Raw genomic sequence first — 144179 nt, forward strand, 5'->3', positions numbered from 1 at the left:
ATTTAAAGTATCAATCATGAATATTTTGTACTTAACTATTTTTTGTCAGGCAATGTCCATTATGCTGGATCTTTTATTACACATCAAGACATTTTCATGTGAGGAGACTGTGTTTACGATGATCACAGAGGAGGAGTGTAAAATGGCTCTGAGCACTATGGGACTTAACATCTGTAGTCATCAGTCTCCTAGAACTTAGAACTACTTAAACCTAACTAACCTAAGGACATCACACACATCCATGCCCGAGGCAGGATTCGAACCTGCGACCGTAGCGGTCACGCGGTTCCAGACTGAAGCGCCTAGAACCACATGGCCACACCGGCCGGCTGAGGAGGAGTGTAGCTTTCACTATTAGGTATGGATTACCTGGTGCTAAGTGGCAGTCACTTAATTGCAGGACTGACATACTCACTAAAGATAAAAGATGCTGCAAGTCTGGGGACACACACACATGTGCATTGGTGGTAATTACAACCAAACACCCTGGCAAGACAATGAAGTTGTCAATTTTCCTTTAGCAATAAAAAAGGAGCTTGTTTTTCTAGACACTAGCTTACACCCATCTCAAAATAGCAAACTTTGATTTCAAACACTCAAGGCTTTGCTTTCTCACACAATACCCTAAATATAGAAAGGCTGGAGTTTTCTCCTGGAATGTATAATTAACTGTCATTATAGGAGGGAAATTTAGTTCCCTTTGTATTGTTCAGTGTAAATACCATTATTGGAATGTATTCAATTCTGGAGACTTGTCAATGTGCACAACAGAGCTGTACTTTTTATGACTTGGTCCTGCTAACTGTCACATTAAATATTGACATAAGATACCGTTAACCACATTCCTAAAATCTGAACACAAAATGAAAGACTGGTACAGGTAAACAAAATGTTTACCAATATTCATCACAATGGCAGTGCATGTATAAGAATCACTCTACACACAACTTTGCAGAGGAAACTACATTATGTAACACACATACTTCATTTTCCCTCCCACAACTTATTATTGCAACATAACAACTTATGTGACAAATAGAGCACAATGATCAATAAAGGAACAAGTAACACAATGCATTTTTCATAGCACTGTTTTTGGTGTGGTATCAGACTGAAAACAGTATTTCATTACCACCATAATAATATTCTTCATATTGTTACAAGTAACACAATTTTCTCAAGGATCCCCATATGATCCTGATAACTATTCTAATGGGTATAATTGAAATTAACAGTGTTCCAAATGAAATGAATTCACAATACAACTCCATACATTTGAATTCTTTTAATTATACAAAAAGGAATTTCACATGTAAGAGTTCTCCTACACTTACATCATTCTACTTTGTCTTGACAGTCCAAATATTTTGGTCATAATCAGGAACTTTACTTTCACTTTACAATACTTCTGTATAGTGAGAATGTTAATGGTTAAAATGAATTAAGCAGTCACTCATATTTATAAAGTAAACTACAAGTTTTATCTAGATTTTCCTCTGGCAGCAACTTTTACATTTGTTTTCCTGCTTCTCACTATGTGGGAAGAAGACTGGAGAGAGGAGAGGGGAAGGGTTCTTTTCTCTTTCTTGTAACTATCCCGCAATTTCTCTGCAGAGCTGGAATGAACAATTTTCATAGAAAATTCAACTGTACATAAAAATCAGGAGGCCCACGCTCTACCCATACAAATGTAAAATTTTTCAATACATTAATATCCCTTGCTGCAGTTACAGGAAGCATCTAAGTTTTCACAATGATGCATTACAAAACACTTCAACAATAAAACAAAAACATTTTCTCTGAAGCACTCTGGCTTGATAATGGACTATCAGTTGGTGTTACTGTTACATATTCTGACAACAGACAACGAAATGCAATAAAGTGCTGTGACTTATAATAATGTACTGTTTTTATGACTACCATAGTAATCAACATCTAACAATCTGATTAGCATGCTATGTCAATTTATGTATTGAGCATAGCATCAGGAATTTTACAACACAAATGAAGTAACCTTTTCCTGTGGGGAGAAATGTGTCATCAGAAATAAACATATGGCAATGAGTTGTTTGTGTGTAATCAGTCCATAACTGATGTCATGAGAATATGAATACCATGTCTCACTTACAAGTAGCTACAACAAAAGATATTTCATAATATGTCAGAATTAATTATGTAAATGTTATTAGTGGACAGACAGTTTTACACCCTATAAAATTATTTACTTTAACTGCAGGATAGTGGCCAGCATGCAAAAGTCACATCCGCAACAATGTTCTATCATAATTGATTATTTGGTACACACTTGCCTGAAAAAAATTAACAACACAGAAAAACAATAAAACAGCTGTTGATGTAGTACTGCAGAAAGTAACTTACTTCAGTGAATCATCCACACAAAATTCTAGCCCTGTAGCTTTTATAGAAACATGAGTAGGGTTATTAGCATACATCTCTTACTACTTACTGAAGTTGTTACATCTGACAAGAACTTTTTCCAATTTGTCCACGACTTTTGCTCACATTTTGTACTTTTTATCATCATTCTAGTTTGTAATTCTTCTCTTGCCATCATACGTTCATTACCATTCAGAGACTTTCATACCTCCATAATTTCAGTTGTCACTGTTTTTTTCGTATTCTACTTTTTTGATTCATTCACTATTAGCAATGACGTGGGTCAACTCTACAAATTTACCATTTTGCAAGTGAGGAAAGAGGGAAACAGAGACAGACAGACAAATAGCTCCAACATATTTCAATGGAGTGCATAATTAGCTAACACTCAAGTGCACAGGGGGAGAAAAATATGAAGTGTTTCATTATACAGGACAATATCAGATACAAGTTAAATTTACTGGGGACTTGTATTTTTCAGTGGCTCCCTCCCTCCCACCACCATAAATGTATCAACCAACTAGCATTCTATATCTGTAAAAATTAATCTTTTGAGGCTTCACTGTACTTGCGAGTATGGGAAAAAAATCTAGTACACTGGCACACTTACCACAACAAGGGCTACAAACTGATAAATGATGTGTTACATAAATTGACTGATGTTGCATTGTTTTATATAAATACATGGATCCAAACAGAAAGTAACTAAATTCTAAGCTGCATTGAGCCCATAAATGCTATCATTCCATGTTTTGGTTCGGTTCAAGTTTCTGTTTTTGGGGGCAAAGATAAACAGAATAAATAACCTTACTCTACAAGGTGCTAATGCTATCAGATCTTGCAAAACACATAACCAAATGAACATTTCAAGTAAATGTTGCGTCCCAACAGTATCTGGATGGAAACTGACCCTCTCCTCCTCTAACTGTGTGTGTGTGTGTGTGTGTGTGTGTGTGTGTGTGTGTGTGAGAGAGAGAGAGAGAGAGAGAGAGAGAGAGAGAGAGAGAAGAGGCGGGGGAAGGGAGGGGTTAGCAGGAGGAAAATCGTTAAAGAAACAAGGAGGACAAGGACAGAGCTATGGAAATATGATGTAATTAGCTTCCACATTACAATAAACTGTATCAGTGCTTGTGTCAGCTATACTTATTCGTGACCTGCTTCAGCTGCCTCGAGTCAGAATTACTGTTAGTAAAAAGTAAGCAATATTTACATTTTTCAAATTATTTATATATTCAATAAGAAGTATTGATTATCACATTTATGAATGATTTTGCATTTAATGCTGAATTAATTACATGTACTTATCTTGGTATGTACAAAGAATGAAAATAAATACATATATTACAAACAATGATTATCGGTTTTCTGTACAAGATAATATTACGCAATATGCAAAACAAAATGCAATTTTGTATTTGCACGGCCATAAGAATCAATCCGTATGGACATATATGTACAGAACGACCATATAGGTCGTCAACATTTTTTTCATGATGTGACATTTTCGCATTATGATGGCAGTAAATTAATGTGGAATGCACACGGTTCATCTACACCGCAATGTTACATTCCTCTGACTGTAAACAACAAGTCAGTCTATCACAGTAAAAAATACTCTACTACAGTAAACAAATCCACCAGTAACATCACCACCACATATGACTTACGATATACACTAGCCTGGCATCAGTACAAAAATTCAGTAATGAAATCAACATAGCTACATTTTCTGCAATTTGTGAAATTTGTCACTGTGATCAATGAAAAAGAAAGCTACAAATAGATAAAATACTCTTAACAGCTTCAGACAGCTATAAAAGCAAAAATGACTTCACACTAGCAACAAACAACAAACAATAATTCTATATGTTGTTACACTTCATTTCAAGTGTAACACATTTTCAGTCTTCGGTTATGTTTTATCCTCTGAAGTCATAGTGGTGGTTTATAGAAAATCGTGGCAGCTTTTCACGTAGGAAAATGTGATGCACATTATAAATGCAGGGAAGAGAAGTGATCCATAACTATTCTGACAGATGGGAAAGCTGGCTGGCAAACATTTAAAAAGCTATGCACCACATGTATCACTGCACCTCTGCACCAGGGAGAGAAGATATTGCACTTTGTAAGTCTCTCTGCCCACTGGAGAAGAACAAGGTGGTCGTATAGGTGTGTATCTGTAATGTCTCTTTAAATGAAGGACCAGCCCATTTTTCACTTCTCATTTTGCTTCAACTGTAGCGTCCACGTTCTCAGAAAAACAGACAGTGAAAACTTAACATTCATCTACAGACAAAAATCATCTTGTATCGTCAACGACAGGACACTTTTCAGTGGTGCTCAACTGCACATAACTTAAATGCCGAGTGTTAACAACGGACAACTGTACAGTCTAACACCACAGACGAATTGTACGGCATTTCCCACGTTGCGTGCAGGGCAGTGGGAACTAGAGGCCGTAGTGCTGAGGCCAGCCGAAGCCAGCAGCTGGCATCTGCCACGGCACTGACGGTGTGGCCACACAGGGCCACGCTGTGCCCTAGCTGGTGCGCTGCCGCTTGCTGGCGCTCTCCTCACTGCTGGGGTTGGCGTTCATGCGGCTGAACATGTACTTCATCTGGGGCATGTACTGTATCACGTCACGTAAATGCACCAGAGGCAGAATGTCGTTGACAGACTGGCACTTCCCAGCTTCTCGAAGTATCATCATCTGTTGCCTGCAATTGAAATTGTGCTTTTGTCAATATACTATTAAAAAAATATTTTTTACGTGAAATGCACAACATTTCTGATATTAATAAAATTTCACATTCTATTATCCCCACTACTCCCTCCCTTCACAGGTGAGGGATGGCAGGAGAGAATAGGGGTAGGGGCCTAGCAGCACTAACTAATCTTGATTCACCTCAGAAAGCCATGTGCTGGACCGGGAATCGAATCTGCAGCCTTCCCCTAACATTTCAGAGACAATGTTCACCCACTGAATTTAGGTTTGAGGCTTGGATGGCCTAATGAGAATACCGAAGTTTCAACTCAGTTTTACTTTTAATTTTCATTCTACATGAATTACTTGTTTTAATTGAACTCTGTGTCATGTCTGACACATACTGAAAATTAAAAATAGCTGATTGGAATGATACAGGTCTGTTCCATTGTCAACAAAACTAAAATCGTCGAAGCTAATAACCAAAACATGGAGTTCAAGAAGGGAAACTACGAACTGGGACTGATACTTGTTTTACTGTAATCAGTTTTCTACATTCAAAATATGCAATATATGATATGGAGTGTTTCCTTTTACATAGTAATTGTGAAAATCAACAAGGGACATAACTACAGACATTGCACGACACGTGCATTGAGAAACATGAACACTGGGAGGCAAAAACATTCTAAAAACCCTTCCAAAAGAAAGTCTACCAAGTTAAACACTGCATTAAAGAATTTGTTTTGTACTGATGTTTACTTTGTGCCCTCTTTCACAGCCATGTTGAAGTCTTTTTTAGAATTTTTTCTCAATCCTCTTTAATACACACAGTTATTCTAATTGTCCCACTTACTTCACTGACATTATTTGTTTAAGGGGTATCACACTGGCACTACAATTTACAGTTCAATAGTTATGCAACTTCTCACCAGTGCTTCAGCACCACATTGAATATACTTGTAATTGTATCTCCCTCATTGTAGATATCACTTACTGACCAAAAACATTCCAAATTTCATATCAATGTCCTCAAAATTACAACTCATTATGTCTCTGTGAAAGATAAATCTTTCCACAGCAAAAACGTTGGTTTGAACACAATACTTTACCAGGCATGGTTGTTCTATTGCTGGTGCTATGCCCTCATCTTACTCCAACGTTTGACCTTAATTATCCATCAGGTACAGGGGAACTGTACTTCAACGTGGACCCAAAACCCTGGTGGATTTGCACATTTTTCACACCTCTAGGACTGTTTGAAGATGCAACAACAGACCTTTGGATTTTGTCCGACATTTACCCACTTGGTCACAAACTACTGGTGAACAGTAACAGAAAACAACTGACATATACCACATAAGTTACATGAACTATAGAGAGTGCTTGTTGCAAAACACTTTTGAAAGTCACAACATGGAATTTCCTTCACAACATTTACTTCTATTTCTTCAAAAGTACATGTGGGCAGAGGAGGAGGAGGAGGAGGAGGAGGAGATTGGTGTTTAACGTCCCGTCGACAACGAGGTCATTAGAGACGGAGCACAAGCTCGGGTTAGGGAAGGATGGGGAAGGAAATCGGCCGTGCCCTTTCAAAGGAACCATCCCGGCATTTGCCTGAAGTGATCTAGGGAAATCACGGAAAACCTAAATCAGGATGGCCGGACGCGGGATTGAACTGTCGTCCTCCCAAATGCGAGTCCAGTGATGTGGGCAGAGACAATCCATATTTTGACATGTATTATTTCAGAACTCCACTGAAAACTAGATTATACACCTGCAACTTGACATGTCTGTTGGGTCCTCTTTCAAAAAATGGAAAAACTTCCAATTTCTCGAAGGAAGGAATATAGAGTTTGGAACCGCACTTGTCAACAAGGCCACTACAGACCGAGTATAAACTTGGACTGGAAAAGAATACTAGGTCCACCCTTTTCACAGGATTCTTCTTTTATTCTAGTTGTTAAGCAAATCCCCCCCCCCCCCCCCCCCCCAATTTGATTCAGAACCTTCCCATTTGTTATTCAATCTGCTCATCCAATCTTCAGCATTCACCTATAGCACCACATTTAAAAACCTTCGGTTCTGTTGTCTGAACCGCTTATCATCCACATTTCACTTCCACTCTATCAGGCTACACCCCAATTACTTCAGGAAAGACTTCCAAACACTTAGTGATTCTTCTGTTTCAGCAATGCTTTTCTTCCTATTGCCAGTCTACATTTTACATCCCCTCTACTTCAACCCTCATTAGTTATCTTGCTCCCCAAATAGCAATACCTATCTACAGCTTTTAGTGTATCATTTCCTAAACTAATTCCCTCAGCACCATCTGATTTAATTCAACTATATTTCATTTCCATCATTTTACTTTTGTTAAAGCTCATCTTATAATCTCTCCTCAAGACTTATTCCATCAAGACAATACTTATTTCATTGAACTGCTCTTCTGAATTCTTTTCTGTCCGACAGATTTACATCACTGGCAAATTTTAACCTTTTATTTCTTCTCCTTGAACTTCAATTCCAGTTCCAAGTTCCTCCTTGGATTACATCACTGCTTCCTCGATGTACACACTGAATAATTCAGGGATAGTCTACAATCCTGTACCACTCCCTTCTTCACAAAGGCTTCCCTTTCATGTCCTTCAACTCTCAGAACTGGAGTGAGGCTCCTGTAGAAGTTATAAATAACCTTTTGCTCCCTCTGTTCATCCCTGCTTCCTTCCTAATGTCAAATAATGTTGTCCAGTCACATTTTCAAATCTTTATCTAAATTTACAAATGCAACGGATATAGGTTGACCTTTCTTCAACGTATCTGCTACGATAGGTCACAGAGTCAGAACTGCCTTGTATATTCCTACATTTCTCTCGGGCCCAATCTGATCTTTCATAAAATTGGCATCTACCAGTTTTTCCATTCTGCTACAAACAATTCACTATTTCACAACAATGACTCAAACTAATGGTTCGGTAGTATTTAACCTGTCAGTATCTGACTACTTTGAAAGTGTGATTATAATTCTTAATAAAGTTTGTGCATGTTTTGCTGTCTTCCACAGCTTCAACACCATGTGAAATAGTTTTGTCATGACCGACTCTCCCAATTATCTCAATAATCATCGAGGAATGTATTCTGTTCGATTGGGAGAAGAAAACATGAAGGACGGTGGAGCACAAAGAGATGAAATAGCACAAATGTGAGGTACTGGCATGGGCAAGGAAGAGAGTACCACAAGGGATAGGGGGCTTAGTATGGGAGAGGAACAGTAGCACAGAGGCACGGAGAGTAGCAAAGGGGGAAGGATGGAGCAGCATGGGGGAGAGGGAGGGTGAGAGAGAGAGAGAGAGAGAGAGAGAGAGAGAGAGAGAGAGAGAGAGAGAGAGAGCAGCACGGGCGAGAGAGCAGCACGGGCGAGAGAGCAGCACGGGCGAGAGAGCAGCACGGGCGAGAGAGCAGCACGGGCGAGAGAGCAGCACGGGCGAGAGAGCAGCACGGGCGAGAGAGCAGCACGGGCGAGAGAGCAGCACGGGCGAGAGAGCAGCACGGGCGAGAGAGCAGCACGGGCGAGAGAGCAGCACGGGCGAGAGAGCAGCACGGGCGAGAGAGCAGCACGGGCCGAGAGGGGGGGGGGAGCGGGCCGAGGGGGGGGAGCGGGCCGAGGATGGGGGGCGAGTGGGCCGAAGGGGGGGGAGCGGGCCGAGGATGGGGGGTCGAGTGGGCCGAAGGGGGGGGGGAGCGGGCCGAAGGGGGGGTAGGGTAGCGGGCCGAAGGGGGGGGGGAGCGGGCCGAAGGGGGGGGGGGAGCGGGCCGGGGGGGGGGGAGCGGGCCGAGGGGGTGGGGGGAGCGGGCCGAGGGGGGGGGGGGAGCGGGCCGAGGGGTGGGGGGGGAGCGGGCCGAGGGGTGGGGAGGCGGAGCGGGCCGAGGGGTGGGGAGGCGGAGCGGGGCCGAGGGGTGGGGGGAGCAGGCCGAGGGGTGGGGGGAGCAGGCCGAGGGGTGGGGGGGAGCAGGCCGAGGGGTGGGGGGAGCAGGCCGAGGGGTGGGGGGAGCAGGCCGAGGGGTGGGGGGAGCAGGCCGATGGGGGGGAGCAGGCCGATGGGGGGGAGCAGGCCGATGGGGGGACCAGGCCGAGGGGGATTGTTGGCCACAGTGGGGGGGAGTAGGCCAAGGTTGGTGTATATGATTCGGTGGAGGGAGTAGCTTGAATCAATGAAACTGGACCTAAACAAAGCAGTCAAAAATGCAAATAACAATAAAAACCTGAAAAAACACAACACCGTTGGATGTTAACACCTGACGTTCATAAGCAGACTGGTATACCATAGATTAAAATTACATAATACAGCACTACTGTAAACTGAACTGCAAGAAATGTGCTTGGCAATGTTGAACACAGTCATATCTTACAATGATGATAGTGGTGGTGATGTTACTGAACTGAAAGAGAAGAATTTGCTGAAAACATTATTTATGCTTCAGTATCCTCCGAAGTATATTTAATCTACGCACTGATTTACAATCATAAAGAAATTCATTTTACGTAATTTACCCATAAAAAGAACAGAGCGATGATATTCATACAACTACAACAAACAGTTCCCCCAATATTGTACAGGTATGCATTTAATGCTCAGATACAGTAGCTACTATTATCACTAAATTTTTTCTGTTATGTAGGTTTTGTCAGCCCTTTTGTGAACCACTCATTAGAAACAAAGGTAACATATACCTATTGCCACGGTAGAGGTCCAATCCAAGTACATCTTGTAAGACCTGCCTGCAACTGGCCAGGGCGATGGGGGGGAGCAGGCCGATGGGGGGACCAGGCCGAGGGGGATTGTTGGCCACAGTGGGGGGGAGTAGGCCAAGGTTGGTGTATATGATTCGGTGGAGGGAGTAGCTTGAATCAATGAAACTGGACCTAAACAAAGCAGTCAAAAATGCAAATAACAATAAAAACCTGAAAAAACACAACACCGTTGGGTGTTAACACCTGACGTTCATAAGCAGACTGGTATACCATAGATTAAAATTACATAATACAGCACTACTGTAAACTGAACTGCAAGAAATGTGCTTGGCAATGTTGAACACAGTCATATCTTACAATGATGATAGTGGTGGTGATGTTACTGAACTGAAAGAGAAGAATTTGCTGAAAACATTATTTATGCTTCAGTATCCTCCGAAGTACATTTAATCTACGCACTGATTTACAATCATAAAGAAATTCATTTTACGTAATTTACCCATAAAAAGAACAGAGCGATGATATTCATACAACTACAACAAACAGTTCCCCCAATATTGTACAGGTATGCATTTAATGCTCAGATACAGTAGCTACTATTATCACTAAATTTTTTCTGTTATGTAGGTTTTGTCAGCCCTTTTGTGAACCACTCATTAGAAACAAAGGTAACATATACCTATTGCCACGGTAGAGGTCCAATCCAAGTACATCTTGTAAGACCTGCCTGCAACTGGCCAGGGAAACAGTTGGGAAGAAATGAGCCACCAAGTCAGAAAGCGTCATTAGCAGCTCTGAGGATATGAATGGCTTTGAATTGATGCTGGGTACCATTTTATTCTCAACAAGTGCTCTGTGTACCTGCAGAATAATAAGCACAGATCAACAAAATGCACCAATAAATCTGCAAGAAACTGCAAAAGATGTTGATGATTTCAATGTTACATACAACCACAGAACAAACATAATACAAACTATTTTGTTTTGAATGCCTGGAGTGTCCACACATGGCTAGGAAAGCAGATGTACACATGCCACACCAACCAAGAATGATGGCTGGTGGGTAAGATAATGTATGCTATTGTATTGCATATGATATATTCTTTGAGCTGTTGGACTGTAATTGAGTGTTCATGGCTTTCTGTGTGTTAACACTGTAATTCAATTGGTCACTGTTATATCAACAATATTAGGATAAGGATAGATTGCTACTCACTGTAAAGATGATACGTTGAGTTGCCGACATGCACAACAAAAAGACCATTACACATCATAGCTTTCGGCCAATACCTTCTTCACAAAATAAAAAGCGCTCTCTCTCTCTCTCTCTCTCTCTCTCACACACACACACACACACACACACACACACACACACACACACACACACAGAGAGAGAGGCAAGCACGCTTCACACACAAATGTCTTTTCATTGTGCCTTCTGCAACTCAACGTGTCATCCTTACGGCGAGTAGCAGTCTGCGCTATTCCTAATATTCCTGACATTCCAACGTGGAGTTTCCAATGACTGTTATGTTTTGTGTGTTTAATATTTCAGTGGTAAGACTGACTTTCAAAGTGGAACATTTAATCTGATTTAACATCTACTAGTACATAAATTGGTTTTGGCTTCATCTCATCTCAGGAGCTGTCCTTGCAACTAAACTGTGGGGAAAACTTATTTGCTTACTGTAATCAAAGAATTGGTAGACGACCACCTTAAATTGTATGCTTTAAAAAAATAAATTTTTGATGACATACAATTATAAATAAATTCGATCTTATCTAAAAGCACACTTAATTCTATCACATTTTGAAAAGCTGAAGTTGTTAGTGGGTATTGTAGTTTTCTACAGGCCAATCAGAATTGAGAGCACTGCCTGCTTGTGGACAGATTATCATAAATAGGTGCACCTTGATTATATTATAACTGCACTTTGCTCAATGTCCTGTTTCTCAAGTACAATATAGTTTTCTTTGGAAATTAACAAAACTAATTACATTTTACAATGAATTCTTAACAATTCATCAGATGATCTGAGTACATTACGAATTCAAATCATATGATAATGACTTGCTAAGCTAAGAATTCTAAACAGACATAATGTCACAGTCTGACCTGAGGCTGAAATGTATAATTAAAATACGGTTTACAAGATGGTCACTTAAGAAGGTGAACGCCAACAAAATATTTTTACATTCAGAGGAGAAAGTCTGTGATCGAAATTTCATGAAAAGTCCTCACCAGAATAAAAAACACCTTTGTTTTAACGACTGCCACCACAAGTCACGTATCCATGACAACTGCTCCTCCACTTTGTGACAATACAATATAAAAAGTCCTTCTTTGCACTTTTCTGATGTCCTCTGCCAATCTTATCAGATAAGGATCCTATAGCACACAGCAATACCCCAGAAGACAGATGAGCATAGTTTGGGCGATCTCTTCCATAAATTTGTTCCATATTCCAAGTGTAGTCTTTACTTTGTTTTCCTCACATTTCATAGATTGTTTTCTTTGAGCAAATTCATAAGGTTCGAACACAGTACATGATCCAAAATCATAATGCAAATTGGCATCCATATGAGTATGTAATTAAGCAGATTGCTCATTGCCCTTAGTCGTCTGAAAGTAGCCTAACTGAACCAGAGGCCATGTCAATTTTAAGTTGCTTTGGTAGCTGTTCCTGATTTGAATTCTGAAATATTTACTTTGTCATCTGCAACAATTTACAACGTTAATACCACTGGTTCTAGGTCTATGCTCATCTTGTGTTTGGCCTGCACCCTTTGACACTGACATTCTTTCTGTACTTTCCACATGACCTTCTAGCCTAAAAAACTGCCCAGTACACCCACACAAAACCCAATACCCATATAGGTGTCTCCTGTGTGTAATGGACCCCCCCCCCCCCCCCCCCGACATATTCAGCAGAGCCCGAAATTACACCACCCCTATGGCACACGACACAGAACTACACCATTTGAGCCGGTGATTTAGATCCTGAACTCTGCTCTGCACCAAATGCCTGCAATTGGGCCTGTCGACAATGGTGCAGATGGTTAGTTGTGCACCTCACAAGCAAGACTGGCAGCATTTACCAATTCAATTAGCTGCTGGAAACCAGAATCTCTTCCAATTCAAAGCAATACACATAATTAATACTGGTGTGATCCACCATCAGCAGTTGGCTGCACCCTGTGCTCTTCATGGTATCCAGAAGTACCTGTTCCACATCTGGGATGACTCTTCCCAGTATGCACACAGAGTGCACACTGGACTACTTCCCTTCCTTGATAGACATATCTCTAAGGAGACCAATTACCCAACTAACAATGGGGCTCCCAACTACCAGTAATGCCACCCTCCGTGAAAGACTGGATCTTGCTAGTCAAGGGCCATCCTCTGCAACAAGATAAATGCCTGCATCTAGCTCAGGATGTATATCATCCATAGTGCCTGAAACCTATTTTTCAGACGAACTGGGGAGGCCTTTCAATTGGTTCCCCTACTAAGTCCTTCACTACCTGCCACACCTTGGAAGAACCACCCACTTGACCACAGGTGACGGATCAACCTCAGTGCGGGCAGGGTGGTTGCAGTAGTGGACCAATCGAATGACATGTGGGATGTGCAGGATGTTCCTTGGATCCCTTTGTCTGGCCTCCAACAGCGCTGCCCATTGGCAATAGTCTCAGGCTGCACGACAAAAGCTAGCGCCTTGTGGAGCTGTGAACGAAGGGTCACCAACTCAGCTTGCATCTGAACACAACAATCACAGCCAATTCCCATACTAAATACAGCAGAACTCTTCACTACACAGTTATTAAAATGCAGAGCTGTGCTTAGAAAATACACAACAATTTAAGAACTAGACTACAAAGCATGCAGGTATAACCAAATTTGTCACACTTCTAATTAGAAGCTTGTAAAATAATACACAAATGATCACTGTACTCTCCTGTACTACTGTTGCTGCTGCTGTAACAAAGACTGGTGCCTAACTAACAGTATAAATAAACAATTCAGCATTGATATACATGGTACTTGAACAGAAGTTACACAGTTACAAATGCACACATCGACAGGAAGTGACAGGTTAATTCGGAAATAGGCTTCAGAGTGCCCACTGTCTGTTACAACTGCTTGCACATCAGAACTTTGTGCCTACTTCATAAAGCTGTAGCTGCATATGAACTGTAAGCTGAAGAGAAACATGTATATTTAATTTACACACAATGCTTCTCCTTATCATTGCCTTAAACACATCCTGTGTAACGGTACTTGAATTACGTAAATATTTATGAGACAACATTCAGATTTGATTTCATTTGTGATACATCGATATGTTTATATTGCAATGACATTATTCTTATGTGTATTCTTTCTTTTGTCACTATGATCTTTGACGTACTTGTAACTCTGATTTTTGGGCGCGTAAGCAATTGTTAGTTACTTGTTAAGTTGTTATAGTGTCGGACCTTGAAAAAGTCAAGTGTTGGACGTCATGTTGGAAAGACGCATAACGTAGTCCGCTTATAAAATGTGAACTTTAACAGTGACTGTGAGGAAGATGTTATCACGTATGTTTTGTATTGTGAAGTGATGTTTTGTGTTTACGTGATATTGCAATTAAAAGGAAGTGTAACTTAAATTCGGAGTGCTGATTATTTTTTTACATCACCACTGTCCAGTAAAAGTGTAATCTTCAAGAATGGTTTGTGAAGCGCATCTACAAAACTTTTGAATATAGCAGAATAAAACCTAGGCCTCTTTGCATCCGAGCTTGGAATCATAACCACCTATATTTTCAATGATTGAGCCATGATTGTATGACGAGACCTGAGTGGGAAACACAAAAAATGAGTGCCTAGTTTTTTCATTATTACATGAAATGAGTATTAACTGTGCTCTAATGACACCTGCCACATAATATGACTGTTGTTGCCCGAAAATGCAGTAGTTAGCAGCTTGAGCAATACCACAATCATTATTAAATTCTGACCTTTGTTGTGGTAGGGTTGTTAGACCTGTCCCTACTCACATACAATATATGTGCTTTTCAAAACAAACAATCCTATTTTGTTAATCTATGCTTAGAAATTGTGCTACATTATTCCACCCAACACACACACACACACACACACACACACACACACACACACACACATTCCACTGAAACATTATCTCCTGCACTGTAAAAGTTAATCAAATGCAAGAAGTGTGGTAATACAGCTTGATGTGTAGCACACTGACTTATCAAACAGGGATGCACATCAGACTTTGATCAAATGCTCATGTCAGATTCTCAATAACTTGTCTAGAACCCAACCTCACTGGAGCTTTCCGCAATTGTCTAGGCAGTTATCCAGCTAGTTCCCCATCTTCATCCCCAGAAAAAAAAAGAACACAAACTGTTGTTGCAAACACACACAGAACACAGAATTCACAGACAGATTGCAAATGCTGGTTTCCTCCTGTGAGGTAAACAACATTTGTGGTGACAGGAAGGGAATCTACACAGGAGATATAAATATAAGTAATGTCTAATCACAATAGGCAACTGCCTATCACCAGCCAAATGTAATAAAAGGCAGGAAAATGTTAACTGTTCAATGAGGTTAAGGCTGCATGCTGTAGTCACCCCTCGGTTACTACACCTACAGCACACAGCAGACCTACGTCGGGCCACAACTGCAGGGTGTAGTGTGGCCCAACATTCCAACGGCATGCCTGCAACTACTGAGGTGGCCGCCAGGAGCACGGGCACCTCAGTCACTGACCAAGCGTGCACCGCATTACCCATCTGATGTGGATAACATGTTTATAAGGACATGGATGGGTCTCCAGGCCCTCAGTCATGAACTGTGTTTGAGGTGTGTAAACTAATTTCATTATATCCTACTTGAATTCATTCCGTGACCCAAAAAATTCTCTCTTTTTTACACCTGTATGTCTCCTTGTTAGCACGCAAGTGGCAACACTGAGGGACGAATTTTCATGAGCTTCAGATTCTGTGCTTTTCTGCCATTAGGCTCTTCCATGGTGGATTTACTCCACTCACTTCTGCAATAGCTGCAAGCACTTATGCCCTTATTGGAACAGTTGCTGGCTACGTTGAGCCAGGCTCAGTCACTGTTCCTGCCATATAAAATCCATGGAAGACTAGGACACTTACGAGAAGCAGTTTTGACAATATTTTGTGGTGTTCCAGTTGGTCAACATGAAGATACGTAAGGCTTTCTGCTTATCGTGGATACCCCCACTTCGCTCCTCTGTGAAATCCAGCGTTACTTTCTTTTGAACATATACGTTGTTTGCTGTTCTCTTTTATCACCAAAAGCATTTGCATGTGGTTGCAGCACACATTAAATTCTACCAATGTCCCAACTGTATCAAGCTTGGGTGGCCAAGCTTCACAGTCTCAGTTGGAAGTGTCAGTTTGTCACAGGTAAGTCTCGCGAGTCTAGTGTGGACACCATTGTCAGAGACACGATCATTCATTTGGTTCCAGATAAGGAGGTGCGTCAATGTGCCCTTCAGTTTGAGGAGCCTAGATTAGCAGAGATTTCACATATGCACAGTTATTTGAGGTACCCCACGCCGCAAGCCATCAGTTAGAGACTTGCAGTGATGTTGCCGTTGTTGGCTGCATGCAGACCTGGTGCATGGAGTCCTGCATACTGGGGGGGGGGGGGGGGGGTCGAAGCAAAGGGAAGGGGTAAGAAGAGGAAGAAACAACAAAAGAAGGAAACTAAAGTGTCACATAGAAGCCACAGATCGATCTCTAACCCTCCCCCCCCCCCCCCCTCCCTCCCCGGAGTCACTGCAGGAATCAACGAACGTCAATATTCATACTGTTTTGCCATCATGTTCACCATTGTGTCAACACTGGAGCCGTCGTGTCCCTACTCGACTTACAAAAGTATGCCAGGCTTGACACCACACCATTGGCATGCGTTGAGTGTCATTTGTTACTTTTGGTTTTTCTATTGTGGATACAATGTGTCTCATGGCAGATTAAGTGCCCTATCACGAATTGAATTCCTTGTGTTCTGAGTTTTTGGATCTATCTGTCACTGGGTCTGGTTATGCAAACAGCACACATCACCCTCAAACCCTCCACCTGCCTTCGCTTTATTCAAGCACAACTAATACCAGTAACTTTATGTGACCAGTCGGAGCTTGATCACTTAATGCCACTGGAAATGATTAGACTGATTTCCTCAAGTGAATGGGCTATGCCTCTACTGATCAAAGGATGATGTTTGGTCAGCTTCGGTTCTGTGGCAACTTCCAGATCACTATTAATGTACTGTCAGTCAGAGAGACTAACCCTCTGCCTCACACAGGCAAGTTGCTCATGAAGTTGGCTGGGTGTCAATTTTTTTTTAAACTGACTTGGACAAAGCCCGCCTTCATATTCCATTGAACGAGGTATCAAAACACTTGTTTGTGGTTAATATGGCTTACATTTTCTGTCATCATAAACGGCTTAAGTTCAGGGTTGCTAGTGTACCAGTCATCTTTCAACGTTTTTTAGAACAGGTTACAGCAGTTTGCTCGTTGTAGTAAGTATCTTGATGATCTTTTTGTGATAGGTGTTACCATGGAGGATCACCTATGTAATCACTACTCTTTGTTTACTGTTCTACAAGCTCAGAGCCTCAAATGTAATCTCACTAACTCTTACTTTTTCCAGCCCTCCATTGTGTATTTGGGCCACGAAATTTCCCAGCAGAGTGCCACCCATGGAACAACATGTTGCCACCATTATGGCATTGCCCTGTCCATCTTATCTACATGAACTTCAGGCATTTCTTGGCAAAATTGTGTACTATCAGAAGATCATTCCCAAGGCAGCTACTACTGCCCACCCCTTGCATTGTTGCTTTGGAAAAGTGCCCCTTTTGTATCGTCTGCAGCCTGCAAGTGTGCTTTTGAGAAGCTTAAGGATAAGTCTTTGCTCTGTGACGTGTATTGCAACATTTCAACCTGGCAAGCATCTGGTCCTGCTCACAGACGTGTCCCAGTACGGGGGTGGGGGCAACCCTGGACCATCGCCATTCAGATAACTCCAAACAGCAGTCCATTGAAAATACTCAACATGGCTAAGTAAAATTATTTTCGCACATTGCAACATATGAATGCAGAGGCTCTGTCCTGTCTCCCCATGGGCCCTGCCCTGACCCCCCACCCTCGAAACTGTATACAGAGGTAAGGCCACAGTGGATAGCTTCCCCATCACCTGTTCCTGTATTGCCTCTGCTGTGGCTGTGGATCTGATGCTCAGGCAGATCATGTATGATACATTATGGATGATGTGACTATACGCAAGGTTGGACAGTCATGAAACACGTTTCGGAATTTTTGTGTGTTGCACCATCTCCTTTTCCTCTTGGATGGTGTTAGGCTCCTGTTAATGGAAAGGTTCACCCCTGGTTCATGGTTTTTTGCCACGACTGGGATAGGGAAAGAGTCCTCATTTATTATGCTGGTCCTGTATACACACACTCTGGTTGTTGGCAATTTACTTTTCTTCATTTACCAAATATTGTGCATTGCAACTGTCAAGACCCTGCCACACATGTTCTCCATAGAATGCTTCCCTTGCACCGTGATTTTGGACAATAACTCTCAGTTCATGGTGCAATCTTTCGAGGCCTTTTGTACACACAATGGCATCTGCCACGACATGGAACCTCCCTTCCACTCCTAGTCGAACAGCAAGACAGAAAGCCTTATTCAAACATTTAAGATGCAGATGTGCAAGTATGTACAAGTATGTACAAGATTTCCCGACTGAGGAGACACTAACATTTTTTTAAGCTCTTACAAAATGATGCCCTCATCCCACTTACTTTGGTCTATACATCCAAGATCAGGCTAATTAGGAACTTCACCTGCCTTTGGCTGCTGCCCCCGGCACTGCCACAGACTTCTCTCCAGTCACATACAGTGTTGTGGACGTCAACACCTGGTCTTTCCCCAACAAGGAAGGAGTAAGTCTAGTAGCCCACTGATTAATCCACATACCACCTACTGTGCACTGAAGTTTGGCCACTATGGCAAGTGAAGTGCATGCCGACATGCAAATGCTATACCTGCAACTAACTGGGCCAGCCGCCACGGGCAGTCTGGTCACGGACAGCAGTCACCCAGTCCATTGTGCATGCTCAGCACTACACCAGTGACACCTGACATGAACAGCATCTTTGTAATGGCATGCACAGACCTCCAGGCCCTTGGTTGTGAAATATGTTCATAGGTTCAGTGACGTGTAAACTACTTACATTGTATTCTTGTTGATGTCACTCTGTGACCCAATAAATTGTATCTCTTTTATGACCGTGTGTTTCCTTGTGTTCCTAGTTAGAACACAAGCCATGTTTTTCAGTCCCCATTACCTTCCCTGCTGTATCCACTTCACATCATACCACTGCACTCGATTCAAAGTATGGTTCCAATAACATGAAGTCAGCAAAGGCTGTTGTGTGTTCTCAAGTTCATCGCTGTGAAGTATGCCTGAATTAGCGCATAGTGCCCAATGTTGCATACACTGAACAGCAGTTTTCAGTGAGTGTCTTTGTACAAAAAATTTTTTTGAGAAAGACATGGAAAGAAGCAGCAGGCATTTCAGTCCAAATTTCAAGACAACCACGAATTCCCAAAACCACATGTTTTAAATTTCTACGCATGACTGCTGTTTACACAGATATTTACCTATCACTTAGTTGAGTAGTGCTGAATATGGAAGTATTGTTTCCTGCACTGATGAAAAAGACATTTTACTTCAGAATTTCTGTCAGTAATTACAACATATGGGCATTCTAACGGAATATAAAAATGAAAAATATGAGTACCAAAACGAATACACACAAAGTGTATGCATTCGGCAGTTTCCAAGGGTGATACTTATACAGTAATAATCTGCCTTACAATTTTTGAAACACGATTCTCTCTTAGTTGAAAGACCATTCATAGACCTACATTTTCCAACAAGATGGAATACTTATCAGCAATAGGGAATGACTCAAGCTTTTTCAGTGAAAATGTCTTACCAATGAACCTGATGGAACTAAGCTTAAAATCTTACACTCCATATACGCCTTCCGAGAAAATTAGATCACACTCCTGAGATAATACAGTATTGAGTGAACAAAGAATGTTTTTGTTTTGCCAGTACCTACAAGCCTGTACATGACCTTACTAAATCAAACTGTGATCATGTGTTAGCTCACTGGGTTACAATATTCTGCAACACATTTGGAAGTAATTATCACACTGCATTTGTGTGACCTGTGCTGCAGATGATATGGACAATCATGACTTTTAGCCCATCAGTATGAGTAGATTTTGTGGAGCTTGAGTGAAATTGTGTAATTAATTTCTCTCGATGAAATATAGCTCAGGGAAAGTAAATAGGACCAAGTATTACCACACTCCTACAGGGAACTAAAACTTGTTTATACTGTTGTACTAACTTTGATTTTTGCAATCTATTAATATTGTACGACCAAGATGTTTTTTCACCCCATTTCCTACGGATGAAAACTTTGATCTGCTTGTGTCAAACACATGGTTGCATCTCAGCAATTGTTTCTTCAATACTCCAAAGAGTCACAAGCACAAGTGAGGCGGTACAAAAAGACAACAGTGACTGCAGAGAACAAAATATAATGTAGATATTGTCTTTTCAGGGAAACTACATTTCAGACCTCATAAACATTACACAATAAAACAAATTACACGATAAAAATTGCAGCTATGAGATTGTCCTCATTGCAGCTATAAGCACGGTTTTACATTCAGTATTTTTCATTATGAATATTATGCTGGACAGCAGAAATTGATAACAATTAAACCACTGCAACAATCACACCTTACAGAGTATTAAATGAAAGCTGACAGCTTCAGCGAACACTACAGACTACATTTCGAATTCTACATGTATATTTAAAGTTATAGATGATTTTACAAAATATTCAAATGTGACACAGCCATTTATCCTGCATGAGCTGAACATAGTATGAAAGCTTCAAGAGTTACTTTGTTTCTCACCTAATCATCCCAGGTAGCTATTTGACATTCTTTAAATGATTGTTTATGTAAATGGTCATTAATAAAAAATATATTGAATCCCTATGAAAGCATAAATAATAATAAAAAACTAATGGAGGAGAGAAGTTTTGGAAAGACCTTTGATATGCAGCAACATATACGCTGCATATTTTCGTATTAAGAAAATATAAATCCGAATTGCACCAACACAGCACGTTAGTTTCCAGAGCGTTGAAATGGAGATTGCGATGTTCTTTTGTAAGCCAGTTGTATCTCATGCCACATGATCTTGCTAGCCGATGACAGCAGATATTCAGAGCATAGGACACATGTTATAGTCAGCCAATAGCAAGGTCACTGTTACGTAGCACCAACACGCAAAGATCAGAAGTTAGTGGTTTACATTAATATACATAGTACAGCTACAAGAAAAGCTAAGCTTTCACATGTAATATCGATCTTTTTTTGCTTGTGTTATACTTTTAAGATACATCACATAAATGTGCCAGTAAATTTAATATAATGACATAAATGTCTGGTCTCCTGGGCTTGAAATTCTTGTAAGTGGCTTGTCCTCAAAGTGTTCAGTTTTAAACACTCTGCGATTTAAGAAATTCATCCCGCTTTCTCACATGTAACATACTTCATCTTGCATAAAAAGAAATTTACTTTGAAAGTAATGCTTCTCGAACCACAATTTGCAATACTATCCTGAGACTGTTAGAAATAGGTTCGGTTTATCAGTTGCCAGAGAGCACCAGAAAACAGGCATTATTGCACGTGCACAGTTGCAGTGGTGTAGGAAGCACCACATGTTCGTATGTATAAAGCACCAAGAGAGCTTACGTTATGCCATGAAAGAAACAGGACATCAGAGGATACTCCAAGAAAGAGCATCGGAATTTCGTAAACCATACTAAAATGCGTAATTCGGCTTGAAATGCACATTGGTTTTTTCCAGATTCAGAATGAAGTAGGTCCCATATTGTGGTTTTTGGGTTGTAAATTTTCTTGGAGTACTAGTACTGCACTATCTCATCTTTGGTTCTTTATTATGGCATAATGCCATTCATGGCAGAAGATGAAAATGTGAACTTGAAATTCAGCAAACAGTTGGAACTAGCGAGAAAAAATTTTCTCGTTAGCATCTGGCTGCTTGCTGATACTGCCGATACAGCAAACAGCCACATTTCATGCAGCGGGAAGTGGGAGAAGGTACTACTCATATGCAAGTTACTGTGCATGCACATAAGCCCACTGGCAACTGGTCAAACAAACCTAATGTAAACAGTTGTGACGTCACATTCATAAAAAGCAGTTTATTGTTATGAAGTATTACATAGTCTTCACCCTAAGGCCTTTGACATATTTTTGCTATTTGCAGACGCTTGTGCATGCACGGTGTTTCGTTGTTGTAAACGGCGCATTTCCTTTCCCACTTAAGTATTACTTTTTTCCCTCTCATTTATATTTTATTGGTGCAGTATCATTCTCCAGTAGCAGGATACAGTAACATCCTTTGCTAGAGAATAAATTCTTACCACTCAAAATTACAAAAATTTAACTGAAACCTAAAGCAATGAAAAATTCCTGGGTTTTCTCCGGATGAAAAAATTTCCAGGTTTTTCCCAGATTTCCCGGCCCGTATACACCCTGGAAAATGAGATAGTTTTAGGTGTCATAAGTACAAAACTTACCTATAGAAATGTCGAAGTCTCATACTGTAAGAGTGTCAGAATTGAGCCTCCTGTTCTATTTAAATTCTGTATTTTTTATCAAGTGGAAATTATGAATAAAAAAATATTGAATCATAATTTTCTAATGAAAATAAGATCATTATTTTCAGTTATGGGTCACATGAAGCAAATTAAATTGATACAGTCATGTGAAATGACTTACGTACATCAATAACACTCCAGAATGAATTTTCACTTTGCAGAGGAGTATGGGCTGAAAAACTCCTTTGAACGTTAAAACCAGCTTAATCTGTCAGGAAGTTTCATCAATAATACTGGTCCATTTTGTATGCTCGAAGATAAAAAGAAATTAGTGGGAATTAGCAGTAAGTAGAGGAGATATGGAATGCCCAGGAAAAGATGCATTTGCTGTTGACAAGGAGATCTTCTGGTAGATACAGTCCAGCATTTTGAATTTTAAGGTACTAGAATCTACTAGATGACTTCTGTGAGGGATGTATCACAATACTTGTCTGCTCTTTCACTTTGCTCACAGTGTCTCTCAAAGTTTTTAAGGTTTTACATGACTGTATTAGTTTATTTCTGGTACACATCATTCCACCATGTATGGAAATGAACAGATTTTTTGATGGGCTATGTTTCTTTAAAATTTTGTGGATACAGCCACTGGACTTTATGAAGGCTGTATCTCCCAATCATTACTGGTAACATAAAGTTTCAATATCAGTTTCATCATGATCCACAACACCAGGCTTTGATTTGTTTTCGCTGTTGACACTGATACTGTGAGCAAGTCCCCCACCATCCACCCACATTTGTAGCTTGTTTCTGTAGCAAAGCTCACTATAAACAAGCATCTGTTTGACAATATTTTTCTGAACAAATAACTTTGACAATACTTTGGACTGTAAAGTTTGTAGTCTCATGACGTAGCACACATGCAGATTTACTGTCTAAATTACAACAGCGATATTTATAGTGCAGTTTTATCTTATCCGGCATGATGTGTGCTTCATGTTTAACATCTTGCACTTGACACTGAAAACAAATCTTAAAACATCTAAATTTGTAGTCTGTGTTCTTGTCAGATTAATAATTTGTCCAGTAAGCACACAATAGTTCAAAATACATTTACTGGCATATTTTCTGCAATTTCACCTTATGTTTTTGCCTCAGAGCCAGAGGTATAACAGTAGGCTTTGCACCCAGCTATCATCCATTTGTGCTTGCGACTGCAGTTAGGCAGAAACACAGCTAACCAAACAGTTGCAGTGTTCGATGAAGATGAATGACTAAGTGCGACACCTAGTGGGAGCACTATGTACCTGTGGCGTGACATCACGAGCCGCGACCCCAGAAAGCTCAGGATTTAACACTGTCATGGCACCACACAACATTACTGAAGGAAACATCCACATTCTGAGTCTACAGATACTGTGCAAGCCACTGTATGGTGCATGGCAGAGGGTACCTTGTACTAACACTAGTTATTTCTTTTCCTGTTCCACTTGCAAACAGAACGAGGGAAAAAGTGACTATATTTCTCCTATCTTATCTCTGTGGTCCTTACACACATTGTATGTCTGAAGCAGTAGAACTGTTCTGCAGTCAGCTTCAAATGCCAGTTCTCTAAATTTTCGTAATAGTGTTCCTCGAGAAGAATGTCACATTCCCTATAGTGATTCCCATTTAAGTTCCCAAAGTATGTTGCTAAAAATTGCTTGCTGTTAGAACCGATCAGTAACAAATCTAGCAGCTCACATCTGAATTGCTTTGATGTCTTCCTTTAATCTGACTTTGTATGGATCCCAAACACTTGAGCAATGCTCAAGAACAGATCATACTAGTGTCCAAATGCGGACTCATTTACAGATGAACCACTCTTTCCTAAAATTCACCCAAAAAACAGAAATCGACCATTCACAATCCCTACCACAGTCATCACACGGTCATTCCATTTCATATTGCTTTGCAATGTTATGCCCAGATATTTAACTGATGCGACTGTTCACAAGCAGGACTCTAAGGACACTTCTAATGCTATATCCAAACATTATGGGTTTGTTTTTCCTACTCATCCGCATTAACTTACATTTTTCTATAATGAGAGCTAGCTGCCATTCATTACATCAAGAAGTTGTCAAAGTCGTCTTGTACCCTCCTACAGTCATTCAACTTTGACTCCTTACTGTACACAACAGCATCATCAGGAAACAACCATGGATTGCTGCCCCACTGTCGAGGACAACATGCTGTGTTTTATAACTTATGAAGTCTTCGAACCACTCTCATTCCTGTGAACCTATTCCATATGCTCATACCTTCCTTAACAGCCTCCAATGTGGCATCATGTCAAATGCTTTCCAGAAATCTAGAAATATGGAATCTGTCTGCTGCCTTTCATCCATAGTATGCCATACATCACGCAAGAAAAGGACAAGATGAGTTTCGTGCAAGTGATGCTTTCTACAACCATGCTGATTCACGGACATCAGCTTCTTGGTCTCAACAAAATTTATTCTATTCGAACTGAGAGTATGTTCAAGGATTCTGCAGCAAACCGCAAATATTTCTTTCCCAGCTGTGGATTTGCCAAATCTTTCAATATAGGTTTGATTGCCTCGTTTACTGTCAAAGGAAGAGAGTATTTATGTATAAAGGCATCTATGTTACCAGAAAATTCAGCTTTCCTATACTTACACCAGGTACTACAGGGGGTGGTCACTTCAGAAAAATGACTGGTTATTTACATTTTCTTCACTGTTTGCACAGGTTTTCTATGACTTCAAACACAAATTTAGATGTCACTTATCCATTATCCAGAAACTTAAGTCATTTTACAAAAGAACAATATATACAAATGCACTATGGGCATCACTGGTTAACGCATTATTTTCTGACAAGCTAGTGCCAGAAACAAAGGACTGACTTGTTTATTTGTAACATCAACTTCTGAGACATTGGCATGACAATTCAAAGCATGACAATTCTTGACTGTGTGGTTTCCGAGATATGACTATGCAACTGTGGCAGTTATACGAGGCGGTAAAAATTATCAGCTACTTCTTGAATTTAAAAATATTATTTCGAGGTTTTAAAATGGCGTTTTTTAGTGTATGATAAACCAAAGTGTTCAGGCCAGTCTAAAGCATACTAAACTTACTGTAAACAGAAAATGTCAAATTTTGACTTTGACATAATCTTCCTTTGAATACTTTAATTTATTGTTGGTTTTAGAATAGTTTTGGATGACAACAGACTCACATTCCAACTTACAAGTGCATGCAGAATATTTGATATTCATTTTCAATGACTGAGTCTGAGTGTAAATACAAACTTTATTTGTGGGACCTGAGGCATCCAAAACCTTTAACTATTGTGCTGCAGTTAATATTGACACTCACATGTAATAGACAAAGTTTGATAGTTTCTGCCGTTATTATTTAGGCCAACAAACGTAAGTTGTATGTCAAGATCAATATTGAGAATCTCTGCATTTGCTTATGAACTCTGTGATGTTAAATGAACACACACGTATTCCATACAATTGTTCTACTGAACTATATTAAATATTATTTATCTTTGCTTGCATTTGAATCCACTATAATAACACAAGCCTTGGCAGGTGGGCTCAATGCCCTAAAGTGGGCCACATACAGCAATATGTTCAGCCAGAGCTCACCAGGCATAACCCGTCAGTCAGTGCCTGGAAGATTACTTACTGTAAACAGGGTCAGTTTGGCATGTGGCATATTTGACTTCTGCAACCTCAACACAACACATTTTGGTACAAATAAATACTGGCAGTCTGAGCACGTGTTGAGGCAGTGGAGTCACTGAATTGTCAAACATCATAGTGTCGGGGCCTGTCGCTCTGTTGTCATTCTGTCAGGACTGCCTGCTACGGGGATCCAACTCCCACCTAATGGGCCGAGGGGAGAACGAGTGGCTCCTAGTCACTAGAGCACTTGCCAGCGCTAGTCGCCGGTCCAGTGTTCACTCCCTGGACACCTGCCCCATCACTTGCTACGGCTGGGCAGGACACTGCATTCTGCACTCCGCAGGCCGCGTCAGCCATGATGTTGCTCGGCCACTGCCAGGATGGCAGACTACACAAGTTCACATCACGCCTGGGCGCACCACCGCACAAGCGGAGCAGCGGCTGTTTTAATACAACACTTGGCTGCTGCAGTCCACGGGATGATATCCACCTTCCAACATTGCCTGATACGGGCCTGAGTTGTACTATGAGCCACTACGCATAATACAGAGATTATACAGCTTCTGAGCAGCTTCTCATCCACTACAACCTGCTATCCTCCTCCAGAGCATACTGACATCCTCTAAGTGGTGTCAGAACTGCTGACGGAGACTGCAATGGTCTTTTGACGTTTGCAGCAACAAAGGGCAACCCAAGTAGCAGCAGCATGTGCATTTCATAACTGCTCGTGGAATCCTTGTATCGTTCTTGGATTTGTCCTCTTCCCAGTATCCTATTTTCCATTATGTCCGTTCTGTGGGGGCTTGGTAACCAGCCGTCCACCTAACTTTCGTAACCTCTTAGTTCATCCCTATGAAATCCCCAAACCACCTTCCCTACCCTCTGGCTCCTACCCTTGTAACCGCCCCCGGCGTAAAACCTGTCCCATGCACCCTCCCACCACCACCTACGCCAGTCCTGTAACCCGGAAGGTGTACACGATCAAAGGCAGAGCCACGTGTGAAAGCACCCACGTGATTTACCAACTGACCTGCCTACACTGTGAAGCTTTCTATGTGGGAATGACCAGCAACAAACTGTCCATTCGCATGAATGGACACAGGCAGACAGTGTTTGTTGGTAATGAGAATCGCCCTGTGGCTGAACATGCCTTGGTGCACGGCCAGCACATCTTGGCACAGTGTTACACCGTCCGGGTTATCTGGATACTTCCCACTAACACCAACCTGTCAGAACTCCGGAGATGGGAACTTGCCCTTCAGTATATACGCTCTTCTCGTTATCCGCCAGGCCTCAATCTCCGCTAATTTCAATTTGCCACCGCTCATACCTCACCTGTCTTTCAACATCTTTGCCTCTGTACTTCCGCCTCGACTGACATCTCTGCCCAAACTCTTTGCCTTTACAAATGTCTGCTTGTGTGTGTGTGTGTGTGTGTGTGTGTGTGTGTGTGTGTGTGTGTGTGTGTGCGCGCATGCGTGTGTGCGCGTGTGTGCCTGTCCTTTTTCCCCCTTAAGGGAAGTCTTTCCGCTCCCGGGATTGGAATGACTCCTTACTCTCTCCCTTAAAACCTACATCCTTTCGTCTTTCCCTCTTTCCTGATGAAGCAACCGTTGGTTGCGAAAGCTAGAATTTTGTGTGGATGTTTGTGTGTCTATCGATCTGCCAGCACTTTCGTTTGGTAAGTCACATCATCTTTGTTTTTAGATATATTTTTCCCACGTGGAATGTTTCCCTCTATTATACACAAGCTAAAAATGTTGGCCTGAGCAGCAATATTTAATTTGCAAATATAAAGATGACCTCATATTTTTCAAGTGATGAATTTGGGAAAAAACCTCATCTTATAATCGGGTAAATACAGCACTTTGCATAGAATTTCAGGAAACTGTGAGGCAGATACACAGTCACAAGAACCTGCTTCTCCTTCAATGGTCGCTTGATAAATTCCAGGCTGACATTTCCATCTTGAACACTATCTGTTGAAAGCCTTAAAATCTTGGTTGGCAAGTACGAGTAAATAAAAGTGAAATTTTTCAGCTTGGGTTTTTATAATTGGCCCAGAAAGTGGCATACCTTCACTCATCTTTATTAAAAACCACCTAGAATGGCATTCGTTAAGTTCATATATGGGGGACATACTTCGTACTGCATTATATCTGAATCCGTAGTATATCTGGCTTCTACTGTATCACCTCTTCAAATAATCCGTTAGAAACCATATCACACAACAACTATACAACTGAAGGTGCTGAATAAGTGGATTAATTTTCCGACAAAATTGTAACAATGTTAAGGTGAATTAGATCTAACACTCTATTTAATGAGGGAATCCATTTAGCCATGTCAATTTACAAAATATAAATACTGGATCAAATAAACCATCATGATATGAAGAAAATATCAGGGAATGGTGTGATGTGTCCACTATGTGTAAAGTGGGTACAGAATTTAACACACAAGTCTAAGCAACACCCCCCAAGCCCACCCCCCCGTTTTAATAAAAATGAAGAAACATGTTAGTAGTCGGCAGTTATATTACTGATTCTCAGTGTATACGGACATATCAGGGAACAACAGGCTACTTCCATAGTGTGCTTCTGGGTGTTCTACCGAGCTGTCATTTCCATTTCATGCAAAATATTTCTATGACCAATCCAGCCATTTTGTTCAGATGCTGTGAGTCATTCACTGCCTGGACTCAACCCAGACATTATGAATCTACCATGCCGAGAAAACTTGGGAAATCATAACACGCTATTCTCTTAGAGGCTCTGTGGAGGTATATCTTCTGTACCAGAGTCTCCTACACTTCATGGCAACATCTCATTTCAAAAAACCCGTTTTTAGTTGAAAGGCAGAACAAATGGAAACATCTATAACAAACTGCAAAGGAAATTTTCTACTATTTTGAAAAACCAATGTATATGAACTACTGATGTTCGACATTATACCATCTGAAAATAAAAGCAGACTATCCCCGCACAGAACTTAAACTGTGCTAGTAACTAAATGTGACAGTAACGAAATGTCTTGTACGATGGTGTGGAAGGGGATAATAATAGCAGCACCACAGAGTACTAAAAAAAAAAAATCAATGGCAACACAAATGAGATCATACTTAGATAATGAATAAAGTCTCTCTCTCTCTTTCAAAAAAAAAAAAAAGACTGATCAGATTCATTTTCACGTGTGTGTAGCTCAGCAACAATTCCATGTCTTGGAGTTTGGCAAAATTAGTAATAGAGGACAAATAAACATGTGAAGTTCAAGAAAGAGAAATACAGTAAGTGGCAAATAAAAACAGATGACGCTGATGGTGGAACTGATAAAACTACAGTGCACATCATGATGGAAGGCAGCCCAGTTCTGTAGGTTCTGTAGATCTACCTCCACTAACAGCTGGAAATCAGTGAGATTTAGTCGGCTTCCATATGCCTTGTCTAATTAAATGTCCGACACAAATAACTTCTCTCTTCTACTTTGCAACACAGCTGTACTTCAGTGACAATGCAACTTTATTTGTTGTTGCCCCCTTGTTACTTTACAATTTTCGGCAACTGTAACATATGCGTTATGTAGGCGAGCTAATCCATCACCTAGAATTGATATGAGGTAAGGTGTATTTTTTGAATGGCTGAATACTACCGGGTATAGGTGTGCTGTGCCCAGACTAGCTAGTTGACCGTTTCCGTCACATGCGAGTTCAGGTGCAGAGCCATTGAGTGCATCGCTGCAAACAGCTGGGAATTTGGACAGCTGATGCTTGTATTGCCTTTGTGCACAATATGCTCCAGGAAATGGTGGAGTGTCAGACACACTTAAAGATGGACAAGTTACAGAACTTTGAGCTTCAACATTAAAAGTTACAGCACTTCGAGATTCAACAATTGTTGTTGTTGTGGTCTTCAGTCCTGAGACTAATTTGATGCAGCTCTCCACGCTACTCTATCCTGTGCAAGCTTCTTCATCTCCCAGTACCTACTGCAACCTACATCCTTCTGTACCTGTTTAGTGTATTCATCTCTTGGTCTCCCTCTACGATTTTTACCCTCGACGCTGCCCTCCAATACCAAATTGGTGATCCCTTGATGCCTCAAAACATGTCCTACCAACCGATCCCTTCTTCTGGTCAAGTTGTGCCACAAACTTCTCTTCTCCCCGATCCTATTCAATACCTCCTCATTAGTTATATGATCTACCCATCTAATCTTCAGCAGTCTTCTGTAGCACCACATTTCGAAAGCTTCTATTCTCTTCTTGTCTGAACTAGTTATCGTCCATGATTCACTTCCATACATGGCTACACTCCATACAAATACTTTCAGAAACGACTTCCTGACACTTAAATCAATACCCGATTTTAACAAATTTCTCTTCTTCAGAAACACTTTCCTTGCCGTTGCCAGTCTACATTTTATATCCTCTCTACTTCAACCATCATCAGTTATTTTGCTCCCCAAATAGCAGAAGTCCTTTACTACTGTAAGTGTCTCATTTCCTAATCTAATTCCCTCAGCATCATCCGACTTAGTTCGACGACATTCCATTATCCACGTTTTGCTTTTTTTGATGTTCGTTTTATATCCTCCTTTCAAGACACTATCCATTCCGTTCAACTGCTCTTCCAAGTCCTTTGCTATCTCTAACAGAATTACAATGTCATCGGCGAACCTCAAAGTTTTTATTTCTTCTCAATGGATTTTAATACCTACTCCGAAATTTTCTTTTATTTCCTTCAATGCTTGCTCAATATACAGATTGAATAACATCAGTGAGAGGCTACACCCCAGTCTCACTCCCTTCCCAACCACTGCATCCCTTTCATGCCCCTCGACTCTTATAACTGCCATCTGGTTTCTGTACAAATTGTAAATAGCCTTTCGCTCCCTGTATTTTACCCCTGCCACCTTCAGAATTTGAAAGAGAGTATTCCAGTCAACACTGTCAAAACTTTCTCTAAGTCTACAAATGCTAGAAACGTAGGTTTGCCTTTCCTTAATCTAGCTTCTAAGCTAACTCGTAGGGTCAGTATTGCCTCACATGTTCCAATATTTCTACGGAATCCAAACTGATCTTCCCCGAGGTCGGCTTCTACCAGTTTTTCCATTCGTCTGTAGAGAATTCGCATTAGTATTTTGCATCCGTGACTTATTAAACTGATTGCTCGGTAATTTTCACATTTGTCAGCATCTGCTTTCTTTGGGATTGGAATTATTATATTCTTAAAGTCTGAGGGTATTTTGCCTGTCTCATACATCGTGCTCACCAGACGGTAAAGTTTTGTCATGGCTGGCTCTCCCAAGGCCGTCAGTAGTTGTGATGGAATGTCATCTACTTCTGGGGCCTTGTTTCGACTTAGGTCTTTCAGTGCTCTATCAAACTCTTCACGCAGTATTGTATCTCCTATTTCATCTTCATCTACGTCCTCTTCCATTACCATAATATTGTCCTCAAGTGCATCGCCCTTGTATAGACCCTCTATATACTCCTTCCACCTTTCTGCTTTCCCTTCTTTGCTTAGAACTGGGTTTCCATCTGAGCTCTTGATATTCATACAAGTCGTTCTCTTATCTCCAAAGGTCTCTTTAATTTTCCTGTAGGCAGTATCTATCTTACCCCTAGTGAGATACGCCTCTACATCCTTACATTTGTCCTCTAGCCATCCTTGCTTAGCCAATTTGCACTTCCTGTCGATATCATTTTTGAGACGTTTGTATTCCTTTTTGCCTGCTTCATTTACTGCATTTTTATATTTTCTCCTTTCATCAATTACATTCAATATTTCTTCTGTTACCCAAGGATTTCTACTACCCCTCATCTTTTTACCTACTTGATCCTCTGCTGCCTTCACTACTTCATCTCTCAAAGCTACCCATTCTTCTTCTACCGTATTTCTTTCCCCCATTCCTGTCAATTGTTCCCTTACGCTCTCCTTGAAACTCTGTACAACCTCTGGTTCTTTCAGTTTATCCAGGTCCCATCTCCTTAAATCCCCACCTTTTTGCAGTTTCTTCAGTTTTAATCTACAGTTCATAACCAATAGATTGTGGTCAGAGTCCACATCTGCCCCTGGAAATGTCTTACGATTTAAAACCTGGTTCCGAAATCTCTGTCTTACCATTATATAATCTATCTGAAACCTTTTAGTACCTCCAGGGTTCTTCCATGGATACAACCTTTTTTTATGATTCTTGAACCAAGTGTTAGCTATGATTAAGTTGTGCTCTGCACAAAATTCTACCAGACGGCTTCCTCTTTCATTTCTCTCCCCCAATCCATATTTACCCACTATGTTTCCTTCTCTCCCTTTTCCTACTCTCGAATTCCAGTCACCCAAGACTATTAAATTTTCGTCTCCCTTCACTATCTGAATAATTTCTTTTATTTCATCATGCATTTCTTCAATTACTTCGTCATCTGCAGAGCTAGTTGGCATATAAACTTGTACTACTGTAGTAAGCGTGGGCTTCGTGTCTATCTTGGCTACAAAAGGTGTTCACTACACTGTTTGTAGTAGTTTACCCACACTCCTACTTTTTTATTCATTATTAAGCCGACTCCTGCATTACCCCTATTTGATTTTGTATTTATAACCCTGTATTCGCCTGTTCCTCCTGCCACCGAACTTCACTAATTCCTACAATATCTAACTTTAACCTATCCATTTCCCTTTTTAAATTTTGAAACCTACCTGCTTAATTAAGGTATCTGACATTCCACGCTCCGGTCCATAGAATGCCAGTTTTCTTTCTCCTGATAACGATGTCTTCCTGAGTAGTCCCCGCCCAGAGATCCGAATGGGGGATTATTTTACCTCCGGAATATTTTACCCACGAAGACGCCATCATCATTTAACCATACAGTAAAGCTGCATGCCCTCAGGAAAAATTACGGCTGTAGTTTCCCCTTGCTTTCAGCCGTTCGCAGTACCAGCACAGCAAGACCGTTTTGGTTAGTGTTACAAGGCCGGATCAGTCAATCATCCAGACCGTTGCCCCTGCAACTACTGAAAAGGCTGCTGTCCCTCTTCAGGAACCACACGTTTGTCTGGCCTCTCAACAGATACCCCTCTGTTCCGGTTGCACCTACGGTACGGCTATCTGTATCGGTGAGGCACGCAAGCCTCCCCACCAACGGCAAGGTCCATGGTTCTTGGTGGGGGGTGGGGGGATTCAACAATAACTCAAATTTGCGTTGATATTTGATTCAACAATAACCCACATCAAATATCAACGCAAATCTGAATACAACTGCAATCTCAGAAAAAATAGATGCATCCAATGACACGGTAAAAAACTGTGGAAGTTAATATCTCTCAGTGAATAAACATTTTCACAATGACCCTCTGCACCAAAAACTTAATCGCTTCATGCAATTTCAACAAATGTTATCTCAGATGACAGCACTGCGCTATTGCTGTGTGTGTGTGTGTGTGTGTGTGTGTGTGTACTTCATTAGAAGAAGACCTTTTGGCTGAAAGCTTACATGTACAGCAGTCTTTCTGTTATGCCTGTCTGTGACTCAATGTCTCTTTTTATATGGTGAGCAGCAATCTATCCTTTTTATGATATTGTCATTATTCCATCCACGACTTTCAATTGTTTAATTTCGCTGGACCTTTCCACCACAAAAAAATTGAAGTAGCCATTGGGAGCAGAACCCTGGGCCTCGGCACAGCTAGCAAAAAATGCCAGCCACTAGACCATGCGGTCAGTTCGTGTTCAATCCTGTACGTACGCTTTCACTGTTGTTAAGACTTGAAAGAAAATGTATCATGTCAATGTTTGTGATTAATGCTGAAGAAGAGGTATTCTGGTGGATATGTAAACTGAGAATATAATACAATCAATAGTCATAGTGTTCCCTGTCCTTCAATTTGCACACAACTGACTGACGTAACTTTTACCCAGAAACATTTGCTTGCACCTCCCACTGTCTTCTTTGTTGGCATTATCACACCTTTCTCATTCTCACTATCAGTGGCATTAACAATGTTAACAGCATATTGTTGTTGCTTGCCGCACAGGTATTTTTCACTGTAGTTTGTGATCACTTTTCACGCTCAACTGTGAGGGAAAAAAGTGCGCTATTTTGAACTGGAACACAACTGTACCTCTTATCAGTTAGTTCCTGCTATAGCCAGATTACCGAATCACCTTTCTGAGTAATAACACATGTAAATTTGCCAATCGATGCAATAAAATTTCATGCAGATGTAAAATGATAAATTATACTGTCTCCTTGTAATAATTATTACTTATATAGCCACCAGATTAAAAACGATAAAAAAGTTTAGCAGTACCACTCTATTCGCTTTCGTACATGACTTTTGGGATGTAATAAACAGCAAGCACCTCAGCCGCCATGCCTCGCTCGTCTCAGTGAACTGGTTACCTGGCCATAATGGGAACTAACCTGGTCATGTGATTACATACACTTGTGCTCCAGTTCAAAGCTGTGCACATTGTCACCTCATAGTGCAAGCACGAAAAATTATAAAAAAAAAAAAGCAAACACAGAAAATACTTTCACAGGAAGCTTCGGCAGCATGCTGTTAATTTCACTAACTTTACAGACAATTAGAACAAGAAAGGTGTGATAGTTCCCATAGAGAATGTGATGGAAGGCACAAGCAGATGTTGAACAGCAAAAGTCAAGCAAGCACGTCAACTGTGTGCAAATTACAGTGTGTGTGTGTGTGTGTGTGTGTGTGTGTGTGTGTGTGTGTGTGTGTGTGGGGGGGGGGGGGGGATGCAATGTTAAGTGGAACAGGGTTCCAGTATCCGTCCCAAACTACAATAAGTAAAATGCAGACAACTAATATTTCACTGAAAGCGCTGATAAATATGCTATCACAACATACAACATACTTCCAAAATGAGCACTCTACAATAGTTTTTTTTTTTTAATTACAAAATTTTATCAAACAAATCAAAACACTTTAACACCATAACATCACTAGACAACATGGTCAGATTGCTGATATTAGCTTTTACTTGTATGATATTAGACAACTAGAAAGACTGTGTATCATTCCAAAAATTTGTGTCACGACCATTGGTGGAGAGAAACTTTGACAGATTAAGACACTGAAAACATTATAAAATCAGTCGGCATAGATTTGAACAAAGGGTTGGCATTATCATCTGTTGCTGAAAAGCGGTCGACTAAACAGGCGCAGCCATGAAAACTAGCAACAGCACTGGGGAAGGCAGTTTTACGGATGCTGCCAGCAAAGAATTGAGTGCATCCAATGAGAGATGAACTGTTTGTATTGTTTCTGTACATGTTTCAAGTGGGTACTTCACTCATGGGGGCACATAACGGACATGCGGAATGTGACTGTGTTCCACTTTGTAAAAGTATTTTAATGAATGCTGTTACTACCTCCCCATCCTGCTTCTCAGGCAAAAACACATTGCTACTACCACCCTGGACACGTAACCAGTTTGCTTCGCTAGAACTAAAAAGATTAAAAGGTAGACTTGACATAGCAGATTAACAGGAGTGTTTATTGGTACCTGAAAGATTTACTTGCCATGAAAACAGCAAGAAAATGATCAATAACCAGAAGACCAACTACCATGAAATTTTAAAATTAATAAAATTTTGACTCCCAATAACAGGGGAAAAAGAAGATACTTAAGCTGCTTCTTCCATAACAAGTCCCAACAATAAGATAAATTTCCAGATGGATCGCTGGAGAATAATCTCCTTCAATAACTGATTCTTGCAATAAAACATGAGGAATAACTCAAGAAGCGCCAGTGTAAGCCACTGGCGGAGAGAGAAATACCTCGAGGAAGGGGGCACTAAAGATATCTTGAGCTACCTTTACTTTTACCACAATAAAAAATAATCAAGTCACATGCAAAGTTTAAGAAAGAGGGCCTATATAGTAACAACGCATTTTTAGGAATCTTCTCGAAAGTCACTATTACTGGGGATATATGTTATGAGTCTCATAACAATATTTTTACTGAGAAATTACTATCAATTACTATTATTAATACTTCACAATCAACTGATCACTCTCACTCTTGACTGATCTTCACACTTGCACTTGTTACAACTAGAACTTTTTACTTATTCATTCTTCAGTCTTTAATATTTCTGCTTCTGAATGTAAACTAGCTTCCTATTCGGCAAATAGTCTGTATTTATAATACTACCTATCGGAGGTTCTCTGCATAAGAAAACAGTAGAATATTCGCGATTTTTCTCGAACAAATGCCGGACAGAATAACGTATCGAGACCATTAGAATAGCTGTGACTTTTCTCAAAGGTATTTGTTAGCTGTCTATGTGCCAGATGCCAGACAGAAACATATAAGATGCAATGACGCGAATGCGCATGCTACATAGGAAAGTACAACTACTCGATAGCCCGATCAAAAGAAACGAACGAATTGCGTCCATGCTGACTGGCGGGGGCAACGCGGGTGGACCCGCACGGAAGGAGGGGGGGGGGGGGGGGGGGGGGGGGTTGCACCCCATATGTATCCACCACTGGTGTAAACACAGGCTTCCCGCGCATACAGAACTTATGGGGGATTGAGCCAAATAGCACTTCTACATATCTAGCTGAAAATGGTGGTTCTGATACTTAAAGAAATTTAATGAACTATTTATCATTCCTGTTGAGAACATTTTGGGTTTCAGAGAAATGCAAGGAAATACTGTGACTATAACTTATCTTAGAAATATCGACTGAAGAAAGGCAAATCTACATTTATTCTTCTATCTGGCTTTCATGGTCGATTTTCCATCTCTAAGGCCCATCGTCAAAATATCCTTGTTGATGTCATCCTTCCATCTTGTCCATGGCCACTTCTGCCCTCCACAGATGCTGAGAATGCTACTCATAATAGTCTTTTCCTCTTCCATCTTATTAAGGTGTCCAGCCCACAGCAATATTTTTTTCATCCTTTGGCCACTATTAGTTTTCGAGTGCAAGTCTGCCAGTCCCTGATTTTTTTTAACAATCTCCATTTCTGTGACTGGGTGCCCTCTTGGGACCAAATATTCACCTTAATATCATTCTCTAGAAGGCGAGCAGTTTTTGTTCACCTGCTTTAACGTAAATGTTTCACAATAATACAGAGCTCTTGGGAAAATTACACTGTGGTATAGTCTAATTGTAAAACTTCTCGAAACTGCTATAACGCTCACACTGTCCCATAAGCAAAAATATGTTTTATTTGCTGATGCAGCCATTACCTCGATCTCAATTTCCACTGTATTCTGCTTATTGAAAGTGTTTCCCTTACATTTAAATGTGCCTATTCTTTTAAAAGTGACTTCATCAACTGTCAATGGGGACCATCATTGAGTATCCTGCCGAAGGCCTTGTACTCTGTTTTCTCCTTGTTAATTTGTAACCCTGCCTTCCTTACAATATGCCTGTAAGAACTTGTCATAACTTTTAAGTTTACTTAGCTATCAGTTACTAGAACAACCTCTTTCATACATGCAAGCCGATTTATTGTGTTATTTCCCAGTCTTATTCCAGACGGGTTTCTATCTTCTCACTCTGCCATAGGCTCCCTCTGAACACAACTGTGCTAGACATATTATTTTCTGTGCAAACAAACTGTTTCAAGACACTGATGATGTATGCTGTCAGAAGTATTTTATAAGTCTATAAAAAAAACTATACGAATAAGAATGTTATGTTTCCAATCTTACTCAGTTATCTGTACGAGTGTAAGAAGCTGATCTCTTCCTCCTGATACTACACTGATAGCCCCTACATTTCTTTCTGCAATTGGCAACATTCTCTTTAGTATACAGAGACACACAATTTTGCAGCTTACATTAAGGATTACAACCCCTATATAATTATCACTTACCAGGGGGTGGTTGCTTTTTTTTTATTATTACAGGGCAGATTACAGCCATTTTCCAGTCATCAAGCAGGCTCTCATACTCCTAAATATTCATTAGCAGCTTTGGAACTATTTTAACACGTATCAGTTCTCCGTTCTTTATTAGCTCTCCCGCAATTTCATCTTTACCAAAAGCCTTGTGGTGTTTTAGGTTTTTTATTACTTGCTGCGTTTCTTCTTCACTGGGGGTCTCTACTTTGTTGTCTACGGTGTCCTGTACGTCACATGGAAGCGATTCAATGGGGCCATCACAGTTCTTTGAAGTACTCTACCCATCACTGTCTTTTTACTTGAGTGTTATTTGTGACTGTCTTCCCCTGTGTGTCATTAATAAATGCTTGTTTTATTTCTGATACTTCCTTTACTTTCGGTACATTCCCTTTGGCTTCTTCTATTAGTCCCTTAACATTTCTGTTCCTCCTGCCTTAGTGTAGTCGCCCTGTCCTTCCTTATTCTGATATAGATTTACATCCATACCCTGCAAACCACAGTCTAGTGCATGGTGGAAAGTACATCCCACAGTACCAGCTATTAGGGTTTCTTCCTGCTCCATTCACACATGGAGTGCGGACAGAATGATTGTTTCAATGCCTCTTTGCGTGTAGCAGTTATTCTAATTCTAGTACCTCCCGCCGCGGAAGTCAAACACGCGCCAGAACAAATGGATGTGGCCAGTCCATAGAGGGCTCCGCGTCCGCGGCGGCACTTCCGCGCAGCAAGGGCGCCATCATTACACCATGTGCAGACTGCGGCCAATAGCCGCTCCCTCTGGTTTCGTATATAGGGACCCTCTCTGCCCTGGTCCAGTTAGTCTGGTACTCGCTCTGGATTGCGTCTCTATCTCGGCGGTACTGCGTTCTGGCCATTACTCGTTGTTGCATTTGCCTGGCTCCGGTTCCGAGTGGATTTAATGTTGGTGTTTGGTGTTGTGGTTTCTACAAGCCTCCGTTGTTTATCTCTTCCTTGTCGTGTCGGTCATAGTTGGTTGTGGTCGGTTGTTGTCAGTTGTCGTTGGTCTGTCGTCCGACTCCTCCTTGTGTTTACCCGGTGGTGCGTGCTCCACCGCCGGCAGTTTCCCCGCCTGGCGACTCCAATCCACAGCCCAAGGCGTTCCCACAGTTGGTTTTGGTTACCACACTAATCTTATCCTCACCAGCCCAATGTGAGCGACACACAGGGGATTGCAATACTTTCCTAGAATCATAATTTAAAGCCAGTTCTTGAAACATTGTTAATAGACTTACTTTGGATGTTTTATGTCTAACTAACTCCCTATCCACCCTATATTCTAGACACCTCTTCCTAGCCAGCCTTCTCTTTTCAATCTTTTACTGGCTCACACAACTGAACACATTTTATCTGACGTCTTTCATTCGTCTGGAATTTCCTAGGCCACACTATTTACAGTTTCCTTAATTTGATACCAGTTATGGTTGACATCAGTTTCCTAGGTTTCCTTCACATTTACTTAGGCGCATTTATAGCATTTGTATACATAAAAAGTAAACCCTGTCTACATGCCCTGGCTGGCTCATTGGTAACAACTGAACACTGTATCACCCTCCACCGACAGTATTGTAGGATACGATATGGAGAAGCTTGGGGTCAAACACACCAGTCTCCCAGTCCTTGTCACGTTCTATGAGCAGAAGCCACTACAACTGGGTCCTGTAGCTCCTCAATTGGCATCAAGAGACTTAGTGCATCCTGTTATAGCCTTCCCACGAAGGAAAAATCCTTGCAAGTACTGATAGAAAATTTTGGTGTCAAAGGAAAAAGGACGTGGCAGTTGAGAAAGGAGTGGGAGAGGGTAGTAGCCTACTACTGATGATATTCTAGCACTTAAAAATAAATAATTAATATGTGGTAATAAGATGATCATCAAATGTAAACAAACTACAGGCTTTGTTGACCCACATATTATCATGCTATTGTTTTCAAGTTGATTAAGAGTCTTGATTTGACATCAGGCTCTATGAGAATAAATAATTAAGTTGTCAAAGGAACTGCCCAAACATTACTAAGGGTCTGTTCATTTTTCTCGGTTGTAAATTCTCTTCCAGTATCTTCCATACTGGTGCTGTTGCACACGGTAATGGGTGAAGTGTGATGTGTATCAGCATCATTGGCTGGCCTTCAAAATTGTAAATAGAGATGTGACAGCATACAAGACATTTCACACTTCTGAATTTGTCAACAAGCTCTGAGGGGGCCTAAATATCAACCTGATGCTCCTCTGATGATTTTTATGAGGAATGGGAGGAAAGTTAGTCCAGCAGAATCAGTGCCTCTGGACGAAGGGACATGGTACAGATTAAATCAATTAGAGTGCGAAATGAGATATTAAAAGCAATAGATGAGTTTTGCTATTTAGGCACCAAGTAACTGATGATGACTGAAGTAGAAAATAAATACAGAATTGGGGCAACACGAGGATCTGGATCCAAAAATTACTCATAAGACTTACCTGATGATTCTTAGCAATGGACTTTATTGTAATAACAATAAAATCAAACAATGAAAAGCCCATGACAAGCAACTCAACATGTCATCTTTACGGTGATTAGCAATCTATTCATTTCATAATTTTGTTAATAATAACAGATTCTATTTAGTCTTTGAATGACAACATAAAAATCTACATCACTGTAACGAAACACTTAGTTTGAGGAGATAAAATGATGAACAATTTCTCCTCGATCATGCATTGTACAAGATGTGGTTAAAGAAATGTGTTGTGTAGGTACTATCGTCATAAGTAATTCAGAGATGAACGCAAGCCAAATCCAATAAAAATACAGTCCAACACGATCTTTAAGGGCTCCCAACAAACTAAGGACTTATTGTATCAGGTTATTAAACCAGGCCAAACAAAACATATTAAGAATAGTTTCAAAATATTGTCTAGAAAACTTAAGAATATGCTGTGCAACAATTCTTAAAACATAATCTACATAGTGAAGGTAGAAGAGCTGCAGAGAAAATATGAAAAACAAAGACAATTTGCATTTAAAACTTACTTATACACTAAGAATATCTATGTCAGTAATATGTTCTCAATTAGAATAAGCATCACAACAATAAAAGAACGGATGTTTACCTTGTACGGTGACTGCGATCCCGATGAGTTCGTATCAGGCACCTGGATAAGCTTCCGTGCAGTGCCATTCGGATCTGATAAATCTCGCACGCTGGCAGGAGTAACTGCAGCAGTTGTAACTGCAGGAGCGTGTTGCGGTGTAGTCCTATTTGCACTCACTGTAGCACCCACTTGAGCACTCCTCCTCGGTGACTGGGGAGGCGAGGATAAATCAATGACGTCGGCACCTGTCGTCGCTACACCGTACAAGTTTGTAGGAAAACGCGGTGGACCTGGTGTCCCATTCACCGGCACCAGAGGCGGCGGCGGGTACTTCGCAGTGGAAGCAGAGACGGGTGTCGGAACTACTTGTGCGGGAGCCGACGACACCTTGGGCTGGATCCGCACCTGCTGGGGCTGCGGCTGGGGGGCCACGGTGTAGTGTGGCGAGCACAGAGGAGATGCGGCAGGAGGCAACATCTGGTGCTGCGAGGGGTCAGCGAGCCCCATCAGATGCATGTTAGGCAGGCCCAGATTTGCCGAAGACGTGTAGGTGGCAGCTGTCGCCCTGCCGGAAATAACACCGTTCTGGCGTCGGCTCCTTCACGGTGTAGGAATACACATCATATACACATTAGTTAAAACTATGATAAAAAGATACTGTTTTACCCACCACCAAACCATTGCGCCAGCAAATTTGTTTTTTAAATACAGCCTGAATTTCGTGCTCTTAGCAATTAATTATCAATCTTTCAGAACTACTCCAACATGCACCACACTACTTTGTTAACACCTGTTAATTAAAAACTATTTTTTAAATCACCATTTGACTGCATTGTTGTTTATTTAATTACAACCCAGGTTTCAGCCTTTTATGCCGTTTTCAAGTGGTTGAATTCATGCCATTAACATATATTGCACGAAATCAAGCTCAAAATTGGCCATAACTAATTGTTGCAAATATTTATTATGTATATATTAAAACTGTAAGACTGCAATGATTAATAATTCATTGAAAAAAAAAATCGATAAAGTAGGACCCTTTTTCAAAATTTTCGTAAAACAGCTTTTTCTGAAATTTGAGGCATAAATATTTTCAAACAGAAATTAAAGCAGGCTTATGAGACACTCATCAGATGAAATCTCCCTCAGTCACTTTCTAAAGCTACATCAAAATCTTTGCAAATGCTCATAAATTAAGTTTTAGTTGAGAGCCAATTTGGCATATTTCTACATATTCTTAAAATACCTCATGGAAGATAGCAACTGGGATGGGTACCAAAAATTCTAGTCTATGAAACAAAACCCAGAGTTATTAGTGGAAACCTCTTGCCCTATATGAAACATTGTTTCCTTAAATATCTTTAAGCCTCATTTGGATTAAACTCCTACTGACATATTTGAAATTTTATGAAATGATATTTTTAACGTTCTGAATTATTTTAGATTAAAATTCAATAGTCAGTTGCACAACTAGGAAATTTATTTCACTTTACTGGTTTCCAACAGATTTAGCTGTCATCTTCAGAAGTCTATATGAAATGGACCCAAATTCTAATGATTTATAATACCCCAAATCGTGTAGACTTCCGAAGCCAACAGCTTAATCCAGTGAAACTGGTAAAGCTAAATAAATTTTCACACTTTGCTATCAATGACCGGATTTTATTTCGGAATATATACCACAGTCGCAGAGAAAATAACAGCTATGAAAAGAATTATGCACAAAATTAATAACAAAGCAACACCTTACTGTTGCTATTCCCGTAAAAGCTCTTTTCCACTAATTTTATACCCTACACCACCAATCAGAAACTAGCAAACCGAGGTCCAGGTCCGGACTGCGGGAAGTCAAAAACTTGACTGCAAAAAATATTTTGAAAGTATACTGAAGAAAATAATTTAAAAACTATTTTTCTGTAGATAACAATACGTTTGAGTGCCACCCTCGCCACTTTTAACAGTATTTTACAAGTAACTGTGTGATTGATTTGAGTTCTTAATGGTTTGTAGGTAGACTGAAAACCTAGCTGCTGTACTGTGTAGTGTAGGAGAAAGTGCTCTGCAGAGCGAGGGTGCAGGGGAGCAAGCTGTGTTGTTCCACACAAGAGCTCTGCACACCCAAGGGCAACATTAGAATTTTATTTAACGAAAAAGGAAATTAAATCAATCTCTGGCTCTGGCAACCTATGAAGCCTCTTAATCAGAGCAGGCCTATTCATTTTAACACAATTTTTGTGTTCATAACTCGAATGCCACTTTATGAAACTTTGACGTGGAATGACAAGTTTGTCTGTCAGGAAGGTGTACACAGCAGCGGCGACCTGCGACATTGAAGCGGCTCCTCTGCACTGCATTGGCAAGTGCCTTTTGATGGACAGCGAGTAGTAGCTTTGTAATGAATCTAAATACAGCAGACCAATTTTATCATTACTTCATCAATAGTTGCTGCAAACCTCATACGGAGCTGTTATTAATTTCTCTTATAGTAATAAGAAGCTTCTAACCTTTTTTGCGTCAGTATGGATCTCAAATTTCGTAAAGATGATAGTGAAAATAGGAAGATTTTAAGTGAGTAGACTGAACATTTCTTTCCCTTTTCTTTTTAACGCTGTGTGACAGGCCTCGAGCTGTTCCAGTTTCCTTCACATGCAACAAAACTGTCGCTTGTGTTAAATGTGCCAATTTAAAGTGACACGACCAAACATCAAGTGACAGTACCAAACATTTTATCAACAGTTCCATAAAAATTTCCTCTTGATAATAAAGCTTGTCAAAAAAATCTCTACACATACCTACTGTCTTAAAAAAAATCACGGCCTTACAAAATCGCTCTATGTGAGTGCAAGCAAAATCTGCCGAAAAAGTATTGTGCGTTTGTTGGGCGCTTGATGGACATCAGAAGCCATTTTCAGGCTCAGAGAGACAGAGAGAGAGAGAGAGAGAGAGAGAGAGAGAGAGAGAGGTTGCAAGTGGCTGTGGCACTTTTTGAAGAGAAAAAAGTTCAAGGTATTCACTGATGGCAAAAAGAAATATAAGAAGAGCAGAAATGTTACATTCTAACAGTAAAAGCAGTTTGCTCGAACTTATGCAGAAGATGCCTTGCCACGCCATAGCACTTGATGAATCATGTGGCATTTTTAATGAAGAACGCATGTCTACTTTTGTGCCGTTTTTTGATATAGAAAGTAAAGCGTTTAAGAAAGAATTGCTAGCAATATTGCTGTTTAAGACTAGACTCACAAAGAAGATTCATTCAAGACTTTTGACAACTTCGTGACAAAATGAAGCATTACTTACTATAAAATTACATGTCTCAACTGACAGGGGACCAGCGATGATTGGCAAAAAAAGGGACCAGTAAAGAAAATCGAGGATAATAATGCTGCACTACTATTTTATCAGTGCATAATTCACCAGGCAGCACTCTGTGGAAAACTTTCTGCCACTCTGAAAGAAGTAATGGACTGTTTGAACAAGTTGACCAGCTTTATGAGGTCTCTTTCTACTATTCAGCATAGACAGCTCAAAGAATTTCTACCCGAGTGTAATTTGTCGCGTTCTAACTCAATGCAGCACAAGTGATTAACGTTTTTGGTAAACAAAAGAAGTAACCTCCTTTGTAGACAACTTTGTGGATACACAACCAGCAACGAAGTATCTGGAGTTCCAAGCAAATGAATGCAATATTTTACCTGTGGCTTTCCTGGAAGACATGCTGAAACATTTAAATGTGTTCAATATCGAGCTGCAAGGAAATGGGAAATTAATGTGTGATATGATGCAAAATGTGTTTTCTCTGTTGCAAGCTGGATATCTTTGAAAAAGAATTGAAAGTCAAGAATTTATTCACTTTCCAAAAATTCCTGAATATCAAGGTAACTATGACATGGATGCTGCAGTATTTTCAAATTTTACATCAGATCTTAGGAGGAATCTGATATGTCTGCGTAAGCAGAAGAAACTAACGATCAAATTTCGAAACAATTTATTGGACTGTTCAATTAACCAAAACAAATTCTCCAAGTATAACACCAACATAAAACAGTGATCCATCTTCGAATCACAACTACATAGAAGAACAAGATAGAAAACAACTGAAATAATTTCCTACTAGTCTCCACCAGAGACTTCTCCGATATACCAAGCCTAATCCAGAGGTCAGCGAGAAGATCCAAGCCGGGCTGCCGGGGCGGCAGCTATCCAAGTCTGCTGGCGGTCGATGAACTCCCGATGTGCGGCCGAGCACCGGCCTTTATAGTGCTTCGCCGGATGAGTACCTCGGAGCTATTTTTCATCACGTGGTTGACGTGTGAAAATAGTTCCAGGATCTGCAGCGACCTCTTCCTTATGTTTATGTGGGCCGGTAGTGGCCCCTGGTGGCCGCCGGTGTCTTTGCTGTGGTGGTGGTGGTGTTGTTGTGGTTGCTGCTGTGGCCGTTCATCAATACTGCCTGTCGGTTGTGTGGTGCTTCGGTGTGCCTGCGAAGGCGGGCAACCCGCGGTTGCAGGCTGTCAGTTTGGTTGCTGATATTCTAGGCGCCATGATGTCTGGTGGAGAAGGCCACAGCAGAATCAGCAGCAAGACGCCAAGACTTCATGGAAACATAGTTGTCGTAATTCTTAAAATAGCCTTTTGAAGTTTCTCCAGCAGCAGAGGTTGCGAGGTTGTTCCATCTTTCAAAGCCTTTCCTCCAAATAGAGATAATGGACTTGAAAGAAGAGGCTTCCTTGCAAACGTATAAAACTGCAACCACCAAAGAATTTTGGAGTAAACATGTCGAAGAAAAATAAAAAAATTGCAAAAAATTAGCCGTTTCCTATGTTTAGCTCCACATGTTTGTGAAAGAAACTTCACGCTCTTCAGAAAATAATCAGGTAGCAATGTTAAAAAACGTTTACTATTTTCTATGAACTTCACTTGGTTAGATGCCTTAATTATTGAATAGCTATACAGAGAATTGTGTGTTCCTGTGACATTATTTGAGTAGAATAATGTAGTAAAAACACACAGGAGGAGGTAGACAAACATGTTTTAAGAAAAAAATGATTTGTTACAAGGCAAGTTGCTCTTCTGCACTACCTTTTTTTCCAATACAATGATTATATATTCTTGTTACTGGAACTATTTTCTAGTGCATTTTTTTCTGTTTAGTGTCAAGCTTCTTGTTTTTGAAATTCACAGTAGTACTGTAATTGTTCACATCAAACAGAAAAGACTATGAAGGGACGATGGATAACATGAAAGGCAGAAAGAAAAATCTTGCACTAATAGCGATACTGCAAATGTAGTAGCTGACACACAAATTAGCCTAGTGGCAACAATCTGAAGATAGCCACATGGAATGACATATGATTAGTTACCAGTATTATTTGATATTCTTAAAATTCAAGTAATTTATAGTTTGAACCAAGTCTGACTAAAATTAATCATTAAGAATTCTATAGTTTTAGGATGCCACACAGCAGCATTTCACTTTAAACAGAGAGTCAAGAAAGACACACAACTGAGTCTTCAATTACTGGGCTAGATACACACAACTGAGTCTCCACTTCCTGGGCTACTGAGCTACATAATTTGTGTTGCAATGCTTGTAACACCAAATGACTGTCCAACGAGAAAAATCTGAGGGCCCAGCAGTGGCTATGCCAATGTGGGACACTCCCCCTAATGTTGGCAAGTAATAGTAGCATCTTTTTTTCGACTGTCTGCTGTTTCCTTACAGTGTGAATATTTATAAATAGAGACCTGAAAAAAATAAATGCAACTATAGATGCAAATTCTAAATGTGAAAACGCAAATTTACCTAACAGATGCTGTTTCACAGAGAATTGTATCCAGATGAACTATTTTATCCAATATTGTAGGAAATAGCTCTATTTTCTGTAAATAAAAATAAAAATGGAACCAATGTTTAGTGACTGGTATATCACATCATCCCCTGAAGCCTAATTTGGAAAACTGTAAAAACGCGTTTGCCAAATAAAAACTGCACAAGTGCAACAACATATGCTCTGGTGCCACTCCGGTTGCAGGCCACTGCATGGTCTGTATAAAACGCAAGCACATGCCACACAATGCAATGTTGTACCTAGCCACGGGACCTAGCGTCTTAGAGAAAGGATTGACATATGTTTGCCTGTTGACTGAAGTTCAAATTTGGCATAATGTGGATACTTTAATGAGGCAGTTTTAGGAAGAGCGTGTTTTGAATGGTGGTGGTGTCAAGTACCGGTAGAGGGCAGGCCTGAACTATTTCATTTACGATATTGCCAACTCAGCAAATTATTTGCAGCAGCTGTTAGCAAATGCTGTGTTGTGCTGCACTTTTTTCTTCTTTTTCTTTTTGTGTTTTGAAATAAGTGAAGAGACTAACACTGGTCCATCACAGAGTTCTATTACAAGCCTCACAACACCGAAAGGGATTGGCGACCCTTTTTACCGGGTGTTGGCTGCTGCCCTGTGAGGGGAGTTGGGCTTGTTTGCCCACAACATTCCTCTCCCCTCTGGTGGTCTCAATTCTAGTTTCTCTACACTTGCGACTGACAGCCAGTTTATAGTGCCCGCACTCTGCACTACAGAGAAAAGAAAACAAAATCTTTCAACATAATGTATTTCGACAGCACTTATATTCTTCCTGTAGTGTGCAAATGGAGTTATTTTCGGTTCTATTTCTACACTAAATGTATGGGTTACACAACTATGAGTTTCCATCAAAGACATAAAATAATATTCTGAAGATTTTGTAACTATCGAATTGAGTGGGAAGAGAAAAGTAATGTCAAGAACTTCTAAAATCTGAGAAGCTTCTGCTTCTCAACAGAAAGTATCATTTTTTGAAAGGTTAAACAGAGCCAAAAGAAGAAAACTAGCAAATACCATTTTAGAAAAAACTTCTGAAGTTTTCGGAAAACAAACAGTTCAGCCAAAATTTCTCAAAAGAATTATTTTGATTTTAGTCTCATTCCTTTCTTGTGCTGATTTATCCAATGGCATGATCACTAAATGAAGGAAGAATTACATCTGTTATTTGCTAAGACATCTCATGTAGGAGCCCATCATCAGTTTAAGTGGTTTGTAAGAACTTCACAGTTTAGCAGAGATCTTTTTACTTTTTTGTGAAACAGACTGTCCCACCCCCAACAATAAACACATGATCTTTTCATCCACTACGCCCCTGTATTATAGCATTTCAGCTGATTGCAATCCATTTTGGTACCAACGTATTTTGGTGAAAACCTCCCTCAATCTCTGTTTTCAACAGATTTTATGTTATGCTAAAAACGATCCCCAATGTTTGTTTGTTAACATACTTACGAGCACCTCCCTCTATTGCTTGATATTACACATACTTTTATAAATTAGGTCTTTTTTTGCTCTCTACTGCAAGCAAAGCATTCACTATGCCATATCAGATGCCAAACTATCAGCAATAGCTAACAGACTTCAAATGTCACAGCCCAGAAATAAACACACTAAGTCCATCAAACCATCTCCTTAAATTATATTACCAAATGAAAGACCATCACTTAAAAAGCACATGCTCCCCATTCACAATAAGCAAATAAATGGAAAGTACAATTTCCTTTCTCTACATACACAGTACATTTCAGTTTATGGAAACGAGAGAAATATAATACAGCTTCCAGGTTTGCCACTCCATCTCAACCTGGTTGTAGACTTGTGGCATTGGTTGAGGCAAATATGCACAACAAAAGAACATCAATTGATCTGGTGGAAGAGAAGTGGGGGGGGGGGGGGGATTCTCTTCATCAAGTTCTGTGTGTGTGTGTGTGTGTGTGTGTGTGTGTGTGTGAGAGAGAGAGAGAGAGAGAGAGAGAGAGAGAGAGAGAGAGAGAGGGGGGGGAGAGAGAGAGAGGGGGGGGGGAGAGAGAGAGGGGGGGGGAGAGAGAGGGGGGGGGAGAGAGAGAGAGAGAGAGAGAGAGAGAGAGAGAGAGAGAGAGAGAGAGAGAGAGAGATTGGGGGGAGGGGGACTAAGGCTAGGGCTAACTTTCACACTAACCCATTTTACACAACACAATGCGCAAAAATGCAAAATGATATAATGTAGCATAGCTTCTGGCAATATAAGCTGCATTATATTTGCAACTCAAAGGCTTGTAAGTCGAATAAATAACTACACAAAAATTCTTACCATTGGAACTTAAATGAAAAACTGAATTTCTGTTCTCCACTTCATTAAAAGATAATTGCTCAAACCAAAAAATTACATACAATGATAAACAAATACTTGTTTATAAATGCCTATAACAACATTTCCCAAGTTTTGGTGACAGGCAACAAATTCTGTACAATGACCACTGGAAAAAAAATGTATTTACAACAAATATTTCAGGTTGGTTTCACAATTGTTTTTTCAGGGTAGGTTACATACTTAGTTAATTAACAGGATATCATTCCAAATCTATTAACAAGCAACACTACAGAACTACTCTGTTTATAACTTTAAAACACCAACTGAGTCCAGTGGGATTAATAAGACCCAGACAAACCAAAATCAGATTCTAATTATCTAAAAAACTTTTATGGAAATCACTTACGCAGCAGAGTACACTCAGTCAGGACAGTATAGTCAACTGATTAAAAATACATAGTGTAACTGGATTGATTTTCAAGTTCACATTCACAATAATAGGCAGACAAAATGCACAAACAGTCTGCTAACACTGCCAAGTTTGAAGAAGGGGGAGGGGGGGGGGGGAGGGGGGGGGGGGGGGGGAGGAGAGAGAGAGAGCGAGCATAAAAGTGACATCCCACTATCAGATTTATTATAAATGCGAAAGCTTCTATAAAAAATGCATTCACAAAGTGACTGGCAAAATGGGAAAGAGCATAATACCATGTAAATCAACTAAAACAGAACACGAAGTCCAGCTGTCTCATGCCTCTATAACATTTTTCTTGTAAATCAATGACTCACCAATCATCCTTCCCATACGTTGGATAACTAAAAGAAACAGTACACGACAGTGAGCTACGGCAAAGGTTATTGATGTAATGGATTACTGATAGCAAGTAATTACAACAGCATAATTAATTAAACATGCACCTTAAAGTGACATAATTTACAGGTCCAAGAAGTTAAGACCAGATAAAGAACTATTTGTTATAAAAGATCCAGACAGATTAAACCTGTTTACCAGACCAAGACTCAACCTTGAACCATTTGTGGGCAATTCTCTACCTAAACACGTTATCCAATCAAGATTCACGACAAACTTTCACAGTTTCGATTTTCTCAGTGCCTCTCCCCTACCCACTATTGTGGGAAATTGCTGCAGCCAATCTTTAAAAGTGTCAGTTCACATCAGAAATACACTGTTTGTGAAACTTTTCTACTCCATAATGTACTTTGGACTTTCCTGAACATTTTGGTATATGATACATTAAAATCAAACAATTGTGAGACCTTCAAATAATATTTTGAATGTTGACATGTGACTGTCAAATTTCGTGGCTACGCATATACTGCCACAGTTGAGCAGTCATATATTGGGAACTACACAGTCTAGAAGGCTGTGGATTGCTTTGTTTTGCGCCTTTTGCTATGTCCCAGAAGTTGGCATTATGAACAAACAAATCAGTCCTTTGTTTCTGACACTAGTTTTCGTTGAAAATATTGTGATTATCAGCTATTTTTGCAGTAAGCTAACTTCTATTGCTTTTTATATGTAAATAAAATGACTAAGGATAAAAGTAACTTCAAGAAACGCAGAAGAACAGATTAGTTCATAAGCAGCAGTGTATAAAAAATTATGAGGGGACAAATGAGGAATGATAGTAAAAGGAGCAGTTAACATTATCCAGCATTCAACATTATCCAGCATTCGCAGAAGGAGAGAGGTGTCAGATATGTGAATTACTTAGGTGATGGAGACAGCAAGGCTTTCACTGCAGTACAAAACAGTAAGCCATAAGATGTTCCTATACAAAAACTTGAGTGGGTACGACACGTCAAGAAAAGGATGGGAACACGTCTATGTAACCTAAAAACCAAGCTGGGTAACACAAAACTGTCTGACGGCAAGACAACAAAATGTACTGGAAGACTAATGGGCAAAGTAATTGATGAATTACAGGATCAAATATCAACCAATGAAAAACCATGTCATGCTTTGTGTTGTGAGTTAACAAGCATTGTGCTCCCATTTAAATACATGGCCAAAAGAGTCAGCCTTCAGGTATTGTGAAACAAACCCTGTCGTCCAGAACGGCATGCCACAAAGGGCACAGATTCACCACAAGATGGGGAAACACACAAGCGTCTATTGAGGCCTAAGCGCTGTAGTGTGCGAGTGAGACAGACGAGAACCTACGTCAAAGGGAAATTCAGTAGAAGCCTTTTGTGGCCAAAGAGAGGTAGCAGTGTTAAATGTGGCAGACCTAAGTTTGGCCACAAGGAGAAACATTTATGGAAACTATTTAATTCTGTAGTAATTCAGGGAATTGAGCCACAGTAATTTTAATCTACCATCCTTCATAAATTTTCATGGTGATTCCAATAAAACTTGAATATTGATCATATCTATAAAAGTTTAGGATTTACTGTTAAAGTGAAATTCAAAAGTTTTTTAACAAAGACCTGAATGCTAAAATCTGAACACTTTAGGCGATCTTAACGATCGACATTTCATATAGAAGCGCATCACTAAAATGACAAACGTTGTTCGTATCAACTCTGTAACTTTATTTGTTTAAAAGATATAGTAAATTTAAATTATCAGTATTTTCAGTTAAGCATCGGATCATCATTTCCTCCACACAAAACACATTGAACGATGATAGCAAGACACCTTACTGAATCATTAAGTACCAGAATATTTGCTGTAAAGTTTAGTGCATAATTGTGTGAGGAGCAACTTTCCTTAATAGTTACTTTTGTTCTTTGTTTATCAGAAAGCACATTGGTGCAAGGCTACTGGCCGTGACATTCAAAGCTACGAAGGAAACTGTTTTGGTTTTATGTACCAGAATTTAACATTTATTATGTAATGGATATTATTGTTACTTTATTCAGAATGTGAAAGAGGTCAAGCTTTTATTATTTAAATATGTTAAAATGTAAAATAGTGTATAATAAGCTGTAGCCAATCAGATGGACAGCCTCAGGAAATTGAACTGCCCTAGTCAGTTGAGCGGAGATGTTCAGCACGCGGGAAAATGCAGCCGGGGACGGGCAGAGAGATAGTTCTGGTCTAGACACCAAAGAGTACAGTTCAGCTGGACACAATAAAGTAAACAGTTCAGATTGAGACACGAAAGCGGACGATCTGTCTTTAGGCAGCTAGGAAGTGAAACGACTTTGAAAATTTTGCGTTGTGTGGTATCACAGGACTTAGTCTCTGAGTGGTAAGCAGCCATGCATCTGGTGTGAACTCCAACTTTCCGAGTAAATATCAAGGTGGAGTATTGGACTTGTGTTTCACAATGAGACTGTGAATAATCGAACTGTGTCAAATGGATATGCGCTCGAGTGTAACAGTAACTCTAAACATGACCACTTTTGCTATCAGTTTGCTTTCTGAATAAACATTATTCTAACCAAATCGCAACTGAATGGCCTACATTTTTTATGGGTCGTTAATTTAGTTCCCGATATTATTATTACTGTTTTTATATGCTATGTTAACTTTGTATTTCGCAAACTTGCCATCAGCCAGAGAATTTAACCAAAGGGTCACAAGTGTCTAATTTAGGGCGTATGATGCGACACGTGCGGTTCAACCCCTAGATGAGTTTGAGCCAAGACATTTCGACGAAGAGGAACCACATGTGAACCCGAAAATCTTTAGGATGCTAGCTTGCAGTGTCCACCTCCACCAAACACTTGGTGTAAATATAGGCAAGCTGAATTTTCTGGCACCCTGCATGAATTTACACATAAAACATTCTCTTCCTTTTGCAGTAATGGAGGCAATCAAACCTATTTACAGAGATTTGGCAAATCCTGAGCTACTAAAGAAGTGTTTACATGGAAAGACCCAGAAGGTGAATGAGTCCTTCAATAATGTTGTGTGGGGTTGTGTGCCTAAAAATGTATTTGTTCGCCGTATGACTCTAAAGTTACCACTGTCTTACGCTGTAATAACTTTTAATAGTGGGAACTATGAAAGACTTAAGGTTCTGGAGAAGTTATGGGTAAGATTTGGACAGAACAAAGTTAAAGGACTGCGGGAACTGGATGAGCTCCATGTATGCGAAGCAGAGTTAGCTGCACAGCAAATGATAAAAGAAGCAAGAAAGAAAAGAGGAGGCAAGCACTGGGCTGTTGCGACACTGAAAAAGAGACAGACTATGGACCAGGACAATTCTAGTACATAAAAGACGCAGAAATGTAAGTCAGTATAAGAAATTGTAATAAAAAATGTTTTAAACCTCAATATATCTGAACTTCATTTTTTGCAATATATGGCACATTTTCAAAAAAATTCTGATGGTGGAGACATGAAATTTTCACAGCATGCCAAGTGAGAGATTCAACACATATGGAACTAAAATAATTAAAATAACCTGAGTTGTTATGTCAAAAAAACCGAGTGTTTGGGGAAAAACATGCCCCAGAATACAATTTAACTAATAATTGTAGTTCAGTGTATCTAGAAAGGTGCATTCAATAATTATGGAAAACTGTTGGTGTCTTAAAAAGTTTCCAAGATAATAGGTCACAAAATTCGATAATTTAACAGAGCATATAATGCCCCTTAACAATAATTGTGTTACACAAAAGGTAGACTCAACTGCAGGTACTAATGCAACAGTGCCTGAACTTATGTTTGGTTACATATTAAGAAAATCGCAATATTAAACCAACAACAATTGTGAGAAATACACACAAAAAAGATGTCACTAAAATTTAGGTAATACAGTTTTATGTCTGCCACCTTTTAATCTCTTATGTGCTCTGTATAGGCACATACAAAGAACTTTAACACAGCCAAAGTGACATAAATAACAGCTACTTGCGTCACACAAGTGAAATAATTCAATACCAAAGCAAGTGCATTTCACTGGTATGTACTACTGACAGAGAACTGCCCTTTCCACAGTAACAGCAATTCATCATCAGGGGATAATTCATGTTCAGGAAATTAAATTTTTTTCTGCAGATGACCAACGACAGCAGGAATACCACAGTCTTTTGTATAATGAAGGAACTTCAAGAGAAGACTAAATCTGCTTTCCAACATAACTAAATCAGCTTTCCGACATAAATTTCAGGAGAATTAGTGTTTCAAGGTCTTCTTTCCTTGAATAATACACTTCGAAGTCCGGTTTTTGAATAATCCATTGGAGGTATAAAAAAACTACTTCTTCTTCTTCTGCTGCTTTTACAGCCTCACTGTACTCATCAATCAACATTTTATGGTCATTTTCAATAGACTTTCTTTCCAAATTACCCAGTATCTTTTCATTTGTTCTGATCTTTTTTGTTATTCCTTATCTGTAAATACCCATTTAAATGCTTGCCATTCATATATTTTTGATTTAAATCTTATTTTTATGTTTTCAGTTTCTTTAAATTTTCGATTTTGTTTTGCAAATCATCCAGGATTAATTCTAGCTCTTCCGTATCCTCCCTGGTTTCCTCTACCCATCCTACTTGTGCTTAATGTTCTGAAGATTCTGTGTAATTTTTCTTGGTAATCTAATTCCTGGTGTCCCCATAAAGCGAAGAAAAAAAGAAGAGGAGGAACAGCAAGAGAAATCATTTTTTCCCTGTATAGCATCTAAAATGGGCTCCAGTTCGTTGTACACCACTTCACATGACACTATCCACCACTGTCCATCTTTTGGATATTTCTTATTGTTCTAGCTATTCTTCTCTCTCCTTTCACGATTTTGTCGATTCTGTTTTTTTGGGCAATGCTGAAAAGCGTCTTACTTCTGTATGTCACCTTTGATTGACGTTTTTATTTAGTTTTGACTGACAGTCATTTTTTTATTGCACGTGTATCATGTTGATTTTAGAGGTTTTATCATTTTGTTAATTCTTTCTCGCCATGCAGGTTTCTAGCCCAAGTTGTATGTTATAATTTCTCCTAGGTATTTAAACTGTTTCACCACTCTTAATTTCTCATTATTTACTATTATGTGGCTGATTACTAGTAGATCTGCTCCATTACCTCAGTCTTTTCAAATGATATCTGGAGTCCTATCTTTTGTGGTATATTTTGTAGGCTGCTTATTTTATTTCCAGCTTCTTGAATGTTATTAGCTAGTAATGTAAAGTCATCTGCGAAATCCAAGGAATTTTGAAGTTTATTTGATATTCCTGGTTCCAATTCTAATGTTTTTAGGATTCTTCTCGAACAATTCCTGTTTCACGTACTCCAGAGCACAGTGGAAATGTAATGGCACTAGAACTATCTTCCCGTCTTAACCTTGTTTTAGACACAAACAGCTCACAATATTTCTCCTCTGAACTTTACTTTAGATTTGGTGCTTGTTACAGTTAAGGTTATCATTTTTAGTAATTAAGGACAGAGACTGATATCTTGTAGTATCTTCATCATTGAAAATCTGCGGATACAATCATAAGCTTTTCTGAAATCTACAAAGGTTATTAAAAGTTTTTGTGTCTGTTTGTAGTAATCCATTACCAATTTTAAAGTGATTATCTGTTCTGGGCAGCTTCTCCAGGGTCTAAATCCTCCTTGGTATTCACCTATTTCCACTTCAGGTTAATTTTTAAGATTATAGAGACTTCTGGACATTTCTTGTAAGTGATCTCCGAAAGGAAAATTCCTCTACAGTTGTCTGGCAAAATCAAACAATGGAAAATCCAGGAAGGAATGTAACAATATTAGAGAAGGAAAGTTGCCGCTCATCGTATAGCACAGATGCGGAGTTTCAGATAAGTACGAGGTGCATTCAAATTCTAAGGCCTCAGATTTTTTTTCTCCGGACTGGAAAGAGATAGAAACGCGCGCATTGTTTTAAAATGAGGCCGCGTTTATTGTCAATACGTCCCAGAGATGGCAGCACCGTATGGCAGATGGAATTTTACCGCCAGCGGCGAGAATGAGAACTGTTTTAAATACTTAAAATGGCGACGTTTTCCTTACTTGAACAGCGTGCAATAATTCGTCTTCTGAACTTGTGTGGTGTGAAACCAATTGAAATTCATCGATAGTTGAAGGAGACATGTGGTGATGGAGTTACGGATGTGTCGAAAGTGCGTTCGTGGGTGCGACAGTTTAATGAAGGCAGAACATCATGTGACAACAAACCGAAACAACCTCGGGCTCGCACAAGCCGGTCTGACGACATGATCGAGAAAGTGCAGAGAATTGTTTTGGGGGATCGCCGAATGACTGTTGAACAGATCGCCTCCAGAGTTGGCATTTCTGTGGGTTCTGTGCACACAATCCTGCATGACGACCTGAAAATGCGAAAAGTGTCATCCAGGTGGGTGCCACAAATGCTGACAGACGACCACATGGCTGCCCGTGTGGCATGTTGCCAAGCAATGTTGACGCGCAATGACAGCATGAATGGGACTTTCTTTTCGTCGGTTGTGACAATGGATGAGACGTGGACGCCATTTTTCAATCCAGAAACAAAGCGCCAGTCAGCTCAATGGAAGCACACAGATTCACCGCCACCAAAAAAATTTCGGGTAACCGCTAGTGCTGAAAAAATGATGGTGTCCATGTTTGGGACAGCGAGGGCGTAATCATTACCCATTGCGTTCCAAAGGGCACTACGGTAACAGGTGCATCCTATGAAAATGTTTTGAAGAACAAATTCCTTCCTGCACTGCAACAAAAACGTTCAGGAAGGGCTGCGCGTGTGCTGTTTCACCAAGACAACGCACCCGCACATTGAGCTAACGTTACACAACAGTTTCTTCGTGATAACAACTTTGAAGTGATTCCTCATGCTCCCTACTCACCTGACCTGGCTCCTAGTGACTTTTGGCTTTTTCCAACAATGAAAGACACTCTCCGTGGCCGCACATTAACCAGCCGTGCTGCTATTGCCTCAGCGATTTTCCAGTGGTGAAAACAGACTCCTAAAGAAGCCTTCGCCGCTGCCATGGAATCATGGCGTCAGCGTTGTGAAAAATGTGTACGTCTGCAGGGCGATTACGTCGAGAAGTAACGCCAGTTTCATCGATTTCGGGTGAGTAGTTAATTAGAAAAAAAATCGGAGGCCTTAGAACTTGAATGCACCTCGTACAACAAAAAGATTCTCACAATTATAGCTTTCAGCCATTAACACTTCAGTGACCAAGCACGAGCATTGGTTGGGCCACAGAACTGCTTCGAAACGACCGCACCCGATTATAGGTTGGGTGGTTGTTGGATGTCGCTCACAGCCTATTAGCCGTCCGGAAGCAGGCCGGTTACTGTGGTAGTGCTGCACGGAATACCTGCCTATATGTCCCTTGACTGCCGCTCCCCTCTGTGTTCTGGTTTTAGAACTATGTCAAAAGAAATGGCAAGACACGCATAGCAGCTTCTGTGACACGCTGCGCCATTATGCATTGGTGTAACCGTGAGTTTCAAATGTTCTCGTTACTCTTTGCCGCTTTCTTGTTAATTTTTTAATTATTATTATTATTATTATTATTATTTTCAAATTATTATTATTAATTATTTTCAAATATGTCGCATTTTCTGAGTGAGAAAGAAATTTTAGAAGCCTTAGAAGAAGAATTGGATGATTCTGGTTCTGAGTGGGAAATATTTGAATGTGAAGTGAATGAAGAGGATTCAGATACAGGTAAGGAGCTGTCTAGTGCAGTTTTTCTTCAGTATTATTATTACGACTTATATTGCTCGAGTTGTTTCAGTTAGCAGAGAGTTTATTTCTGTTCGTCTTGTCTATCTTGCACAGGAATCTGATGAGGCTGCATCTGTGCAGCCCGTGTTTATTGAACAAAGTACATCCTCTGTACACAGGTGTTGGCTGCAACACAGCTGTCTGTACCTCCAACAAAGAGGCAACGAATTTCGCGAAAAAAACCCACTGATGCCAAATTAGGTCGGAAATTTGCTGACGATCAGCCTACTGTGCCACAATTTGTAGAGAAAAGTGGAGTAATGGTAGCTGTTCATGAGAATTCCACTCCTGTTGGTGTGTTTTCGATGTTTTCCCCCGATTCCATAATGAAACACACAAAATCTGAAACAAATGGCTGTCCAAAGTCTGTTTATGACAAACTCAAAGCAACTTCCAGGGTAAAGCTTCACAGTTTTCGTAATTCATGGGTGGGAGTAAAGCTGCACAAAATTTATATGTTTTTTGGCATATTTGTACACATGTGTCTTGTGAAAAAACCAAAACTGGCAGGTTACTGGTCTACCAACAATTTTATTTCAACCTCTTTCCCTGGTTCTGTTATGGTCAGAAACAGATTCAAGGCAATATTATCAATGCTGTATTTGAATAACAATGCAACTTACATTCCGAAAAGTCAACCTCAGCACGACCCCATGCATAAAACCATGCCAATCATGGATCATTTCTTATTAGAATCACAAAAATCATTTAACCCATCAGAAAACCTCGCTACTGACAAAGGCATGTGTGGTTTCCGTGGAAGAGAGGTATTTCAGGTTTACATAAAAAATAAACCTGACAAGTATGGAATCAAGATGTTTATTGTGTTATTGGTTATGTTCTTAGATTGGAGGTATATGCTGGGAAAGGAACACAAGACAAATCCATAATACCATTATTTGAGATGTTGCTAGCGGATTACCTGGGAAAAGGCCACACTGTTTACATGGACAGATTTTGTAGTTCACCAGCAGTATTCGATTTTCTGTGGCAACATAAAACGAAAGCAGTAGATACATGCCTGACTAACTGGAAAGACCTACGAAACAACATTGTTTACAAAAAAAACTGAAAAGGTAAGAGTCTGTGTCAATGAGGAGGAATCTTCTGCTTTGTTTGAAGTGAAAAGACCTAAGAGATGTGCTATGCTTGTCCACTGAGCACAAATTGCCCAGATGACACGTCTGTTCCTACAAAGGAAGGTATCAAAGCAAAATCAAAACCAGATGCCATTCTTGAAAGTAATATTTACGAAATTGAGGTCACTAGGTGTGATCAAATGCATTTAGGAGGAAACAGATGAAGTGGAAGAAATTGTTCTTCCACATGCTTTTAATGGCTGCAACAAATGCATTTGCCTTATACTGGGAAACCAGGACCCCTGCTCAAAGACAGAGCTGCCATTTTTCCACTTTTCTAAGACAAATTGGTGAAGGACTGATTCACAAAGGTACAAATTTGGCACTAGACAATGTTCCTAGTGAAATTCACAGTAACATACTTCTAGGACGGCACTTTGCAGAAAAATTATCAGCCACTGAGAAGGAGCGTCCAACTAGTGGGTGTAAAGTTTGCTCTGAGAAAACAAAAAAATCTAGTGGTCAAGCAGGTAGGAAGGAAATCAGCTGGTGGTGTCCAGACTGCAATGTACCACTCTGCATCCCAGAATGCTTCAAAATCTTTTGTGAAACCGAAATCATACATTTGATGTTTGTTGTTATTAATTCTGTCATCAACCAATATAATTAAAATAAACCTTAAAGACTTTTTTGTTCATAATATGTTTTCTGTTTCAAGAAATCTTGAATAGGAATGTGCCAGTGACGTTTCACAAAAACACTAAAAATGGCTGATTCACTGGGCCAAGAGTGTGTCCAAACACACATGAACGTAACTCGCACACACGACTGCAATCTCAGGCAACTGCGTCGTTTCAGCTGCCTGAGGCTGCAGTCGTGTGTGTGAGTTGGGTTTGCACGAGCCTATCTGCAACTCAGCATCTCCGCTATATGGTGGGTGGCAACTTTCCTTGTCTACAGTTGTCTGGATTTGCTTTGTATCTTCTTTTGTGTAGTGGATGGAATACAGTTGTAGTCCAATGCTCTGGTAGCTGTCCTATGTCCATACCATTTCTACGCATTGATGTAATGATACGATCAATGGTTCTGCAGTGTATTTCCTAAGCTTCGTAAATGTTTGATCTTCTCCACTTGCTTTGTAGTTTTTTAACTCTTTCAAAGCTTTGCAGACTTCATGGATTTCAGGTGGATTTATATCTCCTGTTAGTGTTTTAACAGATATATCTGGGTTTACTTGAAGTACAGCAGTTCTGGGAAATCACAACTTAGTAATTTGTTAAATGTTTCTGCTAAAATTTCTATGATTTTTCTACTGCTATGGGCCACCTTATTATTTTTATCTTAACGCTGGAGAGTCATGTCTTTGTAGTTGTCTCATATAAAATAAAGTGAAAATATTAAGAGGATATGGAGGCTCCCCAAAAGAACTTCGTACATCTGCAGTTACTGTGAAACGGAATGGACTTCTATCTACAACACAATTACCAGGCTACAATCCTGTAGAACCACAACTATTGTCAGTTGTCATCAGCTGTTCTTTGACACCCCTTTCACCACTTAATATTTCTGAGTCACTGTCATTAGCTATCATCATCACTGTTTTCACCACTACTCGAAACATTATTACTAGACCACTCACTATCACTTCTGTTCAATAACCTCCCAATGTTCTCTTCACAGAAAGACGAAGAACATTCATGCTTGGACAAGTTACACTTGTTCATCTTCTGCCTATCCTTGCTATCACTTAGCAGAAACTAGAATAATTAAAAATGGTTATATGTAAGGAAAAAACATACACAGAATTGATTGCAGAAAAGTAAGCAACCAAAGCCATCAACTCGTGGATCTAATATCTGAAGTTACTGTTTTCTTTTGCTGAAATTGGAAAGGGAAGAAATTGCGAAAGAATAAAGCTGGGAAATGTTACAAGTAGGGATGGAAGAAAAATCCCACAGCTAACTAGCCGGCGGTAGCCATCACGTGGCTATAGCCTTGTGCCCCAGGTACTATGCAAAAATAAGTTACTTGCATATAAAGAAGTGGTATGCAGTATAACTGAAAGAAATACCCACCCCATTGTAGGAGTGCTGACAGTTGCTCTGACTAGTGGTGGTGGCTGCTGCTGGGCTGCTGCCAGGTGGCTCGTCGTAGGGGACATGGCCAGCGACACCTGTAACAGCGGCAGCATGGAAAGTCTCTCTCTCTCTCTCTCTCTCTCTCTCTCTCTCTCTCTCTCTCACACACACACACACACACACACACACACACACACACACACACACACACAGGAACAAAATATGCATTTTTCATATATAGCACAACTGAAGCAATGGAAGTGAACTGACCATTTGCTGTGGCAGTTTGGCAACAGTGTACAGTTCATACATTGAGTGCTAAAGTGCGCGCCATTTATGATGGCAGCCGAGTTTAGGTTCGTTCTGCGCATCTGACGTCACAAAACACAGTCAGCCAATGAACAGAGAACGACGTTGCCAGAGCTCGACTGCAGTGCAGAGCATGGACGAGTGTCTTCAGTTTTAGAAACGTTCAGTCATAAATAAAGTAATTGGACAAAAGCAATGTCTTGATAGCAGACTTTCTTTTATAGAAAGTTTGGAAAAAGCATTCTTTGTACCAATTGCTTCATATTCTATGAATTAATAAACCAAACAAGCAGTAAGCCTCCTAATTCAGGCGATAGCAAGGAAAGGTGTTTGTATCATTCTCACTAGCCGCTTTCTCGCAATAAAGAACAGCGGTAATTGTTTATTTCCTATTGTACTTCGACAAAACATAAGTAATTCGTGTTCGTCGGTATTTTGCGTAATATTTTAAAGTAGTCCGGGAAAAATATCAGGCCATAAGTTGCGTTAGCGTAATGGATTAAGTGTATGGCCGCTAATCAAAAGGTCCTGAGTTCAAACCGTAATCGGTGTTTAGTATTTTCATTATTTTAAAAACAATATAGAAGTGTCCTACTTCATGAATTTTATTCTCTTGAATGTAATTTTTTGAAATTTCAGTCGCAACTAACAACGACAATATGGAAAGTATACACTATGGACTTTTACCTCTGCAAACTCTTCAAAATTTCATGCAATGGTTTACTACATCTAATGCTGCACAATAACTGCGTTGAACAGTGAAACAAAATTAAGACATTTATGGGGGGAAGGAATCAGTCCAGAAGATGTGTAAAAATCAAATTTTTGGGCCAAATAGTTTTTGTGAAATTGAATGATAAAGCGTGTCAAAGCAGTCGAAACACCAGTGTCTGCACAGGCAAGCAGTGCAGTGATGACAAAATCGCGCACATCGTGGAATGCGGGGAGCTCGTCTCTGCAGCAGCGAAAGGGTTAATGCGGCCGTGGTGGCTTCACTTCATAAACTGCGCGCTCCCCCCCTAAACGTAAGTTCGTGAACTATACTATGCGCTGCTTCTCTTGGCGCATACAACTGGCAACGCAGCAATCTCCCGCGTCTGGGCGGGCACGCGCGAACCGCCAAGATAAAAGAATTGAACTATAGTGCTCTGGTTGGAGGAAATAGCTCCAATGCATGAAGTGTCAACCAACAAGTAATTTGAATCAGATTTTAGAATATCAGTTCAGATGAGCAACTTTGTGGGTGAGTGGGATGTTAAATATCCTTCACTTAAGTGTCGTTGGAGTGCACATTTTTCAGTCTCAAATACTGTGTATTGTCTTGAGACGTGAAATAAATGTGCAGGAAGAATACCTATGTGCACAACTTAACATTCACAGAGTCCATTTACTCTGCATAAAAGTAAGTACGAAGTTTGATGTATGTGCCTTATTTATTTCAGCAAGCATGAAATATGTTTTACAAACAACCAAAGTGGACACCTGCCTAAATCTTGTCAGATAACCTTGGCATTTATTATATCACTGGATCTACTAATTTATAACTCATACACATTTGTTCCTCTTTTTCAGCCCCAATGTTCAATTTTATCTGAAGACTGATCAAAAGGTCTCCCCTCTTGAACTGCCCCCTTTCCTTAGCAATAAAATAACTAATATTTGTTGTTGCAAGTTCCAAATCCACTGACCATTAATGTGATTTGTACTGTAATGCACTTAACAGACTACTTTACAAAGTACTTGTAGATGACTGATTAATTTTATGTGTAAATGTTAGCGATTAGAGGATTAATGAATACAGCAAAGTGCACTTAAAAATATTATAGCAGAAATAAATAAGGTACAATAGTTTTCTACAGCAAACATATCAGTAGTGAAACATATTTAAATTTGACAACAAAACTAAGCAATGGAAAATCCAGGATGGAAAGTAACAATACCAGAGAAGGAAAGCTGTTACCATATAGCGGAGATGCTGAGTCACGATAGGCACAATAAAAAGATTCACACAATTAAAGCTTTCGGCCATTAAGGCCTTTGTCAGCAGTAGACACACACACACACACACACACACACACCACACACACACACACAAACGCAACTTGCACACACATCTGCAGACTCAGAGAGCTGGTGGTCTCAGCTCTCTGAGACTGCAGATGCGTGTGCAAGTTGCGTTTGTGTGTGTGTGTGTGTGTGTGTGTGTGTGTGTGTGTGTGTGTGTGTCTACTGCTGTGAAAGGCCTTAATGGCCGAAAGCTTTAATTGTGTGAATCTTTTTATTGTGCCTATCGTGACTCAGCATCTCTGCTACATGGTGAATAGCAACTTTCCTTCTCTGGTATTGTGAAAACAAAACTTAACATACTATTGTTCTACACTACACATGCTGCTACCTTTTAATAACAAATTAACCAATGCACTGGAAGAACCTTTAGTTTACTATTTAAGTTTTTGTTTTGTCTCTAATCAGAAATGTGGCATAACAGGTTAAATAATCAAAAACTGCTGTAGATGTGTAATGGATCACTTTTAGAGCCACAGTCAATTTTATGGAATTATAAATTTTTTTAAACTATTGTATGTGCAAGTTACTAGCCAATCAAAATTGTGCTAAATGTCATAGGTGAACACTCATGTTCTAAAGGACTTATCCCACTTCAATACATACAATTTTCTGAAGGTTAAGTTATCCCAAATCTGATGTAAAATAAGTATAAAATTTTAATATTTTTTTTCTCTAACAATGATAAAAGTGCCACAAACTGTCGAAATTCCGGTGTCTTCGCAGCTTTTAAGACACATTCCATGCAAAACACTATTTAACATAATTTTTTTGTTTTATACAAAGACAATAAAAATACATGTACATGCAATAATACCCACAAAATATTCAAATTTCTTTGAAGTATGGACTCATACACACAGGATACAATACTCTGTGAATACATATAGCAATTCTCCACCGTAAGGTACCGATGAAGTCATAAAGGTAGCTCCCAGTAATTGTGTTAATTCACACACTAGGCCTTAACTGCAATAATGAACAAGAGCGTTCCGGGATGTGGGATTACAGCTTCATCTATGCAATGGAAGGACATTTAATTTAGTATTAAAATTTTCCTTTTGCTGTCAATCAACTGGTTAAAAGAAAATTGCTCCACTGTGAGTGGACATTCGTCCTAGAGCAACTGAACATCTTTATCACGAGCGGTGTGGAAGTTTTTTGAGACAGCGCAACAGGACTTCATAGTGAGCTGGACAATGTGACTGATTAGATGCTCTGTACTAGTGCTCTGTTAATAAAGAGGATTCTCATTATCCAGATGTGTCGTCTCTGTAGGTGGTTTACTACTGCTGTAGTATCCCACCTAACAACTGTGTTTTCTTCTCAGTAGTATTAAGGTTTTCTTTAATTTTTCGAACCTATTAAATTCAACACTAAAACAGAATTCAGTGTGTCGATGCTAACATCTTGCAGCAATTAGAACAATTACTGGCAGCTTCATTGTTACTGTTTTCTGTCTAATAATTACTTAACTGAAATGACCAAATTTCACTAAATCAAATACAGTGCTCAAGTGACACCTCAAATAATTTACTCTGTCATCTATTACTACTGGCAGTATGCAGATAAGTTTAGTATTGTAATTTAGATGGAGAATACCATCGGATAATGTGTAACAACGTTTTTTCTTCCCCCTCCCAGCAGCTTGGTTAGATGCTATAGTCTCATTCCCTTTCACCATTTACTAACCTGAGGATAATACTGCGGAGCCATTCTAGGGCGAACAGGAGTGTAAGATCTATTACTGGCAGTTGTAGATGTGTTCATCTGCAACTAAACAACAAAAATTCAAATAATAAAAACCAATACAAGACCATGGTTTAGGCAACATACATAAAATATTCTTTCACCAATTGTGATAGCAGCAGTTCGTACTAAATATCATAGAGGTTTTATACTGCAAACATTTCAACAATTCCATGGTAAGTTATGCACAGCAATTTCTATAAGAGCCACTGAAATTTTCTTTTTCACTACACTACAAAGGTTTAGAGCCTCACTGGTTTGAGTACTTGCCATTTGTTAACCTAGGTTAGCATGCAATGTGCCAAAATGATTTTCGCTCAATGGAACTTAAAAATTGAGGTGCATGCTTGAAGAAAACTGAAGCCTGAATATAATCTGATCATCGTAACTCCAAGAAGCTTAAAGAAAAACTTCAAGTATTCATATACATTTCAAATGTTTGGAACATCCCATCAATAACAATTGTCCAACTTATTTGGAGTAATGCACTGACAGTAATTAGATGTAGAATTTTTTTAAAATAGTATTTTTGGTTTATTGGTTGGTTGGTTTTGGGGAAAGAGACCAAACAGCGAGGTCATCGGTCTCATCGGATTAGGGAAGGACAGGGAAGGAAGTCGGCCGTGCCCTTTCAGAGGAACCATCCCGGCATTTGCCTGGAGCGATTTAGGGAAATCACGGAAAACCTAAATCAGGATGGCCGGACGCGGGATTGAACCGTCGTCCTCCCGAATGCGAGTCCAGTGTGCTAACCACTGCGCCACCTCGCTCGGTTTTGGTTTATATTTGAAGACATAGCAACTGAGAGAATGATATACAAACATCAGCATACGCAAACAGAAAAATAGCTCTTTGAAACAGGAAAAAAGGAAGAATGTACACTGTTTATGCAAAAAAAGTCCACCACAAAATGGCACTACAAACTACTTTTACGATGAAATAAATTTACAAATACCATACCTCACCCAGCAGTTACACACATCTGAATTGCTGGATGTGTAACCAAAGCACAGTGAAATAGCACACATTAATCCATAGGTAAAACAAACACACACTATAGACCAGAGTCCTTCACAATATGGAATTCTCTACAATAGTGACATGTATAAGAAAAAGCCGTTATCACACAATGGAAGAGTCGAAAGACGGACATGTCAAAACAGTAGCCCATGATGGGCAGCATTGTTGTGCCCCTTGTCAACTCCTAATAAAGTTACATAATCATTTCCTTCCCTGCCTGCAGGTACACATACACAGTCATGGTATGCAATGAAATCCTGTCCCCACAGTACCGTTGCACAATGCTGGAAGTGTCAAAACAAAAACCTATCACTTTATTGATGGGCTGCAACAAGTGTGTTTTTTTTTTTGTTCTCCAGTGGCGTGCGAAGGTATCATGCCCATGTGTATCTTCAGGCAAAGAAGAAATTATATATCTAACTTTATTTTTCAAGTTTTAATTATAAGCTTTATACTATCCCACTTAAGCACTGAGAAGATTGTACTTTTGTTTTGGCAGTATGTTACATCGCTTCAGCACAAATTATGTAATGTGTAGGTAGAGATAGTCCTGGCTGAAATGATCTCTGAATGTAAATAAACCAGTAATCTTCCCACCCTCTATTCTTTACAGAATTCAGTCCAGCTTCCAAAATTTGATTAAATGAGTTACGGTGTTAAATATTTGACCTTTAAGCTTGTACACGAGGTAGCGTCCAGGAAAAGTTTGAAATTATGTTCACAATTTGTTTAAAGTCACTAAGTGCTAACATTATCAAACATTGGTTGAGTGGAGTATGGGTAGTTTGCACTCTGTTTTGAGCAAAAGCTAATTTTTCACACACCTTAATGTTTATAATGCCATATTTCCTGAATAATGTTACAATTTTACACGTACATTCAATGGTATATGTGGATAATGTCTGCAAAATATGATGCCAACAGAGTTAGTAAAATAGTAATAAATTAAAATGTCATGCTTGGTGCAACAATTTTACAGCATGAACAGCAAAGTGAGAGAAAGTTTGTAATGATTTGAAATCATGTATAATGTTTGTTAAAGGTCGGTAATTGTTGTCATTCTCACATAGTGGATGAACCGAGACTGGGTAATTGACACACTGTGGGTTAGGCTATCTCAAGACATTTACAAACTTTCTAACTGTAAGAACTGCCTTACTGTGTTAAATCTTGGACTATACCTCTTATTGAGTAGATTAAGACAGAATTTTAAATTTAGTTAATAATTGTATGAAAATCAAATTTTTGTTGCCCTTAGAAGTTATTCAGATAGGCAACCTTTACTTAGAACCTTGCAATACAAAGCAGGTTTGCCGTTCAGTAGTATAGATTACTAACACTAAATAACCAACATCCTTCTGTTGACTAAATGTCTGTATCTTATTCCTGCATTTGTGTTAACATACAAAATTCCAGTGTTCCTACCCTGCTTTGATCAGAGCTGTCATCTTCAGAATAGATTTTATCGTATTATTCATCACTTTACTTTTTTTAAAAGATTTATTTATTTATTTCATGTTCCGCTGATCCAGAAAATGTGTGAATTGCAAGGATATGGAACATGTCAAACTGTATATAGTTCAAGATGTAACACACACAAAAAATAAAAGATACAATGTAAATAAAATCTCACATTGAGAACATGCACCCAATCAACAGAATATTGTGTTACACTGGGGAATCATCGGTAAAAATTGACCATAAAAAATAAATAAATAAATAAAACAATCTGTATTAGGTACTCTTTCAGAATATGTTTGAATTTTTGCAGTTGTTTCTGAGGGCATTTGATATGCACTGGAAGTGCTTAAAGCTGGAGTACAAAGCTCTTTTCTGAACCAGAGTTCGAATTTCAGTTCAATGTGCAAACACTTTTTGGTTCTTGTGTTGTTGTCGTCATGTTGTTTACTTTTGTCTTTGTACAGAGAAAAGTTTACAGCCAACAAGGAACAAATATACGTTAGGTAAAAAGTTGGTAAGGATATCTTCCTTTAGAAACAAGTAACTGCATGTGTGTATGATGGGCACCACTCATTCTGATAGCCATTTTTCGCACAGTGAAATTTTTTTTCCAAGACATTGGTTCCCACAGAATATAATAGCATACAACATTAATGAATGAATGTAGCCAAATTAGGAAGCCTTAATGGCATCTACTTTACACACAGAAGCAGTAATTCATAGTGCAAATATTGCAGAACATAGCGCAAATATTGCAGAACTAAGTCTTTTGAAAAGGTGAAAAATGTTGTGCATCCAGTAATTTTGTAACAACTTTCTGAATAGATTGATCTCTACACTTTACGTTAATTTCTTCAAGATTTCATTGTGGTGCATGGGACCCCAAATCATGGGTTTTATCTGAATTGAGCGAAAGACCATTGGAACAAAACCAACTTAAATTTTCACTAAAAACTTTGTTCGTAGTTTGTTCAAGACTGTTGCTACACAGTTCATCAATGAGAACTGCGGTATCATTTGCAAAAAGGGTAAAGTTACTCTTTGTATTGGAACAAAAAGGAATGTCATTAATGAAAATAACAAACTGCAGCAGAGGAGCCTTGTGGCACGCCACAATTTAAGCCTCCCTCTACATATAAGGCTGGCTCTCTGGATAAGCCTTTCAGAATTACAGTCTGCTTTCAGTCCTTTAGGTATGACTGAAACCATAATATTCTGCCTTTTTCAAAAGGATTTGATGGTTTATACAATCACAACATTTTGAGAGAAAACAAAAAAATATCTACTGGTAACACTTTTTGGTAATGGCTTCCAGAATTTGATCTTGCATATTGTGGAAGTAGAAATGATTGACAATTAATCTGTACACAAGTTTATCAAGAATTTTTGAACAGATGATTAAAAGGGAGATTAGGCGATATTTTGTGATTTATTTTTATCACCTTTCTTAAAGAGCAGAATCACTACAGCCAATTGTAGTATATCAGGGACAATTCCTTCTCGGAGAGATGTACTGAATATATTGCATAAGGCTCGACTTGTATGTTTATAAAAATATTTAAATATGTTACTAGAAACACTGTCCACACCAACATACTTTTTATTCTTTAATGGCTTCGTTATTCTTTCAATCTCATTTCATGTAACAAATGGTAAGGATATCTGTGGGGTTCTGTTGCTGGTAGCTTTCTGTAGAAGAGCCATTGCTTCATCCACAGATCCTTTTCTACTGTTGTCGAAAAATGTTTGTTCAATATTTCTGCAACCATCTAATGTTCCTTTATAATATTATCTTCTTGTTAAATTTCTATCTATGTCATGTTTCTAGTCTTTTTCTGCTATTTCCCTCTTTTTCACATTCCAAATTGTTTTTGTTTTGTTTTCTGATATGTGAATTCCAGTTTTCATGTACCTACTTTAGAGTGCTAAAGTAATGTTTGTTGTCTCTTTGGGCCATTACACGTTTTGAGAGAACTACATAGCATCCTCTTTGTTGTCCATGTTGTTTTATTCCCGCAGTGAGCCAATTCTGTCAGCGGTTACATGGGTGTTACTATTTTTTTTAACGGAAGATAGCATCAAAGAGACATGAATTCGTTTAACAGTGTATTACATTTTTCATTTAAATCTGTTTCACTGTAAACTGGACTCCAGTTTACCACTTTTGTAAATACAACCTTTTTTTTTTGTTCGCTGCATCAATTCTGTTACTAAAGATTTATTGCAACCTCCTCACTTTATATCAAAAATAATTACAGCCATGAAATCGACAATGCTAATTTTACAAACATATGGACCAGATTTATTCTCTGCAGGTATGGCAATAAGATAGTGAGAAAGTTTCAAAGCAGTACAGCTATTAATGTAAGTAATTATTTACTAATTGCCAGCAATGCGAAGAAACATGTATGCAATGGTATTTGGATCCTGAAGGCCACTCCAAGTAACATAAAAATTTAAAAGTTGAAAATCTCCCTTCAAAATTTCTCAACAGATCTACACAATTCTGAAAAGCAGTAAATTGATGCAGTTAGTTATAAAATCGGGTATTTACTAACAAAACAGCTTGAGATTTATAACAAAAAATCATAAAATTATGTGCATGTGTGGGATAAGAATGAATTGAATTCACGTAGTGCAAATCACTTACTGCACTTGCACACGGGGTACACTGGACACTAGTAATGTCTCATCAAGTCAGGTTAGGGGTAGCAGATAGGATAATGTTATGGGGTAACCAATGTCAAGGTCTTAAACCAAATGACTCCTACATTTCAGCAAGTATGGACAGCTTGCATAGAGTGAACTGCCTGTTCTTCACTTTTCTCAGGCCCAACATCTCTGTATTCCTGTTGATATCATCCTTCCATCTTGTTCATGGCTACTTCTGCCCTCCACAGATCCTGAGAATGCTTCGTCTTCCTCTTCCATCGTAATTAGGTGTCTAGCATACATCAATCTTCCCTTCATCCTTTGGCTAATAGCAGTTTGTAAGTATAGGTTTGCTACTCTGATTTTTTAACATCCTCCATTTCTGCCACTGGGCATCCATCGTGGGCCAAATATTTACCTTAATATCATTCCCTCTAAGACTAGCAGTTTTTGTTCATCTGTTTAGCTTCATGTAAATGGTCCAGAAACAAAGAGCTCCTGGGAGAATTACACTGTGCTACATTCCGATTCCAAAACTTCTCTCAAAACTGCTCTACTGCACAGAATGTCCACGAAAAAATATGTTCTGTTTGCTGGTGCAACCCTTGACTTTATCTCAAGTTCCATACATACAGCTGTACTAGACATATTAACTTTTGTGAAAACAAATTCCTTCATGATACTGGTGATTGCGTCCTTATGTACGCAGTCAGAAGATTTATTGAAATGAACAAAAACCACAAGAATATCAATGTCATGTTACCAACGTTTCTCAGTTATCTGTTTGAGCATAAAGAGCTGATCTATAACTGATCTATTCCTTCTGAAGCCACAATGATAGTCCCTATAATTCCTTCTGCTATCAGGATAATTCTCTTCCATAAACACCGAGATAGAATCTTGCAGCTTACACTAGGGAGTGCAACCACTATATAATATTCACATAACAGGGGGTCATTCTGTTTTAGTACAGGACAGATTTTGGCCATTTTTCTGTCATCAGATAGGTTCTCATATTCTCAAACATTCTTTAATAGTTTCCTAATTATTTCAACCAGTACCAGTCCTCGATTGTTATCAGCTCTCCTATAATTTGGCCTTTGCCATCAGCCTTATTGTTTTTGTTTTAATTATTTGCCTTATTTCTTCTTCAACAGATGTCTTCTTTGTGTCTACAGTGTATGGTATTTCACACGGAAGAGATTCAATGCAGTTATCAAAGTTCAGTAATTCTGTGATGTACTCTGCCCATTGCCAACTACTTCCTTGTCATTCATGTAAAGATCTTTCCCTGGTTGCATTTGACAAATGTTTCTTCTTTTATTTCTGTGTTACTTTCTTGACTTTTTGGTACATACTTCTTGTCCTGTGATGGATACAGCCCTCTTTGGCTTCTTCTATTAGCTGGTTGTAATATTTCCACTTCTCCTGTCTTAGTATAGATTCCTTTTCCTTTCTTATCCTGATACACCTGTGTTTTAACTCCTGGTCTGCACTATTCTCTAACCCCATCTTCCTAGCCAGCTTTCTGTCTTCAATTTTTTGGTTGCGTACATAGCTGAATCACACCTTCCCTGATCTCTCTCATTTGCCTAGAGTTTTAGAGGTTACGCTGTTTTACAGGTTCCTTAATTTGAAAGCAACTGTGGTTGGTATCACAGTCTCCTATCTTTTCCTCACGTCTGCTTAAGTATTCCGCTAGTGTTGACTCATGTTCTTTTGATCCCTATCTCTTTTAAGGTATTTATATCGTAATACGTTGTCTCATTTCCTTAATGTCAGAATGCATAAAATGCTTCTGCACTTACTTGTTATTTTCTATCAATTATTAATGAATTTGTCTGTGATATAAATCTTAGGTGTGGTGACAAGCTTGGTTTGTCACAAAGCCACAGGTCAACGAAAGGTAGTAGGTGACATTCTCACTCATAATTGGTGAAACCCAAAAAATGTGGATGCAAAATTAAATGTCAATACAAAGTCTTGTTTCTCTAGTCTTCCACACTTGCTTGTTTAGTTGTGTAATTGTAACCTGTACTATATTACAAACCTAGTAAACATAGGATACTTCGTCATCGAAGCCACCAAAAATTGTGATGTTTCCTGTGAAATCTTCAAACACTCAAAGCAACTTTTCCTATGCCACTGTCGCTACTATACCTCGGCAGCTCAAAAATTCCGAGCGGCGCAGCTTACTTTCTCCTACACCCCCGTGTTTAAAATTTTGGTCTAAAATGTGCCCTGCACTGCACCTACCACTGACCATCAGTATCTCCTGTCTCTTTGGCTCTCACTGCTGTTGTCTTTGTCCATATCTTTTTCTCTTCCACTACCACTGTCTCTCTGCTACTCTCCATCAGCATAAAAAAAAGGGAAAATTTTTGGTGAGGAAGGTGAAATGAGGTTTGAGGAAGCTGGCTGCCCATTTTTTTGTCAAGATTCTTTTTAAGTTCAAAGACGAACATATCTGCCATTTTTGTGCTCCTACAGGAGTATTTTTCCATTGGTTCCCTTTTTATCCATTACAGCAGGGTATGCTGCTTGTGTAAAATGACCTCTACAGATCAGTAAAGTTTTGACAGTTTATTTGTATAATTTCCTTCTCATACCATCCATTGAGTCTCCCCTGACCAGGGTTATGGGTAACTTTTCCAAACTCTATCCCTTTTCCTAAACCTCTCCAGTCCTATTCTTTCCCCTTCAACCCTTCTGCCAGAAGAAGGAGCCAATGGCTCCAAAAGTTTGCACAAGTAAAACTTTTCTTTAGGTGGGTATTCTCCTGCAGCTACTTGGTAAGTAGATTATTTTATCTATTTAGTTACATTATATTTATATAATTGGGCACATTTATACAGGGTGTTAAGAAGTGTCAAATACTTGGTAGTACTCATCGAAACAAGAAAAATAAGTCTAACAAACATGGGTACAAAAATACATACTTCCGAGATAAACACATATTTACAGAAAGTGTTGCGCGATGCTTGGTTACTGATATTGGTACAGTCTTGCATTGCCACTCCATCAAATGTGTCGGAAAGGCAGTATGATGTCTTACTCACAGTACTCTACCTACCATTAGATGGTGTGCAGTCAGTTGTGTGGTTCAAGTCATGTTGTAGACTACGTTACTTTCTGTCATGTTTGTGAGCCTTATAGTACAGTACTGTCAACCCTGGGCATGTAACACGGTGTTTTACCTTCTTCCAAACATGGATTCACTTATGTGTTTTTAATGAGTTGTGGTGTTTGTATGTACAAATGGTGTGGTACGTCTACATTTTCTCTCTTCCAGCACTTGTTAGCAATGGAAACCTATTACCTAATAAGTGAAATGATGGATATGATATTCTGCTACGGTTTAACAAATGGACGTAGTCTATGAGCCCTATTCACAGTGCAGTGTACCCTCGGATAAGCTGTTTGGTAGACTCTTCCAGTGTTTGGGGGAAACAGGTACCCCTGCACCTCAGAAAACTGCCAGTGAAAGCCTCAGCACAGTCCATATGCCTGACATGTGCTACGTTCGATAGACCAGTGTGCGACCAATGTGCAACGATTAGCAGCAGCTGTAGGCATGTCTCACACTCTTATCTGGGGGGTGGGGGAGGGGGGAGGGTGGGGGGTGGGGGGGTGTACTTCACAGACAATTGCTGTACCCATATCATCTATGGCCTATGGCGCATTCAGGCCCTAAGGCCACAGGAACATTTTGACAGATGGTGGTTCTGTCAATTCCTTTTGCAAAAGTGTGCTGCAGATCCACTGTTCACATTCAAGATTTAATTTACTGATGGGGCAGGGTTCACAAGAGATGGTGGTACGAATTTCCTTAACCAGCATGTATGGGCAGATGTAAATACCCAAGCAATTCAGGAGAAAGGGCAACAACACATTCTCAAGCAATGTATGGGCAGGCGTACTTGGCAAAAGATTAATAGGAATACGTGCTATCTCAGAGATTAACTGGGGCACATTATCTAGACTTTCTCATTAACGTATCGCCTACCTTGCTAGAGGCTGGACCATTGCAGCAACAAATACAAATGTGGTTTATTCATGATGGCACACCAGCATACTTTCGACACAATGTGCATGGACATCTGATGCAGACATTTGAGGACCACTGGATTAATTAGGGGAAGGAGGGGGTCACACCTTGGCCTGCTCGTTCGCCAGACAGGGGGGCACTTGAAGGAATTGGTCTATGTCATGCCAATCAATGATGTGTTGACACTACAGGATCGTGTCTTCAATGCGTGCCAGCAGACAACAAAAACCGAGCGAGTGTACTTCAAAGGGTGCGTGGCTCCTTACGCCAGAGGGTGCTTTGTCATGAATGGGTGTGGCATTGAACGCCTCCTGTAAACGGTGTTTTATCACAGAAAGTATGCATTTCCAGACCTAGGTTTATTGGACTTACTTTTCTATTTCGATGTGTACTGCCACCTCTCAAAGCATTCGACACTTTTTTTGAACACCCTGTATACTTCATTTTCCTTCAATATCCATCACAGTTGCAATAACAGCCATTTCTTTGTGGTGACTAATTTTGGAGCATCACATCCATTGCAAACCAAGGCCTTAGACATTAAGTATAATGATACAGGTCCCACCACTGTACATGTGAGTAAGCAAATATTCACATTTTTCACCAGTAATCATTACACACATGCAAAATTATAAACTTTGTAAAAGCACACACTGTGACTTTTCAATCAAGTGCAGCAAATTCTGCTGTGTTCAACTGTAAAGAATTCAACTTTTTTGTATCTGGGCAATAATTACTGATGAGAAATAATGAATATTTGGTCACTCACATGTACATTGGTGAAAACTGTACAACTGCACTTCAGTCTAATGCAAAGATTTGAAAATGGACATGATGGTCCGAAACTACAATCCCATCCACGAATGGTGATGGTTTGCGGAGGTCGAGAAACATGCGGGGATTGCATTGTTGTCAGTTCCAAACAATAGTTGCAGTACACACATACACGTGCTTTGTACTTGAGGTAAGTGTATATCCAGCAAAATATGTCTCTCACTTGGGTCATTCCACACCAAGTGGTCTAAAACTGAAAAAAGTTCCCACCATCATGGTCTCCAATTTTCGTCAAATTTTAACTGTAGCTTTAGTCAAGTGTTGAAGTAAGTTTCCCAAGATTTCAGGCCTCTAGCTGCAATAGCTGCTGATCTAGACCCCCTTGTCTGAAGTGTACTTAGTCCGTGTGCATGCAACATAAAAAAAATGTCATATTTGGAGTCTAATAAAATCGAAACTAATTCATAAGAATGGTTAGTAAGATGCGACCCTGTACAGTTTTTTTTGCTGATTCCAACGAAATTATGTATAACATTACTCATGCAAACCCCGGTCAAATAACTCGACTCAAAGTATACTTCAAAATTTGTCGTGACACAACGCGACAAATTTTGACCAATATTAAGACTGCAATGATTTCCTTGCAGTTGAAGATATGGACTTGAACTTTTGGCCAAGCTTCATGCTTGTGCTAGACATAATGCAGCCGGATTTGCAATGATCCAGGCCATATGGTCGCCCTGCAGTATCTCTTCAAATTAGGCAGTGTCAGCACAAACGGTAAAATTTACCAAAGTTTCAAGCCAATTACTAAAAAATAGTTGGCCTGAATCTGCTTGTGAATAGTATCACCTAAAAGAGAAACTCTTGCTCTACAAGACTGACATTTGTTTTTTTTGCAACGCGACCATTAAGTACTCATTAACTCACATCAAAGTTGTTATATTTTGTATGCGCGATGCACTAATTTTTCTTCATTTCTAGGAATTTGAATCTTAATAGTCGCTTAGAATTACTGATATAATTGGATATTTCATTCGTGTTTTATTCAGTGATTGGCCAGTGAGAGATGTCAGAAGTTAATGAAGAAGAAGAATCGTTGGCCCCCTGTTCAATTGGAAAAGATGCTGCTGCATCGAAGTGCCATGTTATCTTCTATGCTAAGAAGACTGGATTCAAAGCGTTTAGTGATTTCACAGAATGTGACCAGAAATTGCTTGTTTCGCGTTCAGAAGCCAAACTTGACGAAAATTCCATCATTTGCTTCCACCATGAAGCCCTCTTCCTACATGAATATCAAGCGATGCAAAAGAAATGTTGCAATCCATTCAAGAAGAGGAATCACAATGTAAAAGCTGGACTTAGACTGCTTGATAATGAAACAGCTGCCAAACTTTGCCTGTTAAAGAAAAAAGAAGTGATTGATATAAAACCTGGTCAGAAGCTTTGCCCTCGCTGCATGTCGGCACTGAACCAAAAGCTAGAAGATTCATCATCACTATCAACCCAATCTGAACAAGATTTCACAACGGATGAAACTGAACCAGCCATCAACAAAAGTTTATCATTTATTGGTGCTTCACCATTGAAAAGAAGACAACTAAGTAAAAGAGATAAGCAAAGCTATGCAAAAAGAAAGATCTTGGATGCACAAAGTTTAATTGGGAATCAAATTGCTGCTGCTGTAGGAATCAATTACGATGAACAGCCAAGTTCAAGTAAAAGTCGCCCATGCAATAATTGTGCAGATCTTGATAATCTTATAGAAGAGTTGAAAGAAAAATGTAAAGTGTCAAATCGTAGGACAAAAGTTCAAATATTGACCTTGGTTCCAAGAAGCTGGACAATTAAAGATACGACAACAGCATTTAATGTATCAGAAAGAATGGTAAAGCAAGCGAGAAAACTGAAGAATGAGCAAGGTGTTCTAGCTTTTCCAGCAAATCGGCAAGGAAGGAAGCTTTCAGATGAAGTTGTCCAGAAAGTACATGACTTTTTTCAAGATGACGAATTCAGCAGACTTTGTCCAGGGAAGAAAGACTGTGTGCCTGTGAGAATTTCAGGAACAAAGGTGTACAAGCAAAAGCGGTTGTTGCTTTGCAATTTGAAGGAAATGTACGTGTCTTATCAGAAGCAAAATGGACCAGAAATTGGCTTCTCAAAGTTTTGCGAGCTTAGACCAAAATGGTGTGTTACAGTTGGCTCTGCTGGAATGCACTCAGTTTGTGTCTGTACAATACACCAAAATGTCAAGCTTATGCTCACTGGTGCATCAATCAATGAAGACTACAAGGAAATTCTTAGCAAAGCTGTTTGCAGCTTGGAAAACAAGGATTGTATGCTTCATCGTTGTGAAAACTGCCCTGGTCCAGAAGGTGTAGAAGCAGTTATTGCAACATATTTTGAAGATAATGACCCTGAAGAACTGATTGAGTACAAACAATGGATTCATACCGACAGGGATACTTTAGAAACAAAGCAGCTTTCAACAGAAGAGTATGTTGAAGATATTGCAGCAAAAATTTGGAACCTGTCTTGTCATCACTACATTGCCAAGCATCAAAGCCAGCACCTGAAAGCTCTCAAAACTGATTTGAAAGAAGGCGAATTCATAATACTAATGGATTTTGCTGAAAACTATTCATTTATTGTTCAAGATGCAGTGCAAGGCTTTCACTGGGAAAACAGTCAAGCAACAGTTCATCCATTTGTAGTCTACTACTGTGAAAACGAAGAGGTGCAATGTGTGAATCTTTGTGTTATTAGTGACTGCCTTCGACACGATACGATTACTGTCCATGTTTACATTGGAAAAGTAATCAATTACCTGAAGATGCAATTTTCCAAAATAAGCCACATCCACTACTTCAGTGATGGTTCAGCTGCACAATATAAGAATTTCAAGAATTTTCTCAACTTATGCTATCACAAAGAAGATTTTGAAATAACAGCAGAATGGAATTTCTTTGGAACAAGCCATGGAAAGTCGCCTTGTGATGGCATTGGAGGCACAACAAAACGGTTGGCAGCAAGAGCAAGTTTGCAACGTCCATATGAAAACCAGATTCTAACACCCAAAGATCTTTTCAACTTCTGCAATGATAATATCAATGGAATCAAATTCTTTTTCATCAGCAAAGAGGAAGTTGAAGAAGAAAAAGCTTCTCAAGAAGAAAGATTCCTGCAAGGGCACACTCTAGCTGGCACAAGAGAAAACCACCATTTTTTGCCCATTGATATGACGACAATTAAGGTCAGTAGAGTTTCTAATGATGCGACATCTTTTTTGGCCAAAATTAGTGCTGCTGAAGTAGTAGTTCAAGTCATGGATCTTCAGCCTGGGCAGTATGTTGCTTGCATTTATGAAAAGAAATGGTGGATTGGAAACATCGTTGAAATCTCAGTCGAACAGAAAGATGCTTTCATAAGCTTTATGCATCCTCATGGTCCTGCAAGTTCATTTTATTGGCCCTTAAGACGTGATACTTGCTGGATTCCAGAACAACTTATCATTGGTGTTATTCCAGCTCCATCAGTGACATCATCTGGTCGGCAATACAGTTTTCCTGAAAGCATTCTCTTGCAAATCAACGATGCTTCCAGAATGATGAAGTAACTGAGGAAGACAGGCTTGGGAACCTGCATAAAGAAACCCACAATCAGGCTTGGGATCCTGTGGTAAAGACACCCTGTAATCAGGCTTGGGAACCTGCAGTAAAGATACCCACCCGTGGCTGTTACTGCATGGCTATCGGGCGTGGCCCCTATGGCGATGGGGATGCTGGTTTTATTGTGATAACCAGTAATGGCTCAGCCATCATGGACCAACGCAGGGCACTGCGCACACAAAATATAAGATACTTTGACCTGAGTAAATAAGCACTTAATGGAAGCGTTGCAAAAGAAAAATATATCCATCTTGTAGAGCAAGAGTTTCTCTTTCAGATGATACTATTCACAATTAAATCCAGGCTGACTATTTTGTAGTAATGGGCTTTGAACTTTGGTAAATAAAGCCATTTGCGCTGACACTGCCAAATTTGAAGAGATTTTGCAAGGCGACTATAAAGCCTGGGTAGTTGGAAATCCAGCTGTATTATGTCCAGCACAAAGATAAGACTTGGTAAAAAGTTCAAGTCCATATCTTTATCTGCAAGGAAATTATTGCAGTCTGAATATTGGTCAAAATTTGTCGCATTAAGTCACGACAGAATTAGGGGTACACTTTGAGTCGACTTGTTTGACCGGATTTTGCATCAGTAATCTTATAATTAATTTCGTTTGAATCAGCACAAAAAACTGTACAGGGTCTCATCTTACTAACCATTCTTATGAATTGGTTTCAATTTTATGAGACCCCAAAAATGGCATTTTGTCTGATGTCGCGCGCATGCGAACTTACTACCCTTCAGACAAGGGGGTGTAGATCAGCAAGTATTGCAGCTAGAGGCTTGAAATCTTGAGAAACTTAATTTAGCACTTGACTAGTGCTACAGATAAAATTTGAAGAAAATTGGAGACATGATGGTGGGAAGGTTTAGACCACTTGGCATGGAATGACCCACTTGCTTTTCTGCTTACCACCACAATCTGCCATTACAACTCACAACACATGGAATAAAAATTCACTAAATAATGAAAACGATTCATCCTCGCATTGGATTCGACCTTAACAGCAGAGTGCTCAGAACACTGCTGAATAGTCACTGGCTATTGGAGAATGCTGGCCTTCGATACACAGAATGAGACTAAACTCAGCTACCATCGTTTGTAACTCCAACTATAGTTACCACAAAGAAATGACTGTTATTGCAACTGTGAGGGAAAATAAAGCTTTAATAGATTTAAGTTGCGATAGATTTAACAGTCGAAGTTGCTGGTCCTATCCCTCATCAGTATGTTGGAATGCCACACATTGTACAATTTGATAGATATAAACAACAAATAAGTATGCGTAATATACAGTTAATACGAAATCATGTAGGCCTAAGGATACTCTGCTCAATGATCGCAATTAATCGCTAATGCCCCAGCTTGATTTGTATTTAAAAGATTAAAAATTATGTCAGAAATATTTTACTGAGTTTTGTAATCTTTCCAGTTTTACACATTTTTTAGCATAATTTTCAGTTCTTTTTAGGCAGGTTATAACAATTTATAGTCCCTTTATTGTTGCTGCAGTAGCACTTTGGGAATATTTCTATAAGCACGAAGTGCCGTTTGTACAGTTTTTTGACCTCAAAACCCTTGGGATGACCGTAGAACCCTTGTCAAGTGCTCATTATATCAGTTAAAACCACATTTACATCTCAGACCAGATATTACGTGCGTGAGTACCATAACTTTAAATGGTTGGATCTTGGTAACGGATAATACTGATAAGCTTCAAGTTTCCTCCAGATCATCGCCTCAAGAACATATGGTAAAAATTTTAACAACTTGCCATGAGTACAAATGCTAAAAGTGACAATCCCCAGAATATCTATACAAAAAAACAAGGTTTCTTACGGTTTTCTCAGGAACTACCTATGAACATGTAGTACTTTTATAAGCTGCCTAAGGTCCACTCTAGAACACACGTCACACAAAATAACCAACTGTACTAAATTTGCCTGCACTGGAGGAAGAGTTTCAATGTTTAAATTTTGACCCTGTACTGCAAGATAGCTACAAGATACCCTTTCTTCCAATATGCATACAAATAGTTGCTAAGCCAAGGGCTACCAAAAACCTTTGACACTATCTATGATCAATGGAACCCGCAATGCAACCCCCTTATTTTAATGAGCGTTTTTCGGTAAAGGTAGGCAAGGTTCATTGTCATGCACAGACTGATACATCAGGTTGAAAACAAGTCTTTTTGTTCTTGCTAGAGCAATAAATGTGAAGCTGATGGTAAACAAAAGAAAAGGTAAACATACAGCACTTACAAATAACCCTTCAAAAAGTTTCATTGGAAAGAAGGTAGAAAAGTATGTTATCGAACTTGGAAGCAATGTCTGTATTCACTATTTTCTCTGAACAGATCAAATGGTTCAAATGGCTCTGAGCACTAGGGGACTCAACTTCTGAGGTCATTAGTCCCCTAGAACTTAGAACTAGTTAAACCTAACTAACCTAAAGATATCACACACATCCATGCCCGAGGCAGGATTCGAACCTGTGACCGTAGCGGTCTCTTGGTTCCAGACTGCAGCACCTAGAACCGCACGGCCACTTCAGCCGGCTGAACAGATCATCCCAAAGAAAATAAAAATAGGTGCTAAACTTGGCGAGAGACTGGAGCATGAGAAAACAGCTCAGTAAGTGCATGAAACACTAACAATTCAATGTCTACTTAAGTTATTTGCATACTGCACAGATCAAGGATGTGATCTCTAGCTATGAAGTGGTAGCAGTCAGTTATAACAATTATAGGCCTAGTACGATAAACTGAAAGAACCAGAGGTTGTAGCGAGTTTCAGGGAGAGCATAAGGGAACAATTGACAGGAATGGGTGAAAGAAATACAATAGAAGAAGAATGGGTAGCTCTGAGGGATGAAGTAGTGAAGGCAGCAGACGATCAAGTAGATAAAAAGACGAGGGCTAATAGAAATCCTTGGGTAACAGAAGAAATATTGAATTTAATTGATGAAAGGAGAAAATATAAAAATGCAGTAAATGAAGCAGGCAAAAAGGAATACAAACGTCTCAAAAATGGGATCGACAGGAAGTGCAAAATGGCTAAGCAGGGGTGGCTAGAGGACAAATGTAAGGATGTAGAGGCTTGTCTCACTAGGGGTAAGATAGATACTGCCTACAGGAAAATTAGAGAGACCTTTAGAGAGAAGAGAACCACTTGTATGAATATCAAGAGCTCAGATGGAAACCCAGTTCTAAGCAAAGAAGGGAAGGCAGAAAGGTGGAAGGAGTATATAGAGGGTCTATATAAGGGCTCTGTCCTTGAGGACAATATTATGGAAATGGAAGAGGACGTAGATGAAGACGAAATGGGAGATACGATACTCCGTGAAGAGTTTGACAGAGCACTGAAAGACCCGAGTCGAAACAAGGCCCCGGGAGTAGACAACATTCCATTAGAACTACTGATGGCCTTGGGAGAGCCAGTCATGACAAAACTCTACCATCTGGTAAGCAAGATGTATGAGACAGGCAAAATACCCTCAGACTTCAAGAAGAGTATAATAATTCCAATCCCAAAGAAAGCAGGTGTTGACAGATGTGAAAATTACCGAACTATCAGTTTAACAAGTCACAGCTGCAAAATACTAACGCGAATTCTCTACAGACGAATGGAAAAACTGGTAGAAGCCGACCTCGGGGAAGATCAGTTTGGATTCCGTAGAAAGGTTGGAACACGTGAGGCAATACTAACCTTACGACTTATCTTAGAAGAAAGATTAAGAAAAGGCAAACCTACGTTTCTAGCATTTGTAGACTTAGAGAAAGCTTTTGACAATGTTAACTGGAATACTCTCTTTCAAATTCTGAAGGTGGCAGGGGTAAAATACAGGGAGCGAAAGGCTATTTACAATTTGTACAGAAACCAGATGGCAGTTATAAGAGTCGAGGGGCATGAAAGGGAAGCAGTGGTTGGGAAAGGAGTGAGACAGGGTTGTAGCCTCTCCCCGATGTTATTCAATCTGTATATTGAGCAAGCAGTAAAGGAAACAAAAGAAAAATTAGGAGTAGGTATTAAAATTCATGGAGAAGAAGTAAAAACTTTGAGGTTCGCCGATGACATTGTAATGCTGTCAGACACAGCAAAGGACTTTGAAGAGCAGTTGAATGGAATGGACAGTGTCTTGAAAGGAGGAGATAAGATGAACATCAACAAAAGCAAAACGAGGATAATGGAATGTAGTCGAATTAAATCAGGTGATGCTGAGGGAATTAGATTAGGAAATGAGACACTCCAAGTAGTAAAGGAGTTTTGCTATTTAGGGAGTAAAATAACTGATGATGGTCGAAGTAGAGAGGATATAAAATGTAGACTGGCAATGGCAAGGAAATCGTTTCTGAAGAAGAGAAATTTGTTAACAGAGAGTATAGATTTAGGTGTCAGGAAGTCGTTTCTGAAAGTATTTGTATGGAGTGTAGCCATGTATGGAAGTGAAACATGGACAATAACTAGTTTGGACAAGAAGAGAATAGAAGCTTTCGAAATGTGGTGCTACAGAAGAATGCTGAAGATAAGGTGGGTAGATCACGTAACTAATGAGGAGGTATTGAATAGGATTGGGGAGAAGAGAAGTTTGTGGCACAACTTGACTAGAAGAAGGGATCGGTTGGTAGGACATGTTTTGAGGCATCAAGGGATCACAAATTTAGCATTGGAGGGCAGCGTGGAGGGTAAAAATCGTAGAGGGAGACCAAGAGATGAATACACTAAACAGATTCAGAAGGATGTAGGTTGCAGTAGGTACTGGGAGATGAAGAAGCTTGCACAGGATAGAGTAGCATGGAGAGCTGCATCAAACCAGTCTCAGGACTGAAGACCACAACAACAACAACAACAACAACAGGCCTAGTACATTTTCTCAATTGAAAATGTTGCAACTTGGTAACAATGATTAAGTATTAAGTTCAATTGAAGTGTTTATAGTGGATCCCTAAGAATAAAGTGAAAATGAAAATTGGGCAATGAAATTCATCAAAATATGCTTTAAAATAAAAGTTGTATGAAGTTATTACAAACAGGTTACAAGTGCTGACTGCTTGGTGCCTGAAGACATGGAAACAATCAAAGTCAAAATACTAAAGAACATGATATGAGGAGTAAATATCAAAACAGACTAGAAGAAGAGCCGAAATTTATATAGAAGATGCATTCTGGTCAGGTATGGAATTGAAGTATTCACAAAACATTTACTGAATACAAGAAGATTGGAATAGTTCTGAACTTAGGGTGAATATATCACAAAGCCTCCAAGTGTGGACAACAAAGATCATTTCTATAAATAGAACTGAAAACAAAACTATATAGAATGCTCAACTCTCATATGTATGTACCAAAAAATGCTTAAAACTGAATACATACTCAGAAAAATGTGTGTGAAAGTGAAGTGACTGATACACATTTCAGAGACATTGGAAGTTAAATTATAAGTTCACATTTGAAGTACCACCAACCTGCATGGATAATTGTCCCAACATATTAAATTTATGGAATGCTGTTACCACATAACCGAATAGAGAGAGATGATGAGACTGGGGCACAAGCCACTGGACCACGGAATTCTGCACACTCAGTGCTTGCGAAGAACGAAGCTACTCTTTGCATGTAATAATGAAATGATATTTTGGCATGTGTATAACAATCTTAAAATGTAAAACTAACTGCACCTCAAACTTACTGTTGTAAATTATGTGTTATTAAAACGAAACTAAGATTTGTTGGTAAAATCTTTAAGAAAAATTTGGACAACTTCAAGCTGACAGGCGTACCTAGTATAGGCAACCTGGGTCAAGCATAGGCATATTTAGTATAGGCTACCTGGGTCAAGCAAAGTTTTCAGCACCAGTCTGCAACCAACCAACTGCACTAACTCATGACATACGTGTGTTGTGTCATGTCATGATGGTACAGTGTATTTGAAATGGATCATGTTTGCAGAGGGTGTGTTGGAGTAATGCACTGGCACTCTCTAGTGTGGGATGTTTATGTCTGTAAATTGTTTGAGAGTGCTGTTTAGTGATTCACTGGACTTCTTGAGTGCTATCTGTGATAATAATATCCAAAGATTTAGTTAGCAAGTTATTTTGATGCTGGCAGTTATGGGCAACAGATTCATTTTCCACTTTATGGCTGGCGATTCAATTTTCTGTTAACTCATGGATATGACAACAAAGTTTGTGAGTAGGTCTCTGCAATCCACAATGGGTGGTGATGTGCTGATCACAGTAAAATTCATACATATACTCAGTTTAATTGCAAAGTACATGAGGTGTTACTTTTGTGTGAGGCTGACCAAAGTTGCTGTATCTCTGACAAGGTATATGTGGCATTGTCAGAATGGTGTTCTACCTCGAGGTGCTCCTGGTGAGAAGTCGACGCTGGCCATTTGAGAGATTGTACTGATGACATATTTGCTATTGTTAGATTTCTGTGTCAGCTTACCGGTTGGTATGTATGTTTTAATGGTTTTTGCTCTTTCTTTCTCTTAAAATATAGTATGTATGGTATGTGTGTTTATGTCCATAATTGTGTATTTACTGTATATCGAAATTGGTGTTAATACAATTTTAATGAATTTTTGGGTTGTGCTGTTAGTTGTTGGTAATTATGTTGGACTATGATTGGTAGGTTGTGTGGAGTTGTTTTACCAACACTGGTGATGTTAGGTTTTCGATACATTTTGGTTTTGTAGTACTGTGGAATTCATGTTAGGTGTTCAGGCCAAGTGCAGTGTTAGATACTGGATTTGTGGTATCGTGGATTTAGTTTAAGCTATATTGGTCAAGCAAAATTCTAAACACCACATGGTTTTGTTGACTGCTGAAGATTTTGTTTGCTCGACTTTTGTGTTAGTATCTGTTGTGGTATATGTTCATTATTAGGATTGTATTATATTTAGTCTGTCTCCACCCAAACACACTAATTCTTGCATCTGTCCCATCAGTTTCATGTTATTTCTGTAACTGAATGTTTTTCATAATATTCGTGTCTTTTTGCATGTGTAATGCCAAGACATCCTGCACAAAAGCTGTTGGGTGGTAACACAATCTTCAGCTCTACTGGCTACTTGGCAGACAACCCAAGTGCATGCTCTCTATGCATATGTGAACCATTTGGTCACGAATAGTATGCTCCCATACGCTACATCCCCACTGCCCACAGACACCCAGCTGCCCATGGGCAGGCTCTTGAGCTGTAACATCCTAGCCTAGACAATATTATGAAAAGGATAGTTGCTATTCACCATGTAGAGGAGACACTGAATCGCAGATAGGCACGACAAAAAGACTGTTAGAAAGTGAGCTTTCAGCCAACATGGTCTTCGCCGGAAACACACACACACACACACACACACACACACACACACACACACACACACAGAGAGAGAGTCTTGAGGTCAGACTGGCCTCAGCAGTCAGAGGCTGTTGTCCTGTGTGTGGGGGCAAGCACGCGTGTGCACGTGCATGTGGTCTATTTCCGACGAAGGCGTTGTTGGCTAGAAGCTCACTTTTGACAGTCTTTTTGTTGTGCCTACCCACGACCCGGCATCTCTGCTATATGATGAGTAGCAACTATCATTTTCATAATATTGTTAGCCTAGACAAAATTAATATAAATTCTGCTGAAATCTTAAATAGTGTGACACACAGGTGTAGATGTTGTATTTCTTCTTTTGCAAAATACCTGTAAGTGACGTCTGAGACACGGTTAATGATATAAGAACGCTAAGCAGACCCTCCAATAGTTTGCAGAGCATTCTACATCATAACTTCTCAAAATATTTCTTACTGAAGCAGGGCTTATCCATGTTTCATAACATAAATATGGAAAGTGCATGTGTAAATGGTTTTGAAGAAAGTGAAAAATGGTTTTCTATTCAAGTAGTTGGAGTTGACGAGATACTTGCACAACTCATAAAGGCTGCTGGAGAATAGCTACATGAAGAACTGTACCATCCCATAAAAGTTACATATGAAACCAGAGAGCGCCCAACAGACTTTAAAAAAACAAATCACAGTGTCAATACCAAAGAAAGAATCTGCAAATAGGTGTGAACAATACCGGACACTAGGTTTGGAAACACATGCCTCTAAGATCTTGACCTGCATCATTATAAAGCAGATACAAAGCAGGATAGATGCAATGACCACAGGTGACTGGTCCGGGTTTAGAAGAGGTGTAGTAGGCACACAAAAATCAATCTCTGCTTACGACTAATTCATGAGAAAAGACTTAAAAAAGGGTCAAGACACATAAATTGCCCCCACAGTCTTAGAAAAAGCATTTAATAGGATACACTGGTCACACTTTTTAAGATGCTGAGAGACATGGGCATAAAGTATGACGACAGAAGAGCAATAGAGAGAAGAGGTGATAATGTGTGAAGAACATCAAGAAGAAGCTACTATTAAGCAGAGTGTATGACAGGACTGCTCACTCTCTCCTGTCTTAATCAACGGATACATTCAGAAAGCAATATAGTGCATTCAATCTATGGATTCAAATGGTTAGGGATTTCAATATTGATGAGACATTAAATTGTAACAATGGGTCAGTTTTGGTGCCCTTCTTGTAGATTAGTAATCAAGACCATATAGGTGCAGCATTTTCTCCTCAGTTGCTGACACCAGTACTCCAGAAATAAAAATTATTTTCAGCATCTTATTTTTTACTTTACTCCCAACCAGTAATCATCAACAGAAAAACGATTCTGCCCATCATACATATTTAAAGGCTGCCACTGATGACATGGGCTACACATAATGCCATATGACCTGCACATGCCTGAATTATACAGCCGCCAATCAACTCAAGTTTTGTGCCTGAAATATTTTAGTGTCAAACATATTTTGCAAGTAAACTCTACACACTATAAGTGTGTCAAGACTGACAGGTGTATAATTTCAATTTAACCACACATCATGTACATAAAATACATGCCACCAAGAATTCAATTATCCACATGACATGAGATTTGTTGGCTTTGCCAATCAACTAGAATTCCACTTTTTTACCCAACCTAGACTTCAGACTATAAGAAAGATAAATATTGTCCATATTCCGTTCTATATCTGTTTGCACATGTAACATGTCACACACCATGTAAGCATTATGTCAGAGGTCAAATTATAACTGGTATCAGTATGTTCAAGCGAGACTGGAATCCAATTATGGTCAAACAAAACTTTCTATTTTTCATATGAATGTGAGAAAAAAAATCTAATCAAAATGAATATCATCATATTATGTAAATCACAGTATGAACTCAATGAATCATTACTCATAACTTTTGAAGGGCAGCAATAAAAACCCTGTTGGCTTGATTAGAGTACAAAGTAATGAAGTCACTGCACTGAAACTCACATTTGGCATCGAAACAGGTGGTGTCATGCGCACAACACCAGCAGGCTGCGGCACTACAGTAGGCTGGTAGGTCGGTTGTCCACCCACCAGCCCTGTCCAACCGTTACACACGGCCTGGACTGCAGCAGTTAAGCCGACTGGCGGAGCAGCACGATGAGGCAGGGTGGTGATGGGAACATCCGGCTTGGTTGCAGCAACAGCGGGGGGTGCAGCTGGAGGGATGACAGGCGGTGGAGGAGGCGGTGGCTGCTTTGTCCACATGCCGGCGCCTGTAGCCGTAGCTCCGGCCTTGCTGCTTGCTAGTAGCAGCTGGGAATCCACCACTTTGTTAGGCCAGTAATCTTCGAACACGGTTCCGGGAGGAAAATAACTCTTGATGTCATTAAGGCTAATCACTGAACACGTCTCACTAGCAAACAGCTCATTACGAATGCCTTGGACCTTGCAGCAAAATTTAAGGTAGGCAAGATCCCAACCTTCTAGCTTTTCAGCCTTGAGTTTTAGGTTATCGGTTTCACCTTCGAAATAGAATAACGGTACGTACTTGAAGCCATCACGCACGGTGTAGGGCACGACAGATTCACCATTGATACGAACAAATCCACACTTATCCTTAGGGTTGCTGGAACTGAGCAATAGCTTGTTGTAACACACGTCAAGAAAATTATAAAATTCTCCGGCATCTTGTAACCGTACGACCAGATCTTTGGTTGTAAAAAGATCTCTGCCAAACTGTCCCTCACAATGCCTCACATTTATTTCGTTAAGTAACCTCGCCTCTGCGTCCGTGATATAATAGCTGCGGATACACGTGCAGTTGTAAATGTCTGAATGGAGATATGTCAGGTACTTGTTTAAAAGTTTTGATTCCACCATGCGAACGGCACAATACTTCTCACCGTAACGAAATATGTAAGGTATGTGGCACTTTCCAAGGGTCACCCACCCAAATTTTCCTCTCACACTCTCCTCATCCAACGGGGGTTTCCTGTCCGGCTCGGGTGTCTTTTTGTCCTTGTCTCTTTCTTTGTCAGGGCACGGTGCAACGGGGGCAGGAGGTGCCCTCGTAAGGTAGTTGAGGATGCCTGGCTGGCCAGTTTGGACCATGTTGGGCGGTGGGGGTTGGCCGGCACCGGGCGGTCGGACACTCGCCATCTTCGCCTTATTTGCTTCCACCATTTTGGCTGCCAGCTCTCGGATTTCAGCTTCATCTGGACGTTCTTGTTTGATCGCAACTCCTTCAAAACCTAAATGATGGAAAATATTCACAATTTTAAGCAAAATTATGTATAGGAATATAACCATTTTTATGCATTTTGTGTGTCAGTATCCATCCCAACACAATTTTTATTTAGCACTATTTCCAAATATTTGTAATTAAGATTTGAGCACTTCAAATACCAACTTAGTTGTGGAGAAAATAGTGATTTACTAGTTATAAAATATGTTATGGAATGAGACTGAGATACAGTGCATAAAGTAGTACTTGCTATTTGAGTGTGTGTATCGCCCACCACCACACAACAGAATAATTATTTTGGGAAAATATATGTCATCCCCACCTGTCATTCCACACACCATTTGTATTGTTATAGAGTGTGTAGGAAAATGTATGTTAGGAAAGGCTGCCCGTGCTCTCCATACTTATTTAACTTGTAACACAAAATACAACAGAAACATCAAAATATGACACTACATGACATAATTTTAATGGTCATCCTGACACAGTATTTTGTTTGCCAACATCATCAAGATTCTTAAAGGGAAACGAACTGTGAGTTGGGACATCTGGCAGATGTTCTTCTCAAACTAAAGATAAATATAAAAAAGAAAAGCCATCACTAATAAAACTGGGACGAAACAGTGGATTGGAGGAAGCTGTATGTCATTTGCAGACTATTTCTCTGTACAATCTGAAAGTATAGTAGAGAACACAAAATTTATCAGTAATGGAAAAAATAGAAAAAGAAGAAAGATAATTTGTACTACAATTTTTTTAACAGACATTGGCAGAATAGAAAAGTTCAAAAAGTTGAAGTATCTAGGTGACATAATTCCAGAAATAGGTCAGAAAAATCTGCTGTAAACAAAAGGACACACAAGAAGTAGGAAACAGCATATGTAATATCAAAAACTATTTACGACAAAAAGCACATTTGAAGAAATTAAAAAAAGAAACACTGCACTAGGACACGGTAGTGAGACGAGACTGCCTCTATGCAAGTGAATGCCTAGCACTGATTTACCAATCACACAAACCAGGAATATACTGTGTCCAAGTAGAACCAAAGGACCCTAGTAATTAGGAAACAATAGTGTAATGTCAGATATAGAAAAGAAAGAAAATTAGTTATTTTGGGATGTTCATACTAGATGAATGACAAGTTCACAAAACAAATATTTGTACTTATGGGATAAGAAAATGTCAACTAGCTGTACCCTAGAAGCAAAAAATATTAGAAATACACAACATGAAAGTGGCAGAAGCAGTGAAGTACAGATTTTCATGAGGGAAATGTTAAATTTCAGATTCTGAGGCAAAAGCAGCAAAGGAACAGATGCAAAGTGGTCTGAAGATGGTAAAAAGACATGTGGTGGGAAGAAGAAAGAATACTGGAGGAAAAGGAAAGAGTAAACCTATGGAACTGAAAATGTCACTTGGTCCCTTGTATGAAAAAATAGAAAGGACGATCAAATTTAAAACTGCGCACACCTTTGTGCACGCGCGTGCACCCACCTGCGCGCGTGCGCGCGCCCACACACACACACACACACACACACACACACAGGGGCGCGCATGCATTACAAAGTGAACCTATAAATCACATGCATTACAAAGTGAACCTATAAATCATTTAAATAAATTCAGTTATGTGAATAGTAAAGCAAGCAGTGACTGCTGTCCTGTAAGGATATTAACTGGGGGGGGGGGGGGGGGGGGGAGGGGGGGGGGGGAAGAAGAAGAAGAAGAAGAACGGCTGAGTACGCCCACAGAAACATAAATTAGGACTGACAGACAACCACCACTACCGAAAAAGTATAAAATGTGCCAAGACTTTTTTTATAGCATTGTAAATGGTGTACTCTTGGAAAATAAGGCACTGAAAAATTGGAAACAACATATGTAAGTATGGAAATAAACAACAAAGTACAATCAAAATGACGAGTCCATGAATGAATGGGGTGGATTAAACCTTAGACCACGAATGGCAAAAATCGTCACCAGTAAAAAAAAATTATCAACCTGGAAAAAATAGGAACAGAAGAATGGCTACATCAAGCAGGAACTACCACAAACAGAAAATGATATTCTGAAGCAGTTGTTTGAAGTTAATGTAGATAGGAAAATAACGAAACGTGTTTCCTGTTACGGAATTTAGACAGGAACATCACCACTTCTATCATATCATTATTTACTGTGTCTGTGTGCGAGAGAGAGAGAGAGAGAGAGAGATATGGATGGGGACAGAGATTAATATCAACTATGTATTTCATTCCTGAAATTATCATGCATGTTACTTCGGGAAGCTACAAAGCATGTACGAAAAGGGGAAGACAGTTTACTGAGTACTCCAGGATGTAATGTTGTTATAACATAAATGAATGAAACACACACACACACACACACACACACACACACACACACACACACACAGAAGTGCATGCATCGTGTGAAAGGAAGGGTGTAGAGAAAGCTGAAAAAAAAGGAGAAGAGATTGGATGCTAAAAAGGGTAAGAGGAACAACCACCAACGAAAATTCGACTGCATGAACAACAACTTTTTTCAATGAAATGCAAACATTAAATCCACTCGTACAAACATTTGAAAAATAAGTCAAAATTACACAGTTATTACAGCTTCAACTGGAGCATTAGTCAACTAACTGATGGAATGATTTATCTTTTCAGCCAATTGTTCTGTTGCATACTTTGCTATTCACTAACTCAATGAGGAAGACACAGTAGTAGTTTAAAATAGCTGTTGACGGACAACTTTGTTTTGTAATGAATGTATACTAGTCAGGGGAGGGAATGCAACACAGTGGTAAGACAATTCATGTTGGTGGGAATTATGATGCACACATTGCACTGAATGATAGTCAAGTGGATGAAACTGGGATAAAAAGCAAATTCGAAGAACAATTCCACAAACTGGCAGGGTACTGTGCGCATTGGGCTGAGGTACGATCATAGTTTTCTAATGACTCATACATTATAAACATACAGTTTGATGTGTTTTGCTCTGAGGGAGATTATTCTCCACAAGTCATCACAGCTCAGAGACAAAATACACTCCTGGAAATGGAAAAAAGAACACATTGACACCGGTGTGTCAGACCCACCATACTTGCTCCGGACACTGCGAGAGGGCTGTACAAGCAATGATCACACGCATGGCATAGCGGACACACCAGGAACCGCGGTGTTGGCCGTCGAATGGCGCTAGCTGCGCAGCATTTGTGCACCGCCGCCGTCAGTGTCAGCCAGTTTGCCGTGGCATACGGAGCTCCATCGCAGTCTTTAACACTGGTAGCATGCCGCGACAGCGTGGACGTGAACCGTATGTGCAGTTGACGGACTTTGAGCGAGGGCGTATAGTGGGCATGCGGGAGGCCGGGTGGACGTACCGCCGAATTGCTCAACACGTGGGGCGTCAGGTCTCCACAGTACATCGATGTTGTCGCCAGTGGTCAGCGGAAGGTGCACGTGCCCGTCGACCTGGGACCGGACCGCAGCGACGCACGGATGCACGCCAAGACCGTAGGATCCTACGCAGTGCCGTAGGGGACCGCACCGCCACTTCCCAGCAAATTAGGGACACTGTTGCTCCTGGGGTATCGGCGAGGACCATTCGCAACCGTCTCCATGAAGCTGGGCTACGGTCCCACACACCGTTAGGCCGTCTTCCGCTCACGCCCCAACATCGTGCAGCCCGCCTCCAGTGGTGTCACGACAGGCGTGAATGGAGGGACGAATGGAGACGTGTCGTCTTCAGCGATGAGAGTCGCTTCTGCCTTGGTGCCAATGATGGTCGTATGCGTGTTTGGCGCCGTGCAGGTGAGCGCCACAATCAGGACTGCATACGACCGAGGCACACAGGGCCAACACCCGGCATCATGGTGTGGGGAGCGATCTCCTACACTGGCCGTACACCACTGGTGATCGTCGAGGGGACACTGAATAGTGCACGGTACATCCAAACCGTCATCGAACCCATCGTTCTACCATTCCTAGACCGGCAAGGGAACTTGCTGTTCCAACAGGACAATGCACGTCCGCATGTATCCCGTGCCACCCAACGTGCTCTAGAAGGTGTAAGTCAACTACCCTGGCCAGCAAGATCTCCGGATCTGTCCCCCATTGAGCATATTTGGGACTGGATGAAGCGTCGTTTCACGCGGTCTGCACGTCCAGCACGAACGCTGGTCCAACTGAGGCGGCAGGTGGAAATGGCATGGCAAGCCGTTCCACAGGACTACATCCAGCATCTCTACGATCGTCTCCATGGGAGAATAGCAGCCTGCATTGCTGCGAAAGGTGGATATACACTGTACTAGTGCCGACATTGTGCATGCTCTGTTGCCTGTGTCCATGTGCCTGTGGTTCTGTCAGTGTGATCATGTGATGTATCTGACCCCCAGGAATGTGTCAATAAAGTTTCCCCTTCCTGGGACAATGAATTCACGGTGTTCTTATTTCAATTTCCAGGAGTGTATAACAGCTTAAAAAGTTTAGTATCTGACCATACTATATTTGTATTCTCTTGTTTGGTTAACTGAAAACAGGTTCTTGTATTCCAATAGCACAGTTATCAAACAATGGAAACACCAGGTAGGAATATCAACAATGTAGGAGAAGATTCCGGCCCGAGATGGTGAAGATGGCGTTGTGTGTGTGTGTGTGTGTGTGTGTGTTTTTGCTGACTACAGCTATGGCTGAAAGATATAGGTGAGTGTCTTAATTGTGCCTGTCTGCAACTTGAAGTGTCTACTTTACGATAAATAGCACAGCTATTGTTTTCACTACTTCGCACTGTATCCACTTCTGAATAACTCATATTTTAATAACAACCCATTCAGAAATTAAATCTTAACACCAAAAACACAAATCGTAAAGAAGTTGTTCTGAACCCTTGCTTCAAATGGTGTACGAAACATTGAGCTACTTTCACCAATTAGATATCATCCACAAAAATGTGCTAATAGAAAAGCGGTACAATTATTTTTAATACTGCTGTAAACAATAAAAAATTATTTCATTGATAAATCTGCAATAGCAAAGTCCCATAACTTGAAAATGAAAAAATGAAGTCCCATGCTTCTTTACAGAGCGTAGGGGAACGATGCGGGAGACCCGCACCGCCTTACTAGGCAAGGTCCTAATGGATGTGGTTTGCCGTTGCCTTCCTCCGACCGTAATGGGGATGAATGATGATGATGAAGACGACACAACAACACCCAGTCATCTCGAGGCAGGACAAATCCCTGACCCCGCCGGGAATCGAACCCGGTACCCCGCGCTCGGGAAGCGAGAACGCTACCGCGAGACCACGAGGGCGGACATCATATAACTTACTGGGCATCATAAAGCCTAAAAATGAAAAAGTGATCTAAACAAGGAAAGATCTGAACTGTAAATGGATCATAACATTAATTGAGTGCTTTCGGGTGTTCAGTCAAATTGTTTATTCCACTTTCTTTATACCATATTATCACAACCGACCAAGTCATACAATCCCGGTGCAGTAAGCTGTATTCTTATGCATAATCGTTGCTCGAGTTCTAAAGAAATATGCCTGAATGGGTTGGAGTCCAGGTAGTGAGTATGCATAAGAAGGCAGCTCACAGCACCTGAAGAGGGCAACTGGGCTGATTGTCAAAATATTGTGTGTAAAAAATGGAATCATCAACTCTGCTAAAAACCTGAAAGCAAAACTTCAATCAATCATGCTGACACAACCTCAGGGCTGTAACTTGGTTTAACTGATCACAAACAATTACGTCACTTAAATAAAAATTTTAACTTCATCTGTAATCTGACATAAGACTGGAACGAATCAGCTTCTCTGTCTCTCCCTTAAATATAGCAATGAAAAATGACATTTTGAAATTATCCCCGTCCTTGTATATTTTGAAATTACTTGAAGTTCTGTAAATTAACACTTTCTTTTTTACTGTAAATATTCTCAAGCACTAATCATGTGAAACAAGTCTCACTAATTAACAAAAACTTAACTTATTTATGGCAAAAAAGTTAATAGAGTTCAAAATTTTTGTAACCTGTGTATCCCAAGCTCTTCCAGAAGACCACCAAAAACTGATATACAGCAGCATGTCAAACTGAATGAAAATTAAAACTATAGAACCACTATGGTTGCGGCAATAAATCATACCATACACGTACAGAGGTAAAATTCTAACTAAAAAAAAAAAAAAAAAAAAAAAAAAAAAAAAAAAAAAAAAAAAAAAAGGAATACTCTGTTAAGACAGTAAAATGTTCTATTAATTGTGAACACCATACATAGAGCAATAAATGCATGGATTTAAGGATGCATGCCTCAAAGGCAAACTGGGAGGCGAGGACATACAGCTCCCAAGATTCGTGGAATATATTTCCCTTCTGTCTGACAGTGAGATAAAGCTGCACCTGTAAGGAATGGAATAAATATTACAGAGAGAACTATAATAAGCAATTAAATAATTACTGTGTGTGGCACAAACATGACTGAATGTGCTTAAACATGTGAGCACTTTCACCTAAAGTTTTTAACAAATAAGAAAGCTAAGATACCATTTATTAATAAAGATGGGCCACATATGTAAAATGTTATGGAAAATAGCTTATTCCAGGGTATGTACAGACTTAATCAAGTTACAGTGTGTACGCTAAAGTAAACAGCGAAAGGAAAGTGTGGAGAGAAGATATTTTTTTTTTTGACACACAGCGCAGCATAACACGAGGCAATGTGACATTCACTCACAATACTTTTCAAATATGAGGTTCTAGGTAACACAAATGAGAGAAGAACTATGCAGTGAAACTTTCAATTAGTACTGCTGTTCAGTATGGGATCCTTATCGTATTGATCACCAAGGTGCACTGATAGAAGTTCGAAGGATGGCAGCTCGTTTTGTATTATTGTGAAACAGGAGAGAAAATAGCAATATAATGTAAAGGATAGTTGCTACTCACCATATAGAGGAGATGCTGAGTCGCAGAAAGGCACAACAAAAAGACTGCCACAAAATTTGCTTTGGGCTAAAAAGGCCCATGTCAAAAGTAGACAATGTACACACGTATGCACACACACACACACACACACACGCAAACGCATCTCACACACATGACCACAGTATCTGGCAGCTGGAGCCATACTCAACTAGCTGGCTGTCTGGCTCCAGCTGCCAAAGATAGGTGATGTGTGTGCAAGTTGTGTTGGCGCGAGTGTGTGTGTGTGTGTGTGTGTGTGTGTGTGTTGTCTTATTTTGATAAAGGCCTTGTTGGCTGAATTGCGTGACAGTCTCTTTGTTGTGCTTTTCTGCATCTCAGCACCTCCGCTATATGGTGAGAAGCAACTATCCTCCTCATTGTATTGTTACATTCCATACTCAATTTCCCACTGTTTGAGGAGAGAGAGAGAGAGTCATAAATATGACATGCAACTTGGGGTGACAATAATTAAAACAAAGACGTATTCCATTGTGGCAAGATCTCTTAACAAAATTTCAATCACCAACTACTCAAAGCGAAAATATTTTGGCAACTATCACCGAGAAATAACCATCACAATAAAATAAGACAAATCAGAGCTTACATAGAAAGATTTAGATGTTCATTTTTCCCACATACTGTTCAAGATTGGAACCATTGAGAAATAATCGGACACTGGCTCTATGAATCCTCTGCCAAGCATGTAGGTATGAATTGCAGACTAATCATGTAGATGTATGGCACCTGGAAATTTACCAATGACACCAAACCGAAACATCAGTACATACTTTTTAAAACATTTTGACAACTGAATTAAATTTCCTAAAATGAAATGAATCAATGGCTTTCAGAAATGTTGAAGCTGCAATATAACGAATGTTGAAATAGGTGAAATCAAAGTCACAATGAATATTTGATCTGAAATTGGGGGTGCACACAGTTGGCTCAATGAATCCAGCGATTACTCACAAAGGTAAGTAGAAATGTAATGTTTCTAGTATACCTGTACAAGCATTAGGTATGATATATGAGACCCACTGTGACTTTACCATGGGTAGTTCATCAAGAAGAGTTCTTGCACCTTTTGTCATGAGAAATGCAGTCACAATTCTTCTGATTTATTGAAATAAAAATGGTCATATTAAGTCAGTGCAGAAATTGGGATCCTGTGGCGGTAGGCAAAAAATGCAATGAAGCTGAGGATGGAATGTTGGATGAACTGGAATCACTTGTGTCTGGTAGGGTATTGCAGTGCAACAATACAAACAAACACTGATAGGACATAGCTTATGTCAAGCAACATTAGCAGTTGGGCATACCAGTATTCTAAAATACATGAAATATATAGAGTGACCATAAATGTATAAGCTATAGGTTCACAAATAAATACTTCCCTGCTGTGGAACGACAATCCCTGTAGCTATTACGATTATTAGTTGCTGGTTTGTGGTGTGCTTTCTGTTAATTCAATTTTTATGCCCAAAATGCATAAAAATTAAATAAAAAAATTCAGCTGAGCACCCAGAATACACCCTAAACTGATAGTAAACTCAATCTACTGATGTGAATAAAAGGAGATCATAGGCTACTTTCAATTACAACCAAAAACATTAACTTTGTCTGCAAATAAGTTCAAACAAGAGTTATATAGTGCCTCCTAGATAAATTTACATTTTATGGGCTTGATGGTATAGCCAACCAATGGATAATGTCATATCCGACCAAAAGAATGCACGGTACTTAGTAATTCAAGCAATGTAGTCCAGTGACACAATTCTGACTGGGGAGAAATCAAGTATGGGGTTCCCAAAGGTCCACTGCTTTTCCTCATGCATGTAAATGATTTCCATCTAGATTACAACAAGCACAATTAGTTCTTTTTGTAGATGACACCAATATTGTAACAATCCAAGCATATGTACAAAAACACAAGAAATGATAAACAACAATCTTAAAAGCATCATTGGCTGGTTTTCTGCACATGGTCTCACCCTCAATTTTAAAAAGACACAACATATTCAATTCTGTACATACAGAGGTACTACACCAATGATAAGTGTAATACATGGTGAGGAAATAATAAATAGGCTGGAAACTTTAGACTTCTTAAGGGTTCGTATAGAAGGAAAAACACATTTTGGAACTCCTAAAACAACTTATTTCAGTCACATTTGTGCTTAGAATCATGCAAATCTTGGGGAGAGATAAATCATTAAGCTGACATACTTTGAATATTTGCATTCAATAATGTCATATGCAATAATGTTCTGAAGTAACTCATTTTTAAGGAAAAAAGTCTTCATTGCACAAAAACTTGCTGTAAGGATAATATGTGGTGGCCACCCACAATCATCTTGTAGACATCAGTTAAAGGAGTTGGGCATTCTGACTACTGCTTCACAGTATATTTATTCCCTCATGAAGTTAGTTGTAAAAGTAATTCACTGCAGTTGAAAAGGAACTATGAGGTACATAATTAAAATAATAGAAGAAAAATGATATCCATTACACCACATTAAGGTTGTCTTTATTACAAAAGGAGTGCACAGTGCTGCAACAAAAATTTCTGATCACTTACCAGTGATATAAAATGTCTGACAGATGGCAAAGGAAAATTTGATAATGAACTGAGAAAGTGCCTCCTTGACAATTCCTCCCAAAGAGAGAGAGAGAGAGAGAGAGAGAGAGAGAGAGAGAGAGAGAGAGAGAGAGAGAAGTAACCATACATACTAATTGATTCATGATGTGAATGTAAAATGACTCATTACATTTCATTATGATCTATTGTGCAAAATGATCCAATGGTCCATGGAACATGTGGCTAACTAACTAGCCGCCCCCATCCCCAATCCTCATTTTTTCATATTTGATGTATAACACATGTACATTATTGTTGTTGTGTTTAGTTCCTAAGACTGGTCTGATGTACCTCTCTTCATTAGTCTATCCTGTAAAAACCTCTTCAGCTCCACTGGACTACTGCAACCTGTATGCACTTGAACTTACATCCTGTATTGAAGCCTTGGCTTCTCTCTTCAATTTTAACCCCATTTTAGCAAACAATTCCTTGGTGCTTCAGGTAGTGTTCTATCGAACAATCCCCTCTTTTACTCAAATTGTGATGTATATTTCTTTTCAGGATGTCAAATTACACAGCCTTCAACTGTCTAGTTTCCAAACTTGTTTTATTTGGCTACCAGTTTCAGCATTTTCCTTTGCCACCTTCAGGCCACTGATCGATGTGTAGGAAGATTCTACCTCAGTTCTCATCAAAATAGGGGCCAGCAATACTGGTATTAGTAGATTTTTGCTATAGCAACCAATTCAACCATCATCTGTCATGTCAATAAGAGGCCTGGAGATGGCACAGTACAACACTGAAACTGGCATCCAAAGAAAACGATTTTGGAAACTAGATGGCGGAAAGGTGTTTAATTCGACACCCTGTAACAAACAACTGAGTCCCCCAACTATCTCTAAAAAGATGGACGCACAGTAATTTCTTTTTCCCAAATTCAATTAAGTACATCTTATTTGTAATCAGGTCTGCTAATCAAATCTTCAGCATTGTTCAACAGCACACATTTTGGTAGTTTCTATTCTCTTCTTGTCTGAAGTGTTTACTGTCCAGATTTCACTGTCACACAAAGCTACACTGAAGACAAATGCATCCAGAAAAGGCTTTATATATGATATATAGATTAGCCTAAATGTACATAAAGAGCACCAAAATTTGCCTCGTATGTAATGTAGCTTCTCTAAATTTCTCACACAGCATTTGTTTTCACAATGAAAAGTATTGTCCTTGGCAAATGACGACCAAACGGTCACCTTTCAACTTAATTTAGGTCTTGGGCTATGATGCAGATTGGTTTATCATTACAGCTAATTTCAGAAAGTGTAGATGAGAAATATGATCTTGTGTGTTCACAAACATAAACATCAATACTTCTGATACGCTCAACATGACTATCATGAAGAGACATTTATCTGAAGAGGATAGAAATATTGATTTTTTTTCTTTTCCCATCACTACCACAAACTGAGGCAAGTATCCCTAGTAAATATAACAATGAATAGACCTATAGTGCACAGGATGGAATGTATGTTATCCAATTTGATAGCATCAGCAATCACAGATTAATAAGAATTGTACATGCATTAAACTAATGAGAATGGTTTGTGTATTAAACTGTCAGAAATGACACAAAAAAATAACTGATTTACTACTTCAGTCATCTTTATTTACAAGTACACTTACTGTTTCAGTCACACTACCATGGTTTTAGACTATGAAACATATTTCTGGCTTGTATATATGTTATGTATTTGGCAGTGATGTGACTAGAAGGTAGTGTCATTTGACACCTGCAGCACAATGAACAAAGAGTAATGCTGCCATACGGTACCACATGTGTTTCAAACCATGCATCACTTTTTTTTTTATTAGATCTCTGGTATAATAATATATCCAAAATACTGTGGTTTTCAAAAGTGCAGTGACAAATATATGTGTGCAATATGGTATCATGCAGCAAGAGCATGTATTATGTTACACTTATCTGATGACAGGTGCACACACATTTCACAGTGTAAAAACTATGAAATTCCTCTTAATTATATGGCATGACCACTGAAGAAGTGAATGTACGATTTTCTTTTGTGTATTAGACAGGCCATTATGGATGAAACATATTTTCCACTAGTAAGTAAATTAAACAAAAATACTTAAGAGACCAACACTATTATACAAAAGATTCCTAGGCCTAGTGTTGTACTGCATGATCACGAGAAATAACACTTTTCAATGGCAAAGCCTAAGTCCTTAAGGTGTAGTTTCACAAGTGCCATAGGAGAATCACTAATAAGAGCTGTCATAAATTTTGCTCAAATCTCATTAAAAATAATGTGAACAGTATTTTATGTCCTTCATAGAAACAAGACACATCTCATATTGGACTACAGTGCAAACTGTAGCACACATCTTGGGACTAGTGTAGCAGGGCTTTGGACAATGACGTCACAAGTCGCCAATCGAGAAGCGATTCTTCTTAGTGTTGTAGCTCCCTCCAGTGGCTGATAAGTGTTTTTTGGCTTTTTTAAAAAAAATCTCACGAGATAGAATAAACAGATCCACTTTATTAAGCAATCGGTAAAAAAACGAAACTGAAACACAACAGCAAAAGCGAAAATGGTAAACTGCTCTCTGGCGACTTGTGACGTCATTGTCCAAAGCCGACGGGTTGTATCCCCTGCTACACTAGACCCCACATCTTATTCCTCTAATTTCAAGTAATGAGCTTTCAAAAATGGAATTGATATGTATGCATAGGTCACTGTTGTACAACACCAGTGATTAGTCAAACACACTGCAACAAGCTTAAGAGCCTGGCTTGGGGGTATTCCTGTAAGTTATTTTTCAGTAAAAATAAATTTTTTTTACAGATTTTTCTGTAAAACAAAAAACTGGAAATAGTAGGTACTTCACTTTTTTAACAAATTTGTTTTCAATGACATGACTTCTTGTATGCCTACCATACGTACAGATATATGGTGATGGGCATTATAATAAATGACCACAATACTAGTAGCACTGATATTAATAAGTACTGTAAGTTGGCAAGATACTGGTAGTCAATGAATGCCATATCACACAGTTGAATATGAAGTTTCCCTCAGCTGTTGTTCATTTCTTAATATAACTTATTCAGAGCCACATTGGTATATTAAACATCTACAAACACAATTATTGCCGAAGAAAGAGTAGTTACCTACAATATGGGCTACCATGTTTCAATTTTTCATTCTTTATAGTTAAAAGTAAATAAATAAATAAATTTTGAGACACTGAATCAATTAGACCAACAGTACTATCTACTGATCTAAAACATTTCAAACACAGCCTACATTTGTTGAGTCCAAGATGAAAAGCAGACTACTCATCAGTAGAAATAAATGGTAAGCATGTACATTTAGAGAACAGAAAGACCAAATTACTGTGGCTAGAAAAAACATTCCAAGAATGTGACAGCATGGCCTGCAATCTTATAGTGATGAGAAACGATTGTCTCAAACATACTAGAATTCATGATTATCCAGCAGTCTGTGAGTCTTGCTATTTTATTGGTAGGTAAGTACCATTAACTCAGAGAAAGAACTCAAAAGAAAATGGCACATATTATTCACTTTTAGTACTAACTTTGCAGGATATAAACTGAACTTTCACAACTGGTGGACTTTTAATAGAATACATGTATGTGAACACATGTTTGATATGCTTTTCAATAAGATTCCTAAAGCTCTGTAAATTTGCACATTATCCCTGCAAGTTTTAGATACAATAGTGGTAAACGTAAACCACATAAATTTATGGGAGGAAAGAAAATGGTTTTCAACTTCAACTATGCATAAAAAATGTAGCCTAGAGGAACTGAAAACTATTTTTTGTCCGTGTTAAAAACCTGCTTCGCGACAAGAGCTACTGTACATACGAACATACAAATTCTGGTACAGATAGATAAATAACCCAAACAAATTTAGTGTCGGCTAATAAAATTTTTTGCATCTCAATACCAGATGTCAGAAAATTCAGTTTAAAACGATGCTAATTTCAAAATATTAATAATGTAAAACAGATTAAAAATACCTGACACAAAATAAATATCGGATTTAGTACACACATGAAGTGGCTTCTTACAAAAATATAGGTTTGTGCATACCAGTATCATTAGTTGATTGACAGGTTATAAATTACGGCTAAGAATAAAATGGTTTGCGTCTTACACGAAGAAATGTTTTATAGTTCGGAAAACAGTCTGAGTAGATCATTTATTTACATATGTAGGTAAAGAGGGCCAATATACAGTACGGGCTTGATAAAACGTCACTTTGTATTTTTAATATCGTCTAACGTATGTAACGGGTAGAAAATCTTTTAACGGCGTAATTATGGTATCTGTCAACTGACGACGTCTTACAATACGTGTTATGACAGCACGATGTGGTAAGGCTAAATTAATTTTACGGAGACCAAGGTAAAGCCATACGCCATTAAGAGGCTAAAACAAAATGTACAAGGGTTTTGCCACACTTCAGCAAACATATATAAGGCACTCTTGACTCTACATTGACATGCAATCTAAAGCAAATTAGGTCAACTATACTTTTACATGAAATTTCACATAACATTATCTGACAGCAATGACACATGTGAGCTGTGTACGTAGCATACTTGCAAACTTTCAAAAAATTAATTCCAATACAGGCAGACGTCTATAAACACAAAGTAAAACCACCTGCTTAAATTCAACAGTTCCACATACAGTGACATATGTAAGTGAAAGAAAAAAAAAAACAATCACGTCAACAGTTTTACTCATTTCCGCACGATACGTCAGTTCTCCCTTACCTCCTTTATTTGTATTTCCAGCGTTCGATAAGGCGGCAACCGAGGATAACGCCATTATAGCTCTCACGTTGTTTCAGCCATGTAACAATTGACGAAAGCACTGAGCAGACAGAATACGAAAACAAGGATCACTTGTGTGTAAATTGTATACAAATTTCACATTTCGTCATTATTATGACAACGCGCACACGCAGCACTTCGACTGGTAAACTTCATTCTTTCTGTTCGCGTTCAGAGCGTTACACATTTCTCCCCTTCGATTTGAAAGCCAAGGGAAATGCCCCGCCTAGCCTCGCATACAGGGTCCCTATTTTCTCAGCGCCAGTTTTTCTCCACCTGTGAGTCATTCTCGTCAAATGGCGGTCATCGAGGGGAACCAACCAATGGCAGCGCTCCATGCTGCAATAACAAAAAGACTACATCGTCATTCCTGTGACGTCACATCAAATTTCCAGGCCCCCGGCTCGAGGCTAGAGCTTAAATTTCCATGGTCCCTCAAGTACGGCACGGAGGAGAGTTGCAACATCTCATCTGCGGCAGTCTAATGAAAGCAGTATTATGTTCATAGACAAAATAAGATAATAAGAAATATCACTAGAAAATTATCGAAACTCTAGGGAAACCGAAATTGTGGCAGTATTCGATACCACAAGTTACATAAGTAAGTACAATTAAATTCAATTCATATATTTAGATACCGAACATAACCTCTAGAACTTATATTCTTTATGTTCATCAGCGTATATCTGGCGGCGTCAACAGTCCCGAAGGCCGCAGAGGAAAAAAAAACACACCCGGAGTGGGAATGTTGCCAAAGACATACAATTGTCGTCCTAATGCACAAGACCGTAAGGACGAGAATCATGACGGTGGCCAAGCGATTTTCAGCCTTACGGTGCGCAGCGAAGGACGGCTATCTCCCCTCCCGTCCCGTCACCCCTACATTGGCTGCTGTCTACAAAGTACACGAAACTCGAGAACGCAAACGTTTGTAAATTGTTTGGGAGGTCTTTCAAAAGATTCCTTTTGACAAACAAAAGTTATGCAAGTTGTATTTCTATATGGTTCGCTTCATTACTCGTTTTATCTTGCAGCCTACTTTCTCGTGAAGTTGCGATCGACAATTCTCACTCAGAACGTTGACCTTGGGATCCCTGGCGCAGAGGCAATGTTACCCGGTGCGGTACTGAACTAGTATCTACTGGAACTTGTTCCGCGGCGAAAGAATGTATCATCCTTAAATATACAACTGAATATTAGGACATTTGTCTACTGACGGCCAAGACCCGTCATCAGCTTTGTGATAGTTCGCCCTTCGATTTGTAATATTTCTTTCTGATGTGAAAACTTTTTAAAAAACGTATTAAAAGGGAACTGCGTATTGTGGCGTTAATTTAACTTCGCGGGTTATCCATTATAAAAGTTGAGGGCAAAAATGTAGCGTTTGACGTTGACGTTTCAGAACAATGTTTTCCATCTTCAGGACTGGTATATCGCATTCTCCTTCGTTCGTTTCTGAAGATGCTTGCCAGAACACTAGGTGAGTTAGACATTAGCTTATCTGAATTTCTCAAATCAAATTCCAAAAACTTCTGGTATCAAAGTTTGAAACTTTTACTGTCACAAACAACAAGGAGAAGAGAGTACTTGAAATACTCAAAGACATGTTCCCACAACTTATTTAGCCACACAAATGAATGTATTTTCAAGCTTAAAATAAACTTTGATACTTTTTCTAATTTAGAGACCAACTGAACATTACAACTGTGTTGACAGGCTGTAAACGTTCTTGATAATACGTATTTTTCTCTGTTGTATGTTTCACTTGCTCTTACGCCTTAAGGAAAACTGAAAGTTAATAACATAATCACTACGCAGCGCATGAAGAAAAAGAAGAAATAACAAAAATTAAATTCAGTAGCTGGTGACACTCTTTATCTATGCATGGCCCAGATGGTCTGTGTGTGGCAATACAAGTCTCGACGTGTGTGTGCACTAGATCCACGTAATTCACGACTACAGGTGCATTATTTCCACAGTACATTGGCACAGTTATTGAGCTGCAGTCTACTGCCACGATACCATACGCTCTCAAAAATATTTGCATTTGTAGTTATTTTTCAATAGCTCAATTAAATCGGGAGCTATTTCTGTCAGAACTATACAATAATTATAAAGGGTTACAAATTGTCCGAGATATTCTGCAGCTGTTCATATATCTTTAACAACATTATTTCTATTTTACATTTATTTTTAAAAAGTAGTAATAACGCAAAAAAAACTCCTCTAAAGTACTTCCTCGGATTACAGTAACATTAAAACAGTACCGCACGTCAGAGGAATATATTGCAGATTATTGTATGTGCGCTATGTCATAACTTGACTAGGAGTTGGCAATACAGTGTCAGTTTACTGTGCCACGTTGCCTAGTCGCAGCTCGCGCTAGAGCGACTCTCGCTCACATCGTGTAGCATGGCCTGCGATGTTGTAAGCGGCGGAGAATAACAGCCTACCTCCCCTCCGCTCCTCCTTCCACCTCCACAGCCGCTGAGGGGAAGGGGTACGCGTGGCGGGAGGGGAATAGAGGGGCCGGCAGGCCGCTAGCCTCGTGCACAGGCCCTGATTCTGGAGGCAAGGCGCGGCGAGCGCTGGCGCGCGCGGCACCTCGTCCGTACTCGCGCCAAAGGATACGCATGCGCACCAGCGTTCCTACCCCCTCTCCTCCGGCGTTGCTGTTGGCTGGCGAGTTGGCTCAGTGCATAGCGACTGTTACTACTGCACTAACAATTCAGCCGGTGATGGGGAAACATCGGGCGGAGAAGTGGTAGTTGAGCCAGCGTTCGCTGTCATTTCTTCATAAACTATTTGTCGTATTGCCCATTATTAATATGAGTTTACGTCCTTATCGATATCACAAGAAATCAAAAAGGTTGCAGTAGTTGGAGTATAGTTATTCGCATCAGGTTAAATGAGAGCCATCATTTGTTTAGAGTTCGTAGCGACGCTTTGGAGTCTGTGTGTATTGATCAGTGTACTATGTCTCGTACATTCTACATCAAATCTGGATGGGGTCTGACAGTGTAACTACACACCACATTAGGCAAAGTGTTAGTTAACTGTTAACAATTTCTCATAACATCCGACATTTTCACAATAGTGAACGTTGCAGTCTTCTGTTAAGAGTATTTTCGCCCTTTTGCTATATTTGTTTATGTATTAAACATTCATATGTAAATTTTCGACAGGATAGCGTATTAACATCGTTGTAGGGCCCTCCAAATTTTGTTCTTGAATGTGCTCAAACTTAATGGTTCAAAATTATCTCGCAGCAATAATGAATGGATAAGGTGCAAGGATGGCGCAGTTTCTGGTCCTATGGAAGTAGAAATCAACTGTATAATTTAGGACGTTGTTTCAACTTTTGGAATGACTGAATGAATACGGTGATCAGATGCAATCACTCAGTGTAAAACAGTATTGAGCGCACAAATGTAATGGGGGCTATCACTTGGCATTTGTTGCAGTTGTCACTACACAAATAGGAATGTAAGGTTTTGGATTGTTTCTTCCTTGCTAGTACGTACCTTAATCTTTCAACCATGGAAACAGTTCTTGCAATGCATGAAAACTTGTGGTTTGTTAAGAAACCAGTAGTTTCACGAGGACAACTAGGTCGTGGCTTTCTGAGGGAGATAATCTACTGCGCTACTTCACGAGCCACCTTGCGCGCTGTGGCGGAGGGTACAATATCATTACACCATTTCATTGTTCCACTCGCGGATGTGCCTCTAAATGAAAATGAGAGACACGAAATGTTGGGCAGAACGAAATATATTACTTGACACGTAATAAAACGGTTGCTCTGAAAATTTGTAGGAGAAAGTGCGCGTGACGCAGGTCTCTGTTGCATCTGCCATTACGCATTGTTGATCGCTTGTGCGCCGCTCTCGCGCTAATGAACACGCGAAGAATCAAGCGCTTGCTGAATTTTCTCTGTTTTTCGTAATGAACTATCTTGATGACTAAATACAGCTGTAAGTAAAACTGCAACGAGCCACACGTTTTGAATGAATGATTTATTTCACCGTAACACCTTCTGATAGTGTACGTGAACACGTGTTCGCCATAATGTCTTTCGTCTAGATTACGCTTCAGCAGGTCGCATATCAGTAAAGCAGACGTAGATGCTGTAATGCATAAAGTCAACCTCATCCTCAAGACAAAAAAGTGAAATTTGAGCGAGAAATGTTCGCTGCCGTCTGATGATGAACCCAGGCCCAACGCTATTTACAGTGACATGAATCCCTCATTTAGGAAGTGCGCCAGGTTCTGCGGTGTTCTCAGACCAGCGTAGATAAAACAATAACCTGATAACACTCGAGAGTTTTAGTTCTTGATTATTCCAGTGCGCCTCATTTAGAAATTGCTTTCCTCATCATCGTGTACAGAAAGTTTGTGCGATCCATTGCCACTACGCTGCCAAAACTGTTGCTGGGAAGTTCGACCAGTACGAGGATGCCGCGGAAATGCTCCTAGAGCTTAGATGGGAATCGCTGATGGGAAGAAGGCGCGATGTTCACCAAACGCTTTTCCGAAAATTTAGAGAATCAGCAAACCGTAGGGCAGTCCTGTTTCCTCCTAAGTTCATTTCGCGTAACCGCTAGGGTAAAATAAGATATAGATTTGATTTTCTACACAGGCATAATGGAAGTCGTTTCTCCTTCTCTTTGAGAGTGGAGCACATAAGGGAATAACAAGCAGTGGTTCAAAGAACTACAGGCCAAATTTACTAATCCCAGTATCAGGCAAATTCTTGGAAAGCATCATGTATAAATAAATGTGTGGGCACCTAGAAGTGAACAAGTTTGTGTACGTCACAACTTGGTTACAGGAAAGAAAGACCCAGGTACGCAAGCTGTAGAACTATTATAGATATTTCATCAGAATTCGAGGACCATGCTCACACATAGGTAACTTTATGAGATCCAAGTAAGGCCTTTGATTGTGTTGACCACCATCTTTTGCTCTCCAAACTAGAATACCACAGAATATGTGGTAAAAGCCTAAAACTAATTATATCAGCAAAAGAAAGCAGGTGGTGAGTTCAGGAGGTCAGTTACCAAACATGCTTGAGGTTCAACTGGAGTACCACAGGGATCAAAATTAGGACCTTTCTATTCCTGGTACAAATAAACGACTTACCGGATAATACAAATGTAAAGATTTATATGTCTGCAGATGATACTACTTTATTGTCTGTAAACTATGTATTTGAAGACCTTGTCAAAAAAATTAATTTTTTGAAAGAAAGTGCAGCATCCTGGTCCAATGCAAATGGTTTACTATGAAATGAAAATAAGACACAGAATGAGTGGTTCAGTCTATCAAAGACTGCAAAAATAGAAAAACAAAATGCAAAATTTCTAGGCATTACATTTGACTTCAAACTGTCATGGAGTACCCATGTAGAACAAGTAACAGTTACGTTATCAAGAGAATGTACTTGCTGAAGAGACTGATGTCATGTGTCACCTATGAATATGTAAGGACAACACACACTGCTATTTTTCAGTCTGTTTTAAGATGTGGGTTAATACTCTGTGGAAACAGCAAAAATTAAATGAAATTCTTATAATTCAGAAGAAAGAAATTAGAGTAATGGCAAGTGCAGATAGCAGAACACATTGCAAGCCTTTGTTCATTAAGTATAAGATTTTAACTGTAATTCATTTAAATATTATAGAGTGTTAATTACACTCACCAACCTACCAAATTTAACAAATCAAAGACATGACTGTAATACAAGAACGAGCACTACTCTGCTCTTACCATAAAACAGACTAGAAAAAACAAACAATAGTCATAGCTACATGACAGTAAAAATATGTAACAAACTGTGTAATCATGTCACAAGCATGCCGCATGCCAATCAAATCATTTAAGGAAAAACTGCACAGCTTCTTGTTAGCAACACGATTTTATTCTTTAGAAGAATTTTTAGACATTCCAAATAAACAATGTAAATAATATCAATATATATATTTTGTAATACTAATAAGCAAATGTACTGATGAAGTCTGTAACATGTACAAATGCTGATTGACTAATAAAGAATCTGAATCATGCCCAGCACAGTGGCTTGCAGTATGTGGATGTAGGTCTAGGCTAAATCGTGCTCAAGTTAACTTTCTTGCTTGCCTTTGCTTTTATTGCTGTTACCGACGAAAATAGCACCTGTGATGTGTGGTGAATGGAAATGGCAATCTTAATCCTTTTGCTGATAATAATGGGGACTGGACAGCAACAATTTCACAAAATGTCGCCAACTAGTGTATTGTCTTGTGGAGCCCAAGAAACTTTATTTTGGCTCAAATTTCACTATATGATAAGTCGACCCAGGCATTTACTTGTCGAATTTTCCAAACTGATGATAGAATTTTTTTGTCAATGACTGGTGCTGACTATTATGACTATATATAAAAGATATAAACAGAAGACAGAATCGTAGAAATAGCTTCAATTGTTACTAGTAATCTATACAGTTTTCAAAACAAAGCTTGCGCTGGGCCTGAATTTGAAAGTTTACTATTGGTGTGTATTACAAGTTTTGGTTTATGGCACTGAGACAGGGACTTAACATGCAAAAAAAAAAAAAAACATTAAAAATGGGTAGCCCAGTGAGAAACAGACAGATGCACAATGGGAATCATTAGGGGAGAGAGGAAAATAAATGGTTCAGGGGATGGATCTGTGTGGAAGATGTAATTATGACTGCAATAAAAATTGAACTCGGGTGGTTGGGACATGTAGGAAGGCGAGTGGTCAGTTGGTGGACCTAGGGACTGGTTTGCTCAGTCCAAGACATAAGGAAAGATTGAGACAAAGCAGTGTGTGTAAATATCATTAGGATATAAGCAGGAGAAATATGCGTACGAAATGTTGAAGGTTGTTATGCAGTGAGGGGTTTAGAGGAAACCTTTATCCTTTATGTATTAGAGTCCAACCAAATAGCTAACACTTAAAGAATAGTGTCCTGAGGTGAATTCCAGTCCCTTCCACCTATTCAGTCGCTGAAGATGAGCTTCTGATCTATGGGGCAAGTGCTGTCAGTCTAAGAATCTACTTGAATTCTGTAGATTTCTGATGAGGTGGAATGTCTGCGGAGAGAGCATTTAGATGTGAAGAACAGAACTTTTCTTTGCAGTATACACTGTCTCCAATGTCTACATCTACAGCTACATACGCACTCTGCAGACACTGAGAAGTGCATGGCAGAGGATATATAGCATTCTTCTGCATGTTAAGGTTTCTTCCCGTTTCAGTCACGTATAGGATGCAGAAAGAATGCCTCTGTGCCCACTGTAGTTAGTCTGACCTTGTCTCGGTGTTCGTTGGAGGGGTGATTGATGGGGGCTACAGCATATCTTTAGATTTTTAGTTGGACACTGCTTATTGAAACACTTTAAGCAGGTTTGCATGATAGTTGCCTTCATCTTCAGTGTCTACCAGTTTCAGGTTTCCTAGCATTACCAAAATGCTCTCTCATTAGATTACTCCTACATTGGATCCCTAATCCTCCAGAGCTGATCCCATCCGATCCGATCTGACATCGGCTGACAGTCGGACAAACATTAAGGCAACAATGTAGGTGCCGACTATGGAAGCAAAAGCCCGATCCAACAACAAACGATGACGCCCAATTACAGACCAATCACACGTTTGTTTCCAATCCGTTATCGGAGGCTCGATAGCCCATAATTATGTCGAAGATTGACTATCTCTAACTCATATTCAGTTACTCACTAACAATTAATTTGTTACTAATGCCAATATTACTGTGAAAGTGTTATTTAATGAAGTAAATTGCGCTCAGTTACTGTATTAAGATAGAAAATTTACGTCTGGATTGATACGTACCTTAAGTTAGGTTGACCAGCAAGACAAATTTGAGAGCATTTCTGCTCACAAACGACATATAATTTGGCGCCCACCTATCCTCCCACCTCCCTCAGAAATAAGCTAACTGTCTCTAACCTATTGATAAGAACATCAAAAATAAATTTAAATCCGGTTATCACAGAGTGGGTTGTTATTTCTTTTAAAATAAGTACTACATAGACTTCCCTGTGTAGCAGGAATCCAGTTTCTAAAGTTTATTCCAATGTTTGTCCAATACATGTTAATGTCTGAGATCTTTAAAAATACCTAGTGGAAAAAGCATGTTGTTGTTTAATATACAGGGTACACCACAATCCGTAGTGAAAACTTATACTACAAAATTATACAAAAACAGAAACAAAAACGTTAGTAATGGCACTTTACCAGTTTCAGCGCAGACTACATTGTTGCCAGATTTTCCCCTGTCCCTTCTGCTCCTCTGTGACGTCATGCAATATTGTCAGATTTCCCCCTACTCCTCCTCCCACCAACCCTCTCATATACAATTGTTATAAGTGTAAAATAGCGACAAATTCAAAATACCAAAATGGGGCATTGTCCTGTTGGTGCAAATAGGCTACTTATGTAATGTATAGAGTCCAAGATAGCTAACCCGAGATACAGAGCATGTCTGTATGATTGTCAGATTTCTTCAGGTGTTTGATGTCAGAAATCAGGCTGTAAGACCCTAGGATACGAACCCAGGCAGCATTGTCTTCAGATTTCCCTAATCCTATGACCTCAGAATCCAAGGTGGCGACTTCATATAGCCATTTGGTTTCTTCCCAATGGGGAATATGGTTCCAACATTCATGGTTGTCAGATTTTATGTGTGTTCTAAGTTTGGAATCTTATCCTGGCAGGAAATTAAAAAAATGCTTGGTTTTCCCTCACTTCTAAGAGACTGCTGTTCATTTGCTTTGAGTTTCAAAACAGTGCAGTGTACAGCTTTAAACAACCCGCACTCTAATCTCACAGTTTGAATAATTGTCACCCTAAGTTTGGAGCTGACTTGCTCTAAGTTTAAGTTCACTTGTGCTGTCCACAAACAACTGTCACCACTGTGGGGATTGGATAGTATCAACTATGTTTTTTCTATTTTGTCAGAAAGTGACATACTGAGCCTGTGGTTGTGTACAAAATATAGGTTGACTGTGTAAGAGTCAACCTGTAAACTGCATTTTTATTATTTAAAGAAACACCACACCAGGGAGAGCCTTCCTTCTGGTGTCGCAGGGGGGGGGGGGGGGGGGCAGTCTAGAAGTTCTTGCTGCTAGTTGGCTGCATCCATGCAGTGCTGGGACTGCAGCTGGCGATACCACTATTCAATGCTGGGCCGGATTGGGCCACTGAGGCGTTGCAAACTGTCTGGCGTTAAGTGCGAACAGGCTTGGTCAACATGACTACACTTTAAATGTAAATACATCTTTGCTTATAGAAAGAATACACACAATGAAGATGTAACTGCCTACTGTAAAACAGAACACTTCATACAGATCTTTGTCTGTCTACTGTAAAACTGAACACCTTTAATGGTGTAAATGTGTTTATTGGTCTAGAAAAAGATATACGCAATCCAGATGTAATTGCACTTTTGTACAACTGAACGTTTTTAATTAGATGTAGATGCATACCCCCAATGCAATGCTATTAACAGTTCAGTGTAGGAAATGGATTTCCAGAACTTGACATACATTTGCCTTACAGGGTATTTCTGTATAGATCTCCACACGCTTCGATCACAAACTTAAAATAAATGAAACTACAGCATGAACGTTTGTAGCTGCACCAGAATCACGATGACACGATCATTACATTGGAAGTATCACTGCCAGATTTAATAAATCTCCCCAGTGTAAAGAAACACCCCACACTACAGCAGAATTGTAATTAACTGCCCCAAATATGGTAAAATTCTAACAGAAGACCTTTTTACAATAAAAAATGTAAGAAAACACCCCACGCTACATAAAAATTTTAAAAATCTTGTAGTAACACCGGTAGAACATTACGTAGGAAATCAGCATACATTGCACCATTTGGATTGCCATCGATAAAATGGGGGCCAATTATCCTTCCTCCTATAATGCTGCACCATACATTAACCCGCCAAGGTCGCTGATGTTCCACTTGTCGCAGCCATCGTGGGCTTTCCGTTGTCCAATAGTGCATATTATACCGGTTTACGTTACCGCTGTTGGTGAATGACGCTTCGCCGCTAAATAGAACGCGGGCAAAAAATTTGTAATCGTCCTGTAATTTCTCTTGTGCCCAGTGACAGAACTGTACACGACGTTCAAAGTCGTCGCCATGCAATTCCTGGTGCATAAAAATATGGTACGGATGCAATCGGTGTTGATGTAGCATTCTCAACACCGACGTTTTTGAGATTCCCGATTTTCGCGCAATTTGTCTGCTACTGATGTGTAGATTAGCCACGACAGCAACTAAAACACCTACTTGGGCATCATCATTTGTTGCAGGTCGTGGCTGATGTTTCACATGTGGCTGAGCACTTCCTGTTTCCTTAAATAACGTAACTATCCGGCGAACGGTCCGGACACTTTGATGATGTCGTCCAGGATACCGAGGAGCATACAGAGCACATGCATTTTGATCACAATAGCCACACATCAACACGATATCGACCTTTTCCACCGTTGGTAAACGGTCCATTTTAACACGGGTAATATATCACGAAGCAAATACTATCCGCACTGGCAGAATGTTACGTGATAGCATGTACTTATATGTTTGTGGCTATTACAGCGCCATCTATCACAAAGCAAAAAAAGTGGTCCAACTAAAACATTCATATTTCTTTACGTACTACACGAATATGTAATAAAAAATGGGGTTCCTATTTTTAAAAAAACGCAGTTGACATCCGTTTGACCTATGGCAGCGCCATCTAGGGGGCAACTATAACGCCATCTGGTTTCCCCCTTCAAGCTAGACAAGTTTCGTTCTTTGTAGTTTTTTCGTTTGATGATTATTTCGTGAGATATTTGTCCCGGTCACTGTCAATGGACCACCCTGCATATTTCTATTATATATAGTGTAAATCGTATTAACAACTCTCAGCACACCTTTATTGAGTCAGACGGTAACACTCACTACTCCACTCCCACAACCCTTAAGCTCAACTCACGCTGACTGTCACGACACAGTCACATCATGGCACTGTCATGGCGAGGTGTAATCATGCTGTCCATCACATCACAGCACAATGAGTAAATTCAGGTAATGTGGTTTCAACTTGCACGGCTGTTCTCAACTACTTGTTTGCAGGAATTTCGATCTTTGCAAGACGATTCTCAACTGTTTCTCTGTGCAAAGTGCATGTACACATTGCAGTAGCTTATATACGCGGATGCTGCAGTCCACATCTGTACAAAAATGATATTTATTGGACTCAAATGGTTTGCAGCTTGCAGGTATAGACTGTACGTTAGGGAAAGAAGACAGAACTGCAGACCAACACAAAAAACAATGTGGTTCCACCCATTGCACCCATAATTACTAAAAAGAACACAGTGTTACGAGCTGCCATCACATCTCATGAAAATTGGTTTGTTTAAGTTTAGTTACCAGTCCAGTGAAAATTTTTGTGCAATACTCATATCTCCCTCAATACCTTCGCCCTGAAGATTTATATGATATCTTTATACGAGGGCTATCCACAAAGTACATTACGTTTTGGAATTAAAAGTAAATAAAGTATTGGAATTTTTTTTATTATATACAGATGAAAGCCACACTTATCGTAGCGATGGACGAGCTTGGAAATTCCTTCGTCATAAAATACGGCCGCCTGCGCCATCAACCACGTGTGTTGTGGTCTTCAGTCCTGAGACTGGTTTGATGCAGCTCTCCATGCTACTCTATCCTGTGCAAGCTTCTTCATCTCCCAGTACCTACTGCAGCCTACATCCTTCTGAATCTGCTTAGTGTATTCATCTCTTGGTCTCCCTCCACGATTTTTACCCTCCACGCTGCCCTCCAGTACTAAATTGGTGATCCCTCGATGTCTCAGAACATGTCCTATGTATTATACGTATATTGTACATTTTATGTATATATAGTCTATATATATGTGTCTAAACTTTTATTGCAGTAACATGTAAAAATTTGAAGTAAATCAAAAATGTACATTTTGATATTTTTGGTAAAAATGTTTTTCCTTTATGTATTACATTTATATATTAAATGTATTAAAATATAGTTACCAAATAACATACCCTTCTTATAATTCAATTATCAAAGCAATAGGTCAAGAACGTTTGGAGATTTAAATTTTTGTAATCTTTTTCCTTTCATTACATATATATTACACATAGACCAGATTACATTCCAGTAGGTATATAAAAATACCTGTTGTGTCAAAATTTCAAAGGAATCCATGAAGTACTTTCAGAGATTTGAGATTTTGAGGAAATGAGCATCTACATTCACTTAAAACTTCTGCACTAATAGGCTGTGGACGATGTATAAAACTCTTCCCTGACATTTCATCTCTGACTGCAGGGGACATCCTCCAAGCTAAAGAGGCGAACCTCGGAAGATGTCTCCTGCAATTGGAGACGAAACTTCAGGGAAGAGTTTTATACATCGCCCACCACCTATCAGCCTGGAAGTTTTAAGTGAAGACAATACCGGTTGTGAATGCCTACATTGTATGAACATCTACATCTGTCATTATATAGAAACTGTAATTGTTCCTAATCGCAAATCTCCAAAATTATTTGGCCAAATGCTTTGAAATTTTGAAAAAACGTTGCTCTGGAGTATGTAAGTGTTTTTTGTGCACCTATTTTTTAAATATGTGTAATGTATAATTTTTTATAAATTTAATAATAGGGAAACATTGTTACAAAAATCTCAAATAGTTATATATATGTATATATCATATATTAAAGAAATAAGTATCTAAAAACATGCCTGTGTTAGAATGCAGTGTTATGCCAAAATTTCAAAGAACTTTTGGAGGTGCATGATTTTGAACAAATTAGTATTTACATTTTTATTTATGTAGATAATAAAATCATAAACAACAAGGATATAGAATAACAACTGATATCAATCACAAAAACAATGATGAAACGAAATACAGAGACATATGCATGGCTGTGTTTCAGGAGGAAATAAGTTTGGGGTCACGTGATCAAAAAGAGATGATGATGTCAGCTGTCAATACTTTCTTCCCAAGAAACCTTGATGGTGATATGTGGTGACATGTCATGATGGCCAGTGTAGATACTGCCATTTGAAATGCACTGCAAAATGTTTTGATGGGAAGTCATGTGATATGATGGCCACTGTGTATTTACCTTTATAAAGAATCAGGTTACAACCATACACCGAGCAGGCAATGCTTGCTCTAGTGTTCAGAATGGTTCATTTCCTCAACCCATAGCAGACGAGTTCAAGTCATACATGAAAAGCAAAACATATACAATATTCACACACACTATGATATAGTATAATGTTAGAGTGTCTCTAAGTTAAAAAAATACTGACATGTCTAACAAGTGTAAGTATTCACATAATGGTATTAGCAGTAACATATCACATCAGGTCATCAATCAAGATTATATTTTTCGTGTGTATTCACATAATAACATAAGCAATACATATCACAGAATGCCAGCTAAATCACATGCAAAATTCAAATTTCATCAGTATAGTCACATGGTATGGAAAATAGTTACAGTAGGTGTATAGATGTTTAACATTATTAGTGATTTATTTATGTAATTAATTAATCATATCTCATTGCTATCATCATTTGATCTGGCTGTACATTGATCTCTACATCTACATCTACATGATTACTCTGCTCTTCACAACAAAGTGCCTGGGAGAGGGTTCAATGAACCACCTTCATGCTGTCTCTCTACCGTTCCACTCTCAAACGGCACGCGGGAAAATCGAGCACTTAAACTTTTCCGTGTGAGCCCTGATTTTTCTTATTTTATCGTGATGATCATTTCTCCCTATGTATGTGGGCGCTAACAGAATATTTTCGCAATCGGGGGAGAAAACTGGTGATTGAAATTTCATGAGAAGATCCCGTCGCAACTAAAAAGGCATTTGTTTTAATGATTGCCACTCCAATTCACATATCATGTCTGTGACACTATCTCCCCTATTTCGCGATAATACAAAACGAGCTGCTCTTCTTTGTACTTTTTCGATGTCATCCGTCAGTCCCACCTGATGCGGATCCCACACGCACAGCAGTACTCCAGAATAGGGCGGACAAGTGTAGTGTAAGCAGTCTCTTTGGTAGACCCGTTGCACCTCTAAGTGTTCTGCCAATGAATCTCAGTCTTTGGTTTGCTCTACCCACAATATTATCTATTTGATGGTTCCAATTTAGGTTATTTCCAATTGTAATCCCTAAGTATTTAGTTGAATTTACAGCCCTCAGATTTGTGTGACTTATTGCATAATCGAAATTTACTTGATTTCTTTTAGTACTCATGTGTATAACTTCGCACTTTTCTTTATTCAGGGTCAATTGTCACTTTCCGCACCATACATATATCTTATCTAAATCATTTTGCAAGTCGTTTAGATCATCAGATGACTTTACAAGACGGAAAATGACAGCATCATGTGCAAACAATGTAAGACAGGTACTCTGATTGTCTCCCATGTCGTTAATATAGATCAGGAACAATAGAGGGCCTATAACATTTCCTTGGGGGACGCCGGATATTACTTCTGTCTTACTCGATGACTTCCTTCTATTACTACGAAGTGTGACCTTTCTGACAGGAAATTACAAATCCAGTTGCACAACTGAGGCGATACTCCATAGGCATGCAGTTTGATTAGAAGACGCTTGTGAGGAACGGTGTCGAAAGCCTCCTGCAAATCTTAAAATATGGAATCAATTTGAATCCCCTGTCGATAGCACTTATTACTTCATTAGTACAAAGAGCTAGTTGTTTTTCACAAGAACGATATTTTCTGAATCTGTGCTGACTATATGACAATAAATCATTTTCTTTGAGGTACTTCATAGTGTTCGAATACAGTATATGTTCTAAAATCCTACTGCAAATCGACGTTAGTGATATAGGCATGTAATTCAGCGGATTACTCCTACTTCCCTTTTTAGGTATTGGTGTGACTTGAGCAATTTTTCAGTCCTTAGGTACGTATCTTTCTGTGAGCGAGTGGTTGTATATAATTGCTAAATATGGAGCTATTTTATCAGCATACTCTGAGAGGAACATGACTGGTATACAATCTGGACCGGAGGCCTTGCTTTTATTAAGTGATTTAAGCTGCATTGTTACACCGAGGATATCTACTTCTATGTTTCTCATCTTCGCAGTTGTTCTTGATTGGAATTCAGGAATATTTACTTCATCTTCTTTGGTGAAGGAGTTTCGGAAAACTGTGTTTAATTACTCTGCTTTAGTGGTACTGTCATCAGTGACTTCACCGTTGTTATCACGCAGTGAAGGTATTGATTGTGTCATGCCATTGGTGTGCTTTATGTATGACCAGAATATCTTTGGGTTTTCTGCCAGATTTCGAAACAGAATTTCGTTGTTCAAGTTATTAAGGCTGCACTGAAGTACACGCCATATTTCGAACTTCTGTAAAACTTTGCCAATCTTGGGGATTTTGCTTTCTTTTAAATTTGGCATTCTCTTTTTGTTGCTTGTGGAAGAATGATCTGACCCGTTTTGTGTACCATGGGGGATCAGTACCATCACTCATTAATTTATGTGGTATATATCTCTCAATTGTTGTTGATACTATCTCTTTGAAAACATTCCATAACTTTTCTACACTTACATGATCATATCGGAAGGAACGGAGACCGTCTCTTTAGAAGAAGCATTTTTATCAGCTTTACAAAATATATGTACTTTGTGCTTCTTTTTGCTGGTTGTGGGTGTTATGGTATTCAGCCTAGCAGCAACTGCCTTTTGGTCGCTAATCACTCTCTACTTGTCCAGGATTATTTTTTGCTAAGAGGTCAAGTATGCTTTCGCAACCATTTACTCTTCGAGTGGTCTCATGAGCTAATTGTTCAAAATAATTTTCTGAGAAAGCATTCAGTACACTTTCGGATGATGTTTTATGCCTGCCGCCGGCTTTAAACATATAATTTTTCCAGCATATCGAGGGTAGCTTGAAGTCACCACCGACTATAATTGTATGAGCGGTGTACGTATTTGAAATGAGACTCAAGTTTTTATTGAACTGTTCAGCAACTATGTCTTCTGAGTTGGGGGTCGGTAAAACGATCCAATTAATAGTTTAGTCTGATTGTCAGGTATAACCTCTACCCATACTATTTCACATGAACTATCTACTTCAATTTCGTTACAAGGCAAACTACCTGTGACAGAAATAAATACTCCACCACCAACTGTATTTAATCTATCCTTTCTGAACATTGTTAGATCGTTTGAAAAAATCTCGGCCGAACTTATTTCCGTCTTTAGCCAGCTCTCTGTACCTACAACTATTTGAGCTTCAGTGCTTTCTATTAGGGCTTGGAGCTCTGGTTCTTTTCCAACACAGCTACGATAATTTACAACTACAATACCAATTGTTTCTACACCTACCTTACTGTCTTTTACCTGCCCACTTTTTGACGGACGCCCCTTTTGTGGTTCCCTGAGACCCTCTAACCTAAAAAACCGCCCAGTCCCTTCCACATATCCCACGCTACCCGTGTAGCCGCCTCCTGTGTGTAGTGGACCCTTGACCTATTAAGCGGAACCCAGAAACCCACCACCCGGTGGCACAAGTGAAGGAATGTGCAGATTACACGGTCACAGAACCGCCTGAGCCTCTGATTCAGACCATCCGCTCGGCTCTGCACCAAAGGTTCTATCGACGATGCTGCAGATGGTGAGCTCCGCCTTAATCTCGGAAGCAAGACTGGCAGTCTTTACTACTTTGCTAGCCGTCCGAAACCAGACAGAATCTGCTTCGATCCAAAGCGACACACGTCATTGGTGCACACATGAGCCACCACCTGCAGTTGGCTGCACCCTGTACTCTTCATGGCATCCGGAAGCACTCTTTCCACATCCGGAATGACTCTCCCCGGAATGCACACAGAGTGCACACTGGCTTCCTTCCCCTCCTTGGCAGCCATGTTCCTTAAGGGGCCTTATTATGCGCCTAACGTTGGAGCTCCCAACCACCAGCAAACCCACCCTTTGTGAATACCCTGACCTTGCGGGCAGAGAAGCTTCCTCTGGAACAGGATGGATGACTGCATCCAGCTCAGAGATATTGTCAGCCACAGATAACGCCCAAAACCTGTTCGTCAAACGAACCGGGGAGGCCCTACGATCGGCCCCACAGAAAGTTTTTCGCTGCCTGCCAGACTCTGGAATGATCTCCCACTCGACCATGGGTGAGGGGTCAACCTCAGCACAGGCAGTATCCGGGGAGGTCACAGCAGTGGACCAATCGGACGACACGTGGGACGTGCTCGACGTCCCTCACATCCCCACGCCGGATCCCCCACAGTGATGCCCCTTGGCAGCAGCCTCAAGCTGTGTGACGGAAGCCAACGCAGCCTGAAGCCGTGGGTTGCCAGCTCAGCTCGCATCTGTACACAACAATCACAGTTCCTATCCGTTATTACACTCCTCCTGTTTGAAGCTCGTAAAAATATCTAACAAGCGAACGGTATACTCGCCTTAGTAGTAGCAGGAACTAGCGGTGTGCTCTCGCTGGCGGTCTAACTGACACTGAGCTGTTCTAACCAAACAAACAAAAGCCTCCTCAATACGAGAGTCGATACAACGGTCGATAGCAACAGCAGTACTGTACACTACACTGTTATTGAAATAAAAGGTTGTGCCTAGTAAGCACTCGAACACGCAAGAAATTGCAAAAATAAACTAGTAACTACACAGATAACTGAAAATAAGTCGCTCCTGTTTGAAGCTCGTAAAAATATGTAAAAAGAGAATGGTGTACTCGTCTTAGTAGTAGCAGGAACTAGTGATGCGCTCTCGCTGACGGTCTAACTGACCTCAGCATTGAAACAACCACCTGCAATGAACCCAAATCATTTCACATGTTAAACCATACCAGAGCATGAATGTTAAAAATAATATAGCACAGTACTCACTTGAGGCTAATGGTGAGCGTCCATCATCCTTTATGATGCACTGATTAGACCAGTTAGGTACTGCAAGACATTATAAAATCATGAAACGCTCAGCCTGCTCATATCGGAACTTGTCATTATTAGTATCTGCATTGACACATGAAGCTATTAGATAAAGTCCATATCCACCTATAATACATACAAAGATAATAACTTTCGGATACTTCAGATATGGCTCAATACTATCACTGCTGTGATTGACAGCTGACATCTGTAGCATCTGACACTGTATCAAATGTATCACCAGCCACTGTGCTGTAATGAATATAGTCTCCCTACCTCCTGCAGACTTCTTATATTGTTAATCTGTTCATAATATTTGAGCTATCACATTCCACACACTTTTTGTCTCTTCTAATAATTCTAACATTCTGTGTGGTGTCTGTTTGTTCTAAGTTGTATCTCCCTACCACTTTCGCGCAACGACGCTCTGAGCATGTTTTTTAGGGAATTGACTAGTTTGAACCTGGGACCTGTTGCTGGTAAGGAGACGCCAGACCACACATGACATGTAGAGTTCAGAACAGTTCAGTGAGACTAGCGATGATATAATCAAATACTTAATTATTTCAGCGTCAGCTCCACTGCACTCCCTGTAAAAAAAAGAATCTTAATACTAACAAAATTTAGTGGAAGGGGTTAAAGGCTTTCCTATTTTTAGTTAGCTGGTAAAATAGCGTCGAAAAATCAGTTAAGTTTAGCATTGGAATTTTTATTCTACTCACAAAACATTGTTTATAAATTGCACTATTGATAAAAGGAAATATTTTAATACAGGATGATAAAAACCAACTGCGTTCAACAAAAATGTGAACGAATATTCCCTTAATGGGTTTCCAAGTTCTACAATGGATCGAAGGATGACCTATGCCATATCACATCTATAATCTAGGTTTAAATTAAGTTTCATAAAAGAGAAAACTATCAAAAATGGTCTACAGAGACTCTCAATTATCTTTAATTACTCATTTAACTTGTTGTAAATTACAGTGGCTGATGTGGCTTCTCGATAATTATGTAATAGAAAAATCATCGAATTTCAGATTTTAACTTCTAGTAGCAAATGTGAATACCAAGAAGTTTAATTGACAATCAACATGAGTATTACGTAAAAAGGGGATGTAACAGATGAGACTCCTGCATTTCTGAGTGAAGCCCTATGCGCGTGGCATCGCGTGCGTTCATTACCTTGTCAGTGTTTAGGCAGCGTCAGGGGGCGGCGGGTGGCGCAGCTCCACGCACCTCGCCGTCTCGGAAGCAACTCTCTCCTCGCTTCTCCTTACTACAATTTATCGAAGTTGGTTTAAAAAAAAGGTATCTGGCTGTGTTTTCAACTGACCAATCAGGGTTTCAATGTTAACCTTAAGCTGTGCCTACAAAAATTCTGTCTATCCAATGAGAAACGTTATACTTTTCGTGGTGGGGCAATGTTTTTAACGTTTGCAATGTAACAGAGATGTGTATAGTGTCACACTAAAACTCTCAGCTGGTGTGGTCCTTTTAGTGTTATTGTAAGAGCTATACTGTTCTTCTGTAGGTCTCTGTCTTTTAACATGGGGTGGGGGTGGTCCTGGCGGTCGGCTGGCGACGTGGGTGTCCGTCCCTTATCGTAGGGCCTCCTAGCCTACACGACTCTGCTCTCAGCTTCTGTTTCTCGTTTCTTCCTGTGGAACTGCGTCTGTTTCATGGTGGGAAAGTATGACATGCATTTAGGCGTTGTTGTGTTAGTCTGTGGTTTTCCATTTGCTCACTCTTTGATCGTATTACTTTGGTTAATTTAATGTCAGGATTTATTCGGAGCTATGTGGCATACTGCCGGATTTACTATAATGTCAGGGTTTTCATGGAAGGTGTTGGATTTGCCTGACACCTTGCATATCACCACCACCCTTCGATCTTAATTTTTGCACTGAACTTAGGCAATGATTGAATCGTTGTCTAAATCAGTCAAAAATTATTCCTTTATCTAAATTTTGTTGCCTACTGTTCAGCCACATTATTCTAGTTCTGTGCTAGTTTGTATTACTAATTTATATTTTTATATTCTTCGACATTATTCTCAAAAATATGATTACATTGACAAGAGAAGAATATTTTTATGCTATTATCATTATTAATTTTTAATTATTTTCTTTCTTTATTTAAGTGTGAAGTTTGTTTTTTAAGAAGTTTTTTATCAAAAGTGAGGAGTCTTTCACATCGATTTTCTTAGAAATATTTTTTTTTTTTATAAATGTAGTAATTAAGTAAAATCTATTCCTAACACATTTTCTAAATGTCATGTACAAGTAAAATGTTTTTGTTTCTAGACACTCATTTCAACATTGTTACACTAACAAATAAGAATTATTTCCAAGAATTGGTTTGACAAAGAAATATACATACATATGTATTGAGATATTATCCTAACAAATGGTACAAATGTTAAAAAAAGGGAAAACATCCAACAAGATAATTTTTTATTCTCTGTTTTTATATGGAGAAAATAAGTAAAATATGGTTATTCTTTTATTTTTATTACGAGAAAAGAAGTGGCATATAGTTTTAGTGTTTATTATGCCTTAATTTTGTTCTTTATATACTGTCCATTTCAGAACTAATGACTTATTTTTATCAATAGTCAATGACTGTTATTTTGTAGTTTATTAGCTGTCTGGTGTGCTTTACTTATTTAGTTTTTCACACGCGTCTTCTGCGCAATTCCTACATCACATGCTTTCACACATTTTCATTATCCTATGAATGTTTATGCATGAGGTTGACGAATGTTTTTGTACAAAGTTGATGGGCTTGAGCGAGATGGATATGGGCAAGTATTTGATGTACAGCCTCTTTCGTCATTCCTTGTTGGTTTTGCAACTGTGCGTTGCTGTTGTGGAGGTCCCATAATGGAATGGAGCTATGAGTGCAGAATTTCGTGGTTTACTGGCTTTGTATGCGTGAAAGTCATTGTTATGTGTCGCTGAAAGCGGTCGTTTTTCGTTCTAATACTTCGCAACGACTAGTTTACAATAAGATAGGGATTTGGGAAGGTATGTCATCTATTCTTCACCCATCTTCTTTCTTGGTCTCAATCTTGTGAATCTTCAACTTCTGTTCTTCCTGCTTTTTCTCTGCTTCTTACTTGATTCTTGGTTCTTCTCTGGGCAGGATATGGGAATATTTATTGATAACTAGTCGCTTTGAAGTTCTCCTCTTAGTAACAGTTTGATAAATTGTTTGGACGTGTCAGTTCTACTTTGTGGAAGTTTTCTTCAGTTTCGTGCATCAGCATGCTGTTTAATAGCAGTAGTGTGACTTTTACACATATTTTTTGCCAGTGGTTGCTTGCTCAAACACTCTTCTTGTTGGGCCGTTTTTTGCTCGCTCCGCTGTGTCGGGGCGTCCCAGGACCTTTCTGGCCTTCCATGTCATGTCGTGTCCACGCAGGGTTCGCCTTAGCTGTAGATTTACTGCCAACTTCGGATACAAGTGCCCTTTGTTGGTTTCGCTGTCCTTTCCCTTCTCTCGACACTTCTGCCTTGTAGGAATCGTGTCTTGCTAATACGTCCTTTCCTTTCTTCATACTTCTCTTGTTGCAACTTGTGGGTCGTTGCATTTACTTCTTGCTGGAGTTTTTACAATGGTTCTTGCAAAAAGTTTTACTTATAATCGTCTAACATATGTCTAGTACCTACATTGTTTTACGCCTTTTTAAAAAGCTTTACAAATTTTGGCGCCCTTCCATGCTACAATTCCAAGATATTTTGAGTCTTAACTTCTACAAGAATCCTCAAATTCGTTTTTTATTTTTGTGTAGTGTCGTGGTGTATAGCATTTTTGTATTTCATGCTGTTAGACTATCTATGCTTTATCCCTTCACATTAATCTATGCTACTATTGGTGTTATTTTTGTTTTTGTTTTTATTGAAAATACTTTCTTGTCCCCTCCTTCCTCCCTCTTCATTCATCTTTCTCCTGACGATCTTATCTGCAACATAAACTTGAAATATTTTGCTAATTATTTACTTGAACTTCTTGAAATTTTTCATCAATTTTTTTATGGACTTCTAACATGAGTTGAGGCGATTCAACCTTTTGTGCATATCATTCTAATTCTTCATCCACTTTATCTCGCATCATTCTTAATTGTATGTTTATAACTGATATTTCTTCTAATTTTAACTTTTGCTCCAAGAGAAGTGTGACATTCCCGAACGTTACGCTACCTTTCCCCATATCTATTATCGCTCGTCTCTCATTTAAAAAATCTGCACCCATAATCAAATGTACAGTTAGTTTAGGTATAATCACAAAGTTGGCTTCGATCTTTTGACCTTGGCACGAAAGAGTTAACCTTGTTTGTCTCGTAACTTCCGCAGCATTGTCTCTAATAGGACCTCTTACTTTAACCTTACATGTTTTCAGAACTGGCAATTCGTCATTGGCATTACACTGCATGAATAAATTTTCTGAGATCGCAGTCAGTTCACTTCCGTTATCAATTACAATATTGACTGTTATATGCTTTACCATGGCCTTCACAATTGGTTGAATTTGAAAGGGTTGGTTCTGTTCTTCTTCTTCTTGCATCAACGAACCCTCCACTGAATCATACATGAGTCTTTTCAGGAATTTCCCTTGTGAATTCGAACTTTCTGTAGGATAAGCTTCGAATGCTACTTCTCTCTCTTTTATTTCCTCTTCTCTTCCTTCATTTACGCATTCTTCAACATCCTCTACTTTTTCCTCATCCTCGTCTATCTTCTTCTTCTTCATCCCTACTTCCACATAATCGCATTTAAATGCTCTAATTATTGCTTCATAACTTCCTTCATTATATACGTTGGGCTGTGTGTCCACTAGTAACTTATTTTCAACTTCTGTCGACTGCGCATTATCCTCATTGAATTCGCTTTCCCTGGTTTCCATCTCAAATAGTTCTGCAATACTCATTACTTCGTCCTTTCCTCCTACATTCATTGTGCATGCCTCTGGTAATTCATCTTCCTCGTCAGTATTCTCCCAATTAATTTCGTCCCAACACGATATTGTTATTTTCATGTCTTGGTTTTCATCTGGTCCCTGCGGTTTTTTTTCTTCCTTCTTCTCTTCTCGTGATAAGATATTTACTTCTCTGTTCAAGGTGCTGCAATTATCCTGGGTCGGTGCGTCATTCTCTTTGGCATGGGCGCTTATCTGTCAATTCGAACGTTTTTCGGGGTTTGGTGGTCTTACCTCCACCTCTTCTATGTATTCTCTTTTCTTGCTCCGCTTGTTGATATTGGTTTCTTTGTTGATAATTTGTCGGTCTATTGGTTCTCCAAAACCCGTTCTGGCTGTCATTGTTCCCTCTGTAATAGTTGTTGCCATTCCTGGGTGAATTATAGTTATTGCCATATTCTCTTCTAAATCCATAACCTTTTTTTTGTTGAAATCTGTTGTCGTTTCTTGGTGCGAAGTTATCACGTGGTTCGTAATTATTGTTTCTTCGTACTGTCTTGTGGATTCCACTGCTTTTCACTTTCGTTTTCACGTGCGCATCGTCTTTTTCTTGCGTCATCTTCCGAAAGTATAAACTCTAGTTCCCTTAGAATACCTTTAATGCTTCGACGTCATTGCCTCCACGACCTGCTAATGATTGCTGGTATTTCAATGGCAGCTTCATCGCGCATAATTTAATCAACTCTCCGTCACTGTATGGTACATCTAAGCATTGATTTTTCTTTGCCATTAATTCGAAAAATTTCACTGGACTCTTCTCTCCTGAATTTTCAAAATATGGGTTCTGTAATAATTCGTACTTCACCTCTGTTCTGTGCTTCGCTGGACCAATATCGTGAGAGAAACTTCTCTCTGAAATCTTCGTACGATCGGCATGTCGCTGCACCATTCTGCATGGTTTCTGCGACTGTTCCTGACATGTGTGCACATATAAAGTCTAATTTGTGTGCTAGCGTCCTGTGTTCTGGTAATCCTACTCGGAATTGATCAATAAGTTCGTGGATGTAATGAGTTTCCTTCTCGAAAGTGTTGAATTTTCTGACTGTGAGGAAATGATCGTTGTCGTACTTCGTCATAGTTCCATATGAAATTCGCGAGTCTTCGCCACTTTTGTTTCTGATCATTTCTCCGTCGTTCTTTCCGGTTGTGGTAGATCCATTGTATATTGTCCACTGTAACTTTCGCCTACCCTTGCGTAGTATCGTTGGAGTGGTACGCAATAATTTTCTTCCATAGGTTGTGAACGTGTAGCTGAATGCATTGCACTGTACCCTTCGCGACCTGGCTTTCCATTGTCACGTATTGGTTCGGTATCTTGTCTGGCTAACCTTGCCGCTTCATTGTACGATCCAGACTGTCTTGAAACATACATTTGTGGTTCTGCATGTGTTTGTGGTGCCATTTGTTCATCAAGAATTTCGAAACGTGTTTGTTGCTGTGCCAACTGTCTGATTTCATGTATGTCACTTTCCGCCTGTGATTGGAATCGCAAATGCGTAATATCTTCGTTAATTGCTTGCTTTTCCGGTTCTGTTACAGATACGGATGTCGTTGCAGACTCAGTACTTGTTCGATCCTGTTCACTATGCCCTTCAATAGTTTGCAGCAACTCTGTTCGCAATTTCTGAAATTGTTGCTTCGTTTGAGCTTCTATTTTCACTATGCGATTATCATATCTTTTCAGCTCTGCTTTTGTGATACGCTTGTGTAACACACTGTTTTCAACAATTTCACGCACTGTACCTGCTGCTTGTCTAATTAAGTTTCATAAAAGAGAAAACTATCAAAAATGGTCTACAGAGACTCTCAATTATCTTTAACTACTTATTTAACTTGTAAATTACAGTGGCTGATGTGGCTTCTCAATAATTATATAACAGAAAAATCATCGCGTTTCAGATTTTAACTTCTAGTAGCAAATGTGAATACCAAGAAGTTTAATTGACAATCGACATGAGTATTACGTAAAAAGGGGATGTAACAGATGAGACTCCTGCATTTCTGAGTGAAGCCCTATGCGCGTGGCATCGCGTGCGTTCATTACCTTGTCAGTGTTTAGGCACCGTCAGGGGGTGGTGGGTGGCGCAGCTCCACGCACCTCGCCGTCTTGGAAGCAACTCTCTCCTCGCTTTTCCTTACTCCATTTTATCGAAGTTGGTTTTAAAAAAAGGTATCTGGCTGTGTTTTCAACTGACCAATCAGGGTTTCAATGTTAACCTTAAGCTGTGCCTACAAAAATTCTGTCTATCCAATGAGAAACGTTATACTTTTCGTGGTGGGGCAATGTTTTTAACGTTTGCAACGTAACAGAGACGCGTATAGTGTCACACTAAAACTATCAGCTGGTGTGGTCCTTTTAGTGTTATCGTAATATCTATACTGTTCTTCTGTAGGGCTCTATCTTTTAACATGGGCTGGGGGTGATCCTGGCGGTCGGCTGGCGACGTGGGTGTCCGTCCCTTATCGTAGGGCCTCCTAGCCTACACGACTCTGCTCTCAGCTTCTGTTTCTCGTTTCTTCCCGCGGAACTGCGTCTGTTTCATGGTGGGAAGGTATGACATGCATTTAGGCATTGTTGTGTTAGTCTGTGGTATTCCATTTGCTCACTCGTTGATCATATTACTTTTGTTAATTTAATGTCAGGATTTATTCGGAGCTATGTGGCATACTACTGTATTTGCTATAATGTCAGGGTTTTCATGGAAGGTGTTGGATTTGCCTGACACCTTACATAATGAACTGTTTACTTCAACAACAAATGAAAAGTGTGTGAATTGCTAAGATTCTCTGATATCCATCAGCTAAACTGATCCATCTCATGTAAAATGTTGTCTGAACTTAAAAAAAAAACAAAAAATTCCCAATTTTTCATGGATAACAGCAATAAAGGGCAACAAAACAAAAGCTAATATTTTTCAGAATTTTAATTATATTCTTTTCACCATTTTACGAAAGTGGTACTTTGGAGTACCATCTGACCTGTCAACCAATAGTTCTCAGTACAGCACTTTTCCTAAGTAACATATCCAGATGTTCTAGTATGCACAAGACCACAAATCAATGAATGTTAGAAGGCAGTTACAATTTACTTAATAGAGTTCAGCAAAAATGTTTTTTTTTTCCATTGCTACAGAGAAATACTCCACAAAATAGACATTTTGAATTTGGTCTTGAGTGAATTTTTCTTTTATTACATATATAAAATCTTCCTCTGTTTACTGCAAAAGTGACAAAATTAATACCTTTCTTTTCTAATTTCACATCATTTGAGATTAACTTCTCCCCTTTGTTGGATGTGTTGCTTCCTGCCAGAATGTGGCTAGCAGCTCTGGGACTGATAAATTTCACGTTCATCTGTCTCATCAGTCTGTGTGCAACATTCCTCCTAAACCTATACAGCTCACAGTACAGTTCATAGGTAGTAAAAAATACTGTTTGGATCTTCTTCCTAGCCCATAAGCAGATTTAATTCTGTCATCATGGCTTACAAATTCCATTATACAACTGCAATCCTTTACTACAGAAGAGCACTGAATATTGATTTTAATGCCGTCCTCCTGCTTTGTGGAGACAAAATTATTACTTTTTCATGGTAACTGGAAGCCAGGTACACAATGTTGCTGTGTTTCAACAAAGTACCTCAGTTTCAGAGGATTACATCCTACAATAAAGTCATCTCTTTCTATTTCCTTAGAAGGTGAAAGTCCTGGTGGGAAACATTTCCTATTTATCCTCATTGTGTCACAAACCAAATTTTCTGTACTTTTGCGCTCTATACAGTAAAAATAAGGAAAAAGTTATTAATAACCTGCCATCTGTTTTTCTCCAAAACTTCTTTGAAAAACCTAGAACTACCATAACAAACAATTCTTAAAATTTCCTATCCGAAGCTTAATTTCTCCCTTGATGAAAACAAAAGGCAGCAACGTAGCCTTACTGGTCAGCATTATGTTAAGTTTGTAACAGTGTTGTACAGGCTGCATTACGTTTTATTGTTTCTCTGTGTTCCCTTCTTTGAAAAAGTTTAATTGAGTCATCTTGTTACCTCATCTTCTGTTAATTTTAGTCTCAGACATCTTCCTACTTTGGAGATGATTTTCATGTAAGCAGTCATTTATCCCTTGTTTTTCAATTTTGTCTCAGTTTCAGGTAAACTAATATTGAGCTACACTGGTGCACATTCTATCAAAACTCTGTCAAGAAATGCTTCAAAATCTAAAACTTTTGCAAAAATCGCGTCGAAAACTAAACCTGCAGGAACGTTAGTATCATTTGCATCAGCATTATTGTCTTCATCATCCTCTATTTCTGTGACATGATTATTATCTGCCAAATCTTTTAGAATAGCTTCAACAATTCCGTCATCTGTTAATGCTGTCAATGCCAAAAAGTGGTAGCCTACTTCTCTGTAAAACAATGTATACATTGTGTTGCTTGAGGCTTTCCCGACGGACATGTTGTATATACATTAACGAGAATCGCCGCGCGGGGTAGCCGCGCGTACTAGGGCGTCTTGTCACGGTTCGCATGGGTCCCCCTGTCGGAGGTTCGAGTCCTCCCTTGGGGATGAGTGTGTGTGTTGCCCTTAGCATAAGTTAGTTTAAGTTAAATTAAGTAGAGTGTAGGCTTAGGGACCTATGAACTCTTCAGTTTGGTCCCATAAGACCTTACCATAAATTTCCAAATGAGTTTGTGCTAAGACTAAAAGTAGCTTACTTTTAGGTCGACAAAGCTAGTATAATATAGAGAAAAATGTCAAGGAAGGCGACAAACCACGCTTGTGCAGTAAACGAAAAATGCACCTATGGCAAGATGGTGCTCTAGAGTACCACACGGTTTTCGACTTATTTCATACATAAAAAATTCAAATTTAACAAAAGAGCTCTATGAGAAGACATAGGACCTAACTTTCATCATATCTATGCTAGTAAACGCAAAAGCTGTTAGCAGTTGTTTGACACTAAACAACACAAACAGGGTCTATTCAAATCGAACCTTCCACTGCCACCAAAGATTATACATACGTACTCTCTAACCAGCAAACGAAATCTAGAACGTAGTGAAGTGTTTCAAAAACAACATAAATATGTTCTTAAACATATTGCCAGACCAAGATGTGGGAAATAATATGCACACTCAGAATAAACAAGGATCGAAAAAGGTGGTGTTTACCTTTTAACAGAGGGTTAAGCTCAATTGATATGGTAACTACTTGGACTGTGAAGTCTCTCGGTCTCTCTCTCTCTGAAGGAATGTGCAAGATGCGTGTTTTGTCGTCCACAATCGCAGACGCACGGGAATAGGAGAGCACGCACAAAAATTTGTGGAAATAACAGGCATGGGAGATCTCGTGTCCACAATTTGCCTCATTGTGCAAGCAGTCTCCTATGAATTACGCTTCTTTGCCTGGGAGCTTCTGCTGCGTTTATTGTGATGAAAAGGCGACAGAGAAAGACAACACAACAGCAACTGTAGGTAAAGAAGTATCTAAAATAACAGAGGTACGAGAAATACTAAGTGACAGCAACGTTTCGTCTGCAAATGTCAAATGTGTTCACAGCAAGATTATATATTTTCTGCTAGGGAAACTGCAACGATAAGACTGGCCATAAAATTTCGTTAGCTATTAAATGGCGACTTATATACCAGTTTGAACTATTATTCCTCATTTCAAAATAAAGCATTTCAGTAATTATTCCTGAAACTGAGATATATTGATGGAAGGTTCTTAGTCGTTATGTGAAGGTTAATTAACTTTCAATGCGTCATTTGCATTTTGTTTGTTTACACAACTACAATCGTGAAAACTGATATGTAGATTAACATCCTCGCACTCGACAAATTTCGGAATTTCATAGACGCCAGAATCATCTAGAACGGAGGTTATATTTTTCAAATCTGTATTTTTTTCCATCATCAGTGTACTTCATTTCAGTTATAAGTAGTAAATTCGCCACAACATGAATATTCGTCCACAGTTTTCATATAGGCCTACACTTTTCATAAACGTTTAGCTTATTCTTCTCAGTTTTTCTATTTTTAAACTTACAGAATCTTATTCTTTACAAATAATTTTCAGAGGGGCACTCCATATGACTTTCATCTTTGTCTGTAATCATCTTTAAACTTAAGCATGCTTCCTTTTGAGTCAACAGACGCTATTACTTATCCTTCACTTCACAGCATAATCTCAACACATGGGCCTCAGCTGTCTGTCATCTCCTAAAAAGCGCAAAGATTCCCACCGACGGCGGATGACAATGTGCTTTACGCAGGGCCTCCATTCCAGGAAATTATGCATGTACAAATGCTCATTCATAGTCGCGCTGCTGCCAATTTACATGCACGCTCAAAGTTCAACACAGAAAAGGCATCTTGTGCACACATTTTAAGAGTAATGAGGGCATACAGATTTTAGATGCGTACCTCAGGGGCTATGAATCCATAATGAAACCAGAAGCTTCTAGCTGTATAGTAAGCACTACCCACCTTTGGTGCAAAAATTGCCTCACGTTGTTTCATAAAATACTGTGTAGCTCAGCCTGTAGGGAGACAGATTTGTAGCCAAACATACGTTACTACTCTGCTAAATCTAGAACTAGTTACGAAACTTATAGGTACAAGACTTTCACGTTACTTCTCTCAACCTGCATGTTATGACCTTGGTTAACAAGTGTGTGTACTGTTATTGGTGTAGGACACATTCAAACTGTTCTAAAATATCAGGAGAACTGTCAGATGCCTGTAACTTTCTGGTACAATAGTTTGGCGCAGAGCCTTCTGGCCATCTTCAGGTGATTACTGACGAGCAGTAGACTGGGCTTCCCTATGCACCTGCCAGCAAGTGCATGAGTATTGGGATAAAGCGGTTTCTGCCTCATTCTCCATTGTCGCCAGATGTGTCCAAGATGGCGACGATGACGCCATCCAAGATGGCGGAGTGTAGACTTGGCACCAGTGCACGATATCATCCAAGATGACAGCCATGATGTCATTCAAGATGGCGGATTTTGGTGGGAAGATAGCTCAATTGGACTACCTCCACTAACCTAACCCCCCTCCCCCCCTTTACCAGAAAATGGTGGGAAGTTCAAATTCCATCAGGACAATGTAGCACACCTCTATTAACCTAAGAAAATGGCGGGAAGAAAGGTCACTTGAGCTACCTCCAGTAACTTAAGTTATCTGGCCGCCACCTCTTCCTAGGGATTGGCTGCGAAAAGGACCCAGCCTGCACTTGGCTGTTGTAGAGAGGAAGGAGTGTACTTTATTTGTTTTGAAACAATTTATTTAGGTATGGGTTTTGAGAGATAGTATATTTATTACACTGATACAAAACACACGCTTTGACATGCTTGGAGTCACGCCACACTACCTACAGACCTGTAAAGTACTACTAAATAACTCATGTATAATGCTCAGCAGATGCATTTGCTAACTGTAAAAAGCCAAAATAATGCACTGTACAGCCTACAGACATGCAAACCACTCGTAAATAATGAAATACATTATAGTCCAAACATCCAAACAACCCGCAAATCGTCGAAATAATAAGACATCTAAAAGACCCTGCAAACACACTTGCTAATCATCAACTCTCAAAATCATGCTCCACTTTTTATTTAAACAATTTGAGGTGCTACTGTCATCCAGTGTGGTCACCATGGGGACCAGAGTCCAACTGACCTAGTACACATTACCGCCACCAGAGGGTCTGTCGTCCATTCCGTGATGTAATTCAAGATGGTTGGGGGACAATGGTGGGAAACAGTGTGTTCACCATGAGGTCTGGAGTCCAATAGGCCTAGTACACAGTACCGCCACCAGAGGGCATTGTCATCAATTCATTGACATAACCAAATATGGCGGTCTAGGTTGGGGAACATGGTGGGAAAAGGACTCTGCCTGTGCTGGATATAGTCTTTATTTTGCAGGTAGTGTCTCCACAAGATCTAGAGTCCAACTGACCTAGTACACAGTACTGCCACCAGAGGGTGCTGTCATCCCTCCTGTGATGTAACCCAAGATGGCTGTCTGGAGGGGAAAATGACTCAGCCTGCACTGGGCTGCTGGAGAGCGTAAGGAAGGTGTGTACTTTATGTCCAAATAATGCCTGCAGACCTGATAGCAAAATAGTGCAACAGGCACGTGATCAACATATGCAAGCACCGCCCGCTGCCCCCTGTCCATTGGGCCGCACAAGAAGCTACCAGCAGCCCCCCGTGAAGTGACACGGCCGTCAGCTGCCAAAACACTCACAGGTGCCCTCAAGCATGAGGCAGCAGCAACCCTTTCATACTTGAAACCTGAGAAATTCGTCTCAAAATACCTGATCACCTAGGCGCTGTTGCTGACGCGACCAGACAGGTGCAAAGACCTATTAGCATAGTGCAGACGCTCCAAGGGCGCGCTCATGTCGACACAATCGCCCGACACAAGCCAGCGCGAGCCATCGCTCTCACGCTGCTGCGACCGGGTGAAAGCTGGGTCTATTTTCGGGTATACAGTTAGAGTTCTCTAGGTGTTACACTGACATCAAAGAGCTCCAAAGCCCTAACGCCAGTCCTATATGTGAGACGCCTCTGGGCAGCACGTGTGTTTACCATTGATGATGTGATACCTGGAGATGCTGATGTCACAGAACAGCACAGGTTGCATTGCTCCAAACGGAACATACGAGCTGCTTCTAGCCGTGCGCAAGTACTCAGTGTAGCTGGCGCATCACGCGAAATGTTCATCCTGCTATCAAAATAAGTCTCAGAAACGTTAAACGTTCACACCGCTAAAGGCCTGTGCATCCTCGCGAAAACACCATTTGCCGGCCGGGGTGGCCGAGCGGTTCTCGGCGCTACAGTTTGGAACCGCGCGACCGCTACGGTCGCAGGTTAGAATCCTCCCTCGGGCATGGATGTGTGTGATGTCCTTAGGTTAGTTAGGTTTAAGTAGTTCTAAGTTCTAGGGGACTGATGACCTCCGAAGTTAAGTCCCATAGTGCTCAGAGCCATTTGAAAACACCATTTGTTTGGAAAGAGATCACTGTCTAAGCACAACAGTAGCAAACAACAGTCAATACTGTCACTGTGCAATTGCGCTGGAAATATTACCAATGATGGCGCCACTAAAGCGGAGTGACTATGTACAGTTTTCCGTAATTCCTTCACGAAAGAAGACAAAGTAAATATTCCAGAATTCGAAACCAAAACAGCTGTTAGCATGAGTGACATAAAGTAGATACCTTAGGTGTTGCGAAACAACTCAAATCACTTAAGAAAGGCAAGTCTTCCGGTCCAGATGATATACCAATCAGGTTCCTTTCAGAGTAAGCAGACACAAAAGCGCCTTTTTAGCAATCATATACAACCACTTACTTGACGAACGGTCTGTTCCTAAAGATTGGAAAGTAGCACAGGTCACACCAATATTCAAGAAAGGAAATAGGAGTAACTCATTGAATTACAGACCCACATCACTGACCTCAATTTGCAGTAGGATTTTGGAGCATGTACTGTACTCGAATGTTATGAATCACCTTGAAGAAAATTACTTATTGATACATAACGAACAAGGATTCAGAAAATATCATTCTTGTGCAACACAGTTATTCCCATGAAGTAATGAGTGCTGTCGACAAGGGATCTCAGTTTGATTCCATATTCCTAGATTTCCAGAAGGCTTTTGATACCATTCCTCACATGCGACTATTCATTAAATTGTGTGCATATGGAGTATCGTCTCAGTTGTGTGACTGGATTCGAAATTTCCTCTCAGAGAGGTCACAGTTCGTAGTGATAGATGGTAACTCATTGAGTAGAACATTAGAGATATCTGGCGTTCTGCAAGGTAGTGTCATAGGCCCTCTGCTGTTCCCGATTTATATAAAAGATCTAGGTGATAATCTGAGCAGCTCCCTTGGACTGTTTGCAGATGACGTTGTAATTTACCGTCTAGTAAAATTATCAGATGATCATTTCCAATTACAAAATGATCTAGAGAGAATTTCTGTATGGTGCTAAAAGTGGCAGTTAGCACTAAAAAAAGAAAAGTGCGACGTCATCCACATGAGTACTAAAAGAAATCCGATGAATTTTGGGTATACGATAAATCGCCCAAAACTAAGGGCTGTCAATGCGACTAAATACCTAGGAATTACAATTATGAGCAACTTAAATTGGGAAGACCACATAGATAATAATGAGATAAGTTCGTTTATTTCATCTACAAAGTTTCGGACCGATTCCGCAGTTTACCGTGCGTCGTCGAGTTGACGCGCTGTTTGAAATTTCGTAATCTTACGTCTTCCAATTCTGTAGCACTGTTTGAAGCTATACAACCATGCTTCCCTTGAAATCACTGCAATACATGTCGAGCGCAATTTGATGTGCATAATGTAGCAGATCACCATCATACACATCCTGTAAATTGTATCGAACATTATTGAAACGCGGAAACACCAGTTTTTGTAACAAGTGTACCTTGTCCTCCCTTGAATATCAGCAGTTTCTCGTATGCACTGCACGGTCATATCGCTCCGGACTTATTCGAAACCTGCTCATAACTATATTTTTTCATTATGTTACGAATTATCTACCATGTATGTAATTATGCTTAGTGCCCGCTCTTTGGACAACGATTGCCTTTTACTGCATTTCGCTGGAGTCGGGATTTGTGGCTCCTTGTCCGACAACGACATTGAATTACATGACTCGACATCTGCTTCAGTATCACTTCCACTCATTGAGGACATATCGTCTTCATTGTGCACCTCATGTAGGTTGTCTGCACCGTCGAGTGTCTACGACACCACATATTCTACTGACACCTCTAGCAGAAACGCTAATATTTCGTCCGTCACTTCTTTCTCACTTTGCGAAATTTCTTGTATTCCTTTCTGACGAACTGTCAACTTCGGCAACTGTTGTTGTAGATACAGTGCAATGTTTGATTTGTTAATCGTTGCCATTGCCCTGCTTTGTATCAACACTACTAGTACTACAGCACTGTTAGTCATCGACTAAGCAGTTCAACTGCGCTCCGTAGCCTCATGCTCTGCCCACCATTGGCTACCTCCAGCCCCGCCCCCTATTCCTATTAGCAGCCAATACTGCAGCTGCATGGTAGACAATGTGTGAGGCAGTGGATTCCGAGAGCATCATCGGCCTTTTACGACCTCCCACTCAAGGGTTTGCTCGCCCGTTGCTACTGGAATACCAGCTATTCTTTGCGTTTTACTATCCCTGTTAATACGTATCGATAATACAAATATCACATTAGACTAATTTAGGACCACTCAATGGCATGGCACGTACAGTTCTGCGTTAAGGGGACATTGTACGTGTCCTATGCCGCCAATGTTAAATTATCGAATTTTGTACCCATTATCTTGGAAATGTCTTAAGACACCAACTTATAATTTTCCATAATTATTGAATGCATCTTTCTAGATACGCTGAACTAGAATTATTACGAAAATTTTATTGTGGGGCATGTTATTTTTTTTTTCAAACACTCAATTTCTTGAAAGAATTTTGTAAATAAATGAACATAAAAACAAAACAACTCAGGATATTTTAATTCTTCTAGTTCTATATATATTGAATCTCACACTTGGCATGCTGTGAAAACTTCATGTCTCCACCATCAGTACTTTTTTTAGAAAACGGATCATTTATTGCAAAAAATGTAGGTCAGAGATATTGAGGATTAAAACTTTTTTATTACAAATTCTTATACAGACCTACATTTCTGCGTCTTTTATGCACTAGAATTGCCCTGGACCATAGTCTGTGTCTTCTTCAGTGTCACAACAGCCCAGTGCTTGCCTCCTCCTTTTCTTTCTTGCTTCTTTTGTCATTTCCGTACACGAAGCTCACCCAGTTTCCACAGTCCTTTAGCTGTGTTCTGTCCAAATCTTACCCACAACTTCTCCAGAACCTTAAGTCTTTCATAGTTCCCACTATTAAAAGATATTACAGCATTAAACTGCTAACTTTAGAGTCATAAGGGCAACAAATACATTTTTAGGCACACGGCACCACACAACATTGTTGAAGGGCTCATTCACATTCTGGCTCTTCCCATGTAAACACTTCTTTAGTAGGTCAGGATTTGCCAAATCTCCGTAAATAGGTTTGATTGCCTCCATTACTGCAGAAGGAAGAGAATGCTTATGTGCAAATTCATGCAGGGTGCCAGACAATTCAGCTTGCCTATATTTAGACCAAGTGTTTGGTCGAGGTGGACACAAAGCATGACATGGCTTTTCATCGGCTGATATTCGATGAAAGAAAGTGCTCCACACAGCTCTTTTCATCTTCTCTAAATTGTCTCCAATGGTCTTCCCATAATATTCCTGTAATTCATCAATTACTTTGTCCGTTAGTCTTCCAGAACATTTTGTTGTCATACCATCAGAGAGCTTTGTGTTACTAAGCTTGGTTTTTAGGTTACGCAGACGTGTTCCCATCCTTTTCTGACATGTCCTACACACTCAAGTTTTTGTATAGGGACATCATATGGCTTACTGTTTTGTACTGCAATGAAAGCCTTTCTGTCTGCATCACCTAAGTAATTCACATATCAGACACATCTCTCCTTCCGCGAACGCTGAAAAATGTTAACTGCTCGTTTTACCTCCATTCCTCCACTTGCGCCATCATAATTTTTTATACACTGCTGTTTATGAAGTAATCTGTTCTTCGGGGTTCACTATACAATCTTGGCATTACTGCACTTACTGAGAACTTCAAAATCCAAAACTTTCCTGGTGTCAATACTTATTGCAGATGTAAAACCATTTTTAGAAGTAAATCAACGCTTTTGTCAGGATCCATCCACAGCAATGCTGATGTCTGTGTCACCCTGATTTTGTTTAACAGCTTCTGATGTAGCAGCAACCACTGAATCTTCAGCCACAGCATTAACTGAGTCCCCAATAACGGTTAACATATTTCGTATACCTAGAAGGTGGTTTTGGAAAATCCAACACAGTGCAGAGAACATTACCAGCCCTTCCACATTTATCAATGAATATAGGCCCATAGAACAGTCTCACATTAGTTTCATACAATTCATTACCTGAACACTTTGATGAAGTACGAAATGCTTTTTCGTTTTTGCACTTCTGACATTTAATAACTAATTTAGACACAACACCTATTCTACCAACAATATCCTCTTAAAGTTTAACTTAACCACAAGAGACACAAACACAGGACACACAAGAGGAAAACACACACAAACAATACCATTCCCTCATAACATTCAGATACATAAATAAGGAACAGAGGTCGTCAAACTACCGCTATTTTAATAGCCTTCTCGCAATATTCGATTCATTTCTCGAGACACACGCGAACAGTGAGATGGTGTAATGTTTTGGATTACGAACAAGTTGCGAAAGTTATGTTTCTCATTATCTAAAAGTAGTTGCAAGCCGTACAACGAACGTGAGTGCACGACAATCTGCGTAACAATCTAGTACACGCCAAAACTGTATCCCCAACACTAACGCTGTCCAAATTGTATAACGCTGACATACGTAAGTTCATGTTTTTGTATTTGTTTACTAACAGCCACTCATACAGTTGCGTATGACGAGATGTATGCCGAGAAAAAGGCAACAAAAAATCGTAGAAAATATGCTGGAAACAGCGGCAACAATCGTAAAACCATGCTGTGACGTATAGTAAATAAGGTGCCACGAAAACATTCACGGAAAACATTTGGAACAAAACAATACACATGTAATAATGTTGTACAGCGTTTTATAAGTATGCTATTTCTTCCTCTTTTAGAATCAAAGAAACCCCTGTTGACAGCGATCTTTGTCGCTGAAACTAGTTTCGGAATAAATAAACAAATAACAAAAGTGATTTGCATCAAGGTGGACCCCCAATCCCATGTCGTTGTTTTCATTTGGTTTTTCTCATCTTTAAGTGATTTAAAATGTAAAGAAAATGTATGATTTTGTAATATTCTTATGTCAATCCAGTTACATGTAACCTCTGTATATTTTGAAGTTTTGGTCCGGTAGGGAACGTTTTATCTATGAAAAGATTCGTAAGTGCAGTAGCGACAAATGAAAGGATCAGTATTGGTTGGGACTCGAAAGTACCTAGACAGAGGGGCACAAGCGCGTTGTTAATTAGTGGAATGAATAATTGTATTAAGGAAAGCAGAACAATTTCAATAAAGGTAGAAAGTGGAGAAGCATATGAAGTTCACGGTGACACTGTGTGGAGACAGGAAAGATACTAATTACATAAAAAGACGAATTTAGAACTTTCCAGAATACGATAACTTCACTATTGTTGCAATAAATTATAGAGATATCCAGAAGAGGACTAATTCCAAAATTCAGTGTACAACAGGTTTTCGCAATAAATTAAGAATTCTGAAGAAAAGAAGAAAGAAACAAGAACCAAGAATTTCAAGAGAACTTAGAACTTTCTAGAATATGATAACTTCACTACTGTTGCACTAAATTATAGAGATATCCAGAAGAGGACTAATTCCAAAATTCAGTGTACAAGAGGTTTTCGCAATAAATTAAGAATTCTGAAGAAAAGAAGAAACAAACAAGAACCAAGAATTTCAAGAGAGAAGATTTTTTGTTTCAAGATCTAACGCAGACGACGTCGGAAGGAGAAATCTAGTATTACACTACTGGACATTAAAATTGCTAAACCACGAAGATGACGTGCTACAGACGCGAAATTTAACCGACTGGAAGAAGATGTTGTGATATGCAAATGATTAGCTTTTCAGAGCATTCACACAAGGTTGGCGCCGGTGGCGACACCTACAACGTGCTGACATGAGGAAAGTTTCCAACCGATTTCTCATACACAAACAGCAGTTGACCGGCGTTGCCTGGTGAAACGTTGTTGTGATGCCCCGTGTAAGGAGGAGAAATGCGTACCATCACGTTTCCGACTTTGATAAAGGTCGGATTGTAGCCTATCGCGATTGCAGTTTATCGTATCGCGACATTGCTGCTCGCGTTGGTCGAGATACAATGGCTGTTAGCAGAATATGGAATCGGTGGGTTCAGGAGGGTAATACGGAAGATCTCCAGATCTCTCACCAATTGAAAACGTCTGGTCAATGGTGGCCGAGCAACTGGCTCGTCACAATACACCAGTCAGTACTCTTGATGAACTGTGGTATCGTGTTGAAGCTGCATGTGCAGCTGTGCCTGTACACGCCATCCAAGCTCTGACTCAATGCCCAGGCGTATCAAGGCCGTTATTACGGCCAGAGGTGGTTGTTCTGGGTACTGATTTCTCAGGATCTATGCACCCAAATGTACTCACATGTAAGTTCTAGTATAATATATTTGTCCAATGAATACCCGTTTATCATCTGCATTTCTTCTTCGTGTAGCAATTTTAATGGCCAGTAGTGTACATCAAGAGCCTAGATTCAGAAGCAATCACACCAAGAGAACGCAAATACGCTGGGATTTCTTATAGAATGATCCAAGCTACTTATTTATTTTTTTAAATATTTTTGTGAGTCATCAGTCTTCTGTCTGGTTTGGTGCAGCCCTCCGCGAATTCCTCTCCTGTGTCAACCTTTTCGTCTCAGTTTAGCAACCGTAACCTACATCTTCAATTATTTTCTTGGTGTATTCCAATCTCTGTCTTCCTCTTCAGTTCTTACCCTCTACATCTCCCTCTAGTTACTCCCTGACGTCTTAACAAATGTCCTACCATTCTGCCCCTCCTTCTTGTAGGTGTTCACCGTACATTCCTTTCCACGCTGATTCTGTGGAGAGCCTCCTCATTCCTTACCTCTTCAGTCCACTTAATTTTCAACATTCGTCTCTAGCACAACAACTCAAATGTTTGTTTCTTTTTTGTTCCAATTTCCCAAGGTCCATGTTTCACTACCATACAAAGCTGTGCTCCAAACGTACATTCTCGAATTTTTTTCCCTCAAATTAGGGCCTATGTTTGATCTAGTACACTTACATGGGCCAGGAAAGCCCTTTTTGCCAGTGCTAGTCTTCATTTCACGTTCTCTTACTCCGTTCATCATGGTTTATTTTGCTGCCTAGATGCCAAAATTCCTTAACTTCATTTACTTCGCGATCCCTAAATCTGGTGTTAAATTTCTCGCTTTTCTCATATTAGCTATTCCACATTAGCTTCATCTTCCTTCGCTTTCCTCTCAATCCATATCACTGCTCAGTCAACTTATCCATTCCGTTTAACAGCTCCTGTAATTGTTCCATGCTTTCACTGAGGATAGCAGTGTCATAAACAAATCTTGAAGTTGATATCTTTTTGCCGCACGGAGTGGCCGCGTGGTTTGAGGTGCCATGTCACGGATTGCGCGGCCCTTCCCGCCGGAGATTCGAGTCCTCCCTCGGGCATGAGTGTGTGTGTGTTGTTCTTATCATAGGTTAGTTTAAGTAGTGTGTAAGTCTAGGGACCGATGTCCTCAGCAGTTTGGTCCCTTAGAAATCCACACACATTTGGACATTTGATATCTTTTCGCTCTGAATTTTAATTCAAGTCCTAAGCCTTTCTTTTGTCTCCGTCACTGCTTCTTCAATATTGAGTTTGAACAGCAGCAGAGAAAGACTGCAACCCTGTCTTACACCCTATTTAGCCTTCGATCTCCGTCTTGTTTGTTATTGTTCCTTCTTGGTTCTTATACATATCATATACTACTAGCCTTTCCCTATAGCTTCTCAGAATTTCTTGCACCATTTTACTCTGTCGAACGGACGACAAATTCTATGAATGTGTCTTGACTTTCTTCAGTCTTGCTTCCATTATTAACCGCAACGTCAGAACTGCCTCGTGGTGCATTTACCTTTCCTAAAGCCAAACTGATAGTCATCTAACACATCCTCAGTTTTCTCTTCCATTCTTCTGTATATTATTCCTGTAAGCTATTTGGATGCATGAGCTGAGAAGCTGATTGTGCGATAATTCTCGTACCTATCACCTCTTGCAGTTTTCGGAATTGTGTGGATGATATTTTCCCGAAAGTCAGATGGTGTTACCAGACTCATACGTTTTACATACCGATGTGAATAGTCGTTTTGTTGCTGTTTCCCCCATGATTTTAGAAAT

General features: G+C 39.6%; 1 protein-coding gene across 3 annotated transcripts; it reads right to left on the bottom strand.

The window, feature by feature from the left end:
- Nucleotides 1-1270: 1270 nt before the first annotated feature.
- LOC124621766 lies at nucleotides 1271-104752 on the bottom strand. Of its 3 annotated transcripts, none has more exons than XM_047147189.1 (7): nucleotides 104007-104752; nucleotides 88388-89634; nucleotides 65333-65416; nucleotides 61265-61362; nucleotides 41323-41869; nucleotides 10534-10715; nucleotides 1271-5114 (listed from the first exon to the last, which is right to left on the bottom strand). In XM_047147189.1, the coding sequence occupies exons 1-7, from the start codon at nucleotides 104059-104061 to the stop codon at nucleotides 4937-4939; spliced, it is 2391 nt and encodes a 796-aa protein (XP_047003145.1). In that variant the 5' UTR covers nucleotides 104062-104752; the 3' UTR covers nucleotides 1271-4936. The 3 variants fall into 3 exon arrangements, with proteins under 3 accessions (XP_047003145.1, XP_047003144.1, XP_047003146.1); XM_047147188.1 differs by having other exon boundaries at nucleotides 41323-41902; nucleotides 104007-104751; XM_047147190.1 differs by lacking the exon at nucleotides 65333-65416 and having other exon boundaries at nucleotides 41323-41902.
- Between the last annotated feature and the right edge of the window lie 39427 nt (nucleotides 104753-144179).

This window comes from Schistocerca americana, chromosome 7 (genome assembly GCF_021461395.2).
Source record: "Schistocerca americana isolate TAMUIC-IGC-003095 chromosome 7, iqSchAmer2.1, whole genome shotgun sequence".
NCBI lineage: Eukaryota > Metazoa > Arthropoda > Insecta > Orthoptera > Acrididae > Schistocerca > Schistocerca americana.

Excerpts from the sequence above, each read along its gene's own strand:
- LOC124621766 (XM_047147188.1), bottom strand. The coding sequence starts at position 104,061 with ATGGCGTTATCCTCGGTTGCCGCCTTATCGAACGCTGGAAATACAAAT. Across the intron at positions 10,716-41,322 it reads GATCGCAGTCACCGTACAAG|GTACACAGAGCACTTGTTGA; the intron begins GTAAACATCCGT and ends ATTATTCTGCAG. Across the intron at positions 5,115-10,533 it reads GACCTCTACCGTGGCAATAG|GCAACAGATGATGATACTTC; the intron begins GTATATGTTACC and ends TTTCAATTGCAG.